Source organism: Cimex lectularius, unplaced genomic scaffold, assembly GCF_000648675.2.
Source record: "Cimex lectularius strain Harlan isolate CLEC.00 unplaced genomic scaffold, Clec_2.1 scaffold105, whole genome shotgun sequence".
Classification (NCBI taxonomy): Eukaryota; Metazoa; Arthropoda; class Insecta; order Hemiptera; family Cimicidae; genus Cimex; species Cimex lectularius.
The window spans coordinates 636,834-781,012 of NW_019394178.1; the positions used below are offsets into that span (position 1 = coordinate 636,834).

Sequence of the window (144,179 nt, forward strand, 5' to 3'; positions counted from 1 at the left end):
TCTCTCTCTCTCTCTCTCTCTCTCTCTCTCTCTCTCCCTTCCCCCCTCTCGGTTCCTATCATCCTGTCTAAAATCTGTTGGGCTTTTCCTTCTTTCCTTTTCTCTCTCTCTCTCTCTCTCTCTCTCTCTCTCTCACTCTCGAATTCGGCACAATTTATTGTGAAGCTCTATTAATTCGGCTTGGAGGGAATAACAAAAGTATAAATCCTTGGTCAAAAGGCTGCCAAAAAGCACGAAAATCGAGCACCAAAACCAAGAGGATGTTGGAGAAGAGAATAATTCAAATAGAAAAACATTTGATTTTTTTAAATATCTCTACGAAATTCAAAAATCCTCAGAGAAAAAATATTTCGTAGACAAAAAAAGTAAAAAAGAATATTGCAACGACCAAACCCACTATACTCTATTCTTCCCATGTTATGAAGGCTAATTTCAACAATTTTTAAAGTGATAGGGCTCTGAATTCTAAAAAACCATTAGATGCGGAAAAGCATTTTCTATCGTCTCAATCTGCTCTTAACATCTTTGTCTGTTTAAATTGAGAAGTGTACTACTTATGATTAAGACATTGTTTTCACCCAATTATATCGAAATTTGTAAGATTCACCAATAAACAGTCGATTTAATAAAATCTTACCCCATAGCGTTTGTTGCGGACGTTTTTCAAACATTTCACCACATTTATTCTTAGTAGATCTAACTATTTCCATATCAAAACACCAGGAATATAAAGGAAGTGGTTCCGGTTAGTCATAGAAATCATCTCTTTCTGACCTCTCAATATAAAGAAAGCCGTATAAATTAACACTAACATTTAAAATTTAAAAAAAGAAATAACATTCTACTCATTCGATCTCAATCATCAATTTCAGAAAAAAGGCTACTTTTGTGGCATGTAGAGAAAGGTTGCTCGAGACGTATTACTTAAATGAAGGAAGTCATTCCTTGGCTCCTCAGAGTAGTATTGCAACCCCGTTATGATAACTGCTTGAGCACGGCGAGCCTTTGGGTTTGGGGTTTTGTTGTTTATAGTACTTGACACATATCTCGTTTTGAGTTTCTTTTTCTTTTATTATTGAAAGTGAATGTATTTATTAGTGTAAATGCGTAGTGTGAGAAGGGGAACATGAGTCCCCATCGATGCTCAATTACGTTAGTTATATACTATAGTGTATGTAAATGGTTATCAAAGATTACCGAGTATTCCAAACTGCTTGAGTGAGTGCTATATAAGTAGGGAATGTATTTAATAATGAGTGAGACTGTGAAAGTTCCTAGTCTTAATAACTTGAAAAGCATAACTTGAAGCATGGGGGCTGAAATGGCCTAATTGTTGACAGTCCCTGGAGCCTAACTTCGGTTACGGAACAGATAACCTAGGTCGTAAGCCAAGGACAATGTTTTATTGTAAGATAAGACTATTGATTATTAAATATAGGAATTTTACATGAAAGTATTAAGAAAAATACATTTAACAGCAAATGAAACAACTGATTTTTGAAAATAAGTCCATTTCTGGAGTTTCCGGCCAGGCCAATAAAATAAACAGTTTTAACTTTAAGAAATGTAGATTAGAAGGTGCAACGAATGAAATAAAATAATGGCCTTAAAAAACGGATAATACGATAGTGTTTGTTTACTTTTTGTTGTATTTTATATGGAAGTACAACACTATATCTTCCTGGAATGGGCTTTATATTAAATATAACATTATTGTAAAGGAAAGTTTTTATTTAAAATGTAAAGGTTTAGAATTGTTGGGAATTTTTTTATATACATCAAATTATTTCAATAAACTGCTTTTATTCAAACTTAATGCCCTGGGCAAGAGTGAGAACACTGCTGTGATTTATTGTGATGGTGGATCTTCTCATGTACTGTTTCCAAGAGTCCGAACCACTTTCTCTTCCACCCCCGGTGTGTTTTTCGCCTCCGAAAGCACCTCCGATCTCGGCGCCGGAAGTCGGGATGTTGACGTTGACTATTCCACAGTCTGAACCTTTCGGCCCAATCCACTAGAAAAATAAGAGACAAATTGAAACCGAGATGTCAACAACGGATGCGAAACGTGTGTACGTACTTTAAACAATGTCGTCACGTCCTTTGTGAAAATACTTGATGACAGGCCTTGTTTCACTTCGTTGTTCCATTTAATCGCTTCGTCGACACTTTGGGCCTTCAGTACGTAGACGATTGGTGCGAAAGTCTCTTTGTGGACTACTGCACTATCGTGAGGAAGACCGGATATAATTGTTGGTTTTACAAAATATCCATCGCCTGGGCACCTCTACAAAAATATAAACGCATTTATATTTGTAAATAAACCAAAAAAATAAATTGACCAGGTATATTATCGATTTAAAAAAAAGTATAAAAAAAATGGAGGTCAGCATCATAGACTATAGCTCTAGACCCCGCGGTCATGGGTTCGATTCCCACCGTCACCCCTGGCTCTGTTTTTCACGCTACCCAACAACAATATACTAATATACTACGTACTTATGCGAGGTCGTAAAGCCATTAAAATAATAAATAAATAAAATATAAAAGACGTCGCTTTGTCTCTCTCTCTCTCTCTCTCTCTCTCTCTCTCTCTCTCTCTCTCTCTCTCTCTCTCTCTCTCTCTATCTATCTATCTCTCTCTCTCCCGCCCTCTCTCTCTCTCCCTTTCTCTCTCTTTCTCTCTCTCTATCTCTATCTCTCTCCCTTTCTCTCTCTCTCTCTCTCCCTCCCTCTCTCTCTTTCTCTCCCTTTCTCTCTCTCTTTCTCTCTCTCACTCTCTCTCTCTCACTCACTCACTCACTCACTCACTCACTCTCTCACTCACTCACTCTCTCTCTCTCTCTCTCTCTCTCACTTTCTTTCTTCGTTAAGTGGCAGAAAGGTCCACGAGACCTAACTTTGTTTGATTAAATAAAACGTTTAATCAATAAATCAGTCAATCTCTCTTACCTTATCTTTACTTTTCAATTTCAGATTTTTTTTCATATTCTCCTCTCTCTCTCTCTCACTCTCTCTCTCTCTCTCTTTGCCTCTCTTACTCTCTCCTTCTTTATCCATCTCTCTCGCTAACCGAATCTCATTTTTTAACATCTCTATATATATATTTTATCATTTTATCAAGAAGATTATCTTTAATCAATCGATTTGAATATTTTTACTCAAATTTCTTTGATAGTTCTTGAAGGTTTATAACGAAACAGTTTTATACGAAATTTATGGTAAAAATAGGCTTTTGTTGTCTTTTTGAAAATATACATTTACTAGGTCATTAACAAATTTGTTTTAATCAATAACAAGGAACAATTTTCTTTCGTGGGTTTATTCTGGAGAGCATTAAAACATCGTTAGCATTAAAATACAGAATGTTCCGATCGATCAAAAAAAAATTTATCCCATGATTAAAGGGTCGATCGATTCCTAAAGACATTTAAAAATATTTAATATGGAAGTTGGATTGCGCAAATAAATAAATCGATAATCATTTTGCTTATTATGCTGAAAAGTTCCAAGGCTAAAGTTAGTCGATATACTATCGTAATTAAGAAAAGGAAATTATGTTCTGATTTGTTGTCTAGTAACGACTTTAAAAATGTGCTAATCTCAAAATTCTCTTTTTTGGGGGAAATCGTCAATTAAAAAACCAATGGGTTCACCGACGGAAACAAATCCGAGGGAACATATGGACAAAACCGTCGACCGTGTTCGGTTCACGGTCGCGAGGATAATAACGAAAGGGGGCTCGATTTGCAAGTAGCATTCCAAAGGTAAAAAAAAGATACGTCAGCGAGAAATATACCGCTATTTATAAGTGGTCAAACCAAGGGGGGAGAGCAAAAAGAAGATGGGTGGACAAAACGACGGGTGAAAACTGGTTTAATATCCGATCAAGGCAATCTACACCACGCGATTCGCCGATGGCCTTCTGGGCTGTTTATACGTTCTCTATTTGCCTTTTTGAGACTAATAATAAATCAATGGGAGATCAACTTTCCGGCCGTTTTGATACGCCTACACCGTAATTCTGACGCCTGACGGGCCGACGTCGTCAACGTGTAAATAAAGATTCAATTCTGTTACAAGGGGAAGGCTAAGGACGTGAAATCACAGATTGTAATGAAAATTTTTCGGTGAAACTTGATCGAAAAATATTATACCGGTATCCAAGCGTTCTTTTTATTGTGGGAACCTGTACGATTAAAAAAAGAAGTAATTTATATGATTTTGACAAAATTTGTTTTTCTGCATTTGTTGTGCATATATTTCAAGGAAATTATATATCAGTCCATTTCTTATTTCACCTAGGTTAAGACAATTATATGCAGGGTCGTATTAAATGAGATTAGATATATAAAAATTTACAAAAACCAACAGAAGCTTTTAATAAAATAGATTAATTTTTTTTTGTAAAAAATCAAATTCGTTTTAACTACCCTTTAAAACTTTTAAATACGAATTTTTACAGGAATAAAAAAATATACATTTTTGGACAAGATTCACCGGGAGCCAGATTTTTAGTTCTTGCCCAGTGTACCACGTACGAATTTATAACTAATTCAACACTATTACAACGAGTGCAAAGCTGAATTTTTTTTAACCGATGTTAACAACTTTTAGATTTTATATCATTATGAATAATTCCAATTTTATCTAAGGTTTTTGGTTGGGATGAAAAATTAATGTAACGAACCAATCTCAAATGCTTACTAATTTTTCATCTCAACCAAAAACCTTAGATTAAAATAATAATTATTGGAATATTTAATAGGGTCAATTATGACCACTAAACAAATATGGATTAATTATGAATAATGAATAAAGATTTTTGGGGTAAACATTTTTTTTCTCTCTCTCAAATATTTTGCCTTCCTTTTTGCTCACATTTAAAAAAAATCGGAAATCACTAAAATGCTCGCCTTTGAAATGTCTGAACTAAACTAGGTGAAACTTTACAATGGTTTAGAATCTTATAAATTACATGTAATAACCGAAATCTAGTCTTCGTAAATAATAATGAATAATATAAGGAAATCAACAAACATTTTATTTTGTTTCGTCGGTTCAGATTTAATTACAGAAGTTAAGCTTATGCTAGTAAGTGAAGTCAATACGATTGTAAACCATTATAAATCTTCACTTAAATAAGTAGAGTCGTTTCAAAGGCATCACTATTTTCGTTTTTTATTTAAAAAAAATTGGCGAAACAGAGAATTTTTTTTAAATTTTACCAAACATGTATAGACAGGCGGTCTTGGGGATGCAGAAAGCAGATAAAAACTTTGTTTCTTGCTTAAAAAAAATAAATCAATAAAATTAAATTAAGAAAAAAAAAATTCAAACCACTTTACTTAAACACGAAAAGAACCATTCCCGGGCGAGTAATTTTGTATTTATTGAAATGTAATGCACAATTACTTTGTGACCAAGCAACATAGCAAAGTAGTCGAAATAATTTTTATCACCCGGAAAACCCGCTGTATAAAAATTTTTGGGGGAAAACTTTTTTCTCTCTCAATTTTTTAGTATCCTTTTCGCGTGAATTTTTTAAAAATCGAAAATCGCAAAAATATCTTTGAAATATCCGAAACTTTATAATGGTTTAGAATCTTACAAATTACACGCAATGACAAATCCAGCCTTCGTAAATAAACCGGAACCGGAGATATAAAATAAAAGTTTGAGAGAAGTTTGTTGATGTTTTTCTTATTTTTCTTATTTATAATGATAAAAAAACCAAAGGTTGTTAAAACTGGCTGAAACATGAAATACTCATCTGTCCTACGGTTGTAATAACGTTGAATTTGGATAACATCCAGAGGGGTTATGAAGTTTTAAGTGGATTACCGGATATCAACTAGAAAAAAGTTCCTGGTAAGCTCAAAAATATATGTTTTTTATTTCCCATAATAACTCGTATTCAAGGGACTTGTTTTGATTTTTCTAACTTTTTATTAAAAAAATTATGAAAAATTATTCTAAAAAATATTCTCAGCTCCAAGAGCTCATTGGCAATGGAAATTGGTGATCCTACATTCGTAGCCTTCCGTTATCAATGTAGAACTCAATTTATTTAATTACAATGAATTTAGTAAGTTAATAGCAAAAGAATTCGCCCTAGTTTGAAAATAATGAACTAGGAAATAAGCGAAACTGCATTGACCCAATTATATCCCACCCATCGGCTGGAATGCTATAGGGTATGAAATATTGTCAAAAAAAATTGCTCAAATATTAAAACAAAACATGACAGGCGATAAAACTATGTTTTGAAACAGAAGAAAATTCAAAACATTTCCCAAGGACGTTCGTTATATAATTCCTAGATGATTAGGCGAGACATGCAGGAAATAAATCCTTCAAGCTTAAACGAATATGAATTTGACGATTTAAAAGACATGTCTAACGAGGTGTTGTGAGTTGTTTAAATGTGCTAACTTTTGATCACTTTTAACTGAAACCAAATAAATATACTTTAAATATGTCGACACGGCATACATTCGGTAATAAAATTTCTACAAATGTTTTCCCCTCCATTTTGAATAAACGTTTAGTTAAATTTAATAATAATTGACAATCTTTTATTTTAAAAAATCCATCAAAAAAATATTTAATCAGTATAGAATATACTAAAAAGTGTTGATTTGTAATATTTGTTGTTATTCATAATCGCAACTCAATTAAATTTCCATGAAGTTTCTTTGATTTAACAGGAACGAATAGGTAGGTGGCCGCAATGGTGGCATTGACGCAGCGCATCACAGTAAAGGTCCAGGGTTCGAATCCAGCGGCCCTGCATTCGAACCCGACATACTTACAAATGGGCTTTTTTTCAAAAACACCGGCACCCCGAGGGTGAATATAATTTCGTTGCAAACGAATGCAAATTACACTGACGCTTCAATATTCTCGGCTTTGATCGGTAATGTTTAGGAAAATGATGACACATACAGGAAACAAAATCACAAACAAGGGGTGGCTACGGTCGTGGGATCACTTTTTAATGAAATTTTGAGGATGCTAGGTCGAAAAATGTTAGACACGCATCCGAGCGTTCGTACCAATGGGCCCGAGAAAAAATTCTAAGTACACAATTATAAACTTTTTAAATACGATTTTTAGTCTTTGTTGTATGTTCTTTAAGATTTGTATATCAGTCAATTTGGTCATAAAATATTTATTTCAGTATTTACGTACCTAGCCGTACTACGGCTAACTGCCCAATACTAAGTGTTCAATTTTTTCCGAAAATTACAAAAATAATCATAGCTTTGAAATGATACAAAACTTACTGAAGGTTTGACACTATAAAATATACGTCGTCACGAATTTTATTTCATAAAAAATTTAGAGCCGGATATGTAAAATAAAACGTTTGAGGAGTTATTGTTGATTTCGTCCTTATTTTTCTCACCTATAATGACTTACTACTCACTAAATGATTAGCCTAATTAACATAGACTGAAATATTCAGCTTTCCACCGTTTTGATAACGTTGAATTTAGATAAAATTCAGAGGAGTTATAAATTTTATGTGAAATACCGGACACGAGTAAAAACAAATAGCGAATATGGTCCGAAAATGTATTTTTTTATTCCTTTGAAAATTCGTATTTAAAGATTTTAAAGGTTGTTAAAACGAATTCTAATTGATTTTTTTTCTCCCCCCCCCCAAAAAAAAAATGGTTTTTGGCCTGCATCACAGGAAGCACGTTTTCGCTTTTGTAACTGTTTACATATCTAATCACAGTTAATACGCCCCTGAATATTAGTTTATTAGTATTGGTAAATTAACAAACGACTGATATAATGTACAAATTAATGAACACCCTGAAATAAATGCACAACAAATACAAACACCAATATTGGAAAACAAGTTTAAATTACATAGAATAATTTTTTTTAGCTTCTAGAATTTGCAAGAAGGCTTTGACATCAGCCTAATATTTTTGGACCCAGTATCAACAAAGAAATTTAAAATAAAAAATTAAATTAAATTCGACGTCTTTAGTCTCTCCTTTTGAGAAAGACTAAACTGTACCAAACACTAATTAATTAGAAGAATAAGTTGGCTCAAATAATATTTAAGATGATGATTGCTGGACTTGGAATGGTCCTTTACATCCTCTACACCACAAATATCCCAACTTCACCCTCCATTATCCTTGCCTCCTTTTCTGATGACACATCTGTGCTATTCACTCATCCCAATCCAACAATTACTTTGGAGCAGCTCCACGCACATGTCCTGAAAATAGCCAAATGGAGCAAACCTGATGTAAAATGCTCAGTGAAAGCAAAGCACCGATATATCATTCACTCTTCAAAGCAAAACTCCTCATACAAAATTCCTCAATAATACTCCTATCCCAAAAGCAGACTGCATCTGCTAACTTAGGTTCCTTCTAGACTCAAGACTAACCTGGAACCAACTGACACGACTAATACGACAGGCATAAAACTACCGTTTCAGACTACTCTACAGACTACTGTCACACAAATGTAATGTTTCAACAAAAAACAAACTCACAATATTCAAGATAATACTAAAACCAATCAGGATGTATGACTAGAACTGTGGAGTACTGCCAAATCTTCCAACATCCAAAGAATACAGACAATCCAAAGTCCTCAGAATCAGAGTCTATGCTCTGGTAAGTCTTCAACAACACTTTTCACAATGATTTTAAAATCCCTTTTGTGGAAAGAAAAAGTTCTCAAAACATTTTCCACTTTTCCAGTCGAGTTGCCAACCCTTATCCAATAGAAACCACTCTATGAATCCACCCATGCAAATGACAACTGTAGACAGCCCATGGAATCTAATTCCTCAGTCTGGCAAAACAGGCAGTATGTCATAAATTCGTTTCTCTATTTATGTGTACATACATGTATGTGCAGAATTGAGCTTCCATTCTATCAATAAATCAATCATTGAAATATATGAAGCTGGAAAATCCGCAAGAAAGGAAAACTACCTAGGCTATAAATATGTATTTTTCGTGGGTCTTTAGATTTTGTGCTATGTGAATAATACAATAATCGTCTTCACATCGGTTGTTTTACACAGATCAATTCTTTTTCATAGAAGGGAAAAAGGTAGGTTCTGTAAAAAAAAGGACAATATGGAGATGGAGTATGTTAGTTTCCTGACTTGTGAGGGCATTTCAAATTGCAATTTCCATGATTTTCAGGTTTTGAACAGGTTTCTCTCCAACTCAATCCTGCTGTTAAGTGCAGTGAATGTTTTGCTGTTTTTTACACTACTAGATCATAAAAGTCAATGATAAGAAATAAAAAAACCACCTTTAAATTTGTGAAAGTCCAAGCCCACAAACTTCTTTAGATTAAATAAATTTGACGTGAAATGTGCTTTTTTGTAAGCAACCCTACCTCTCCGCCAAATTCTATCTTGCCACCTAATTTTTTGGCTTCTTCAACTGTCTCGAGGTATTCATTGACAGATCCTTCTGTATGGAGTGGTCCGTAAAGGGTATTTTCGTCAAGAGGGTCACCCATTCTGGTCATCACTTGCTCGAAAGATTTCTTCATCCTTGTAAGCACCTTATCGTAGACCTGTAAAATACATTATGATAGATTATGTGTTACATTATTTTAAAATAATTAACAATTAATTTGAGGAATAGATCTGTCAAAAGACCTAAGAACAAACTCAGCTTTTGACAGCTTGGCAAATCAATTTTTGAATAAACAGATATTCTCCCTATTTTTTAAACATGTAAGTAAAGGATTCCTTTAAAACAGGTTCTTGTCATTATTTTCTATGTAGTAATAATGAAATGGATACATATTTGAATTATTATGGAAAATTTCTTAGTTTTTCAATAGGCCCAATGCACTCAATTGTAACGATGTTATGATTTACGATTTGGCAAATTTCCCAACTGTTTTATTTCCGTTTCTTTCTTTCTTTTTTTTTTTTTTTTTTTTTTTGCTGTCGGTATAAAATTTGAATGCATGTTAAACCAGCATGGTAGGTTCCCCTTCCATCTTTCTGCGAGTTTCTCCAAGTTGTTCTTTTTTCTACTCGTGGCCTGACAGGGCAAATTAAAAGAAAAAAAAAATTATCGTCAAATTTTCCAAATTACTTATTAGTCTACATTATTTGTTAATATAAACCTTTGGCTGAAGTTTAATTTTGAACGTTATAAATTTTCTACGTACTATATTAAATAATCTTAATAACAAAATCAATAAAAATTATCCAATGGAAAAAGGCTTGTAACATATAATGGTTTGTAACAACTTGCAACAAGATATTAAATCTTATTACTGTAATTAGCCTTAGACAATTTCTATCTGCTTTGACTAATCAATAACATGTACAATTAGACAACATTAATTAAAAAATATCTTTCTTACAATATTCTTTATCAGCCAAATTTGTTCTGGCATTTTTAAACATACTGCAAACAATAAAGTTGATAGTGTAGAGTGCGAGAGTTGATAATAATGTAAAAAATATGGGTTTTGCTATTACATAATATGATCATTGACATAATAAATAAATATTGTCTATCTGTCTCTTTCTCTCCCTCTTCCCTCTCTCATTCTCTCTCACTCTCTATCTCCCCTCTCTCCCTCTTCCCTCTCTCATTCTCTCTCTCTCTCTCTCTCTCTCTCTCTTTCTCTCTCTCTCTATCACAATATTTAGCTTTCTTCCTATCTTTCACTCTCTCTCTTCTATCTCACCCCATCACATTTTCTCTTTGTCTCAGTTTATTATTCGTATTCTCTNTCTCTCTCTCTCTCTCTCTCTCTCTCTCTCTCTCTCCCGTCTCCATCTCTCTCTGTACAGACTTAAACTTTATTTATAAACGGTTTATACTCTCATCTAAAGGAATTTCTACTATTTGCTAATCTGACATCTTTTTTCTCCCTGAAAACAAATTCCTTGCTTTATCATCGTTGTGCAACATCTATTGTCATCACATTTTTTTTTGTTTTATTTATATAAAATGACAATCAATTTTCAAGCAGAAAATATGTATGTATTGTGTATTAATATTGTTTGCGTTTTATTTTGACAAGCACACAAAAGACCAAAATTTGTCTGTCTGTAGTAAATCTCTTCTCAAGCATTTTATTTTTTTAAATTGTGTTCAATATCTTTACCTTCCAATTGCAGAACAGTCACAAAAAAGAGATAAGTTAACTAACTGCCAAGAGTTTATCAATAAAAGGATAACATTTCGCAGACATTATCTTTTGCCATTTAAGATCATGGCATGTAGTGCTACTTGAATTTATGATTATGATATGACAGAAATCAATTTTACAAATTAACTCTACTAAATATAAATTGACATAATATTTAGTTAATTTTTATTATAGTTTATCAACATGCTTCTTGATAGAAAATAAAAATAAAACAAACAAATGCAAATCAAAGTTTATTGCTCAAATTCCAGATCATTGTAAACAATAAATCTGTGAGTAGAACCATCATTTACAAAAAGTGAATACTCACCCCATCTTTATTATTTCTATTATTTCCATTCATAGTTTTTGTTATGGAAATATACTTGTCAATTTTCTGTTTAAAATTTTGGCAGGCCAATTGTCAATCAAATTATAATAGATGATGGAAAGAGATAAAAACACAGAAACTAATGGGAAACATTGCTGGACCCTGGATATTTCTTGTACAAAAATAAGCATTTTAAAGCATTAAATTTAAATTTATGTTAGCATAGATGTTTTTATTTCCTAATATTTTTGAGAAGGAAACCCATTAGGCTTTGAAAATTAATTAAATTGTAATTTAGGAAAACAACCAAGATAAATGTAGAAGGAAAGGATATGGATTTTACTATGGTACAGAAGGATGGTTCAAAATGAAATAGATTGTGGTGGCTGGAGTTAACGGGCCAAATTTTCACCTAGCAAAATCTCTATAACCAGTTATCAATTTTCTAAGATGAGATCAAACAATAGAACTCTATTTTCTGTGCACAATAAATACTCTAAAAGGTGCACAAATTCTCAGATATTTTCAGACAGCTAAACAGAACTGAAGGCCTGAATGTCACTTTAAGCTCAGCTGGTCTGGTCATGTCTAACATATCTCTAACTTCTGGGAAAAAGAAATTGGTTAACTCTGATGTGGGTATTAGTTCATGAATAATCTGACAACCTAGCAAAAGCAGGAGAAGTCCTCCCCAAAATGCCAAGACCACAGGGAGAAATAGCAGATATTTTACACCAGGTGCAAAACGATAAAAGAAATGTCTCTTTGTCTCTTCGTTTCTTTCCCAGGAGGTAGGAATTAAGGAAAATAATGGAGTGTTATACTGGTCATTACACATTTAATTGCCAACATAAAATTGAAAAAACTAAGAGAGAAACTTGCTGATTCTGCCATGAAAAATGAGAAACATCAGAACAAATCTTGGGTGACTGAAAGTTGTAGCTCAAGCATGGTACAGCCACTTCAGAACAGTGACACTACAATCTTAAATGTAGTGAGCTTTCTATGATATGGGAATAAAAAAGAGTCAATTTCACAATAGACCTTTGGGTCATGGTGGAAGAAAGGAGGCTGGTCGTCAGTAACCAGAGAAATTTTTTTCTTTTGAATAAGAAATTTAATCAAAGTTTGTCCGGGCATGATACTGTTGATATTATTGATACACTGTACATAATGTAGAACTACAATTAATTAAGGTTTTTAGTTGAGATAAAGAAGTCAATGGCACGAGTGGGATTCGAACCCACGATCTTCATCTTGATATGCCGCTGCTCTACCACTTGAGCTATCATGACTTCGATCCACTTGGACACCAACTTCCCGAGGTCACGATAGCTCAAGTGGTAGAGCAGCGGCGTATCAAGCCGAAGATCGTGGGTTCGAATCCCACTCGTGCCACTGACTTTTTTATCTCAACTAAAAACCTTAATTAATTGTATTAATTGGTCAAGTGGACCACGAAATTAGTGAAAATAGTGTAGAACTTTTATTCATATTTTTATATTAGTAGTATTTATTGATTTTATGTACTACACTCAATATCTTGTTTATTGAATAATTAACAGTCCTTCTCAAATGTGCCATAGTGCTTTTGTGCCACATAAAAAATATATTTTTAAAGTAAATAAAAGTTATAAAGAATTATGGAAAATGTCAAATTTTAATAATTGTGTATGGTGTTTATTAACAAACATACTTCTACATGCAGTGCGTCATGTATTTCACAAAATTTTTAAAATATGGATTTTCATAGTTAGTTTTGAGAGGTTTTATTACATAAAAAAAGCTATTGTATAATTCATATCAGCTGTGCTAATATTACTTGAATAAATAACAAAAAATCTGTTATCAGTTTGGTACCACACTTGAACCAAGAGGATGATTTAATATAATACATTGGATATTATAAAAATCAGCTTTAAAATGATGGATTTTCTTCTATAAAGAATGTAAGAAAATTTAATCTTAATAAATTAGTTCAATGAATAATTAATAAGTTATGATGGAGACTACATCTAAGCATTTGTCCCCCCCTTTAAATTTCTATTAGCAAGAATTAATTGATATGCTGTTTTATTTATACAATATCATTTTTATGGTGCTGATGATACATTGAATACACAAATTTGCTAAATTGTCCAATTGTCCCTTCTGCATAAAATAATTTCATTGATTTAGCAATACACAAATTTTATGTGTCAAATGCTTGGTCAGTTTATTATCTATTTCCTTAAAACGTATTATTTAACAAGTATAATACTTAAATGTTTTATACCTCGTGATGTAGAATCAGTCTTCTTGTTGTTGTACATCTTTGCCCAGCAGTTCCAACACATGCAAAGACAACTGACTGTGCCACCATTTCAAGATCAGCGTCATGGCTTACTACGATGGCATTGTTACCTCCTAGTTCGAGAATTGTCTTTCCGAAACGTTCTTGGACAAGCAGTCCTACCTGAAGTGACAGAATTAATAATGTGCTTAAAAATTAATTTAGAAAAATTGAATCACCTTTTGGCCAACTTCAGTACTCCCAGTGAAAGAGAGGAGTGGCAATCTTTCATCTTTAGCCATCAGGTTACCAACATGACCGCCGGCACAGACCAAAGAGCATATTGCACCAGGGAGTTTGTTCTTTTCAAGAACAGAAGCCACCACCTTGGTAGTAGCTACCGATACTAAGGGTGTTGTCGATGAACCCTTCCAGATAACAGCATCACCACAAACCTGCCAACAATTATTGCACTTGAACATTGGGCTAGACATTAGTAAAAAAAATTATGGATGAAAAATTTGCCAAAATGTCAGGTTTTTGATTAATCGTTAATATCAAAATACAAAAGATTCTATTTTTGTTCTTCTTGGATTGGCAAGTTGGTCTTGTCAAAAATAATTCCTTTCAAAATGAACTTAAGAGCCAACATCTATTTTTGCTCTTCACACCACAATTAATCTATTATTTTTAAAAAATAACAGCATTTTTTTAGTTAAAAAAAAAATTCAATTTCATGATGAAAAGCTACAATTTAAATACAATTGATCGTAATAAAGAATAAGTTATTTGTATCACAGTATTTTTAAAATTTTTGTATATTTGTATAACAGTACTGTTGTCTTTTTAATTTTTTTATTATGATCATGCATTGATTATAATAATTGATAACTATCATTTATTACTTATCATTAATAAGACAATTATTACAAGTTAAAATTTCAATAGTTTAATGGAAATTAGTTATTATGGGAGTTCTCCATGTTGTCTGCTTGGAGATGAATATGTAATTTGGTCGTTACCGATCATTTAGGTCTGCCTAATCTTATCCACAATAAAATATTGAAGGATCTACAAGCATTTGATATTACATATTGTTTTCAAAATGATGACTGCAATGTCATACACACAACTTTGTGGGTTTTTTTAAATTTGAGCATTTATTAAGGTTCTTAATTGATGAAAATAGTATAAAGGAAATTTAATGTTGAATCCAAAACTGTGGTAGCCCTGATGATAGATATTTGTTTTTCTCAAGTAAGGAACGTTTTCATGGAAAAACTAACAACAAATCATAGCTCATCAGGGACTGAAGATAGGGGTAGGGACTGTACATTGCAAGTTGTTGGAAATAGGGTGTGCTATCACCCAAAAATTTGTTTCGCACTACCTCTAGGATTCCCTGTATATTATAAACAGCTAGAGTTAACATGTTTTTCTTTATTATTCTTCTTAATAATTATGGTTACAGATGGTTAGGTGATTAAAACCCCATTAATAAATTATAAATTTAATACAATATAAGATTAATGGGTGTAGACTCCCGAAATGTTCAAATAAATTTGTACTGAATGTATTTACTTTTTTATTTAAAAAAAGGAAATGTTTTCTAATATAAATAAATAGATAATAAAATAAATAATTAAAAATAATATNTCTTTTTTTTTTCTTATGAGGATATATGAATCCTTGGGGTGATGGTGTTACAGTCACCAACGCCCTATTTTGGTGGTTGGATTGTACATTTTTATTGTCAATTGCAGTGGGTTTTCTGTATATTTGTAAGTTTATTTTATTATTGACATTATTATTATTATTCTGATGAGTGTCAAGTCCGAGAAGTTGATGTTGTTGTTTTCAGTTTCTATGGTGAATGTAATGTTTTTGTGTATTGTGCAAGGGCCCTAAGTTCATTTTCTGAGGAGGAATTGTCTGTTATGGCAAATATGTCATTGACTTTGTCATATGTCCCTAAATAGATGGAGACATGGAGTATTTTATTCTCAGCTATATTTAGGAATAGTTGTCTTTAAGATTTTGGAGATTAGATTATTTTTAATAGAAAAATTATTTTTAATTCTAAAAAATAAGCAAAGAGGAACCTTGGAAAGTGATAAACTACTTTAAGAATAGTGCTTCAAACTTTTTGAAGTTTGAAAATAAAAAAAAGGTTAATTCCATAATACATAGATCTTTTAGGTTATAATAGAACAAATGGGAGAATTTGGTCATCAGTAACCCTAAAGAAGGAAAAGTCATTATTTTTGGTAGCATCTATCTTTCTGCGAAATTGAAAAGAAATATTAGAATATCTCAAGTGTAATGAAGGGTTCGACATGGTCGCTTGCTTAACCTAACACTATTTGCTTTATTATTAGATTATGAGTGTGGAGGAATCCACTATAATTAAAATATTGGTGCATGCTGATATCTTTATCTTAAGTCAGACAAGTCTTAAAAGAAGTGTAAAATTCTTCAGACTTTGGAATAGGCCTTATGTGACTGAAAGCGTTAGTCAGCAAATGATACAGCCACTTCCAAAAGGCAACAGAAATGCTAAGAAAACAAGCAAAGAAGATCCCTAGAAACTTAAAAGTAGTGCACTTTCTGGGATATGGGTTAATTCCACAATAGACTTTTAGATCGCAGTAGAAGGAAAGGAGACTCACCAGTGACCACCTGGAAAATTTTCAATAATAATTCTAGTTATTTTACAAATTAAAATACCATAGCAAGCGCGCTATTCCATCCATAAACCGCAACAGGAAAATTGAAAGCTGAAATAACTCCGATCAGACCCAACGGATTCCATTGTTCCAATAATACATGTCCTGGTCTCTCAGATGGTAAAATTGAGCCATTAAACATCCTTGAAAGTCCGACAGCATAGTCACAAATATCGACATACTCCTGCACCTCACCAACTCCTTCAGCTTGAATTTTACCTAAACAAAAAGACAAACAAATTAAAAAATAAATAAATAAAAATAATTTTTGTGTTTATTAAAGAATCATTGAAATCCTACCCATTTCAAGGGCGACAAGTTTTCCGAGTGGGACCAACTTTTGCCTGAGAGCGTCACCAATCTGTCTGACAATTTCTCCCCTCTTGGGTGCCGGGAGCTCAACCCAAGTCTCCCATGCATCCTGCATCTTTTCCATTGTCTTCTCATAGTCGTTGACATTGCCTTGCTGTACCTGAGCTATTGGTTTTCCATTGGCAGGGCAATATGAAGTCAACAACTGTTAACATGATTTAAATTTACTCTAGTAGTTTATCATACATATTTTTAATAAAGCAATCAAGATCAACTTTCAAAGAAATGTATTTTGTATACATTATATGATTGAAAGTTCTATGTATAAACATTTTAATAACCCTCCAAAAATTTTGATGTTCAACTTTTTTATTTATTCCATTAATTAAGGTTTTTAGTTGAGATAAAAAAGTCTGTGTCACGAGTGGGATTCAAACCCACGACCTTTGGCTTGATACGCCACTACTCTACCACTTGAGCTATCAAGCGACCACGAAAACTAGTGAATTTTTTATTTATATTTTTAATTTTTATAGTGATTAATTAGGAAAGTTGGTAATTGCTTAAATTTATAAACACTGGAATCTTTAATATAATATAATTTATAATTGTCTTTCAACTTAATTTTGAAGAAAACACCAGTATAATTGTTGACTATCAACAAATAGTCGACATTGTATAATGAAACTGTTCTGTTTCAGTTCATTTGAAAATAATAATTTTTGATCAGTGTTGTTATAAAAGAATTTTAAATAAGAAGCAATTGGTAATTTATTATTTGTGTACTTATATTGTTATTGTATCCAGGTGTGTTAGTTTTTACTACCAACTTAGCCAAAACAGTCGAACAGAATTTTTTGGGGAGGGGAGTGGTCAGAAATTCCAGAGATCCAATGGGAATTGAACCGTGGGGCCTACTTGCCAAGAGGCTGTCGCCCTAATTACTTGGCAACTGCAGTTTTGGTCTTTTTATTTGTTGATGTCTACTATGGTGAGCAGGTCATCAAATGATCTGCATGTGTGTTAGAAAAGTTTTCTTTCAAAGTAAAAACATTTCTGTGAGTATGGCTGAACTAGAATTGGCCAATCATTGTCGCGGTTTTTGTATAAAACATCTTCTTTGGTGATTGATCAGACTTCTCAGTTTAAATATATTTTTTTCTTTCCAAAAGGTAGATTGGGGATGAGTCCAATCTACCTTTTGGAAAGAAAAAAATATATAAAATATCCTTAAGTGAAACAGAAGGGTATAGGTTTTTTTATGTGCACATGCAGTAGTATCACGTTTTTCCCCGGTTGTCTCTTAAATGCGACAAACATATTGGTTCAATACCATCACAATTTACTATTTTTAATTGAGTATTTATCAAAATTGTAACTACTCTCAAACTTCTAAACATTTTATTTTAATTTTTTTAAATAGTTGCGATAGTATTTTTTTTTTTTTTTCAGTGTAAGTTTATAATTATTGAGTACGTATGACATGTACATTTATTTTTATTGTAGCACTTTTGAAGCTAAGGCCCACTTCCTTCCTCTTCATCATCATGTGGGAAATTGGTTAAAAACTGAGTCCGTTTGATCCCTCACATTATGCACAACTATGAGAGAGATTGAATACACTTAAATTAAAATAAATTCGCATGTCATATGCGTTCAATAATTAAACCACTATACTGAACAAATAACCAATGATAACAGTAGATAAATTTCTATTATTATTTTTATTTAAATTAAATATTCTTCCTATCTAAAGTCTTGCTTGAGAGGAAAAGTTAATGTGACATGCGGGATTCAAACCCACAACCTTCGGTCTTGGTTGAGATAAAAGCCAAAGCCGAAGTCTGTGGGTTTGAATCCCGCTCATGACTCTAACTTTTTCATCTCAACCAAGACCTTCGATAAAAAGAATAAATAATTGAAATAATTAATGTGGTCAATAAAACATATGAATTATTTTTATCATTGGATTGTCACTGATCGTCATATTCTTCCAATTCTTGCTGCTAATTGTCAGCCAATTGCATACTTTCAGTGGCTGTTTCTTTTCACAAAATCATACAAGAAAAATGACTAACCCACAATGACCATTTGGAAAATGGTAACCGAAATGTTTCAGACAGACAAAGTACAGTTTCTCATTGAATTTGGCATGAAGCTAAAATGAATGAGTTAAATATATCCCATGAGAGTGTGATAGACCCAGTAGTGGCCAAGTGTCAATCGGTTTGACGTGTGTTCACCGACTCGAGACCAACAACCTGCATCTATTCAAAGGTTGATGGCCTCACAGAATGCAAAACATCACAAAATTAATTATTATTAGACTACACAACTTTTTAAATTTTAAAAACATAAAAAAATACAATACTTAATTGTCCAACACAAACAGAATTCTTTAGAAACCAAACTATTTTTATGTTATATATTTTATCTATTGATACCAGTCCATGTAATAAAACAATTTCTACTTTTTTATTTATCAAATATTTAAAACTTTGAGGAAATAATTTTATAACTATTAACAACCAATTTTTCTGACGTCAAACCTGGCTTTTTCGGCTAAAGGCAAAAACCCTCAGATCACAACTGCCTCAAGTCAACTCTTTGAACTGCAATGTTTACTGCAATATAAAAATTATTAATATTTAAAAGGACTACATCTATAAGTGCTTTGAAGGCGTCAGGAAAATCCTTGGTCAATACTGATTATAAAACTGTGGTCAGTTATGATAAACTGCCTAATTAAACCACTACCCCAGACACTATTTTTGTACTCTTTTGTGAAGTTCAAAAACTGAAATTTAAGAATTAGAAACAATTTTCAATTTTTTTAAATGTGCAGCCGATGTTTTTGAAAAATGCCCATTTTAAGTATGTCGGGTATAAATGCAGGGCTGCAGGATTCGAACCCAGGAACCTTTACCCTACAGTGATTAACGCCATGTCAACGTATAAACCGTTGCAGCCACCAATGCCTTATAATCTTTAATTTATGCCATTATTAGTTTTGCAAACTATAAACATATGTTTGTAGCTAAATCACGCACACTTATACTTTCTTCAGATTAGTCATTAAAAAGATTTACAGCCCTGGGTATTTTTTATCTTTAAATAATATTTTACACACATTTTGACAATTAATTTAGACCGCATCTCACGATTTCTAAATAATAATTAATTTAGCATGATTTGTTTTTTCTTTTATAAAACCAGAAACTAACTTAGTGTCTACATCTTTGTTAAATGAAGCCATTACAAAATAAATTTTCTCACCATTCGCACAGCTAATTTCACTTATATTTTTCTTTGAGTAAAATGCATAATCATTGTTAATATTCAGAAATTATTTTCAGTGGTGCAACATTAAAATAATGTTGACGGATCGGTTTGCACCATGCCTGTTTTAATTTTATTTACACTCCCAACGCAGTTTATCAAGTTACATAATTTTACTTATTACTATTGATCATTTTTCCTTCAGAATTTGACTTCTTATTTTGTATTGGTGTTTAATGGAGACTAACATAAATTTTTAGATATTGGAAGTAAGTCACTTCTAAAATTCAAGCAATAGAAAAAATATATATATTTCAAAAATTTCATAAGGTATTTTTACCTCTCCGCTTCCCGACCAAGAGCCATTATAAACGCCAAGATTTGTCTTTGTGAGGCCCAACTCTTCTAAAAACTTGTACTTAGGGTCTTCTACGAGGAATTTTCCACTGGTGTAGCTCCTCACCCTCAGAACTGAGGACGTGGAAGAGGTGAGGTATTTTTGGAGGATTCCAATCGAACGGGACATGTTGAAGCACTAATCTTTTAATGTTTATCTGGCCGTTTTAGTTCCAACTCTTGAAAAGGGTTATCAGTCGATATTATCAATTCTTCTTTACACAAACTCTTATTTAATCATTTTTTGTTAAATTTCTACTGATAGGCATAATTGAGTTATAAATATAAAATTCATGGGGGGCCTATTTATCCAAAAATTTATCACTCGCAATATAATTCCGCTAATTCAATGTCAATTTATGGAAAATAGAGTTTATACTGTTGTATAAACACAGAGAGAGAGGAATATGTAAAAACTACTGCCCAGAATCTATTTTATCTAACATTCTTAAAATATTTAAATTAAAAATTTGAATAAATTATAATGCAAAATATATCCCCTATTATACACCCATCTCAGCATGGATTTATTGGAGTTCATTCCAGCCTAACTAATCTCCTAATAATGTCCGAAATAACATCCAAGGAAATTGAAAAAGGGAAACAAGTTGATATCATATACACAGATTTTTCACAGGCATTCAACCAGAGTTGACCATAAAATATCAATTTAAAACTTATAGGTATCCACAGTCTCCTCTTAATTTGGTTTTCAACCTATTTGCCACATCGTCTACAAGTAGTAAAAATAGGAATAGAAAAAAAATATCAATCATCAATAATATATTAAAGTATCTTCTGGTGTTCCACAAGGTGCTCATATCTTCCCCACTATTGGTTCAATATTTGTATTAACGATCTTCCTTCTGTTATGACATTCCATTTCTCACCTTTTTGCTGACGACCTAAAAATAATAATAACAATTAAATCCAATGAGGATTGTCGAATGGTTCAATCTGACTTAAATTCACTTAATTTATGATCCACTGAAAACAATTTAATTAAACTTAAATTGTTGAATGTTGAAAAATGCTACAAAATGAGTTTCTTCACCGATTGTTCTCACAGGATTGGAGGAAAAAATTCCTTACAAACCACGGTGCATCAAAAGTGATTTTTAGAATTTTGTTTTGGAGAACTTGTATTTTATTGATAGTAGATGTGGCTTCCCATGCTGTGCTCCAATAGAGAACTAAATTGCATATTATAGAAGTGTATATTAGAATGCCAAATTTTCTATTCTATTCAGTGAACAGTTGAGCCAATCTACCAAATCCTTCACCAATTTTTTTTCTAATGTGTTTTTCCGAAAGTTTGTGGTCTGTATGGACTCCCAGGTACTCAACTGTTGGCTCTTGCTGTTCCAGGGTATCCGGCGTTTATCCAGATCTAATTCCATGGTTTCCTTTGAAATTGTAGTCAAGTGTCACCCTCCAGATTAATATTTGTACAGCTTGCCTACATAGTCATGTAGTCAGCATATTTTACCATTGGAATGTCACTTAAAGATTGAACAAAAGTAGAGGAAGTACTGATTCCTGTAGGATCCCCGCAGATTTTGTCTTGTTAGTTGAATTTTTCATTTATTTTGATCTGGAAATTGCTATAATATATTGCTATATTATCATCTAGGAAATTGCTGAGAATTTTTAGTTTTTAGAACATTGTTTTTTATTTTTTTTATTTTAGAATATCGTTTTTGAGTTTTTATCTTGATCCCCTATGCTAGATCTTGTCAAGGCTTCTCCATTAACAGTGTTTGGTAATTTGTAAACATAATTTTTCATACCTTTTAATATTGATTATATTGTTTTTTTTTTCTTACAAAACCAGCTTAGTTCACTTAACCTTCCACCTGTATTTATTTCCTTAAAGTTAAAAATTAAATTTCTGTAAAATTATCAACATCTTATTAATTAGCTTGCTGTTAGGTCATTTAATTGTGAAAGGTGTGTAAATTAATCAAATATATTTATTTGTCCTGCAACATTTCCTGCCAATAAACACTCCTGAGGAACACATGTTGAATTTGTCCTGGGCCAGTCTACACTCATGAGTTATTTTTATATTTGCTAATCACATAAATTATTAATAAAAGTTTCAAAGTCCTGATGAAGAGGAAAGGCAGTTAACAAAATCACATCATTGCAGATATTTATGCCAGCAAAGTTTCGTTCTTAACTACTTAACGCTGATTTCATATTACACTGAGAAATTTACTACCACCTGCACAACTGTTTAAAAAAATTATATTATTTTTTTCAATTTATGATTTCTTGAATGTGTCATTGACTAAAACACAAATAAAGCTTGTTAAGATATATTTGATGTTAAGTTTTTTAACAAAACATGATTTGTTGATGATCATTGATAAAAATAATTAATAAACAAGCAATAAGTAAAAGAGTTAAATGATTATCTATGAAATGAACACAGAACAAGAGAAATTTTACAATTTGGTTGAGCTATTCTCTTTAAAAACAATAAAATAAAAAAATAACAGCTATTGGTACAATAATGTATTACACTACATTTTGCGGATCAGTGCAATTATCTGAGAATTCTACGGAAACGCTTACAAGAGCCAAACCGTCTAAATGGAATATAAATATTTATTTGGATTTAAATATAATACAATTCATACCTAAAAAAAAATGTTAAAAAGGAAAACAATTTACAAAGAAGATAAAGCTATTTTTGTTTTTTTACATGATATAAAAAAGGAGGAAGTATGGGAGAAATACTGAAGGTTCGACATTGTTAAAATAGTCAATTATCTAGTATTTTATGGTGTTTTCTTCGTCTGAACTGTCTTCTTAGATGTAATTGCTCATCCGAACAACTTATCGAAACAGGCGTGACAGTACGGCCTGTCGTTCTGCTCTTTGAAAGTGCCCTTGTTCAGCTGTTTGAGGCAGAAAGCGCAGACGAAGTGTTCCGGGTGGAACTTTTTGAACATTGCTGTTATACATCTTCCTGAAATTTGCCATAAATGAATTTTTTTTAGCAGCAGAAAAAATAAATAAAATAAGATACCAGTGATAGGTTTATGACATCCGGCACATAGCGATCCTCTCTTAGAGTGATAATGTGTTTCACAGTATGGCAAACCTTCATGATCAAAGAATGATCCACCTTGAAACGGTTGTCTACAGTCCTATATATAGAAACAAATTATATTAAAAGTTCAACTGTACATTAAAAAAAAAACTTTTTAAAGATAAAATTGATTAAAAACAATAATTAAATCAATCAGGATTAAACTATTTATTCAAAAGAGATGAACATTTCACACTTAATTATGATTTACACACTGAAAAATATAGTCATAAGTTCATAACCAATTTGAAGAAATGGTCAATATAATTTCCATTAGGAAAAGAAACCCAGAAATAGAAAATCCTGATGCACATTAACTAAAATTGGTGAAACCAAGTTTATAAATATACTTTAAGGATTACAAAAATCAACTACTTGAATATTATTATATTTTCATGTCAATGGTTGGTTTTTGATTAAGATGAGGAAGACTTGAACATCACCGACTTATACAGAATGTAGGAAAGGATTATAAGGATAAGAAAATAATTGATTTATGCTGTTTATTCTATATATAATAGAATTAGTATTAAACACCACACGTTATTATTACATACATATTGATGTACATATTTTTCATAATGGTGAAAAAAATGCTTGGGGTCATGACCGAAGCTGTTTAGTTGAATTCACTAGTTTAACGTACTTATTACAAGACATTTCAATAGGTAATCAGAAGGTAAATAAATAAAGATATGTATACAGTTCTATAGGCATTCTGGTTGGGGTGGGTGTAATGTTCAAAGATTTTATATCTATTTTTTAAGGTTTTAAATTTAGAGGGTGTTTCAACTGTCAGGTTACATGAACCCTAGGGGTGCCGGCGGTTTGAGAAAAAATAAACATTTGTAAATATGTCCAGTGGCCCTTTATTTGAACCCGGACCTTTGCCTTACAGCGACGAGCATCTTATCAAATCCTTAACTGTTGTGGTCACTGAAGCCACTACCGTTCAAGGATTATATTTGTAAATTGTTAAGTCAACAATTAGGATAATAGACAAGTCGATGTAATTAAAGAACAATAGGATATAAATTGTATGGTAATTTTAGTTATGATTGTTGTATTTATTTTTAAATAATTCACATTTTTAAACGAATGACCTAAGTAATATTTATAACAATCCTGTTTTAAAAAGCAAGTTTTGACAAATGAAAGTCTAAGTTATTAATAAAACAGAATCATGAAAATATTTCACTTTAATTTATTTGTACCTTTGAAGAAACAAAGATAGAATAATTACTCTTTTTTTTATAAATAACATTTAAAGATTAATTGTGATAAATAAAAAGTAACTTTTTTCTGAAAATACTTGGACCAAAAAGGTACAATTTTTAATTATGAAAAACAAGTAAAAGTAGAAACATAATTTATCAATAATAAGTATTGTGTTGTTTCATAACAGATCAATTACAATCATGGTAGAAAGTCACCAGGGACCCCTATCAATTTAAAAAAAAAAATTAAATCATGCTATACCATGACATAATTTTTTCTAAATGCCTACAAATGTCTTTCACATTAAAAGTGCAGAGTTCATTCTTGTTTTCTTTTGTTTTATGATAATAGTTTTCAAATTCTTTTATTATTATTATTTTATTCCCCAAAGTGTGACAATAAATAACAAAATTATTTTCATTTGACCCGAACCCTTATTCAATGCCAGGTAATCAGCTCAATGTCAAAGTGGCGTTTTACATCGTCGGCCCTGTATGACATGAGTTGATAAAATTTATAAAAATTCTTCAAACTGGGGCACCATGTTCTATTTTTCCTATATGGAAGTTTTCCAAAAATTGAAACTGATTATATAACAGACTTTCAAGCGATTTAGGCTCTTTTCACTGGCAAACATATTCGGTGCCAATTTTCATTAACCAAATCGTTGAAAGTTGTTTATTCAGCTTTCTTTTTCATTTTTTTATGTAACTCCCGTCACTCAGAATTGTTGGGAAAAGCAATATCATAATATTATGAATAAAAAAATACTGTTTTATTTCTATACAAGTGTATGAATACAAATACAATAATAATATCAAGGGGAGAGGACGGGGAAAAAGGATAAAATGAAAAATTAGGAAAGGAAATAAATAATATTAAAAAACAAGATTTGTTGTTAATAAACAACAATAGGTTTTTTGTCGATGTTCAGTCTTCCTCTTCTTCTTCTGCACCGACACATTTTGGGCATACCGGTTTTCCTTCCATTGCATAGAATGTCTTTCCAGTAACTGGTTTCTTGCAATCCTTTTTTGTTTTTTAAAATAATAATTGTACAAATAAATAAAGCGAATAGTGCATATTACTTTAGAATTGTATATAAAAATTAAATTAATAAAACTTACCCTACACACAAAACAATCGGCATGCCATTGCATACTCAACGCTGATACATAATTTTCCATAATTGGCCTGCTACAGCCTCCACATTTAGGAGCAAACATGTCGAAATAGTCATCCCTACAATACGGCCGACCGTCCTTTTCGTGGAAGCCTTCCTCTCCAAATTGCTTTCCGCATTGTGCACAGAAGAAATGTTCTGTGTGCCAAGTTTTTTCAAGCGCTGTCACACATTTCTAAATAAAAGTGTTATTTTAGAGAGAAAAAATCAGAATCCTAGTGAGTTGTGATAAAGATAAAGTAATATTTACATCGAGAATTGGCCCGTTGCAATAAGCGCATCTTGGTGAGAAGAGATTGTGGTAATCTGGCTCGCAGTATGGGCGGCCATCCCTTTCAAAAAAATTCCTAGTGCCCAATTCTTGGTTGCAATGGCTACAAACAAAGTGTTCCGGATGCCATGTTTTGCCCAAAGCAGTGATGACTTGACCGACAATCGGTTTGTCGCAAGCTGAACAACAGCCTTTCTGGGTCGTGTTAACTCCCTGTTTGCTCATGTCTGCTTGAAGACTATCTAGCATGCAATCCAAATGTGCCGCGCCCTCTTTTTTGGTCCTGGGCTTGGCGTATGTAGACTCTGGAGGATGAGCGACCTAAAGAAGATGACACTGTTGAAATATTTTATTTTCCCGAAGAGAGAATCTTCAAAGCGGTTTGAATTAATGTAAAACACAAAATGTCTAGGTTTACCAACGATTCTAAGAAGCGCTGAAGGAGGAGGAACAAGTTCTGAGTCTAAAGGAGGCTGCTTTGGGATGAAGTATTGAATCTCCCACCAGCAGTTATCCCCTCTTTTAAACTCTATTTCCGTTAGATCCAAGAAAGGATCTCTATCTCCCGCCCTCTACTGTTCGGGTAAATATTATATTTGGCTTTCTCCAGTTTATCATATGGAAATTGCAATAAAATTATTTTCACCTAGTCACAAGACTTTTCCACTTTGTGAGCATACATGATAGAAAAGTGCGCATACATGTCTGTCAGGCCCAAACAAAATTTGTGACATAACATATTTTGTCAATTTGCAAAGAATTTCTTTCTGAATGTCAATTTACACTCTCCAAATAAAATTATTGGGTGACAAAAGTTTTACTCAAAAACTACATAAACTACTGAATGAGAAGAGTGGGAAGTACTATTTTTAGACTCAGGAGGCTTAAAATACAATTTCGTTATTTTTTCCAGTCAAGTAAAAACAAATATTTCTAATTTTTTGTTATTTTAATCAATGAAATATGAGTTTTTTAAATTAAAGTATAATCATGATCTTTAAGTTGGATAGTTGTAATAATATAAATATGTATATAATTTGAAATTTATTAATTTATCAGAAAAGTAGGTGGATATGCACATTTCCAAACTTTTTAGAAAGAACAGAAACGATCTGTTAACAACAATAACATCAAATTAATGTTAAGTAAAGGGTTAGAAAATTAAGTATGTTTATTTTATAAATTCACGGTGTGACACGAGTGGGTTCAGTATTGAATCTTGGGAGTGAAAATTTTAATACACCTCATAATTGCCAATCAGTTGAAATTTAATAGGGTCAAAAAAATTAACTGAACATTTACTCCGGACTCACTTGAAATTTGATATCTTGAAAAGGTATTTTTAGACCTTAAGCAAGATCTATAAAAAGGGTTTTTGTGAATGTGAAATCTTGTAGTTGAACGCTTTCAAAAAATTCATTAAATCAATATTCGCTTACAAATTTGTAACTCATATACGCTGAAAAACATTATGACCTATGTTAAAATTGTAAAGAAAAGACTAATAAACTGAAAAAAGTTGTGCAGATATGCAACATCAGACAACAAACATTTGTTGATTTTTCTATCTGAAAACAACCTGCAAACAATAGAGCTTGTCTAATACATTTGAGTTGAATTATATTTTATGTAAATATGAAAATATGAATACTCTTTCAGACAAAGATTTTGTTTAAAAAACAAACCAGGAATGTTGAATATAAAAAACAAAAGAGGAAACATTTTTTTTTCTTCAAATAGCGTGCATTCATTTTAACATGAACTGTTAGAACTAAAGATTAGAACTTTATTATGATCAATTTATAAATATTTTATGAATTGGTCATACTTTTAATCACTTTAAACTTGTGTAGCATTAATTCAACAATTTATTCCAAACATTTTCACGGTGAAATTTTATTGTTGTATTGTTTTGGTAGATAATACTTAAAAATAAACTAAAAAAAAAAATATGTATATAATCCAAGAATAGCAAATCAAATCAGGTCAGGTTTTAACAGTTCATTGTTCTGAGTTAAAAACATACTGGTCATCTATGATACAACATAAACATTAATAATATGAGTTAATAATTATTAATTAACACATTTTTAATAGACTCAAGAGTATTATTTATAATAGTCTTTAAATATAAAAATGTTATAATATTATTGTTTTATTGAATGGGTTCACTGTTTAGTTGTATTTCAGATCATTTTTTAAAGATATTTGTTGTTCTATAAAAATATACAAATATGTAAACATGTTATATTTTAATTTTTGAAGGGATATATCTAACTTATCTATTATTTATTTATGTTTAAGATTTAAAAAAATAGTGAAACAAAATATCATCAAGGGATTTTGTCTAACCTTTACATTGGGCTATTAAGAAGTGTGATGTAAAATATAGTGACAGATGTTTCCCTCCCTTCAAAACGGTCGACCCTCTGTATAGAAAACATGACGTCAAAAAAAGGTTGGAAATATCCCAATTTTCGTACTAAAAGATCGTTTTCAAAGAAGTGCCCAATTGTTATCACTTTCCAATTATAACTTTCTGATTTTAGACATTCAATCTTTGAGTCGATATATTTAAGAACACTTACCTTGAATTCGGACAGCGATGCCATCAAGTCATCGAGTTCCCTTGTTGCAGAAGACGCAGTAGGCCTTGTTGTTTTTGTAGTGGTTGTCGTTGTTTCTTCGATCATGACTTTCTTCAAAAGGTGGCTGTCCTGGCCAGGGGCAGCTCTAAAACAGTAAATGAATAAAAAAACATGAGCAACAATAAATATATGCAAAAGATGCAGAAACATTTGTTATTAAGCTTAAACAATGCCTTTTTTAAAATATAAATGCAAACATTGCATGTCATGATTTCAATTTATTTTTAATCACAAATTCCAAGTTTCTGATTTAACATACTGACAGGTCAACTTATACCTGGCAGAATCTTAAAACAATTTTAGAAGGTCATGAAGGGTGAAGACTAAGAGGAGTCAATTTCTGGAAAATTAGGCTAATTTTTATCAGTAGGGCTTATTGCTAAATTATCAAAAATAATTTCATAAGATCGATGTGATTTCTGCACTGTTCAGTTCCACATATGCAAAATTTATGTGCCATTGTAATATTTTTTAACCTTTAAGAACTAAAATGCTATTTTTAATAGAGGTGGAAAACAAAAAAATAATAATCCACAAATTTATGCCTTACAATATTTGCAAGAATAGTTTCTGTAGTCATACAATTTGACCAGGATGAATTAACCTCAACTGCAGAACCATTTTGCAAAGTGTGATGCAGTTGTTTGTTTTACCAATTTATATCTTTTGTATTTTCGGTGGTTCTTACAAAGAAAATTAAAAAAATATCTATAAGAAGAAAATACTAAAAACAAAACCAAATAATGCTAATTTTGCTTGGTAGTATCCTCTACCAATACAACCGCAAAAGAACAAATAGAATGGGATCAGTTCATCACAAATTAATCCCCAATTATCCAGGATTCGGAGGATTTTTCCCATTAGAAACAGAATGATTTCTGTTTTGCTATTTGAACTTTCATAAAAAGATTACTGTACAAATTATATATTATATATCAATCAACCAATATATCAATTTTTCTTTGCTTGCTAGAAAAAACAGACATGAATTGTTAAAAGATTGATTATCAAACCCATGATTAGAATCACCCTCTCTGGTGTTTTGGTCATCTAGGGTCACACCATCACCGAAGTTAGGCTCCAGGGGCTATCAACAACAAGGTCATTTCAGCTTCAAACACATGCATTTTTATCCTAAACGCACTCATTCTTTCTAATTTACTCAAATTCACTCTTGTACTGCACACACATTCATGCTTATAATTATATTAATTATTATTAATTAATTTATAAGGACTTTGTTGAGATGAAAAAATTAGCCCACGAGAGGGATTTGAACGTGGGTTCATGAGACCTTCAGCTCAATACACCGCTGCTCTAACCACTTGAGCTATCGTGACTTTGACTCCCCAACGCAACCTACAACCTGTTGAATTTTCCCTATTTTTGCCATATTTTCATTCCACTCATGATAAGAAAAGCATAATTAATTTAAAAAATTAATATGGTCAATTATAACTACTAAACATATGTGGATTCTTATAAATACATTTTCAAGAAGTGGTTAACACAAAATCTGTCAACAAACTTTTTACTTATACATTAATAAGATTAACTGTAATGAAAAATCTATATATTTAAAAATACCCGTTTCCTCAAAAATCATAACAGGGGAGTGAAAGATTCACAGCTGTATCCAAGCATAATTTTTATATTGGGTGACATTTCTACACGTTCTCTATGTGGAGTCAAAGACGCCCTTAATGAAGTAAGAGATACATTGAGCAACTTTTCTCTACATGTCAGAGTTTTGGCCCAAAAATAAGGGACCATGTATGTCTGATTTTGAGTCGGGTTGGTATAATCCTTCTTCTGCGATTTAGACTCTGGTGACCATCTAACAACTGTGCTCTTGATGTTCTTTTTCTTTACCAAATTCATTATTACTTGGTTAGTGTCAGTGGGTCGGATTTTGACAGTAAGGTCTGGAGGGTGGCTTTCGCCGTCTCGACCAGCATTTGTTGCCCTCCATCCCTAGGTGTCCGGGTATCCAGGTTATTACTTTTGTTCGAGATATTCCTGCTCATATTATAGTAACTTTCAAACAAACAGGATGAGAAAGAGAATCATTTTTTGAGAGCACAAAGCACACAGGCAAAGGCATGAATCTTCCCTTGATTGCATACAGGTTGGTCATGTACATACTACAATGTGGAAGTAGGGTCCATGAAGCGGATACTCCTTTACTGTACCTGGTGCAGTTTGTGCTATTTTATAAATTACTGTTATAATGTGTCATAGAAGTTATGATTTTATTTATATGAGATTTTGAAATATTTGAACTCCATTTAAAAATATTTTATTAGCCTGTTAAGAGAAATATAGTATTTTTTATATTAACTATGGACTTTTCTGTTTCAAACTCTGCTTGTTATCTCTTGGTAAAAATATTTTTCGATCAGTTTTGAAAAATTAATCAAAATTGTGCAATTTTGTCAGGCTTCTGTGCATAATTTGGATTAGAAATAGTTTGAAATATTATTATATTTCAGATTTTGCTTTATGTTATGTATTTTTTTAAGGGTAGTAAACCAGGAGCTGGCAGATCAGTTAAGCATAATTATTTAAGACTTGTATATTTCTTATATCCTTGAATTGTCCGTTTTAAAGCGTTGAAGTTTACCTCTTAAAATACAGAATATCTAGGCTAAGTAAACTACATGGTGGCAAAAAATAGCACCTTTTCAAATTTCACCTGAACGACGCAGGGTAAGTCTTTAAAATATGTGTCCTACTCTACATTTTGACGAGAATTAGGGTTCGGCGGCGGGGGTGAGTGTGTCAACGATTAAACTTGAATAAAAACATTATTAGAAAAAGGGCGGTTCTTGGCATTCTTCCCTCTGCAGTCGCGGCCTGCTCATCTCAAACTTGAACTGCGATCTCAAAAGGAAACGAGGTTGCCCTTGTTTCATTAATAATCTGAAATTCAAACACAAGCTTGGAATATTGATTCGTCGTTTTTTAACTTTTATTTTCTACACGACGTGTTACATCTCACCCTAAAGATAAAGCATTGTTTCATGCTGAATGATTTACTGGTTCGCCTTCGGCCAACAGAATGTGTTCTTGTTTGCCTTTAATCTATCCGAGCCGCGTGAAAAGCACACAAACATGCCAGAAAGATAAATACAACCAGCGAGAGTTGGCGGACCCATAGAGTTCATTCATTCAACTTCAGTTCATTCGCTCCTAGGCCAATTATCATTCTAACCGTCCAACCATATGTTACTATATTTTCTATATACCATGTATTAATTCTAAATAGCTGGATGCTATCATGTTCCTTTTTGGTGGTTTTCCAAATTAGATTTTACTCAAAGGCAACGAATCTTTTTTCTGGAATATGAAAGGCGCTAGGGATAATATTTCAAAGAATGTACTAAAATGGTTAAACCTTACAGTAGTCACAACTGCGAACCAAAGATTTTATATTTTAGTTGGATTAACTGGAGATTTGGTTTAATTTCACATTCAGTAGGCTAATATCTAGCACAACAGATTTTTAAAAATAGTTCTGCCTGCGATTTAATTTAAAGACGTTGACATCGTTTGTTTAACGAAACAATTTTAATCACCAACATTTGGTAATTAAATCAAAAGCGAGAACGGGCGGACCAGGGTTATCGGGAAGAACAACTAATAGAAAAAACCTCTGTTGTTTTATATAAAAAGGCTTGACGACCAGCCTTGGGTGTCGAGGGTCAAACCACTGTACAATACTTTTTTTAATAAATAAGCCATGGGTCGGGACCGCTACCGTGTCAAAGACGAGACAGACGCTAACCTTTTGTTTATTAAACAACAAATATAAATAATATGTTTGATCTGAACTCCGGAATTAATTATAAACAGGAGAAATTTACGCAAAAAGAGTCGCCTTCTTGCCTCTCCCTGCTTATAACCCTGACGTCCGCCAACTGACTTTCCGGCCGGGGGCACTTTTTTTCGGAAGAAATCACTTCAAAAACATTAGGGATTCATAAGCCTTCTGAAAGAAGTGCAAATAAAGTGAAGAATGTTAGATTTTAATTTTAGTATAATTTTGCAATTATTTTATAATCGTGAAGGTTTCTTGTTTAGTACTCTACTATTTCAGATTTTTTTCAAAAAGCAAAGTATCCTAGTAAGTCTAAAAATTAAGTTTCTAAGTGTGCCATGTGACCGACAAAAAGTCGTTATGTAGGCCATGCCTGTGTCGTAGCAAGAATGTTCGGAACCGAGTGTACCCAAACATTGGCATAACTCGCCATAACACTTGGAAACGGACCAAAATCACCTCGGGTTTGTTTTTTTCCCTTTTCATACCGTCTCAAATGTCAAATACTTCGTATACCAGACATAATCCACGTTCAGGACGGTTAATTTTAATTTTTTTATTTTTTTAAGCTGGCTAATTGACTGCTAACGCAGATGATGAGATGCCGACATTGAAGTTATTTATAGCGTAGTGCCTTATGCATACAGGATTCACTCTATACACCTGTCTGTACTAATGTATCTATAAAAAAAAAGAAAAAGAAAAAAAAAGTATTTTGGACCAAAAAACAGGCAATGAATTAAGTTAAAAACAAATTTGAATTATTATTGGAAAGTAGATTTTTTAAATAACATCAACTGAAAAGACTACTCTTAATTCCGCTTTGATACTCACTCAAAAATTTGTAAATTTATATCTTAAAATAGGCCTAATATTTTAGTTACACTAACTGTAAAAACTCAAAAGATAATTTAATAACATATCTACAACAATTTGGTGTACCGGTGACGGAAGTGTATGCATTTCCTGTCTTCATCTAAAGCGACAATACCTTCACACTTCCACAATAGTTGTAATAAAATATTGCAAAATCCCAGGAATATAATTTTATAGACGTAATATTGTTTATTGATGAGATTATAATTTGTTACCGGTCATTTTGGTCTGTCTACCTGGGTTGGGTTGGTCTGACAGATCCATCGAGGAAGGCAGGCCAAAATGAACGATATCGGCCAAATTATAGGTTTACCCGCTGACCACAGAGAAATATTACAATTTGAATTAGTTTTTATTTTAACAAGAGTTGTATAACCATTTGTAAAAGGCTTCTGCTTAAAGTTTAGCCTGTTTCATATACTTTTTTAATGTGTGGTGATTAGTGACCGTTAATCGATATTTATTTAGAAATCGTGAGATGCGGTCTGGTACTTGGTAATACTGGCAAGTTGAACCTAGAAAAAAATGAGATAAAAGTCTAGGTTTCAGATCTTCTGAGACGACAGGTTGAAATCTCCTTTTTTTCTGTTGAGAAGCCCCACAGAAAAATATCGATTAGTGTCAAGTCCGGAGAACGAGTTTGTCCATTGGATCGCACCGCGTGTTCCAATCCATCTTTCATTGAATACGTTACCTGACTTTGCAGTGGAACATTTTCAAGGAGGCCCGGCATTATGTAGTAAAGTCCAGAGCAGTTTGGGATTGCATCAGGGCCCCGGTCACATTGGGGAAAACAACAAAATTATCCTTGTATCAGAGCACACAGAGAAGAGAGGCAACGAAGAAGTCGATAAATGAGCCAAAGCAAGTTCAACGAGGATCCCATTGGTCCTGAGCCTTTTTGCGGAATACCAAACTGCCAAAAACTTAGATATATCAGACAATGGGTTAAGAATAAGTTCTCGCATCAATGGGATTGTAGTGAGAGGTGCGACAAAGGACCTTAGCGAAAAACAAAACAGCAGAACGACTAATGTGTTAGAACTGTAATGATAATGGGACTGTTGACTGCCATTGCCGATTCTGGAGGCGTATAGACTCGGAGCAGCAGAAACAAATCTGAATAGATATTGCCAGTAAGAAGAAAAGCCCAGGCCTGAAAGATACACACGGGAGTCCAAAGCTTTGGGATCTAGTAAAAAGCCAGCTTAATGAGTAGTACTAGATAATAATGGAGATGCAAAATATTACAATACTGGTCGCGGTTCATAGGTCGTAGGTTAAAGAAGAAGACTCCTTTTAACTTTTTATAATGTCAGTTAAAAATTTAAGTATTCTTCTTCGGCTGCTTCTTTATAAAAGCATGGCCTTATAAGGTTTGTCTTTTGAAAGTCCACACCAGACGTGTAGGTTTTCTTCAGTCTCTCACGTTTCACATATTAAAAATCCCACCGGTAAATTTGAATTCGTCAATCCATAAAATATTTAAAAATTCCGGGTGGTCATGTATCAACTGAGCCATTTCGGCGGGAAAATTAAATCGAAGATCTGAATCCCCTAACGTAAACCCTGCACCTAAGCTTTCTCTAAAATTTCAAAATCAGTGAGTTTTAAAAATCAACCTTACTGATTCTTTCCCGACACCGAACAGCCTACTAATTTGTCTAATTCCCTTCTAGTGTCCTGGCTCAGGCCGTATGGATGTGGTTCGGTGAACCTGATTTACCATCCTCACAATGGTAAAACGACTGGGATGCTGTGAGGTAGTACATTGCTGAGCACAATGTTCTTCTTCACGATCTCTTGTACACACAATAGAAAAAAAGTTGTAAATATTGGTTTTTGCTACGTCAGAGTAAATAGTTCTCGGCATGTTTAATATTTTTCCCAATTTTATTTTCACCGTTAAAGACAATTGGCTTGTCTACTAATTTTCTATTTGAAAAGTTAACTCATGCGATTTTCTGGTCGTTTATTTTGATCTTCCAAATATTTGTTCAGTTGTGGATGCTTGACCATCCATTTGTAATCGTTGTGGATGTATCGATACCTTTTTTACTGAGAGGGCAGTTGTGTAAAAATTACGTTATGTAAAACATTATTCTATCCAGTACGAAAGAGAAATAGTTTATGTTAATAAATGACTTATAAAATATGACAAGATAAAAAATAATCCAAAGTGGTTGGTACATGAATCAATATCAAGCCTCTGAAAGTTACAAATACATAAAAAAAATTTCCCTCATTAAAATTTGTTGTAAAAACATGGATTTTCTTAGGAAAAATATTAAAGATCGATATTCCAACCCTAAAACTAAATCAATCATGTTAACCAATCGAGCATGAATATATACAATACATTAATTAATTAATATATTTGAAAGCAGAAAGACGACTGATTGCGCCACATGAAAATTTCAGTGGATCAACATCAAGCTCAAAAATAGAATAATTTTTCCGGCCAATTAAGCGTGGAGCGAAAATAAAATGTTTTAATAGGACGAAACCGGTAAACGGGAGAATAAAACTATTTCAATTTCTCTACAGGCCGAGTAACATGAAATTTGCGTTTAAAAAAGCGTGGAAAAAGATTTTCCATTTTTAGAGCTTAATATCATCCCGAAAATAGTAACATGTTTGTATTTGGGCAGCGTCTTATTTATTTATTCTCTTCAAGCTGCCCAGTTCTCATGTAACAGTAATAAAGTCACACCTTTTAGAAAAAAATAGTTAGGGAAAGTTCCTAGGGATCCATTTTGTTAGGGAAGAATTAAGATATATGGTTTTCTAATTAAAACGATAGATCTTTAACCGTCTGGCAGCGTCGGAACAAAATCGGTCATCTATAGTACGTCTTCATTTCTTTGCCAATAATTGGCTAATTCAATGAAACCACCTGGATAAGAAGATACATGCATACAAGACTAATTGTACCAACTAACCAACATTTTTCATAGTTGTCACCTTTTAGTAATTTTTAGTAAGAAATTAGGGGTATTCACGATGTTTGTAAGATGTTAACTCGAATAGAGAAATGTCCAGTAAGATCGTGAATGCCCCCGAAGGGCATTTTTATAGTTGATGCTGGGTGTTGGTCTGTTGAACCGGCATTGGGTCCGTTGAGTTCCTCACTGAAGATGTCGCAATGGCGAAACGCGTTTGACTAGTTCAACAAACCCGTGAGTGAAGACACCCCAAAAAAACTTTTAGGTTTTCGCATGTGTTTCATGTTTTAACTCTTGAACTTCAAGCTCGTGATAAGCGAACGACACTAGTATTCAATCATAAGTTATTTTCGTAAAGGTGAAGGAGATGCAATTGTTTTACAAGGTCTTCGGATTATATTCCTGTCTCCTTATATCAATAATTTTGTTTTTCTAATTATATTATTTGTTCTTACTTCACCAAATATTTCATACATTTAGGCGGATTTGAGCCTCAATCTTTAACTGTTTTGAAAATACATTTTTTAAAATCTTTCTGTAAAAACCTACAGACTCGTCTCGTTGTAAAAGGCAAAAAGAAATGAAAAGGAACCGGCGGTTAAAGAGAACAAACAAGCACCGCTCACCCCCCGCCTAAATAGGGCTGAACCTGGTCTAAAAATACAACTCCTAAAACTATTTTTCCCACTATACACATATACATCATATACTCTTGACGCGATCCGCATTTAGCGAAATTTTACGAGGTTTATCTGCTTTTTTTCCCCCAAACTTTTCTCTCTCTTTTTTTATGAATTATTTATCGACGTTACTATTTTCAAATCGAAAGGGAATTAAAACTGCTTTGTTATTTTACTGGACTTATCATTTTGTTATTATCGAAGTGAGAATTTTTTTTTTTAGATTTACGTGTTTATTTTGGCTTTGGCTTTTCTCTGGGATTTCACACTTGGACTGGATTTAGAATTACGAAATACACAGCCCTGGGGTCTTTTTTACAGACAGTTTATAACACATTGGCACATCCGAACAAAATAAAATTAACCAACTCATTAATTTAACAGACCATTACAACTTTACTGTTAAAATAAAACTTTACACTTTTTCTCAAAAAATCACAATTGTACATTAGAACTTGTTCAAAGACATGAAGAAATAATCATAGATACTAAAGGATACTACTGTACAAACTCAATAAAAATATAAATAAACTAGCGAGTAATTTGTACGTAATTATTTTTGTTTTCTTTTTAAAATAGGATAACTAGAAACTTATCAAATAGTATATTGAACGAAAATACGAATCAAGAAAGCTTTATTTATGTGAAGTGAATATAACGTGTAGTATGTAACTTTTATATTCACTTACATTCTTTTTCACATATCATTTCTCACCAATAAATTTTTCTATGGTCAACATGGATTTTTTCCTGGGTTTTTACCATAAAAATATAACCATTTCAGTAGCACTGAAAGTCTAATACAGTAATCAATTATGAGTTAGAATTAACCAAAAATACAGCGAAGTTGTACTTATATTAAATGAATTTTGAAATGAGACTACCCCTCCTTCCTTAAATTGCACTAATTTTGAGAAAATTGCAATTTTCAGATTTTTATCTTTTTACAATATATAACCTAACTTTGTACCAAATCTTTCAATTAATTAAGGTTTTTAGTTGAGATGAAAAAGTCAGCGTCACGAGCGTTATCTCAACTAAAACCCTTAATTAATTGAAAGATATTAATTGGTCAAGTGGACCACGAAAACTAGTGAATTTGTACCAAATTTCATATTTCTAATGTCTACAAAACAAAGTAAATTAACATTATACACCATGGTAAATACTATCTGTTTCTGCCTATATGGGAAGTGCCTTATAATTTTGATGGCGAGACTCCACTCTTCCCCCTAAAGCAGCACTAATTTTGAGAAAATTAACATTTTCAGGTCTTTTTCTTTACTTGCCATATAAATCCTACCTTTTTACCAAATTTCATGTTTCTAGCTATTCAGAAAGTACCAAAGCATTTTGATGATTAGTCAGTAAGTCAGTAACAAAAATGCAAATTTTAGAATTCTCCCCTTTTGAAAAGGCTTAATATCAAGTGATCAAATTTTTATAATGTCCTAAATGATGTAAGCTTAATTTATGTTTCAAATTTCAAAAGTCCATCTTAAGAGGAAGCAGAGATATGAAGGTGAGAAAAATAGGGCGCATTGGTTCCAGTAACGCAGCTTGCAGGAACTTAGCCAGTACACTACCGTGCGATTTTACTAACTTTCTTTTCTTTTATTTATTATTATTATTTTTTTTAAAAGTTTTTTTATATGTTTTATTTTATTTTTTATTTTTTTTTTGGGAGGGGGCAATTTTTACATTTTTATAATATTTGAATCCTTTTTCTTCAACTTCACTTAGTTCATTAGCTCAGTCCTGTATGAATGCTATGTCGCTGGCAAAGAGAGTCAATTTCAACTTTATCTGCTTATTATATCTACTATGATCAATTTAAAAATAGTAGGTATGAGAACTGAGCCTTGCAAAACACCAGCTGGGAGTAACCAACTCATTAATGCTAAAATCGGCTTTTATATTTTTACGGTTAAAATAAATCTTTACAATATTTTTCTAAAAAAAATCACATTTTATATGTATTTATGTGTGTATAAACTTGCATTTTACTCATTTCTCACCTATAAATTTGTCTATGGACAACATAAACTTTTGCCTGGGTTTATACACTAAACATATAACATTTGACTAACAATTAAGTAATTAATGAAAGTCTAATACAGTAATCAATTATGAGTTAGAAATAATTAAAAAGACAGCGAGGTTGGACTTTTTCTTTGTCCTATGTTTAATGAGATAATAACCTTTTTACACCATGTTTGTTTACATGCCACTCGTTCTCTTGAAATTACCATAATTATGTTTATTAGATGTAACTATCGCCAAAATGCGAGTATGAAGTATGTGACTTGTGTTTGTGACAAAATTCCTGCCGGTTGGTTCGAAGAAAAATTAAATTTCAAAATTTATGCAACTAAGATAATCAAATAAATAATAGTTTAAAAGGATTTATGTTTAACAATTCAGAATGCCATGCTAATTGGTTAAATAGAGCTCTCTGATGACTACAGACATTGTTCAAAGTATGCTTATTTGTTTAACAGTTTTCTTAAAAGGACATGTCAAAAATATTGTTTTTATCTGCTTTATAGAAACAGAAAGATCTTTTTGTAATGTACTTCTAAAATTTTATAAATCACTGACAATTGATACGGCACAGGTGATAAAAAAAATTCTCTTTCAATGTGTACTTGATGTAGGAAGAAGTAGAGGAAATAGTAAGTTATGATTATTAGCTACAACTAATAATCATAATTATGGTGATTTCAAGAGAACCAGTGGCATGTAAACAAACATGGTATAAAAAGGTTATTAACTCATTAAACATAGGTCAAAGAAAAAGTCTAACCTCACTGACTTTTTTTTCTAACTCATAATTGATTATTGTATCAGAATTTCATTAATTAATTGCTTGTCAAATGGTTATATTTTTACTGTGTAAACACAGGCAAAAGTTTATGTTGTCCATAGACAAATTTATAGGTGAAAAATGAGTAAAATGCAAGTTTATATAAACATAAATACAATATATACTTCCATGAATAAAGTTTTCTTGATTCTTGGTATTTTCTTGGAATATGCTATTAACTGATAAAGTTTCTAGTTATCTTAACATAATCCTAAATTAAAAATAATTGAGTAGATATTAGTTGTTAGTTTATTTATATTTTTGTTGGATTTATTATTAATGTCCTTTAGTATCTGTGATTATTTCTTCATGGACTCTCACAAGTTCTAATGTAACGATGTGATTTTTGAGAAAAAAAATTGTAAATGTTTATTTTAACAGTAAAAATAAAAATGCCAATTTTAGCATAGTTATGAATGTTTTAGCATAGAGTTGGTTACTCCCAGCTGGTGTTTGCAAGGCTCGGTTCTCATACCTACTATTTTTAAATTGATTATAGTAGAATAATAAGCAGGCAAAGTTGAAATTGACTCTCTTTGCCGATGACATAGTATTCATACAGGGCTGATACCATAGCTAATGAACTAAGTTGAAGCTGTAGGAAAATGATTCAATACTACAAAAAAGGTAAAAGTAAGTAAGTAAAAGTGCCCAATAGTGAACTGGCCCAGTTCCAGCAAGCTGCCACGTATCTCGTTACTGGAACCAATGCGCCCTATTTTTCTCACCTTCATATCTCGGCTTCCTCTTAAGATGGACTTTTGAAATTTGAAACATAAATTAAACTTAGATCGTTTAGGACATGGTAAAAATTTGATCACTTGATATTAAGTCTTTTCAAAAGGGGAGAATTCTAAAATTTGCATTTTTGTTACTGACTTACTAACTAATCATCAAAATGATACGGTACTTTCTGAATAGCTAGAAACATGAAATTTGGTAAAAAGGTAGAATTTATATGGCAAGTAAAGAAAAAGACCTGAAAATGTTAATTTTCTCAAAATTAGTGCTGCTTTAGGGGGAAGAGTGTAGTCTCACCATCAAAATTATAAGGCATTAACCATATAGGCAGAAACAGATAGTATTACCATGGTGTATAATGTTAATTTACTTTGTTTTGTATACATTTTTTTTGTTGATAAATAAACATCATTATAGGTAGAAACATGAACTTTGGTACAAAGTTAGGTCTTATATTGTAAAAAGGTAAACATCTGAAAATTCCAATTTCCTCACAATTAGTGGTTTTAGGGAAGGAGGGGTAGTCTCATTTCAAAATTCTTCAGAAGCCTTCAAGCTTGGGCCTCATCAACGAATCCATTGGCACTATTGAGGAAGTCATATGGGACATTGATGACCGGACATTTTATTCAGAAAATGGCCAAATATTAAGCAATAGAAATAAAAGAACGGTGATGTTCATAAAAGTAGGAGTGAAGTAAGGTAGGCCACAATGTAGGTACCACTACTTTAATAGAGTAACTTTTTTTGGGAGGGAGTCTAGAACTCTTAACGTTTCTTTTGAGTTCTCTCAGTTTCTGGACTAAAAAAAAAAAACAACTGACTTGACCACGATGTAGATATCATTACATAATAGGCTAATTGGGGTATGCTATTACTTCACTAATAAAAGCGATTTTATACTATGTGAGTTTCAAGACATGGCCTTTTATTTTTAAGCTACCTATTTTATTGTAAAACTAAAAATCTGCTAGTCCTATTAGAATTTGAACAAGTTGACGCATTAAACTGACCTGATGGTCAACTTTAAAAAAAATGTAATGCCCTATTTTTTCACGCAGTTTGAAAGTCATTTCCTTTCTAAAGAACCAATCCTGGAAAACAAATGTTCATCGATTTGCTCTGGATATTGAAGTTTTTCTTCAGAACTCAATAATTTAAATTAATCATTTATCATTAAATATACATAACTGATTAAAAAAAAGGAGAAAATCAAAACTTTAATTGGATAAAAAATAAAAGTTTAATTTGTGTTAGTTTAGTAAGTAGCTTAGCTTCCAATAAAATAGGCAGGGTAAAAATAATAAGCTATGTCTTCAATAAAATTCACACGGTATAATCTGCTAAAAAATGCCTGTACATTTTCTTCTTGGTTGAGCAATTCTTAAGAAACCAAGGAACATGTCATACGTCATCACAGTCAACATGACATAAGTTGATACCCTATATATAAGATAAAGAATAATAGTTATTATTGTATATTCTTTGAGAAAATTGAAAATGTCAAAGAATATTTAAAAGTGTCCATATTCATTTCATATTGAATCTCTTTGGGAAATGCAAAATACCTTTTTTGTAAATAGGGCCCAATCAGTATTCACAAATTCCTAATGGCTCCTTTGCATATTTTATGCTAAATGCTACTTAGTATTTTCAGGATGTGTAGTATGAAACTAAAGTTTTATTCAGTACCAAGTTCAAAAGAAATTACACATTGGAAACAGCGTTGTGCCGTTGCCAGACAAATTGCTAGTTTTCTTAAACGGAAATTTGAAGATATAATAAAATTATATAAATATAATAGGAGTGAATGAGTAGATCATTGAAAAGCCAACACTAATTTTCTTGAAAATATGAATTTAATTCAAATTATTAATATATAGTATTTAAAGTTTTTCCAAAACAGTTTGTTAGTTGTGATAGATGTGTTTCTTGCAAAATCTATCGATAGAAAAAAAAATTTAGAAGAATTGCAACTAAGAAAATAGTTATTACGATTTTGTCGGACAACATGTGGTTGGTATGTGCAATTACTGGACAGATCCACCCATAAAGAAATTTGCCAATCCAATAGGGCATTTATCGAAGAATGGGTGGGCCAATTTTCACATCCGGGCTAAGACTGATATTCATCTACTTCCCAACAACAGAACAAAAGAATTGCTTAAGCCCAATTAGCCAAAAGGTGTATGAAGATGATGACATCAATAAATTTTTACCCTGCGAAACTGGTCTATTATATCATAGTAGCAAGTAATAAAACTTTTTGTCATTCAGTGTGTGAGTGAATGTTTTTAATTTTTTTAATTTTTATTTTTTTTTAAACAAGAAACTTACCCATTTAGAGCTCTATATTCTTCTATTAGATGGCTTGAGTTTTGCCTTGGCGGGGTGGCATGAACAAGAGTTCCATTCATCTGAACAGGGCCTAAAAATAAAGAAAATGAATTGTAAAAAATAAATAAATAAATATACAGTATAAAAAAAATAATAAAAGAATTAGAACTTCCAGATTCCCATCATAAATTATAACATTTAACTTATGATTTTTCCTTCTCGGAGGTGGGATAATTTTTCTTTCAATCCACAACGTTTCAGATTTATTTTAATCCTTCCTCAGGTGAGTTAACGCAGTGGTTGTCAGTCATTAATATTTTGTAACAGTTTATTTTAAAAAAGAGCATATTTAATTCAAAACTGGTTGTTGTTTTTTTGAGATGACCTATTATCCCACCTTTGAGAAGGAAAAATCGTAAGTTAAACTGTTGAGGTCGAAATATAAGATAACATCATTATAATATTTAATGTAATAACGTATAAATAATTTTTATTTACAAATGGGTTACATAACATTTCTTAAGAAATTTTAACGCTGACAATGTTTATAAGCAGTAATGACGCAATACCAATAAATTAACGACTAGTAAAATTAGTACATTGATCAATTTAAAATATTTCATTTCAAAACCAACTTTGTGAAGCTGCTGTATAAAAGGATGGGCATGATTTGCTAATAAGATTAAGAGATTTTTAATTATTAGTGTAGTAGTAGTGTAGTTTTTTAAAATTAGTGTACAAAAGAAAGTTCCATGGAAGCCATTTCCTATCAAACGATAAATTATTTTTAGACTACATTAAAGTGTAGTGTTTGATATTAAATAGACAAGGTTCACAGTTAAAATAACGCGCAGAATATATTTTATCTATTTTAGTTGCTATTTTCCTGGAGGTTAATAACAAAATTCACTAATTTCGTGGTCCGCTTGACCAATTAATATATTACAGTTAATTAAGGGTTTTATAATGTGAATAGTGGGAAAATGGCAAAAAGAAGGGAAAATTCAAAAGGTGCAGTTGAGATGGGAAGTTGGTGTCCGAGTGGATCGATGTCACGATAGCTCAAGTGGTAGAGCAGCGGCGTATCAAGCCGAAGGTCATGGGTTCGAATCCCGCTCGTGCCATTGACTTTTTATCTCAACTAAAAACCTTAATTAATTGTTAATAACAAAGTCGAGAATTTGAAGCTTTCTAATGACTAGGCAAATTTTTATGCATGTTGTCTGTAAGTCATGATAAAAATTGTAATAAACTAATTCAAATTGCCCTGAAATAATAATTTAGAAAAATTAAGAATAAATTGTTAGTTGAAGTTATTCTATTCCTAAATGATTTTCTGGCATTTTGGTGAATTTTCTTTCAATCCATCATAATTAAATAATTTTTATTAAAAGTCTCATCTAATTCGGATTTTGCACTCTGACGCCTAAACAAAATAAAAAATGCTCATAGTTTTTAATTGTGTTGTACTAGTTTGAAAAATAATAGACGTTCATAATTTTGAAGAAAAAAAATGCAAACCTGGAAGATAATACTACAAATAAAAAACATTTATTTGTGATTTTCGAATTATAATATTTATATACATTCAATTTCTATCATGCTATTTCCTGTGGTAAAATGACTGAATCAGAATCCTTAACAATTTTCAAAAGATTGCTCTATTGTCACGAAATGGTTGTTATGTTAAATATATAATTTAAAAATTTGTGAAGTAAACACAATGTACATTAAAATGACAGGAGTTGCAAATAAGGATGTTTCCTCACTCATGAACATCACGTAATATTAGTTATATTCGCACAGAATCAATTAAAAACTTTTCTTTTTGAAAGATTTTGTAGAATATAACTTGTGCTTCATTCATAATTCCACTAAGTACAATTAAACATTATATTAAAAACAACAGATCTGCTGGAAATCGCACAATGCTGGTATTTTTGTACCTTCCCAAATCTCCCCCTTTTCAAAACCTTATTCTCCAAATAATGGGAACTATACATTAGTTCGATTTAAACAATTTAATTTATATCCTTGGGAATTTTCTGAAATTCAAGTTATAATTGACATTATTAAAAAAACCCAAATAGATAAAACACATCTGAATATGCCAGCAGCATTTTTCCATCAATATGCAAGATTATTGTATTTTGAAATATAAATAATTTATAAAGTACTATTTTCTTTATAACAATTTCAATTATTGCATTTCAGTATTGAGATAACTTTGAAAAATGGATTGAAAAAAACATGTAAAAAAGATATGAAGTGGACATGAGAAAAATAATAAATAAAATCCATTTATGTTTTAGTGGTCAATTGAACAAGTTACTTCTTTCAATTAATTATTCTTTTTATGTAAGGTCTTGGTTGAGATAAATAAATAAAATGGCAGATAAATCAACAAAGGGTACAAGAAAAAGAAAGAAAACTGTTTTAATTGGTTTCATGTCTGGCATTACTGTTGGAACAGTTAAACAGTTGTTTAAGATAATAAGGAGGACAAATATTAATTTTTGTTGTCTTAAAAATCTCTGCCAAAACCAAAAATTGATATTAAATCAATTGACAATTATTAAAGTGAACTATCAAAATATTCTCTGTGGAGAACTAATATAGAATGATATACCAAAATATGTAGGGAGATAAAAATATTTATTTTAAAATGTTTCTAACCTATACCTTCAATGAAATGGAAAAAAATATTAACACTTACAATGAACTTATTTGCTCTAATTTTTTATAATTTCCTTCATCCAATGACAAATTAAGAGCCTCACAATTTACAGTACCTGATTTATATCAGTCCATAACAATGCAATATAAACTAATAATAATAATAAAATTTGTTAATTCAACAACTTTTGTGCTGATATAACAAAATAATACAACTCACCTCGTTTTTCAGAAGAGTATCTCGAACTGCTCAGATCTTCCAGAAGGGTGTCAAGCTCAGACAGGTTGTTGTTGAGAGATGTTGCCATTTTACCACCTCCGGTCGATTCAACATGGTACGATGATGGCTGGAAAAATAATTTCAAAATAAATTAGCACGGATAATTTTATCATTAAATTTATTACAAGGTATTTAAAAGCTGAAATGTTTTAAATTTAAAAAAAAGAAGCAGAATTGTGCTGTTTCAAGTAGGAAATAAATTAGAATAAATAGGGCAATCTCTCACTACATCAAATTCATTTTTACTTTTTATCTTAATATTATTTATTTATTGTCAATGTTGTTCATTTGTCAAACAGAAAATAATTAGAGATATTTCGTACTGAGGTCGGTGTGTTTCGTAAAGAAGTGGATTTGACCGGATTGACTGTTGCGTAGTCTTGCTGGCCACTGCCTCCCCTCGACCTGAGCGAGCCATATCCAGCACTCCTACTCCCTGGTGAAATTGAGTTTTGTAAATCCGCAAGCAGGGCATCTAAAACAAAAAAGAAAAAAACAACCATGAAATAGGTCAGTAATTTTGTAAAAATGATGTAGATAGTGAGAAATAAAGGAAATAGGCGTATATTCGACCGACTTCCTTGTGACATACAACAGAATTTAAGATAAAAATACAGAGCATCTTTACATGCATTTTTGATGATCTTTTTTAATAATTGAATTAATCACAATGATATGTACAATATAAATAAAATTCTTTCAAATAGTTTTAATATAGTAATGAACATACAAGAGGAGAGAGGGTGGGAGAGAGAGAGAGAGAGAGAGAGAGAGAGAGAGAGAGAGAGAGAGAGAGAGAGAGAGAGAGAGAGAGAGAGAGAGAGAGAGAGAGAGAGCGCGATTAGCCGTTTCTATTTCATTCTGGACTTAAAGAGAGATTAAAAGAAAATAGGAGAGGAAATGTGACATTTTCAAAATCGTTCTCACGCAAATCGTCTAAAATCCAGCAAGTTATTTTGGTTCGTCCAATTTTCTCCCATGGCTCATAGTCTTGGATCTGAGCGCAGGCCGTGCGCTGGCCAAGTTCCAGCATGTTGCCATGTGTATCTTTACTCGAACCGATTCACCCGGCTTTTCTTAAATAAATCAAGCTTATGTCGCTTAGGACATCGTAAAAATTTGAACACATAGACTCTTCATCTAAATTCTTAAGAAGCCTTCAGTTTAGGCCTGATCAACGGATCCATTGGCACTATTGAGCAGGTCATTGACGACCGCTCCGTTATACAAGATAAAATTCTCGCTTGGTGGCTTAGCGTATAACTTCCGCTTAACGGATTCCGACCAAGTTTGAAGTCATCAATCGATCTTACGTTCACCGGCATCAATTTCCCATTTGCTTGGCTTACGCCATTACCATTCATAGAAGTCAATCATTAAGTTTGTCAAATGCTTTATTAGCTGCTTTACGTTGGCTATTCAATATTTTCGCGTGGCCAAGTGTACGTGCTCTGTCCAAGATGACAAGTCCCCAGGAAGTTGATCTGATTAACTTTGATCCCTCTCAGGTGAAGGCCAAGAATAGTGCGAATGCTGAATACAACCGTCTACGATCATTTATAGGCCAAACTTGCGTCCGTTATAACTACAAAATCTCGAAGCCGGAAAATGAAATATCGTATTTAGGTATCTGTGCATGGTGTTGACAACCTCTCAACTCCTCAACAGAGGCCCAAATGATCCCCCCAACAAGGGAAAATCTATGATATACATAATCACTCCTGAGCCTCGGGGGGAAAAAACAAACAAAAAACTTTACGAGTTTACGATGCTGAAGCGAACAAAAAGTATGATATCCCAAAACAAAACTTAAACGTGAAAAAAGAGTCAAGTCCAGAACCCTAAAACATTATCCTATCAATGATTATTGGGATATCGTAAGATGCGGTCTGTTGTGCCACAGGTTTAGAAAAACATTTTCTTTGTCGTGCCAACGTTCGATCTTTATTGAGATCATCTTCAGGGCATGTGATTTATAAACATTGTTTAAATTATACAATACTTATAAATCCCAGGCCCTCAAGATGATCTCAATAAAGATCGAAACGTAGAACGATAAAGAAAATGTTTTTCAAAACATACGTCACACCAGACCGCATCTCCCGATCTCCAAATAATCATTAACTAAAGGACACTAAACCCCACACATATCCTATCAGTGTAATGATATCTATACTTGGCCAAGTCCGTTTTTTTAAAGAGAAACCATAAAAAAATATAAAAGTTCCAGACTCCCTTCTAAAAAAGTCAGCCGATAAACGTAGTGATACGTACACAGGTACACTGTGGCCTGCCTCACTTCACTCCTACTTTTAGGAACATCACCGTTCTTTTTGGCTTAAAATTTGGCCAGTTTCTGAATTATCGTATTTGGGATAAAGCAAGGAGCTGAAAGTAGAGTGAAACTTTTTTCCTTTTCTTCCGAGTTCTCTACCTTCTCCTCACCCACCTCTCCTACGTGAGCACACACGATCCTGATGTTTTAATCCTCAGTCTAATATTTTTGGAGGAGTTCTGGAACTAGGCCCTTTTTTACGGTTAGATTTTGTTGGGGGTTCGTTTACAGCACGCTTAATCTTTTACAGAGATTACTTTAAAATTAGAGAAAATACCGAAAAGGACTAGTCTGGGCCGTTTTTCAAATGAAACATAGTTGTGGGATCGTCCTTAAACTAAAGATTTGGTATAATCCTCGCCAACAAAGTTACATTTCCAAAAAAAAAAAAAAAAATTAAATTTTTAATAAGCTGCAATGTCTAAGTTGAATGAAACTTGCAATTATCAACGCTTTTTATGTTTACTTCGATATGTTTTCGGTTTATGTTGTATTGCTCATGCTCATTTATTTACTTTTATTAAGTCTTCTTTCCTGATTTCTCCATTTTATATCTCTCTTCCTTCTTTATAACTCACTCTCTCACACTCACTAGCTTATTATCTCATATGCTCACTTTCACTTTCTTCCTCTTTCTCGAATGATTTAGCCTTAATTTCACAATTTAATCGGTAAAAATGTTCAAAAGTTTCTATTTTTTTACTATTTTGTAATTCTCAAATTTTACTTTAATAGCCGACGATTGGTTCCTTCAATGCAAAACTACTCATTTCTTACACTAAAATTGGTAAAACGATCATTCTGTGCCCCCCTAATTTTCTGAGATGTTTATCATATCAACAGGAAACCGGATTTTAACGAACTGAGAAAATTGTAGTTAAACAAAACTAAAAAACGAAGTGAATGTTTTTTTTATTGTACTAACAATAAAATAAAAATAAAAATAACAATTGTCGAACAAAAAGAAAACCCGTCTTAGCACCATGAAAAAGAAATTTCCTAAAATGAAAATTATGACGCGACCGTTTCATCTTTTTGGCTCGTTCCTCGTTGGCAGTAGGCAGTTAGTGTTATTTCAGATACTTGACTCACCAGAAAGTTCCGTTGTGCCAAATAGGTAAACACAACAGCCACCAACGAACAAATTTTGTTTACACTCGATAAAGCTATATAAAGACAAAGAGATATGAGTAATAAAACAAAATATTTTAACTTCCAAAAAGGGAAATCGCTTCCAAATAAGCCATGATTGACAAAAGCACACTGACCTATTAAAAATAATTTATTTATAATTCTCCGTTTAATTAATCAGAAAGACAAAAAACAATTTTTTTACAATCATTAAGGTGAAATGATTGATTACCAACGTTCATCTTAAAGAACGGGGAAATAAAAATAGCTGGCCAAATAGTGAACAGAAAAAAATAAATTTTTATGATAGAAAAAACCCATTGGTTGTGGGTATTCCTAATTATATATTATTTACTTTCCACTAATAGCAACCTAATTTTCTGTATGCTCGATTGCACATAAATTACATCACACATGACATTTGTAATCCTATCTGCATACACTTGCAAAATTCAGATGTACATTAAGAATTGTAAGCACGTACATTTATTCGTGAATTTTCAAGCCTTGATAAAACTATGATTACTTTGTGGACAATTCAATCATATACCAAATTTCCTGGATTTAAACAAAACTTTAATTAGACAACTAGATTTTCATTACATAAAGTAATCTTAACAACACAAAATCCAAAGAATTAACGTGGATTTTGATAAACGTAACTGTTAACATCGTGCTAATCTGTGTAGATAAAAAGAAAGAGATTAGAGGTAATTTCATTATAAACTCTATAAAGATTTATTATAACAGGACTACAATAATGATTAAGTGGAACTTAGTTATAAAACTATCCATGTGGATTTTGCCAAGTTGTGGATATGTAACATTAAATTCAACCTCATGGATTCTAAAACAATTTTCATCTAACTTTGATTCATTGAGAACATTCATGCTTTAAATTTTACTGCAATATAATCCATGTGAGGCTAGGTCTATTACAATAAACTAATTTTTCTAAACTTAATTCGTAAAACCTGACAAAATTGGCCAACTTTATTTTCAGGTCGTTTCAACAATAAATTACATAGATTCCAACAAACTTTATTCATTGAGATTTCAACTTTAATCTAATCCTTATGAATTACAATATATCAATTCAGATGGATTGTTAAGTTTTTGAAGGAGACTAACAGCTAACTAATCTATATGCGATTATTAAATCGTCAATATTCTAGAAAACCTTTTTCATGGTTTTTAAATACATCAACAAGGTGTTGATGTTGAGTATTGGTCCGCGACTCGTCGAACCGGCATTGGGTCACACACTGGATCCGTCTAAACTCGTGGGTTTTTGATTTTAGTCACGTTTCGGCTTTATACCATCTTCAGTGAGGATCTGGCGCAAAGCCGAAACGCGATTGGGCACAATAAATAACACGCAAACTGGATTAAACTGATCTAACTGAACGTTCATACAAAACACATCCATGTTTAAAAAAAATTCTCATGTTTTCTAACACAAATTCTATCATAATAATTTCTTCTACTGATTCTCAAACGCCATTTCCACCATCATCAAGTTGAATAATTATAATTATTATAACCCTAAAACCATTCCTACCATACCTTGTACCACAACAAATTTTCCGAGCATTTCAATTATGAATTAATCTACTTTTACTATTTCGATTCGATTCAACCTCTTTTACAAAATTTACATGAATTTTCCGAGTTTCCAAGACACCCAAGAGGAAACATTACAATTTAACTTACATTAAGGGCTACTTTAAAACGTCATTATAGTAGCGTTTACATTAAATTTATCTACATTATTAATTACTTTTATTATTTGATTATTTAATCTACACCATACATTATTAATTTATGCTCACCTAAAACATTTTGGACCTATATTTATTTATGTATTCTTTCCATTTTCTTTTGTCTCACATCAAACTCATTGGTTCCTTATTAATTTATGTTTATCTAACTGCTTTCTGTGTATCTATTCGCCCATTTCTAGACCTTTTATTCACCTAAATATTTTTATTCTTCAAGCTATCTTCTTATTTCTATCTATCGATCACTCTATTTATTCCTTTCTTAACTCTTTACCTCGCTCTCTCTTTCTTTTTTACTTATTTTTCGCTCTCCTGTGTTTTCTCACTCGCTCTCCGAATTTTACTTCTATAAATTTATCTATACTCTCTACCACCGTTTATTTTCTTTCTGTCTACTACCTCTTCATACATCTTTCGACAGTTTTACTAGTATTTACTCGTCTTTCTATTGATCCACTTTCTTCACGTTTCCTACTCACACATTTCTGTTGTACATCCTTACTTGCTCTTCTCTTTTGTTCCTTATCCTCTATTATTTATCTACCACTTTATGACATGGATGATTTTTTTTCTGACGGTTCTACATCTTTCCCTCATCTAAGTCTAAAATCTTTCATTTTTATCTTTTTCACTCACTTACTCGTTCCATTTATCTCGCTATCTATGTCTGTATGTCTGTCCCTCTCTTTCTACCTCTAACCACCTCCTACCTTCAAGTTTTCTTTTGTAACATTTTCAATTTTTTTGTTTTTCATTCGGAGTCTTGGGGATTTTTCCTCTTAGGACTTGAACTTTCATCTATTGTGTTATTATAAAGTTATCTACATTCTTCATTTGTAAGATTTTCGATCTCACTGTGTTATAATAAATTGATTCTATGGAAATTAACCTTAATAACTAATATGCATGGATCATTCCTTCACATTTCCGTGGATTTTAATAAATGTCTATTCCTGAGCACGTCAAATTGGTTTGAATCTTCATTCTTTGTCTAGACAGCCACAAACTAATACATGAACTATTTTAAAACTTGATTTTCAAGCAATTATATTAAACATCTATCCAAATGGTTTCATGTGTACTTATACATACGACGATTCAAATCAACTTACATGGAATTTAACCTTATGACTCATTGACAACTTTCATGGTTTAAAATTTACTGCAATATAATCCATGTGACGTTAGGTCTATTACAATAAACTAATTCTTATGGGCCATAACCGAAATTCATTATTGGATATTTCTAAACTTAATTCGTAAAAACCGACAAAAATTGGCCAACTTCATTTTCAGGTCGTTTCAACAATAAACTAATTTACATGGTAACTACCACAGCTTTCCCAGCAATTTCCACTAGAAATTATTTTAAGAATACTAATGAAACTGGACATTTCCACCATGAATAATTCCACTTGGTCTTAGGTAATCTCCATGTCTGTTATTTCCACAGTAAAGCAATACACATTTGCTATTAAAAAATTAAATTTCCCGACATTTTCACAATAAATATATCCCTCATATTTTTATTTAATTATGGCTGCATGTCAGATTCGAATCAACATGTTTTATAGAAAATATTTAGCTTAATACCATTAATATAAATTATTCGACGTGGATTCTAATAAAATTTCTTTAATTTAATATAAATTATTCCATATGGTTTGAAATAATTTTTATTCCTGGTTATTTTAGCCACAAAGCAGATACATATTTACTAAGGTTCAATTTATTCCAGATTTGCATAAAAATATTTTACTACTTGAATATTTGATAACTTCATTTATAATCATGTTATTCAAATACACCTAAATTTTATCAACCATTTTAATAGAAATTGACATTGGAATCTAATTTAAATTGATGGAAAGAAACACGACATTTGTCAACATTTTTACCTTAAAATTTATGATTATTTGGAGAACGTGAGATGAGGTCTGGGGGTGACGTAGGTTTAGAAAAACATTTTCTTTATCGTGCGAACGTTTCGATCTTTATTGAGCCCTGAAGATGATTTCAATAAAGATCGAAACGTTGGCACGATAAAGAAAATGTTTTTCTAAACCTACGTCACACCAGACCGCATATCACGATCTCGAAATAATCATCAACTAACGATCACTAAACACCACACTTAAAATTTATAGTTATTAGTATAGTGGGTACAAAAATTTAGAAAATTGACTCAAGTGCATGAAAAATAACACAACCGCTTCAGGAAGTTATGCTAATTTTGGGAGAATCGGAAAACCATATTCGTAGGAAATTTAAACCGCCATTCGATTTTAGGGAAATTATGTTTCAACGAGCTTTTCTCAAAAGTTGCGAATTTGGACTTAACCCACTTTTCACTACAAACTATTTAAAATGGGCCTGAAATTTATGTTCATTACTAGGCTTTTACTTCACCATAAACTAAACTTGAAATCGTACTATAAACTAAACTTCAAGCCTTCTAGTTTTTCCACTGACCAAGAGTATAACAAATTTCATTCCTGGACATTTGCAATATACTTTATCCTCACATTTTTTCCGATTTATGATGATGCGGTGCCGAGGTATAAATAATTCTTTGTTTTTTGTTTGTGTGTGTAAGACCAACACACAAACAAAAGACAAAGAATTATTCTTACACTTCAAAATATAAAAAAAAAAATCTTTGGAAAATATTTTCACTGTCATTTCCCACGAATAGGATTTAAAAATGTGAAACTCGAGTTAGAGTGAAAGAGAAATCTATTGACTTTCACATAGCTATGTTCTGTATTCTATCCACGTTTGGCATATTTTCTAGGGGTTCAATGCGAGAGGTTTTAAACTGTCAAAGGGTTGAATACGTCAGTATGATCAACGGTCATCAACGTCATAATTGCAATGATTCCTCCCCCCTGCGACTTACTCAGCTGGTGTTCCCAAGTGGTTGAAAAGATCCTGTTTTTCGATTGGCACCCCCGCGGCGGCGGAATCGGGGATTTCGAAACCATTTTTTCACCTTCTCCCAACAGCGCGAACTTGTTTTATTAATACTGCCGTGCGTGGACGGCTCCCACTTCTTTTTCGGCTGTCCCCCCTTGAGCCACGGTCACCCTCCCTTCCACTTCTTAATCACTGTTCCATTGGCAGATTTATTATATATGGAATTAACTATAATAAACAACCTAGTGTAAATATCGTTGGAAGCATTGGAAATGGTTTATAACTTCCGGTCCTATTTTTGGAATCGATGGAATCGGTTTGATCGGCTTGGTTATTCTCACCGTACGCTTTTCACTTTCCGGACAGACTCAAGAAAAGTCCGATTAATAATTAATATAATTTCAACCTGTCAAACTGGTAGATTTCCTTTTCTAAATATGTATGTTGCAAAGGTTTAAAAAAAGTATGATTACAATCGCAGCATAAAATCTGGCCTGATTTGCATTCCCAATGAATATTAAAATCCAAGGACAGACGCTCATGGGCATGGGCCTCATGATAATTATATGCTGAATGATGTAGGTGGGATAGAGTAAAATATACACGCTTTTTAAATGGCGAGTGTGTAACATTATCAATTAAGAAAAGCCCGGTATTTAAGTATTAAAGAGGCGTGCTTCATCAAATTTTCTAAGCGCTTTAAAAAAATATCAATTGGAGTCCATTGATTTCCCAATCAAGTACTCGATAAGATTAAAATGCACATGATCCTTTAGAATTAGCTTTCACTTAGCCTCACTGGGGACACCTAGGCAATTCCAAATGACTGTCCCTTTAAATTTCAATTCTCAAAAAAAAAAAAAAAAAAAAAAAAAAAAAAAAAAAAAAAAAAAAAAAAAAAAAAAAAAAAAAAAAAAAAAAAAAAAAAAAACGAAAGCGCTCGCGGGGTCTTTGTCTTCCTAAATCAACCTAAATCTAATCCGATGTATTTTAAATCAAATGATCGCTCAAAGTTTTACGAATAAGCCAGCCTGGTTTAATAAATATTTGCCGGCTTATCAGAATAAGCTATGATTTTAAAGTTTTTTAAGAATAATATTTGAGGCTCAAGTTATTTCTAATCTTAGTCTATAGAAACTGAACACTAAAAGTACTAAACATACCACCCAGTGTTTGTAATGATTCATCTATAAGGGTTATTTATTTAATTACTTACAATCTTATTAAGTGTCATCTTATTGTCAATTCGTCATTCTCTCTGACTAACACTTTTCCCCCTCTCTTTTACACTCTCTTATTACAGATCTCTCTCACTCTCTCTCTCTCTATCTATCTATCTCCCATTATATTTCTCACTCACTTTCTCATTTGCACCTTTTTCTTCCCTCTTTACATCTAACTTTCTAGGGTTTCTCCGTCAAGGTACATCTTGCAATCTAGCCTCACTTTGCTTCTTTCTACAATGCTACATATGTCGATTTCTATTGTTAAACCGCTCCATATTATTGCTTATCTATTAATGTATGTGACTGGTTTCTGTCATTTCTTTTCTACGTACTTGCCCATTCGTACATCTTTTATTCACCTAACTATTTTTATCCTTCAATCTATCGCTTTTTCTAACCATCCATCACTCTTTTTTATCACTTTTTATCTTTTTACCTCGTCTACTTCCGGCTATTTTTCGCTCTCACGTTTATTCTCTTTCTTTCTTTCCATTTTGTCACTCTCCCCTCTCATCTCATTTCTCTTTCTCCTCTCCTCTCATCTCATCTCATCTCATTTCTCTCTCTCTCTCTCTCTCTCTCTCTCTCTCTCTCTCTCTCTCTCTCTCTCTTACTCTCTCTACAAAGAGTAAAAACATCAAACGTCAATATTCTGATTGGAAATCCATCAACAGAGGCATATCACAAGGATCAACACTATCAGCATTACTCTTTGAACTATACATTAATCAAATATCTAATACACTAAAATACTACAAATATGTCTCTCTGCTGATGATATGAATTTATATAGATTCACATGTAACCAATAATAATGCACAAATAGATAAATTAAACTTAGATCTGAATGCAAATGCCTAATTTTAGGACACAAACAGCTACTAAATTCTTTCAAACTAGATTTTTAAAAAATCCGGTTAAAATAGGAAATGATACTCTGCCTTATGGGACAAGTGCTGTTTGTCTAGGAGTAAGAGTGGATTCTAATTTGCCATGGAATACGCGAATAAATTACATATTTAATAAAAAAACACTAGTATACAGATGCAACAAGTTGCTGTATTATAAATCTGTTCAAATAAAAGAAAAGATATATCTTTTATTAATTATGCCTCATATACTTTACAGCATTGTAATTATGAGTGACTTGAATTATAAATTAACAAAAAACTTGAAAGGTGTATTAATATATGTATTCATACTAAATTTAAAATATGATGATAACATTTATGACAAATACAAACCATTAGGCTTCCTTAAATTGAAAGATGTACAAACTTTAGGAATTGATACTTAATTTATACATTTAAATATAAAACTCCGCAATATTTATATGAAAATTATAAACATTTTAAAATGTAAGTAATGTTAATATTCGATACGCAAATCAGTTGTTAATTCCAAAACACAAAACAAAACTCTTAGCAAACTTTTTTTTGTACTAATTTTCTAAATTCTTACAAAATATTTGTATCATGGACAATATATCATCAGAAATTTAAAAAAAAATGTAGAAAACGAAAAATTATTCACAAGTAAATTAAAAGAAATTCTAATTTTTAAAATATGTATATTTCATCTCTTTTTCCTATCAATCTATGTACATATAGTGTTATATTATGTCCACATATAGATTTTACATTGTACAGAATCTCCCCATTCGCGGATGTTTCACGACGCCAAAAATTTAGGTACAATTCAGAACTTAAAAAAAAAAAAAAATAATTAAAAAAAAAATTTAAAAAAAGTAATAGAAGACCTAGCGTTTGATCAAGTTTTTTCACTGTTTGTATTTTTTGATTTGCAAAGAAATAAACTATTAAATGTTCGGTGTTTCACCGAATAATTAATTTCTTTAAGAATTTCCATATAAGGATTTGAAGCGGCCTCGACATCCCTTTTAAACGTAAAACTTCGATTTGAAGATGGGTCGAAATCCATTGCTTTTTTAATAAGTTGATCCCTCAAGGTTAACATTTCCCTGAGATATTTTGAAGAAAAGTTTTGACCTTCATAAAAATGTAAAAATGTAACATGCCCAAAATTTTTATTCTTTCCCCAAGGGTCGGGACGGTTTTATCAGTTTTGGAAGAGGAGGCATTTTGCGACATACACGAGAGAATAAAACAAACTGAGAAGAAAGAAGGAACAGTTTATTGAAAACGGGCGAAAGCCTTCAATCTATTTTTTAAAGAATTATTTTCGATACGAAAATAAAATTGTTTACGCAAATGTTTTTTCCGTGAATAAAGAAATCGGACTTCCGCAAATATCAAAACCGCGAGTGTTAAGGGATTAATCTATTTACAAAAAACTTGGTTTATTATGTTTTATTTTGTTTTTGTTTTTAACTTAAATTTAATCATTTTTTTCTCTCTACCAAAAACTCCTTGATATATATACGTTCACTAATTCACTTGTTAAATTGTTATTGTATAACTATATTTATATTTTGGTATATATAATTATATTTATATTATATTTTTCACTTAAAAAAATTCTTTTATGTATCTACGTCGAGATTTTATGTTTATTCTCAATTTTGTTTTTGCTTGTTTTAATTGTCGTTATTGTAAGTTGAAATTATAATTAATTAAGGTTTTTAGTTGAGAGAAAAAAGTCAATGGCACGAGCGGGATTCGAACCCACGATCTTCGGCTTGATACGCCGCTGCTCTACCACTTGAGCTATCGTGACCTCGATCCACTCGGACACCAACTTCCCATCTCAACCCCACCTTTTGAATTTTTTTGAACGAATCCCGCTCGTGCCATTGACTTTTTTTATCTCAACTAAAAACCTTAATTAATTATAATATATTAATTGGTCAAGCGGACCACGAAATTAGTGAATGTAAGTTGAAATGTTGCATTGTTTATAACACCATTAAGTTTTAGTAAAACTGATCAAACTTACAAACATCTATGTTCCATAATCGTTTTGTTTGTTTATTGTATATTTATTTATTTTTGTAAAACCGAACACGTTGATTGCAAGAAAGGTCAATATGACCTAAATCTGCGAGTATTTAATTTTCAATTCAATTCAATTCTGTTTTGCACTCTATAATCTATATTCCCTATCTAGCACTCTCTGTCATCGCTGGTTTTCTTTCTGTCTGCGTATTTCTTACATCTTTACGCGTATAAGTTCTTCTTATATTCTTATCTTTCTCATATACCTCATACCCTTGCGCATATATTTCTTCCATCCCCTCATTCCCATTCGCTCTGTTAGGTCTCTCACTTTGTCTATACTCCCTGACATCGTTTATTTTCTTTCTGCCTGCCTATTTATTCATTTTTCACTCGTCTTCAAAGTATTTACTCAACCATCCACTTTCTTACCGCTTTCCCTTTTTTATATTTTTCTGCTCTCCTTGCCTTCCTCCTCCTCCTCTCTCTCTCTCTCTCTCTCTCTCTCTCTCTCTCTCTCTCTCTAACTCTCTCTCTGTTTTAGATTGTTACATTTATTGTTTATCTCCCACTCTCGTCTATTTTCTTACAGTACAACTTCTACAACACAACTCTCAGGTGTCGTCAAAGTATCTGTTTTTCCCTATTCATTCTATTTTTTGTTTTTAGATAAATTTATCCTTCTATTTCCACGTAGTTGTACAATTCTCCTATCATTCCTCATTCCTGTCTTGCTTTATCATTCCTTTTCACAAGTGTCTTTGCTCTCCAGCCCTGCTCTACCCTAATTCTCTCGCTCTCTCTCTTTATGTAATCTTTCTATCTCTACCTACATGTAACTAATTGTACCTCAATCTATCTACCCATATCTCATTTATATTTATTGATATGACACTATTCCTTGCATTTTTAATTTTTTTTTATACATTACTATTATTTATCAATCATTTAATTATGTTTCTTTTATTTTATTTTTGTCTCTATGCTTGCCTGCCTGACTTTCACATCTTAGTTCATTCCTGTCTCGCTTTATCATTCCTTTTCACAAGTGTCTTTGCTTTCCAGCCCTGCTCCACCCTATTTCTCTCTCTCTCTCTCTCTCTCTCTCTCTCTCTCTCTCTCTCTCTCTCTTTCTCTCTCTATGTTTATGTAATCGTTCTATCTCTACCTACATGTAAACATGTAAGTAATTGTACCTCAATCTATCTACCCATATCTCATTTATATTTATTGATATGACACTAGCTATTCCTTGCATTTTTAATTTTTTTTATACATTACTATTATATATCAATCATTTAATTCTGTTTCTTCTATTTTATTTCTGTCTCTCTGCTTGCCTGTCTGACTTTCACATCTTAGTTCATTCCCCATTATTTCTTTGTTTTTATTAAATAAGCATCGGTTGTTTGATTGCAATTGATCATTTTCTTTCCCCCGCACTAGGATAAATTGAAAATTTTCATCCAATATGTGAAACAAAAGCCTTTAAGGGATAGATTCCAAACAATGGGAGCGGAGGGAATTTGTTTACGATTTAGGCCGAGCAGGTTGAACCTCGTGGGTGTAGTGTGAATGGAACCGTGTAGGAGAGGGCGAGTGGGCAAGGTTGCACGATTTTATCGAATGTGTCCTACGCCTCGTCGCAAGGCATCAACCGCGATCCGTGTCCCTTTTCCCATTTTTAGGTTTCCGCCGATTCGAAATCCAACGGGACAGTTCGGACCCGGCGTCCACGTGCCGAGAACACCTGGTATTTTTAGTCAAGTCGAGCGGCCAGGAAATAAGAAACGGAGCCGGGGGGATTCCACCGGTGAAGGACTTGAAGGATGTGTCAAAAATGTGGCGAAACTCAATAAACCCAAGGGGAAGCCATACAAAAAATCCCACATATTATAAATTCGTAAAGTAATATATTAAATAAACAGTCCATATGAACAATGACTAAAACATATGCTAGGTATATCCTCTGTCCATGGCATATAAATAATTGAAGATACAATCTTGAATTGATATCTGAATGTGAGAGATCTGGACAAATAATTTTTGAGCCTATCAAGTGATTTAAAATCGCCAGTGGTTTATACGGGTCAAGATCGTTCCTGAATTGATCGCCAGCTCGAATAAAAACAAAGGAATTAAACCGCCATGACTATAAATAGCATTCTAAGCTGAAAGAAAATTTCTAAGAATCGTAACACTTAAATGTAATTTTTGTCAAATAAAATATTTATTACGATCTGTATAATACATATTGTAATTTTTTTGAAATATACATATTTACACTAGTCATGTAATTGGGAAATGTAATTAGTAATAAACAATGTTTTGAATCCTTTTGCAGTAAAAAATATTGTAAAAGCCAATAAATATTGGCCATATCCAATACAAAATTGGACAACTCTTGCAAATTTACAAATGAACATCTTAGAAATCCTACTGAGTTTTAAAATAATAACAACAAAACAATTGAACGGAGAATTATCAGCTTTTCAGGTGCAAATGGATTAGTGCCAAACTTTATTTCTGGCATATTTTCAAACACGAATCCAGACAAATTTCTTTCTATTTGTCAACTCTAGATAAATATTTTTATTGCTTGTGTAAATTTAACAGTTGAAATATCTCGCGTAAAATTGATTCATTTAATGGAACTATTCTCTTAAATAACGCAAATTTCAAGTTCAAACAACGTACGAGATAAGAATATATGAGTCTACAGCACGAGGTCCAAGGAAATTGTGTAGTAATGAAATTGAAATGATGACCTGAGCAATAGATGCTTAATTTGCTTGCTTAAAAATATTTTGCCTTCAGTGAAGAAAAAATAAGCCAACATAAATGGAACAAGATGAAAATAAGCTTAAACAGTAGAGAAAGAAAAATGTTTATTGGTAGTAATTACCTAGGACTGAGGAATAACAAAAATAACAAACTAAAACTTCATAAATCAATGCACTTAGGAAACATTTTCACAAGAAAGATGTTCATTTTACAAATAGCCAGACATAGATGTGCAGATACGCAGAAAACAGTGGCTAACCTGAATAAGTGTGGTCATGAGTTTAATAATAAATCATAAAAAAACAATGAATCAAAACTATGGTCGATGCTATTCATAACAGTTTGAGCAGGAAAAACACGTTATGAACATTAACACGCGATCCGGCCTTCTGATGATAAAAATGCAATAAAAACCATGATTAAAAGAAAGTGATAGCGTCGGCAGAAGTCTCACTTAAGAGCACTTTCGATAGGTGGTCCTCGGGGATTCTGAGTCGTAGATGAGGGACATCCTCACCCCATTAACCAACAGGTCATGTGAGGTTGACCTACTTTGGGGAAAAGCTCGAGTATTTGTCCGGCATGTAGAGAAAGGTTGCTCGATGTGTCCCACCTACTTGAAGGGTGTAATTCCTTGGTTCCATATAGGGAACGTGTAGGAATGCGCTTGGGCAGTAAGCGAGTATCTAGATCACCTGTTCGGATTTTTGGAGGAAACATTGTTGTATATAATACTGATAGTTTTGTGACCCTAACGGGGGTTGAGAATGTATTTATTGGCGTGAATGTGTTGTGTGAGAGGGCCGATAACAGAATATTGAATACCCTATCGACCTTCAATTAGGTAAGTTCGTATAATAAGGTAAAGGTCCCGGGTTCGAATCTAGCGGCCCTTCATTAGAACCCGACGTACTTACAACGTTTTTCAAAACCACCCCGAGGTTTGATACGCCCTCTGCTGTTGCGAACCCAAAGGTGTAATGGGTGATGGAGGAATATCAAGTGCTCCACCACACTAGCTGAGTGAAGAAAGAATGTATTTAAGAGCGAGTGAGAGAGTAAATGGATTTTAGTAGTTTAGCTTATGGATATGGCATTATTATTTTGTTGTTATTTCATTAAAGCAACGGATTTAGTACATTTTTTTATACTTTCGATTGTCTCAAATGAGAGGCACTTTCTAAAATTGTTTCAATTGAATACCTCTTGTAAATACTAACAGTTTAATGATATTATGTGACTGTATCTAAACTTTGTATGTGATTGGCAACTGACTCTCTCTCTCTCTCTATCTATATATTTATGAATCTATCTATCTTGTCTATCTCCCTCTATTGGCTGTCTTTCTCTTTCTCTCTCTTTCTTTCCTCAACTTTTTTCTATCACTTGCTCTTAATGTCATTATTTTTTTCTTCCCCTCACTTTCTATATTTTACTGTCTTTTTAGCAATCTTCCACTCTGTCTTACTCATTCACTCATTCACTCATTCTCTCTCTCTCTCTCTCTCTCTCTCTCTCTCTCTCTCTCTCTCTCTCCCTCTCTTTCGTTTGTTTGTGCTGACTTGTGGATTGCAAGAAAGGTCAAAAAAGCTGTATTTTTAGATCTAGATATAATCATGAGAATTCTATAAATGAAGCGTTTCAAATCGTCTATCTTTCTATGTGTGAGAATGTGTATTTGTTTGTTTGCGTAGACGCTAACGTAACACTAAAACGACATACTTCATAACATCTGTAAAGGACTTAGAGCCAAAGTAGCAACACACCACCAGCTGTTTTCCACGTTAAAATTACCCTATTCGTTCGTTCCAAAAAAGTAGCAAACGCCTCAAGACAATTCTTTACAACCACTGTAGATTAGAATTTGCCAAAACTCTGATTATCTCTCACCATGTTCTCCCCCCACGCTCTTTAGTCCACAGCCTTATCGAGGAACACGTGGGATAACGTGGAAAGAAAGAGAGCACCTTCAGCATACTTTTGATTGCGACTGGGGAATCGTCATTAAACAATGACACAGAAGTTTCTGAATCTTCAATCAAATCAATCAAAATCATCAGAAATCACAATGTACAATAAGAAAAAAAAATCAGTATAGGAAATTAGCTTAGATCTTTTAGAAATTTCTTTACTATTTATCAATTTTTTTTTTAAACATGCACTATCACAGCATTGAAATAATCTTTAAATTAGAACATTTGAGAGTTTTTTATTTTAAATAAATTATGACGAATTTTTTAAAGATGTAATCAAAGAATGACAAATGTCACTGAATTTGGCTTGTATGATAATCCCATGACTATTACAAACTAACATGAATAAAAATAAAAGTTTACTATCATAGGATATCATCCTCCGCTCCAATAAAGATTTATATGGGCATAGAAGACAAAAATGGTGTCCAATTTATATCAAAGCTGATAAAATTCTGAATCACGGTTCACATACTCTCACGGATTTACGATAAGGAAAATTTTGAACAATAAGGAAATATACTGGCTATTCCGATGCGACCACCTGTCGACTTTAACGCCAGACAAGACAGACGTAGCAAAATAAATACCGTTTATTGTTATTTCTTTAAATGTTGGGTTCTTTTATGATTTTCTCGGCACGGTAGCACGCCAATGGAAAAGGAATGCCGATATTTCGCCGTAGGCGGCGTTAGCCTTTGGGCCCATCTCGAGGACTACCAGGTCTCAGACCATGAAAACTATTAAAGCCGTGCTATCCATACTTTCATGGAAATCAGTTTTTTAAAAATTTAAAACCAATTTATTTTTTGCGTTTGAGTAAGCGCAAATATAATTATATGTTATTACAGTGATATTTTTTTGGTAAGCTTAAATGAACGTTGGACAAGCAAATATTTCAGAATTATTTTAATAGTTTTTGATTTTTATCAATGTAATTTGGAGATTCTTTCTTTAAATTATTTTTTTAAATAATCTCTCTCACATTACACAAACAAAAACACAGACACATGTAAATTGTAATCTAACACTTTCTGTTACAATTAATAAAACACTGAAGAATATATGGGAATATTTCTGCATTGTTTTTCTACACTTGGTCTCTATCAATTAAGAAATAATCAATGTGCAAACTTGCTGATGACTAATCAACCTTTTTGTCATTTCCTTTGCCTCCTAATCTGAATGTAGTAAGAAAGAAAAAAAAAATCGAAATAAGTTTTTAAGAATGTCGGTTCTACGCCCACATAACACACATGTTACAAAAATCCGAGGAAAAAAGCACATTAACACGTGACAGCAGGACTTGGAAGGACCGAAAAACCTCACTGATTATGAACTTAATCGACCTTACCGTTCATTGTGTTTGTGTCTTGAGACGTACAAGTACTTCCAGCCGGAGTTGCACTGGAGTCGAGAGCATAACTGAAGCCGAGCCCAAATAGCAGCTTCCATGGTGGGGAGGATTCGATATTAGGATCGATCTTCCGGCAGACCAGATATGGCCAAGGACATGGCTTTCCGCAACTATTGAAGAAACCAGTTCCTCGTTTCCGGCCAGTGTACGCCAATTGGAAATGTCTTTTCCACGGCAGAAGATCCCGTAGGTTTTAATTTGAATGGCGAGGTCGAGAGAAGTTTCGAAAAGTAACGTCAGATCGCATTCGCTTGCAAAATCCTTGTATATATTATTTATCTTCTTACTATCTTATAAAAATCTTCTAATTTTTTATGAATAATATACTCCAACGATCATAACCCTCTAAAAATTTAATTTCTCATAATTTTGCAAATAGACTAAACAAATCTCAACAATTCAACCAAGTTCTGATTTTGTAAAGTAAATGAACAATCTTCTGAGTGAACAAACATACTGCATTTGTAAGAAAATAACCTTAATATTAACAAAAAACTAAAAGAATAAATGACATTAACAACAATTGCTTAGTAAAAAAAAAAATTAACTTTATGTACCACCTAAGAATAATTCCAATCCAGCATGGGGATCCTCAATATTATACAGGGTGCTCGGCTACTCTTGTTACAAACTTTACTAGTATATTCAAAATGGTATCAAAAAGTCCTGATTAACCATGGTCCGAATCACAACAGTTTCGCAGTTAGTCCCCTTTTTCTGATTTTTTAAGATTTCACGGCCTTGCTTCAAATAAACAATGATGACTCCAAAATTAAAAGGTTTTGGTCAAATCCGTGGATACCATTGAAGACAACATTAAATTTCGAATAAGGTGTGATCAATACTAAACTTGTAAACATTGGTGAAATAAGGGTTTTAGTAACGAGAACTATGAAATTTTTTTTGAAATTGAAAATACACTATGGTGATTCTAAACTACTATTTTCAAACATAGAGACCAGAAAATTTTAAAAAACGTACTTCATTTAATATCCTTTTTACTGGTGCAATTGCTTTCTTAATTATTTTTTTCGAGATGCAGAAATTGATAAAGGAAAGGAAAAACCGAGGTTGAAGGATTTGTAAGGTGGAAAGATAAATAATAATAAAAAATTTAAGGAAATTTTGAATGAATTTATTAAACGTTTTTTAATTTTGATTCGAAAGGCTCTCCACCCTCCGCAATGTATTTTCGACGCGCTGCCGTCGCATTAAACCCGCAAAAGCCGTACATAAGATGTATATCATCATATTCTTCATTAGAAAAAGTAGCCATAATGTTAGCAAGATAGATGCTAGGTAGTTAGATAATCCTTTAATCAAAGTTGCAGTCATGTAGGTAAATAAGTAAACACTTTCACTATTTCGGTTTCGAACCCAAATTTAAAAAAAAGTTAATCAATTCATTCAAAATTTCCTTAAGTTTTTTTTTAATTTTCCACCTTACCAATCTATCAGCCACGGTTTTTTCCTTTCCTCCATCAATTTCTTCACCTTTGAATAAAATAATTAAAAAAGAAATTACACCTTACACCACTAAAAAGGATATTAAATATTGTACGTTTTCTGAAATTTGCTTGTCTCTAGGTTAGGAAATAGTAATTTAGAATCACCATAGTAAGTTTTTCAATTTTGAAATTTTTTTTCCTAAGTTCTCGCTACTAAAACGCTTATTTCCCGAACGTTTACTTGTTTAATATTGATCACACCTTATTGCAAATTTAACGTACTTTTCAATGGTATCAACGGATTTGTCCAAAACCTTTTACTTTTGGAGTTATCATTGTTTATTTGAAGGAAGGTTAAATCTTAAAAATCAGAAAAAGGCGACTAACTGCGAAACTGCTGAGATTCAGACCATAGTTAATTAGGACTTTTTGGTTCCAGTTTCAATGTAGGACCCTACTGGCAAATGTAACACGAGTAGCCGAACACCCTGTATATTCACTTATAATAGTTACATTTAAATGTAATGTGTAGAGATTAGTGACCGTTAATCGATAGTTATTCAGATATCGTGAGATGCGGTCGGGTGTGATGTAGGTTTCAGAAAAACATTTTCTTTATCGTGCCAACGTTTCGATCTTTTATTGAGATCATCTTCAGAGCCCAAAGTGTTTTTCTTCTGTGTAATTGTGCCATCCTTGCGTGTCGGGCACTCTCAACACGACACGCAAGGATGGCACAATTACACAGAAGACAAACACTTTAAGCCCTGAAGATGATCTCAAAAAAAGATCGAAACGTTGGCACGATAAAGAAAATTTTTTTCTGAAACCTATATCACACCCGACCGCATCTCACGATATCTGAATAACTTTAAATGTAATATATTAATTGGTCAAGCGGACCACGAAATTAGTGAAGTTACATTTAAGTTCATTCCGACTTAACAATAAAAATTTACATTAAAAATAAAGGTTGCTTTTAAACAAATAAAAATGTTTTATTTTATCAAAAACAAATAAAAGATAAAATAAATCTATTCTAATCAGCCGTATCGATTGAAATGTATGAATTAAATATTTCAAAACGAGAACAAACCTGAATTGTTTCAAAATAAACACTCAAAGAAAAAAAAACACTCGTATTTTTTTGTTTATTTCAAACTATATGTAGTTTTATTGTTATATTAATTACTTATTTTAATGTAAACCAAATGAAGCAAGATCAGAAATTCGCAAGTTTGAATTAAAAAAATTAATCACGATGATTTGGAATAAAATTCAGGATAACACCGGAAAATCATTTAATGACAGATTAAAATTAAACTAACAATTTATTAGCTACATGAAGTCGAGCGTTTCATGCATCAAAACAGGAATTTAGCTCCCAATAAACGGAGAAAATTGTACCACAGCTTCCACAGGAATGTAACTTAGTGCAGTGGAAGATCCATTATGTATTATAATAAGTTCGGTTCGGGCATAAACCACAATGATTCCACCCCATACCATAACTGAATGTCTTCGAAAAGGCTGTGACTCAAGCACGTCACACGAAACAAACCGGCACTCTACTGAGAAGAGATTATCCCTTCACTGTTCAAACGTCCAAGAGATGATGAATTGCGAATAGTAGTTAGTCGCCTTTCTACTCGATACCCCTCCAGTAGTAGAGAGCATGATGCGGGACATCTAGATACTAACGTATTCTCATCTTTCTGATGACTGTTTTAGAGTTCACCCTTAGATTACGGTTCGTTTGGAGTTGAGTACCTATCAAGGCTACCGTAGTGCCGTAATAGCAATAAAACGATCGTCTCTAGCCGTCGTACATCGCGGTCGACAACAACCTACTTTTCTATCTGGACGGCAGTCTTTTTATCGTGGATTGTTAAGTGTAACGGGCATGTGTAACGTACGTCGTTGTTCAAAGCATCTGCCCAGGCGATATCTTGTCGAAATAAAACCATGCTTTTTAGAAAAAAAACTCAAATTTGTTGTTTCATCAAGGAAAACAATTTGGCTCTGGAAACAAGAAAATATACTGATTTTATTTTATTGATTTATTTTTAATATAAAGAGCGTAAAAGGATTAGTAATACTATATTAAGGTAAATAATTTATTAACGTTGGATTTAAGTTTTAAGTCAACGATAATCTTTATACCCAGTTATTATGGAAAATAACCAAATAAACAACAAGTGTCAGATTTTCGTCTTTAAGTATATCTTTCTGATTTCCTTTTATCATCTACTTCATTCATACGGCATAGTTCTAAAATTTATTATCAAACTTGGGCTATTTTTATTTAATAATTTAACACAATTTATGTAATTTAAAAAAATGTGATTAGGCTTTTATTCGATCAAGCAATTTCTGTACTTGTAAGAAGCGCTAATTATTTGCTGACAAGTTTCTTTCATAGTTTACAGATAATTTCTATATATGAGCTTTACAGACTCTCATAGTAAAGACATGTCATTGCAACAGACAATTAATAAACAAAAAAAAAGTAATATCCAAATTTTTATAATGAGTTGCTACAACGACAAAATCAGTTTATTAAAAAAATATATATTTTTGGTTCTTTTTTTCCGTTTCCGTTGGTTGTCCAGACGTAAAAAATAAACACGAAGAAACTGTATGAGAACGTTGACTGAGGGAGTAGAAGCAAGTAGAGTGACATCTGCCCCAATTGAATTAATAAATCACAAAAACAAAACATCTGTTGATCAACAGTGAACTTCTCTAGGATATTCTGACATTATAACTAGTTTGTTTTGTAACATTTTCAAATGTTAGTTTTACATTTTATTCTGGACTTAAAGTCCCCTTGAATAATTAATTATGAATACAACATGTTTTCAAGGATTCAGGATTCAGGCTTGATAAGGTTATTCAAAAATCTATATTGACAAAAATAGTAACGTAGAAAAGAAAAAAATCTACAATGGAAAAAAAAATTCGGTGCCTAGTTGTAAGGTAATCAAGGAGATGAAACTTTAAGAAGAAAAAGGATAAGGCTCGGCAGATAGTATGAACGCAGTAGTTCTATGTTTAGGGGGATTGAGGTCAGAAGGGCAGGATCAAATTTGACAGGAGTGTATAGAGGTACTGAAAGTAAGGACATCATAGGGATGGTGTTTCCCCATCTCGGACATCAACTCCCCATCTCAACCCCACCTTATGAGTTTTCCCTCCTTTTTGCCATTTTTCCTTTTTTTCATCTCAACTAAAAACCTTAATTAATTGTAATGTATTAATTGGTCAAGCGGACCACGAAATTAGTGAATTTAATATTTTATAAGGTTTGACACCCGAGCTCAGTCAGCTAGACGACCCGCAACACCTACTACCTAATGTTAAAATCGTATCATCGGACCGTTACGAACACTCCCGATCAAGATATGAGAAAGAAGAAAGCAAATTTAGTTGTTAGTGCCAAGTTTTCGACCTATTTTAAGGTCATCATCAGGGCAAAACAGCCTTAAATATTTCTACAGATTGACATATTTAGGATTTTTACAGGTGATCTCAAATGTCCTTGAAGAAAGACCGATTCAGTCTTAACATTGCCAATGACTGTAAACAGTGAAGCTAAACTCAACATATTTAATGCTGTCTCTAGGTCTGTGCTGTTCCGGGTTATCAGCAGTGTGACGTCGCTGAGAAATTTCTGAAGCTCTTTATCAAAAAGCTTTTTGGCTCTCCTCCTCAACCCCTAGTTATATGTTGTTTTTAGATACATCGGGCCTATTGATGGTGTTTACACTGACGCTTCACTTTAAGTATGTCCTAAAAATTCTTAATTTCCCTAATTCCCGTCTTCCATAAAATACTGCTCTTGATTTGATAAAACAACACATTTTGGTTCTCTCACTGGCATACTCTAATTTCTAAACATTCTTCCCTGCATAACTTAAATATTAATAATATCTCTGAATGAAAATCTAATCTTGATTCTGTTCTTTCGAATATTAGTGTACTTCTTCAGGAGTAGACTGTGAGGTTTGATATGACATAAACTCGTTTTTGCTTTATAGAGCTCTCGATCATGGTTTCCCACTGCAATTTATTGTCTGACTTCAGCATCTGAATCTGGGTGATTTGTTGTGGGTTTTCAAAATGAGGTGTGACTTTAGTTAAATGACACCCCTTGGACACCCCTTAATATTTAGTGTACATATGTACAATAAATAATAAAAAAATAATTAAAAATTAAAACATAAAAATAAAAAAAAAATAAAATAATAATAATAATAATAATTAAAAAGGAAATAAAAAAACAATTAAATAATAGAAGAAATCCAACGAACGATAATAATATAAAAATATTTTTTTTACTTTTGACTCAACACAACACCCAAGAATGATACAATTACGCAAGAAACAAACACTTTGAGCCCTGAAGATGATCTCAATAAAGATCGAAACGTTGGCACGATAAAGAAAATGTTTTTTTAAAACCTACGTCACACCGGACCGCATCTCACGATCTCCGAATAATTATAAAAATATTGTTCTAAAAAAAAAAATTGTGTCTACACCAATCGTCAAATGAGCTGAACCGCGAGACTTCTTACAATAGCAGATAAAAACGATTTTTAAAAATTATTATCGAATTATCGCAAGTAGAAATTTGGTTAATTATTAAACAATTTATTGTATTTGTCCAAACAGTTACATTAAGACTTTAAACTCAAGGCATTTCAAAGCATTATTAGTTTTAGCATTTGCAAAGGAAATCGTAATTGTATTCAAAAATTGTTTGAAAAGATGTTTTGTTAAATCTTTATAAATATACATATTCAGAATTATAATTAACATATTCGTAGGCATCTTACTTAGATAACAACTACTTATTGTGAGTCCAACCAGGAAGGAAAACTTTGTAAGCTTTCAAGAGCTTGGGTTAACGTAACACAATTTTGAAAATGCATGAGCGGAGATGCTAGATTAGTGACAATTCACAATTGCCTTGGGCCACAAAGCGCTTTCTTCCTTGAATTCCGCAATAGCTTCGATTCTTTCGGGCAGCTTTCTATTTTTGTGCCAGGAAAAGAATCGAACGATCGAACACGAACTTTGTAAACGAAGACAAATGAACCGTTAATTAAGCGGCAAATGGAGATTAAAAGGGTGTAATGGAAAGATAAATTTCAAAGAAATAAGAGAAAACTGTTCGCCCTTTCATGATTTCAAAATCTTTTTTTAGATCTTGAGTTTGAAATCAATGGTCTACACTGTGCGGGATATGATAGATAAAAACAGCTAGTCGGAGACAGTTGTGCAATGGTGATTTGATATGAGGAATCTGGGCTAAACGAGAAAATCATTTTGTGTAGGATAGAAAAAATAAAATTATTATATTGTAGTTGAAAACCTTGTATTTCGTATTCATTTTAATTATTCATGCTCAATTTTTTTATGGCAATTGACAACTCGAGTAAAAAACGATAGCAATGACTTGTGAAAATTCCAATTTTCAAACAACCAACTGCTTCATATCATAATCGATTTGTCTAGCCTACATAAACGACTATGAAGTAGACAGAAACGACCCTCATTATAATACAAAACAATATAAAACCGTACAGGCCAGCGGGGGTGGGAGAACATGAAGGTTTGCACTTCCATTTATGGAGGTAGATTCCGGCTGTCCTAGATGACCGTCCTTGGCCTCGTACCCGTATTCCAGGAGTCAAGCAGGATATCTAGCAAAGGTTTCGATTTTAGACGATTTCGTAAGATAATCCAAAAATTGTTAGCCAGTAAGCCGTTTTGAGCCCTCAAGTTCACCATCCTTGATTATTAGATTAATGAAATGTGTTTGATTAGTAGTTGATCCCAGCCAGATGGTCTGACCATTAATGGTGTCATTAGTTTTTCTGATTTCCACGCTCAACGGATACATGAAAGATGGTCATTTTAGCAAGGTGCCGGGATGCTGGTTGATTAATGAGTCATGAATTAAGAAAAATGCAAGATAACAAAAACTGAATACATCAAACAAATCGTACAATTATTATACTCATAACAATCCATTAAAGAGTTAAAAAAGAAGTGACATATCTCAAGTACTATGGACTAGAAAGCAAAATAAAATTATAATATTCCTAGTCGTTACAAAGGAAACTGAAGTAAGGATGAATAAAATGAGAGATAATGGGTATAAATCAACTGATAAATGCAATTGTGGCTTTATAGCTTCTGAGGATTGTTAATAATCGACCCAAGGATGTTTTTTTCTCATTAAAAAGAAATTGAAATGATAACACAAGCAATAACGTCATACATAGTGCACATCAGTGAGGAATAATGTCATTATAAAACTTCTAGGAGTGATTATGACTCATTCTGGGTTTTTGATCACACCTAAATGCGTTGATTCTCCGTGGGGGTAGAGAGACGGACCCCATAAAGAACTCAATTGAGTTCAGAATAATTCAGATGGAGAAAATTAAAAGATAGAAAGACCATCCTACGTGAAAAAGCGATTCCATGAATAATTAGGCTCGCCTGTCTTAGACATATGAATTTTTAAAAGTAGAAATGTGTGGTGATTAGTGACCGTTAATCGATATTTATTTAGAAATCGTGATTCTTTATCGTGCCAACGTTTCGATCTTTATTGAGATCATCTTCAGGGCCTGGGATTTACAAACATTGTTTACATATAAAAATTACATTTTGGATGTGGAAAAGTGAATTTATACAATGCAAAATATTTTTTTTTTAATATTCAATCAAAGTATTTCTACTCACTCAAAGTGTTTGTCTTTTGTGTAATTGTGCCATTCTTGCGTGTCGTGTCGAGAGTGTCAGTGAGATTTTGCTATTTTGTGTTTTATACGTTGGATTTTGAAGGGGGGAAGGAAGTCGGTATAGAAAGACATTTTTGTATAAGGCGTCGGCTTCTTGGAGGTGAAAAGAGCCGACGAAGGGAAAAAATGTGTTGGTAATGGTTCGGCCAGATTAACCTTTCAGGATTATATAGAATGGGATAAATAGGAAATGGAAAGCTAAATTGTTGGGAAATTAGACTATGTGAAAAATATTTGATGTGTGGAATGTAATGTGATGATATAGATATGTTATCTGTATTGAATTTGATTAATGATATTGGCGTAGCTGCAACTGCGTTTACATGTATCTGTTCTATAATTGATGCTGTGTTTATCTCTGTTGATATAAACCATTGCTAAGAAATTACGTTTATGTTTGTTTCGTTCTGTGTGTAATACGTTTGGATTTTTGAAGTCGAAATTGGTGTTCAAGATGGTGGGTAGCGAGTGCTGTAGGATTTTGCTTCGGTTTTTTGGAATCGTAGATATGTTGCTTTACCCTCTTGTCCAGATATTGGGATGTAAGACCGATGTAAGTTGCCGGACAGTTTAAACAGTTGATCTTGTGGATTACGTCAGATTTATTTGTCATTGGTGTGGGATATTTAATTTTGGAAAAAAGTGTTTGAATTGTTTTATAATTTTTGAAAGCTATTTTGAAGTTATCGGACAAGAGAAATGAGTTTAATTTATGTGATATGCCTTGGATAAATGGTATAGAAATGTATGCTGGTTTGTTTGTCTTCGATAGACTTAATGTAGTATTATTAGTAATAGTGGATGGTGTTAGTGTTGAGTTGTAATTGTTGACTATTCTGTTAATTATGTGTTTAGGGTAGAGATTGTTATGGAGTCACTTTTCCACATCCAAAATGTAATTGTTATATGTAAACAATGTTTGTAAATCCCAGGCCCTGAAGATGATCTCAATAAAGATCGAAACGTTGGCACGACAAAGAAAATGTTTTTCTGAAACCTACATCACACCAGACCGCATCTCACGATTTCTAAATAAAAATTTGATAAGTAGTGTGAAAGAATAGTTCAAGGCAAACATACAAAGATAGATAGGTAGGAAGATATATAGATAGAGAGATAGATAGATAGATAGAAAGAGAAAGAGAGAGAGAGTGAGAGTGAGAGAGAGAGAGAGAGAGAGAGAGAGAGGAGAGAATTTTGTAGAAAATAAAAAGGTAAAATAATAAGAGGAAAGCCTAGAAAAAATGTTACTTTTCATTCTTCGTCTAATTTCGAAAATTTAGCAGAAATNTGGGATAAATAGGAAATGGAAAGCTAAATTGTTGGGAAATTAGACTATGTGAAAAATATTTGATGTGTGGAATGTAATGTGATGATATAGATATGTTATCTGTATTGAATTTGATTAATGATATTGGCGTAGCTGCAACTGCGTTTACATGTATCTGTTCTATAATTGATGCTGTGTTTATCTCTGTTGATATAAACCATTGCTAAGAAATTACGTTTATGTTTGTTTCGTTCTGTGTGTAATACGTTTGGATTTTTGAAGTCGAAATTGGTGTTCAAGATGGTGGGTAGCGAGTGCTGTAGGATTTTGCTTCGGTTTTTTGGAATCGTAGATATGTTGCTTTACCCTCTTGTCCAGATATTGGGATGTAAGACCGATGTAAGTTGCCGGACAGTTTAAACAGTTGATCTTGTGGATTACGTCAGATTTATTTGTCATTGGTGTGGGATATTTAATTTTGGAAAAAAGTGTTTGAATTGTTTTATAATTTTTGAAAGCTATTTTGAAGTTATCGGACAAGAGAAATGAGTTTAATTTATGTGATATGCCTTGGATAAATGGTATAGAAATGTATGCTGGTTTGTTTGTCTTCGATAGACTTAATGTAGTATTATTAGTAATAGTGGATGGTGTTAGTGTTGAGTTGTAATTGTTGACTATTCTGTTAATTATGTGTTTAGGGTAGAGATTGTTATGGAGTCACTTTTCCACATCCAAAATGTAATTGTTATATGTAAACAATGTTTGTAAATCCCAGGCCCTGAAGATGATCTCAATAAAGATCGAAACGTTGGCACGACAAAGAAAATGTTTTTCTGAAACCTACATCACACCAGACCGCATCTCACGATTTCTAAATAAAAATTTGATAAGTAGTGTGAAAGAATAGTTCAAGGCAAACATACAAAGATAGATAGGTAGGAAGATATATAGATAGAGAGATAGATAGATAGATAGAAAGAGAAAGAGAGAGAGAGAGAGAGAGAGAGAGAGAGAGAGAGAGAGAGAGAGAGGAGAGAATTTTGTAGAAAATAAAAAGGTAAAATAATAAGAGGAAAGCCTAGAAAAAATGTTACTTTTCATTCTTCGTCTAATTTCGAAAATTTAGCAGAAATAAAACCTTATTAAACTGTAAGAATCCTTTTATAAAATGTCAAAATTCGATGACAATAGAAACATCATAAAGAAATTCATTACAAGGGACACACGATTTAACAAAAATAAATAAATAAAAATATATTAAAAGATTTTTACGAGACAACAGTTATAGTGACATACAGATAATATTTTATTAGTAGCAAAATAGGGGGAAAAATATAACATATAGCCTTTACCACATATGAAAAAGAGTTGTTTTCAAAATTTTGTTTACAAAGGAACTAAAAATAAAAATCTTAATTCAATTTTTCATATACTACTGTTAATTTCGGAATAAAAACAAATTTATATGTCATAAAATGCAGAAAATGACATTTTTTCTTTAAAGTAAACTAGACCTAGGTGTGGAATATCATTGTATACTTGTATGTATGTAAACGTTCACGTGAGATGATATAATAAAACTAAAATAATAATCAGATGCGAGGTCTTATGCCACTTGTGAATCCTAACTAAATGTACGTCTATAAGCAAACTAGTTGCATATAGAATTAATTAAATTAACAAATTAATACTTCTCAACATACTTTATACATACCATCCCTAACCATACTTTATATAGGTTTCTCCGTCAAATTAACCCTTTTCCCGTTAAATTAAGTATTTTTCGCGTCAATGTAACCCTTTTTAATTTCAAATTAATATTTTTTAACCTTCAAAATAACTCTTTTTAACTTCAAATTAACCGTTTTTACATTTCAATTAACCATTTTTTTTTTACTTTGAAACGTCAAAAAACTCATGAAATTTAAGCATCTAAAGCAAAATGCCTACATTACAAAAAAAAGAGAATAAAATAAATAAATAAATGAAATAATTAGCTCACAGATCATACAAAAATTAATTCAAATTAAAAATGATATAAAATAAAATATAAAAACAAATGGTTTTCTTTTAATTTGAGATTTTTTAAAAATATAAAATAATTGAACACGTAAAAACCTCAATTTTGGTCTTCTAAGAGTCCAATTATTTTTATTAATACTAAAAAAATTAAATATATAGGAATTTTACTTTATGTTTATATTTCATGCATTCTCTTCTAATGCTTTAAAGAAAAGGTTAACTGAAATTAAAAAGGTTTAAATTGAAGTTAAAAAGAGGTAATATGAAATTAAAAACAGGAAAAAACTATATATTGCAAAAGAGCAACACTTTGTTACTCCCAAAGTTCTGACATGCTCAGAAATATTCAGTTGGGAAATAGACAACATTGAATATGTACTAATCACTGGATAGGATTTAACCTATTAAAAAAACGAATTAAAGATGTACTTGTAGATTTACAAACAGTGTATAGTCGAGCAAAGCCTATTCTGCAATCGGCTCCTTTAATGCTTCAGGTCAACTAGTTAATTAATTAGTCAATTATTTCCTCAGCCATACAGGCACTTCGTAACGTTCTTTATTAAAAAAAATTAAGTAAGGAGATTATTCATTGTAATCATTAAAAAATTGATCTACATCATGAATATAGATCATCCATCAATTATATCATCTATAATTATGGTAATAAGCTTTCATTGGGGAAGTAAGAGGGAACGTTTAGAGCCTGAAAGGAGATTAAAAAACAAGTTATCGGCTTCACTCTATTTTACGAGGAGAAAACTCGAGAAAAAGTGCACTCTTACTGGTCCGCCTGTCATCGATTTCGGGTTGTAAATACAGCCAATCTTTTCACATTATACATAAATAGACAATCACGTAAATTCTATTAACCAGAATTGACATTGGTAAAGAATTTTTTTTTGTTTGCAACCGGTTAACATGTAGCAGTCGTTAATCACGCTCGCTGTCAGTTAAGAGGTCGTGAGGCCGATGACGCTTCATTCGCTGGGTTGGATTATTTGGAAGGGTGCGGGTTTGCTCGACACGATAATTGTTGGTAAAACCTCTTGTAGCTGTTAGTGGTTACTTAAGAGCATACTAGATAATAAGGTCATTGTCAATGGATGCATAAAAAGGAAGATTTGAGCACTAAAAGGATACGTTGGAGGTTTGGTCGAACCCCAAAAATTCGATGCTGTCAGATTGGTGATATTTACGAGACGTTTGTTTTGTAGAGGTTTGATCGTTTCTCTACCAGTTTTTTAACAAGTCTGAAGGGTATGTTGAATTGTCTATGTATAACCCAAGATACATACAAGGTACAATAGGTGGTGAGAGGGGATACTATTGTAGTAGATGGGAGTAGCGGTTATACGTTGAGGGTGATTGGCGTTCACATTTTAAACGTTTATTGTTATTTTCCACCGATTGAACAACTGCTCAAGGGATGTGAATTGGTTTGCTGGTTTTTGGTTGAGATGACAAATCAAGATGGTGTTAAGATAGTTTCAGGAAGAGTAGGAATGTCTGAGGTGTATACGGTGTTGTATATTGGGTCCTAAGATACTTCTTGGGGTACCTCTGCACCTATGCGATAGCCTGACTTGAAAGAATCTGTCCGTCAAGTAGTTGTTGAGAATCAGGTAGGTGTTAAAAAGGAGGCTGCTTCCAGAACAGTCCCGAGGGCTATATACGATCTTCACATCTAAGAATACACCGAAGAATTCTGCTTTCGCTAAAGAAAGAGATAATGCCTACAACACGGTGGCAATGGTAACATACAAAAACGAACACTCTGGATCAAGGTATGGTCTTGAAGAAAAAAGTCCTTGGCAATGTTGGAACTGAGTCGGTCTTCAAGGAAATTTATGATCGCCTGTAAATACTTCAATATGTCATCTGTAGACATATTTACGGTTATTTTGCCCTGATGAAGACCTTAAAATAGGTCGCAAAATTGGTAGTAGCAACTAAATTTGCTTTCTTCTTCAAGATCACACCTTGATCCAGAGTGTTCGTAAGTGAAAAAACAAGATTTTGGACACCTGAAAATTTCCAGATCAGTCCCTTAGCACATCTCATTTTTTATCTGTTTCGTAAATATTGAACATTTTTAATATTTTGAAAATAAGTGCTCTAATGCAAATAATCAAAATTTATGATTACGTGCGTTTAGGCACAATAAAAAATAACCTAAATTTGACCTACAGAGAACGACTGCTCCTTGCTGTTTTTGCGTAGAAAATATCGACCTTTATTTATGAACACATCAGTGCAAAACGGATGGATCCATTACTCACGTTTAGACGTAGTGAAAATGACATGATCTAGCCCTACACAAATCGTTGGTCCGCTAATTTTCGCTCTTGTTCTGTCATAAATTTCGGCAATAATTTAAAATTTCCACTACATGCACTACATAATTAAATAATTATCAATAGCCTGAAACCAGCCGTTAATTGGCAGAGAATAATCGGATTTTGGCCTGTGAAAAACCACCGGTCCGCATCCTCCCAGTTATTGTGATGTAAATAAAGCCATTTATTTAAACTTTTCAGTTCATAGTGGATGAATGTAATTCAATAGCTTCAATTCAACTAATCAAACTTGACATTGAGGCTCACAGAGTAAAAATATCCGGATTTTCCACAACTGAAAACTCTTGGTACGCTTCCATAATAGTGTAATAATGATAATCACAATAAACCTGATATATTGGTGATGAAATAAGAAAGCAAGAACGTTATATATCATACATTGCGATACCTAATGATAAAACAAGCAAAAAAGCCGGGCTGACAAACTTCGGAAGTATAGAAAAAATTCGGAAGTAATAATAAATAAGTATAAAGGCCATGGGTTTGAACTGAATGAAAGGCTAGATAGTGGTGATTGTACCAATAATAATATCTACAGGTGGTTTGGTATCTAAAGCAACAATGACAAGCATTAGTGATATAAACCTCCCGAGCAAATTTGTCATGGAGGCGCAGGAGTCCTGCTGGATAAGGCTCTCATGATAATAACGTTATTTAAATAATTAAGCAATTAAATTTAAAATATACAAAGTAATATAATCTGAAAACAGGGGTCCTGACAATTCACAAAAAATTTCTAAACAGACGAATATGTTGATAATAATAACAATTATTATAGAGGTTATTGATTAGAAAATATTACATTGTTATACAGAGATAAAAAATATTTAATTAGAAAAAACATTAATTTCGAGCTAAATATTAATGTAAAGTAAAGAAATTATTTTTTCATATATAATAAAAAACATGACTCTAAAAATAAACTCTTATGAGATTGAATTTATTCATATGCCAAGATACAATATTGCATATATAAAAAGTGATATTAATTTATGGTATAATAATAGGAAAGGTAAAAAACAATACAGATAACAGAAGGTAAAAGGTATACAATACCATTAATTAAGCTGATTATTTTTTTCTATATTGAAAATCTATTGTAGTTTTAGGTAGTTACCCAATTTTTCCCAATACTCTTTATTTAACAAATTACAAATTTCGTCCATTGGAGAAAAGTTTTCAAATAGTGAGACCTGACCCAAAATTCATAAAATGTACATTATTTTCTACTTCTTTCAGATTGCGTAAAGAGCTGATTTGCTTCCTGATCAAATGGTTTGAAGTTTAAATCAATTGATTCCGATCTAGTTTTTATAACCAGTTTTTCACTATTAAATTTTTTTAAATAGATATAATCGCATTTCATAAAAGTAAGCTGCAGGTTAGCAATCCTGTCTTTGCTTCGATTTGGATATCGCACTCATTCTCTCCTCTGAATTTAAATTTTGCGAAAGTGGGATTAAATTATTTTATGTTAATGAGCTATCTACATGAAAGGATAGTAGTCCTAACCGTGAGCATTAGTTTTTTTTTCCATTCTTTATACCATAATTTTTTCTTCGATATAACTTTCTGGGATATTATTTTAGGCGGTCTGGTGTCAAGTACATTTAAACCTGCCTCTAGTTTAATTATACAATTAAAAAAGCAAAAATTAATTATAATAATTATTAAGTTGACTATTTCGATATTTTTACCTAGTTCTACTTTTTATCTCTAGCCAACATTCCTCCTTTTTTCTTAGCCATCATTATTTTAGATTGTTTAATAATTACTCTCAGACCCCAGAAACTTAACGGCTCAATGTATCTCTAATATTTTGCAATACGTCAGGTCGACTGAATATAGTAGTAAACGAATATTTAAATTTTCAAGATATAAACGGTCAGCTATTTCTTCACAAAAATCATTGCAAAAGCAAAGGTGATAGGAGAGTAGTAGATGATAGCATTTCCTTTGACAACATTGGACAGTGCATGAATAACTGTCCATGTCTCATGATGACAAAAGTTTGGCATTCATGCACTCAAAGAAAGAGAAAAAACAAAATTAATTTTGATCTATAGAAAAATACGGTTCTCGAAATGTAGCTTTTATGTAAATTCACTAATTTCGTGGTCCGCTTGACCAATTAATATATTACTATTAATTAAGGTTTTTTAGTTGAGATAAAAAGTCAATGGCACGAGCGGGATTCGAACCCACGATCTTCGGCTAAATACGCCGCTGCTGTACCACTTGTGCTATCGTGACCTCCATTCACTCCCTCCTTTTTGCCATTTTTAAAATTTCGTGTAATCGGATTGGATTCTCGACGACAAATGAAATGGCCACGGAGAGCTTTAGTGAAGTATAAATCATTAAATTCACTAATTTCGTGGTCCGCTTGACTAATTAATATTTTACAATTAATTAAGGTTTTTTAAGGAGGGAAAATTCAAAAGGTGGGGTTGAGATGAGAAGTTAGTGTCCGAGTGGATCGAGGTCACGATAGCTCAAGTGGTAGAGCAGCGGCGTATCTAGCCGAAGATCGTGGGTTCGAATCCCGCTCGTGCCATTGACTTTTTTATCTCAACTAAAAACCTTAATTAATTGTAATATATTAATTGGTCAAGCGGACCACGAAATTAGTGAATTTAATGAATTAAAATGAAGTACACTTCACTAAAGCTCTCCGTGGCCGTTTCATTTGTCGTCGAGAATCCAATCCAATTACACGACATTTGAAAAATGGCAAAAGGAGGGAAAACTCAAAAGGTGGGGTTGAGATGAGAAGTTAGTGTCCGAGTGGATCGAGGTCACGATAGCTCAAGTGGTAGAGCAGCGGCGTATCTAGCCGAAGATCGTGGGTTCGAATCCCGCTCGTGCCATTGACTTTTTTATCTCAACTAAAAAACTTTAATTAATTGTTTTATGTAAACGTTGATAGTGATTTTAACTTTCTATTGGTAGAAGATAAATTATAAATTACTTAGATTAACTTAATAAAATGAAGCATTGACAATGTATTACAAAATAACTACAGGCTGATGAAAACCTCTTGCCAGTCTATTCTTGCATTTTTTTCTGTAGAAGGTATGAAAAAAATTATGACGTTTATAATTCATACTGTATCTTACTGATAACTTAAATTAAAATTAACGAATAATTAACTAACTACTGTGACTTGGTTAAAAAATTGACTTGTTAGTTCTTAAATTACTGATCATTTTGTTGAACAGTTAGTCAAACAATAATAAAAAAAAAAGTTCGCAGCTCTTTTACATTCAGACGCAATAAAAGTTGGAGCGCCACTCCTTGCTATTTCTGTCTTTGGAAAAAAAAATATCTTCATGAATTTTTTATGATTTATGAATCGCGAAATAAACTAAAATCGACGTTCAAGGAAAGAAACAAAAATGGACAAAACAAAATCTAAATAAAAATCTCAGTTTTTCTTTTGTAAATATAACTGTCTGCGTTTTCGCTTGATAATAAAACATATACAATTTGTAGCTCGAATGCAAATACTTAAAAAAAAAAAAAAATCATTGGACAAGTAACAAAATTACAACAGCAGTTTACATCCTACTGGCCCGTCAAGTACGTTATTTTTCTTTCATATAAGTTACATTTTCTAAAAAATCTAATGGTACAAGATACACAATCGTTCATGCCAAATAAACTGATTGTTAAGAAAAAATATTAAACTACTGTAAATTTATTTCTATTTCCAAATAGTTTGTTGTTTTGTATTTATAACTATAAAACTTTTTTTTTAAGACTGACTGTTCAACATAGACAGTTCTTTTAGCCTTTCGTCTTCTCTCGTCATTCTCAAGATATAAAAATATTTCCTACAGCCCGGAGATCAAGGGGGTACCGACCTGGTGGATTTTAACAGCCTTTGATCTACCATCCAGACGCCTTTGTCCCGACAAAAAGATGGAAAGCGATATTATTAGATGTGGATCTAAATAAAAACTAACACTGTTAGGAGGGATAAGAACGTCCAGGAAGTGAAATGCCATTGGTTAACATACTATGAAAATAAATGTCTTCCGAGAAAACTCGGATAAATAAAGTGAATGGGCACGGGATAAAACTGAAGTGTTTATGAGATTTTAGCGATAGATTAATGTCAGACTATGTCCTATTTTTTAAGCCGTGAATCTCAAGCTGAAAACCAAGAAAATTCATGGAGCAGACATAAAATAAATATTGTCATAAAAAACCAAAAACAAACTGCTTAAGTTAAAAATTGCATTTATCCTTTTTCCTTTCCAAAAGGCTATCGTAAATTAATTTCAATGTCATCTCCATGATTACACAGCTGATCATCGTATGATGAAAGCACCATAATTAAACTCTGTAAAAAAGTTGATTCTGAAATTTCCTTTAACCAATTTTTAAAATAATTAACACATAGATCTCAATTCAAGTGACAATTGACCTTCCAGTGTAATTTCACAATTATGCAATAACTCGACTAACTGGCCAGGACGAATAAAAACCAAATTAGTTCTTCTGCTTATAATGTAATGTTTTAAAAAAGAAATCACTAAACTAATTTGTCCATATCGAAAACATATAACCGGAAAGAAAAGAGAAAAGAAAGCTCAATGCACTAGGAGTAAATTACGTTACTTTTCCTTACCAGATGTTTCAACTTTGTCTTCATGGGACTTTCGACTTATTTTATCCCAAGAAGTCAGTAAAATAAACCTGAAGGTTTTGGTTCTAGAGCTGCTGAAATGGATTCATCCGCAGACGGAGGTTGATCAATTTAACTTTGCCATAAAGGGATTTAAATTTAAAAAATTTTTTTGAATAGCAGTTGATGTAAATTAGGCCGATTGACGGCCAAGGTTGAACCAATGAGACACGGGGAAGCAAAATTGGGCCGATTACGAGGAAATGTGAATTCGAGGTAAATTTTTAACAAACGAGCTGCACGAGACCTATTTTTCCTGAACTATATCCATTGGAATAAGAAAACTCCTTCGAATATAAATTAAGGAAAAACAGTTAGGAAAACTATCCCGCACAAGTACATGTCTTGAAATCTAAACAGCTACAATAAAAGAAAACTAATATTGACAATCCCTGACCGATTCCACGAAGTTTCGCCTGTTTGCTGATCCGAACGATCGAAAGCTTAGAAACAAAACACTTTTTGATCGGTCATTGATCAGAGTAAGCGTTTCTGAAGGAGTCGCTCTCTCTCCCTGTGATAGATTTTATCAACGTGTTTCCAAAAAGTTAAGCGCAATTGGGTTTTTCAACATTAAATAATATATTAAATTAGCAGTAAATATAAATCTTTGAACCCTTGCAACTTGGGAATGTGAGAGACAGAAAACATTAAAGCACTTCATCCGTTTGTAATTTGTTTTCAAAAGGCCGAAATTATAGATCCATGGAACTAACAAGCCATTATTAGAGAAAGTTTAAAGGAGGCATAATAAACCAATATATGTACGCTAGCCAACATCGGCAGTATATACTTTTTCTTCATATTTTACGTTACCTACAGACGATTGACATACTATTTCAAATATCATCTAGTAGCTCTAGAATAAGTAATTTCCATCGCTGAAAATATTTGGAGAGCCAAATAGAGCAAAACAAAATTAAATGTCTTTACATCTTAGCCTATTCACGGATCATAACTTCAGGCACTGAAAGGTTTGCCATTTATTTGGCAGAAGAAAAACAAACATATTTAGAATTGTGAATGACGATAAACCAACAAACATTAGGAGAAAATATTTAGAAAATGCAGTTAGACAGTCAATATAGACACTAGTGAAGTTCCGTATTGTAACAGTTTTGGTATATTCAAAAAATTTAACATTCTCATAAAAACACATGTAATTACAAATACTATGTATAAATAATAAATGAAATTCTATGAATGTTTAAACAAATAAACAATAAATCAAAATTTAACTATATAAACTCTCTTTCTCTCGTTATTGTAAGAGAGGTGACCTAAATTTGCGAGAATTTTTAAATGAAACGATATTCATTCATTCTCTCCCTCTCATCTATTTCACTCGCTCCATCCCTCCCTTACTATCACGCTTTCCCTCTCTCTCTCTTTCTCTCTCTCTCTCTCTCTTTTCTCGCTAATTGTAAGAGAGGACGTTCGCGACCTAAATTTGCGAGATTTTTTGAATAAAACTATATTGATTCATTTTCCCTCTTTCTAATACTATTTGCCTGCCTCTTCGCCTGTCTCTCTTTCTCTCTGTTTTTCTCTCTTATTCTCCATTTCCTTCACTGACTCTTCGCCTATCTCTCTGTTCTTACGTCTTTTTTATCGCTTTCTCTTTCTGTTTCTTCTTAGGTCTGTCTCATTGTTTCTTTCTCTCTCTCTTTCTACTTTTCTCTATCGCTCTATCTCTATCCCATCCCTCTAACCATCTCTCTTACCCCCTATTTCCTTGACTCTTCCTTTGTTTGTCTGCCCGTTTGTCTAAAACGATATTCGTTCAATCATTCATTAATTTCTCTCTCTTTTACTATCTATCATAAATAGTTGCAATGACTAAATAAATATTAATGAAACTTAGACGTAGAATTTTATTGTTACATTTCTGCTAGTTCTTCTCTGAAAGAAAAATTTCAAACTATAAACAACAAAAAACTAGATGAGGCGAGAACCCAATGCACATTTAGAAAGTATATATAGCTAGAAGCTAGGCTGTTATTATCAATTGCGACGCTATTTTTGAAAGAGTTCTCGTCAAAATAGAAAATGCCGGACTTTAAAATAAAATATACCTCAAATGATGAACGTTTTAAACCGTAGAACAAACCCATTTTTTACGTCAATACTAACAGGTCGCACCTGTAATAGTTTCGCTGCTGTTGCATTGTGTTACTTTTTAAAATTTTTGTCATATTCAAATATATTTTATATTATATTTTTTAGACTTGACACAGAATTTTGTAAGATGAAGATTGCAGCTAAAGTGTAAAACTGATGCATATCGGTTTAAGTGTCAGTCCAAGGACCGGCCAAGGTAATCGTTGATTTTGCAGTATATCATTTTGTGTTTTAATACTGGCTTGTAAACAATATTGGACGTAGAGCCCGGTACAAGCTCTTTAACTAGAGGTTGTTTTGGCCCTGTCATAAAGATAGAAGGATGAGCTATTAAAAGACGAGTCGGCGATACCGGGACGCCGCAAAAAAAAGAGGAAATTCTGTAAACACAACATGACTCGATGAAAAGAACAACTCACATGCAGGGGATGATCCGTTTTTCAAAGCGCACCTATAGGGCTGGTAAGTGCCCGGCGTCACCTTGCCGTACATAGTCCTGTCCATTTTTTGTATAAGGGTAAATATACAGAATCCAGCGCGATGCGTCTCCTTGATTCTCGACTAAACAGAAACAGGGACGGGACTAGCCGCGTCCACCTCCCACCTCAGTCAAGGATACCCGGAGAAGTTGAGTGGGGGCGGTGTATTCTGTAATACAACTCATTGAAACGAAGCATGTTACCTATGATGACCATTGAGCCTGAGCGTAATGAAAGCATAACTTAGTATAGACAATTCACGCCGAACGACCAAAAAAACCGCTAAAGGGAAGATCAGAAAACAACTGCGCTATGTAGAATTCAGTACATGAAGAAAATTGAATTCTTTCTAGGTAATGTGATGAATTACAATGAACATGTTTAGTTTTATTAAAAATTGCTTCACATAAAGAAATATAAATTAAAAAATAACTCTTACTTCTACTTGCCATTTTTACTACAACAAACATTGAGAAATTTACAAACATCGCAATACAGTTTATTTTCCGTCACATTAACCCTTTATCACATCAAATTAATACTTTCAACTTTCAAATTAAACTTTTTAAATTGCAAATTAACTACTTTTCATTTCAAGTTATCTCTTTTTTAATTTCAAATTAGCCCTTTTTAATTTTATATTAAAACGTTAAAAAAAAAAATAAAATAAAATAATCGGACTCTTAGACTATATGAAAATTAATTACAATTAAATATAACAACATGTGATCATTCTATTATTTTCAGTTTTTTAAATACATAATAATCGGGCTAAATTAGATCATTACTTTATATAGGTGTCGAATTATTTTATATAAAAAAATCTCAAACTAAAAAATAATCACTTATTTTTATATTAATTTTATATAATTTTCATTTTAATTGTAATTAATTTTCATACAGTCTTTTAAGAGCCCAATTATTTATTTCATATTAAATGAAAAGATCGAAGAAGTTTTGCTAAATAGACTGAAACTCTTCATTTCAATATACCAAGCCACCAGTTTGGATTCAGAGCCAAGCACTCGACCATTAATCAGACACATAAAATCGGTAATGTAGAAAAAGGTTTAACATAAGCTAAAAAATATTCCCTAAACAATATGTTTTCCTGCCTTTCAGAAAGACTGTTCCTATTTAAACAAAACGAATACTCTGATTTGTTTTAAATCAAGGATGGCGTAAAGGTAGAATCCTAGGCCTCATGCTGTACTTGCAGTATACAAATGACCTACCCTACTGATGACAAAAATAACCGTCGCAAATGGCAGTCAACAGCATCCATGACTGCACATACTTACTTGGAAGGTCAAAAAAACCACCAGAAAACCATACATGTAAATTTCACAAATAGAAAATTAGAAGACAAACGTCTTCAACAGTACATACGGTCTTTAAGTAATTCCATCCCGGAATTTAGTTAAATATTTAGGCATGACAATAGATAAAACCAATAAAAATGGAAAGAACGTTTCAAAAAGAAACGGAAAGAACTTGATTTCAAATACAGACAACTTTATCAGATGCGGGGACGGAATTCCCGATTAAATACAAAATAAAATCATGATTTGTATTCACATATTAAAACCTAGATGTATGGTATATAACTTTGGTAGTCTACCAATAGAAGCAATACAATACAGATATACCAATACAGAAGCTAGTTCCAAAATAAATTTCTTCAAAATATGCTAGATGCTTCTTGGTATTCGCACACTGAGATCACAAAGTATGTGAAATACTATGTACTTCTCCAATGACACTCGAATACAGAAGCCAGCCGCCTCCTAGGTAGTCAGCACATCGTAAGACGACTGAAGAGGACAAAGCCATTTGAGTTCTATAAAATGTTACGAAGATAACTCAACTAGACTTACTATGACACTAATGATTGGGTTAAAGTGGTTTTATAACTAAATTAGCCGTTGTAAAATTAAAAGGTGGTCTCATTTGACTAGTTTAAAAAAATAAAATAAAATATTAAGAAAATAATTCACAAATATACAGGGATTTTATTTTACATGCTTACATTTAGAAATAGACATAGCACAGGCTTTCGACAGGGTCTGGCATCCAGGTATACTTTTTAAACTTAAGCGCCTCCCATTATTACCTTTTAATGAAATCCTACCTAACTGATAGCTGTTTCAGAGTGAGGTGCTGCAATGAATTCTCGGAAGTCAAACAGACACAGGTCGGTATACCGCAAGGTAGTATCCTTGGTCCTGTCCTATATATCATTTATACAGCTGACCTACCAACACATCCTGACACTATTATCACCACCTACGCGGACGACACCGCAATCCTATCCTGTAACTCGAATCCTGTCCAAGCTACCTCCAACATCCAAGAACACCTTGAGCTTATCGAAGACTGGTGTAAAAATGGAGGACAAGACTGAACGAAGAAAAGTGCACTCAGTGTACTTTTACGCTGAAAAAGCAGTCTTGCCCTCCATTGTAATCAACAACAAAGAGATACCAGTTTCTACTCAAGTCAAATACCTGGGACTATATCTCGACAGCAGACTGACGTGGAATCCCCACACAAGGCTTAAAAAACAGCAACTTAATATAAGACTTGGACTACTACGAAGACATTTAAGACCGAAATCGACTTTGACAATTAAGACATAACGAACACTATACAAGACTTTACTAAGACCGATATGGACATACGGAGTAAAACTGTGGGGCACTGCCAAGCCTTCCAATATCCAGCGCATCCAGTCCTTCCAATCGAAAGTCTTTAGACAAATTGTCAAAGCATCTTATTATTGTCACTAACCTCACTATCCACAAAGACCTCAACATTCCTTTTGCCAACGAACTAATCCAGTCCAGATTCCAAACCTTCCATACCAACCTTTAAAACCATCCTAACCATACGGCTCGAGCCCTATCCACTCATTCCCATCCTGACAACCTACCACGTCGCCTCAACCGACGATGGCCTTGGGACCTCCTTGATACCTAGTCATACACAATGAGTGCATGCGTACATATTTGTATAGTATACAATTCTGTATAGGTAACAAATAAATTGAAAAAAAATATTAAGAAATAAATAAGTTTTTAAAAAAATTCTTTAAAGAAAGGGTTAATTTGAAAATAAAAAGGGGTAATTTGAAGTTAAAAAGTGTCAATTTAAAGTTAAAAAGGTTAATCTGAAATGAAAAATAATTAATTAGCGAAAAATATTAATTTAAAATTAAAAAGGGTTAATATGACAAAAAAAAACTTTATGAATGAAAAGTTAATTTAAAAGAAACGATCGTTGAATTGAACTAGAAATTTCCGACAATTTACATGCAGGCATTAATTAAATAATAATTCATAAATTTCATAGATACTGATAACAGCATAATCGTACTTGATACAACCTATTATACACGAGGAAGCACAGCAATTCAACTTTTGGACATTTAAGCACTAAAGAACGCAATGGCAAAGGACCAGAACCACAGATGAAAACATAAAATGGAAATATCTACACATTGGAAAACACAAAAAAAATGTTGGAATGTATATATCACTATTTTATTAATTTTATTGTTATTGGGTTTTTCTTTTGGAAAGTACACATACATACATCACTTTTTAAGGCTGAATTGCGTTATTTTCGCCTTAACCATTGCCATCTTTATTTATAACATTATACCATAACCACTCTCTTGGTCATTATATAATTTAAATTGCTACCTAAGCAAACATCGTACATTTTTCACGTTTTTTGTTGGAACAATCGTAAGTTTTTCAAATGATTTTATCACTATGAAAAATTGCTCAAATCCGGACGTTTTTCTATAACTGTAATTATTGTCAATTATTCTCTTGGTTTTATGTTTGCACCTAATTAATCAAAATTTCGAATGTTCTAAAATAATCCGATGCTTTCTCGATTCAAAATTCGAACATTACTTAATCTAAACAAAATTACTTGCTTCTTTTATTTTTACGAGGCTACTAGTACGACGTTTCACATCCTATCCCATAAGCATATACCTTTGTTTCTAAAATGCATATTAGAAATAAATAAATTTTAAAAAAACGTAAAATTACCAACGTGTGACACGCCATAATACAAATTTTCCTCCTTTACAACCTTATACGACTTTCATAGCAATAAAAATATACGCATGTTTGTACTGGATTCGCCGAAGGCAATTTATTTTTCCACGGAGTTCTACTTAAAAATTCATAAAACCACTGGGTTTTATCCAAAATTTTTTGGATAAACCTTTTTACAACCGTTCTACTTTAAATAAATAAGTAGGTTAAAAATATATATACTTTTTTTTAAGCAAATAACAATCTGTTGAATTTGCTCACCGAAAATCCAAGACTATTAATCTTTGAAAAATTATTTTTTTCACAAAATTTTCGCCTTCCGATTTTTTCGGAGATGACAAAAATCGTTGTACGTTTGAAACTACACAACCGACCTTCAGGAATCTTGACAGGGGTTTGGGACCCTATAAAATACACCCAATTGTACAAATCTAGCCTCCGCAAACAAATCAGAAACAGAGATATAAAATAAAACATTTCGGGTGTTTTTGAGTTGATTTCATTTATCGAAAAACCAATGATTTTTAATATAAAATCGAAAACGAGAAATGCAGCTTTCTAACGGTTGTAATACCACGGAAATTGGATATGTATACAGATTTAAGACCACACATAGGCTTTGTGGCATAAACTATAGCCACATTAAAAAACAACTGCAATATTGTGTAATTAAAGAATACAAACAATTTCTAAGAACGTATGTCAGTTATGAGGCAACCAAAAAATAGATAAATAAAAAAATAAATACATAAATTTAAAAAATAACAATAGAACATACCCTATGCAACTGCCCTGCAACAGCAAGGAAACATTTATGGTACGTTGGAAAGGCATTCCTGTGCAATGCAGACTTAAATACCACACCCCTGAGAAGAATTTTTTACTTCATTAAAGAAAGAAAAATGTTTTAGAAAATTTATTAGCTTAGGAGCAACACAATGACAAATTTAAGGGAGAAATCCCTACACTCCAAATAGGAAAATATTAGGTCTATCAATAAAAGCTTCAGATAGGAATTCAAATAGATTTTTATCTCAAAATATAATTTAAAAAATTACAAGTAAAAATACATTAGAATACAATGCTAAAGTTGACGATTGCTTGTATTAAATCTGCTGTTGTTGCTGACGGAAGGGCAGATGGATATTCAACTTCAACCATTTTTAGCCCTTCCGCAGTACATGAAACTCGTACGCATTATTTTAAAGCATCCTAAAAATCAATAACATTGCTGTTATTAATAAAAATGTTATTTCTTCATAATTTTCTACCTCCAAAATGTGCGCTAAAATAAACTTTTGGTTGAAATTAAAATTTAAGTTTTCATATAAACTTAAATTTTCTTGTTTTATAATAGTGAATATACTAATTGTAAAACTAAAAGAAAAAGGTCTACCGAAATTTTTACTTAAAAACATGAATGGTCTTTTCTTATTTTTCCTCGGATAATTTTGAGCTGTGTGAGAGAGCAGCCTCAGTGAGTTCAAAAGTAAAATTCTCATTTCCACTATTTCAGACGATTTAATTCTATAAATGTCAAGAAGAAATAGCTAATTATCGTAAGCCGGATTTAATGTGTATAAACGAAGTCTAATGAGTCTTGCGTATTAAAAAAAGTTAAATAACTAGCAATAGCGTGCATAAAGAGAATTAAAAAAGGAATAGTCTTTATTGCTATCAAAAATGTTGGTTCATTAAATATTTTCCTGCGGCTTGCAAGGGATCATCTTATAATTTCTTTTCCAACTTAAATAAATGGTTAGGTTTAATTATGAACTGCCCATAAACATTTTTATCGTTCGTGCTTCAAGTTGTCCATATCATGCTCAAAAAAATAGTCAATTGGATTACATGCTTTTTATCAACCCTAACCAGGAAAACAAACTTATACAGCTTATATTGTTATAATGTATTGCATACATATTTCTACGTTGCAGTATGACTGGGACAACAATGAATTTTGCGTCAAGTATTATACATTTGTCATTTTGTACCTCAAGGGAATGTTTTAAATAACTTCTGATTCTAAGGAATTAATGCTGTACGATTAATACAATTCTCGACAATTAACAAATATAATTCGGTCAGATCGTCACGGGTTAATTGGAATAATATACAGTAATACATCGACTTATCACAGTTTTTTCTTTTCAGAAAGGGGATTAAAAGAAACCCGGTTATTAAGCGCTAATCAAGTCGTAACTCTGAATCGGGATCAAGACTTAAAAATGTTTAAAAATAATCCAAGCCACTTTTAAAAAAGACCTATTTCCATCTGTTTCATCATCACTGATAATCTCTGGGTTTTCGCCTGTTTTCGTTGTCTGTTCTTAACATTCACGTAATCTGTGAACTTCGCTCGTTATATTATATTTATATCTTTAATATGTTCAATAATCTATCTATTATGCAATTTACTAGTGGGTCAAATAATGAAACTAGTCAGAATTTTTAATTATCGGCTTTCACTAAAAGCCCACGTTGCTTCCAACACTAAACGTGTACTTTACCGCTTTTCGAAACTTCTTTTAGTTCCGCTTGACGGAAATGTAAAATAGATAAGGCAAAGAACTCCAATTTGAGAACGCAATAAAAACGAACTTAAAGTGAAAGTGAGGTGATCCAACTTGGAACGGTTCAGGAGAGAGAAGCGATAAAGTGATGGAGATAAACAAAATTTTCAGCACATCCTTATCGACTGCTCACTCTAGAGAAAAATATGGTCCAATGAGTAAAACATGCATAAAATCATTTACACCCATTCACTTACTTGCATTCAACCACTTCAATTTATTCTTTTACAATCTCTGTACTCAATTTTTTCAAATTCTTAAAACTTGTAGTAGACTTCAATTACTCATATACGTACTACTAACACATTAAATAATCAATTTATCAGTAGTTCATTCAACACATTTATTGACACAACTTCTATGATACTACCCACATTCTCTCTCTAGTTGTCATTCACTTGTTCCCCTCTCACACGCTATTCATTTGCATTTCTAATCGCTCACAATCTCATTTAATAGCTAACTCGTCCATCACTCACCCACTTGCTAACCGCTCACACTCGTTTCTTTACTTGAATCCTCTCCGATTAATTCGTCATTCAATTACTTGATCAGTCTCTTATTATCTTACTAATTAAAATGTAATAACACAAATGATTCAATTACGCATCTACTCATTTATTATATGATAAGACATTACTTAGCTTCATTTCTAGGGCACTTACCCAGCTCCCAAACTCATTCATTAACTCACTTGTCCATCATTCACCCTCATTGCTTTCCTTAAACAATCATCGATTCATTTATCATTCAATTACTCGATCAGTCTCTTATTATCTTACTAATTAAAATGTAATAACAAAAAAAGATTCAATTACGCATCTACTCATTCATTATAATTTATAAGTCATTACTTAGCTTCATTTTCTAGGCCACTTACCCAATCGCTTCCAAACTCATTCATTAACTTACTTACTGGCTCATTGACAAGTATTAATTCAAATTGGTTAATAAACACTGAAAGACAAAAACCGGACAATTATATTTATTTGTTTATTTTCCATAAAGACTAGGTGTAAAGATTAATAGTTGACCTAAACCTAAAGTCAATATTACTGACGCGTTTACCTTTAGACAGTGTTACTAATCCTATTAGTCTTTAGATTAAAAATAAAGGAAAACAGTTCAATTTCATCCTTTTGTCGAGTGAGTTAATTGGTTTAGTTAAATTGTTTTCTTTGATGAAACAACAAATTTGAGTCTTTTTTTCTTAAAAGCATGATTTTAGCCTCGCGAACATCTTTTCGGGCAAGTGCTTTGGCAAATGATGGATATAGCGTCAGTTTTACAGCCCAAGTCCCTGGGTTCTCCCATCCACAATGGTCTACACCAATTTAAGACAACCAGAAGGCTCGATCGAAGAGAAGGTAGTGATCGTCAGCGATATAATACGGCTAAAGACGATCGTTGTATTGTTCGTACCGCACGACAGGTTAATGGCTTCCTTGATCGTAGTCAACTCCAAACGATCCGTATTGTAAGGGTGATCTCACAGTCATCAGTAATCTCTAGACGTCCCGCATCCTACGCAGACGTCCTTTACTACTGGAGAGGCTTCGTGCAGAAAGGGGACTCGCAAATCTCGCTTGCACCCTTGAAGAATTGGGGCTGCTTTCTTCACAGACGAGCTCAAGTTTGGTTTGTGGCAATCAGACGACCAATACAAGCGTGTTTTCTTCAATCAAAGCGTGAAGAACGCTTTTATTCATGAATCAACGTTTTGGGCAGGTTAGGGATGGCTATTTCACCTTCTCTGGTTCATTCATACTTTAACATATGTATGACTGTTGTGACATATTTAACCTTATTTTCTTGGTCACCCATTCACTAGTTCTCAACTCATTCCATCAACCCTCCTGTTCACCATACACACAATCACTCATTCTCTCCTATTGCTTACCCCTTCTCCCCTCGTTCACTCGCTCATTCGCCGATAATTACTCGAATATTCTATTAACTTTCGCTGGTTCATTCACGCGTTCTCACATCAACGAATTTTCTATATGACTCACAATTTTATCACTATTACTAACTCGTTCATCATCCATATGTTCATTAGTTTTTAATTTTTCTCTTACAATACGGAAAATGTTTTTAGCTAAAAAACATTAAGAAAAAAATTTCCGAGCCAATAGCACAGAACTATTTATATACTACTTGTTCATTAAACGAGAACATGGTAGTAAAATAAAAGTGTAATATAAAAATAAATAAAAAGTAGTAATAATGAATTGATTTATAACAGATCTTTATTCAAATAATACGTAAATGAAGAGTAAAAAAATTCTTTTGGAATGTGTTTCGCAAGGCCATAAGATACTCCCCACTACTGTTTAAATAACAATAAACAAAAGTCAATATTCTTGTTGATTGACCTGTACTGCAAAACAACACGTTTGTGAAACGTAAATAGCAAAACCTTTAATAATTGTGCTCTGATATAAATTAAAATTTAAAATAAGTACGCAAATACCATGATTTTTGTTAGGGAGGAGGGCTAAATTTTTTCCACAAATTTGAATCCAAAATAATATTAATAATTATAAGGAAGGGTGTATTTAGTTGTACTTAAATCGTTAAAATAACGGTTTTCATGGATATAGAATGAATAATGTAATTCATATAATTTAAGTTTAATGAATAATCACAGAATATATCAGGTATAAAGTACAATCATGCAACCAAAAGAGTAACATATCTTTCAGTTTTCTTATAGCACAATTTCCTTTTAAATTTTATCTGAATTTTGAGATAATACTTTTATTATAATAATTCCTCGTCATAGAACCTAGATTAAATAGTATAATTCACACACATACTAGTGTGCACCAACCCAATCCTCAGATGCCGTACAATCTTTTCAATTTATAATTTAAAAAACAAAAACACCCCCAAAAATATGTTAATTTAATATTAGAAGGTAATTTCTTTCAGAATGGTGCCTTTAATATGAAAGTATAGAAATGTGCACTATATTATCAATCGTTTAACAACTTTTTTCTCCCCCCCCCCAGAAAATTAAAATTTCATGTAATAAACACCATACAAACCTTATATAACTATCTTACAATTAATTAATTAATTATACTGGGCTCAGAAAACATTCTTATAGTATAACACCAACTGACTCTAAACTTGCATTATTTTACATTAAATTATGTCAGTTTGTATTAAACTTTTTTTTTCAAAATAGTCAATAAGAAAAAGCCAGTGTCCACCTTTGATTTATTGGCTAACCACCAACAGTTATTGTGTTAATGTATAAATACTGAATAATTTGTTCTAAGAATTTGAATGGTGGGAAAAAATTTTAAATTTGAATTAGACAATTTCATTGATATAATGAGCCAAATAGTCATTTATATTGTTTTTGAAAAAAATTTAGTTTATTCCTAAGTCCTTGGTCTATAATATCTAAAAATATTTCAGAAGAATATGACAGGACCGAGGATTACAGTTCTTTGGAGTAAAAAAAATGCAAATACTTCCAAATGGAGTAAATGTTAAGGGGCTATGCTGAACAAATCAACTATTTTTTTTCTTATAGTAGGATGAGCATTTGCATTGCTGAAAGAACCAAAAGCTGAATAAAACAGAACTAATAATCAAAATTTCACCATATTATAAAAGAACAGATGATTTTAAAACGGTGAATATGAGAAACCGTAGAATATATATGACATATGGTTTATGCTGTAAGATTTCCTCCTGTGGTCTACAGGGTGAAGATTGTTTTGGTCCTTACCTACATATTATCATGTGAGCAGTAGGGTGTGTCTTTATCCCCTTACTGATCATCATGGTCTGCCTATCCTCACTGGGTTGGTTTCTCTTTTGGCAATTGTCCAATCTTCTTGGATCGGACACATGCCAAAAACCATCTGAGCGACCAACCCGGTCAGTAATGCCATTTACAGGTTTATCACCTCACAGACCACACAGTTATGTTATGATATAATTAGTTTATTTGCAATACAAACATGACAACATGGTAAATTCCCATCTACCGAAGGTTGGTCAGACAAATTAATTGGCTAAATATACATTGAAAGCTGAGAAACAAATTACTGAACAATACATGATAATACAGAGCGGAACGACAGCACCCTTCCTGTTCAGATGACCTCTGACAACTCCTTTTAAAGACAGTCTTATTTTATCCCTGTCATTGCTGATGTACCAAAATATCCAGGAGGTATATATAACAACACTCATGATAACTATGCATGAATAGGCCAACCATCATAAAAATTTTGTTTTGAACCATATGGATTAGTGTTCAACTGCCAATGATAATTATGTAAAGAAATAGAACTGCATTAGACATTTCTTACAAATTAAGAACTTGAAGTGTTTTTCTTGAAGATATGACAAGTTTTATAGATACTACCATTGCTAATTAAAAAGAAATAAATAAATAAAAGGACCTTATTACAACCAAGTCCTTCTAAGATTATGTAGGTCCTAATCAAGTTGCTCAGGCCAACTATTCCTGAAGAATAATAGCATTATTTGCTGATAATACCAAAATATCCAGGAGACGGATTTAGCAACACTCTATGCAATGAATAGGCCGCCACAATAAAAAATTACTTTGTTAGATCCGCACATATGATTCCGAAATGGTGAACTTAAGGTCACGTAGAATATCTGTGCCATATAGATTATTGTTCAACTGCCAATGGTAATTATGTAAAGGAATAGAACTGCAATGAACATTTCTTACAAATTAATTTTAACCACAGGAGCTTATTACGACCAAGTTCTCAAAGATTGTCGTTCCTGATCGGCTTGCTCACACCAACTATTCCTGAAGAATAATAGCGTTATTTGCTGATAATACCAAAATATCCAGAAGATGGATTTAACAACACTCATGACCACTGAATAGGATTGCAATAAAAATTCTGTTTTACACCGTGTTAGATCTGCACATATGGTTCCAAAATGGTGAACTTAAGATCACGTAGTATATCTGCGCCATATGGATTATCGTTCAACTGACAATGGTAATTATATAAAGGAATAGAACTGTAATGAACATTTCTTACAAATTAATACTTTAACATGTTTTTCTTGAAAATATAATGATGTTTTATACATCGTATGAATCCCAAAGCAAAATAACCAACTTAGTATAATCCAAGTCCCATTTGTGTACATCACTAGCTAGACTAAATTGAAACGTGCTCGTTCAAAATCGATAAAAATATGATACTTTGGATGAAAAGCAGTTTTATTTCATATAGTAGATGCTTGTACAATCCGGCAATTTTCAGACGGGTGCTCATTTAACTGTCAATAAATACATAATGTTTTCATGCTTCAAATATTATTTTTCTTTATTTTCCTAGTTAAAAATTGAAGAGATGTCGGAGAAAAAGAATTTTATTTGCTTACCTAGATCGTCCATGACTTTATTCACGGAAACATCACACAGAGATAACGCAATACTCGACAGCAAACATTAAAGTGACAAGGTTAAGGCAGGTAACCAATTGAGAAGGTTATAAACAGTGATAAAAATTAATACATGTTTAATAAATTTTTATTGTTAATGAGTTGTTTTTTGTTTAAATGGTTGTTAATTTTTAAATTTTCTTTTAATTTCTGTAATGGTTTGTTTAAATTATAATGTTTGGTTTGATGTTAATGTTTTGTTATAAAAAACAGTGTTTAGTTTATTTTGATATATTTTATTAAGATTTTATTTTATTTAGAGATAGAAAAATGTATTCGATGATATTTAATTAGTTTGGAGGCTGGAAATTGCTGGATTTTTTTTGAAAAGGAGTAGATTTTTTAAAAATCAGCAATACGCCCCCCCTGCGTGCTAGAATCCGATAATCCCCCCTACGAGCGATTGGCTGTGGTGGTGGAAGTCGGAGAATTTTTCAGCTGGTTTCCCGTAAAGTGTAAACAACAGGAGACGGCAATGGTTTCGACTTTGGTGATAGCACCAACGGATAAAGTCCTGTGAGGTGGCATGGGGCAGTTTTAGCCTACGAGGCCGAAAATCGAACGCTCCACCATCACAGAATCGCCCTTGCCCTTGGCCGTACGCTGCGAGGACTGGACGAAATCAGACGAAATGGTAAGAGACGCGGATATACTCGGAGACGCGTCTTGTTGGTTTTTTCCTTTAACCAACCCGACCGTCGCAGATTCTACGGTTGGATGAAGGTTTTTGGTCGTTTTACAGGACAGCGGTACCGAGTCACTCGCCATTTTGGATACCCTGCTCAAAGAGTTCTTCGACTACAAGACCACCAACGAAAGGAAACAGGAAATTGAAACTGTTCTGGGCGAATTCGGCAACCAGAGGGACGCCTGGAAGCATTGCATATACTACTTGAACCACACGGCGAATCACTATGTCTGCATGTTCTGCCTGGCGACCCTAGAGGTACAAAAAACTAGAAAAAAATCAGTGAACATTCATCAATCTTTCAACAACCACTAACTAAGATCTTACTTATTATGTCACCTTATCATCAAAATTAACTATCAGGTGATGTGTCAACATGATAAATCAATTCAGGCAAAACAATCCACTACATGGTCTGTAAAAAAAAAAATACAGAGGCCTGTTTTATCTATTAAATTTTAAATCTTTGTTTATAATATTTTTATGCTTATCACATTTTTTCTGTAAATTTCAAAATTTTTAGCTGTTAAATCGTATTGCACTTAATTTAGGATTATGCCAATTTAGATTATTAATCAGATTTTTAATTATCACTGCAGCATCGTCATACACCCTTTCTCACAATGGGATGATGAGCCATCATCCAGTAAATGCCTCTGGACTGAGCAGAATTAAAGTGTGGTGCTATTCTTGTGGTGTCATATTGGTTTTGTGTGAAAGTGTTGTCAGAACACTTATGTCCTTGCTTTGATTTTTTTTTTTTTTAATACAAAATTTTCTTATTAACACAACAACATCATCATCATGTGTTTACACCATAATTTCTAGTAAGCGCCTAAATAATATAGGATTTAATACCTAATTAGATGATTAATCACATTTTTAATTAACACTGCAGCATCAGCATAGCTATATCTCACTTTTGGATGATGAGTCATTATCCATTAAATGGCTAATTCTGGACTGAGCAGAATTGTTTATATGTGCATTGTGTATTTCATATCTAGTCAACTTTAGTTCAAATACCCAAACATAAATATGATAAATAACAATGAGCGCACATTTTCCATGAAAATTATATTATTCTGAACGCAAAACGAGTTTCCCATTTAAAATTCAATTTGAATGCAACATTATGACCTAGATTATTTGTTGATCATGAGATGCAGTCTGGTGTGACGTAGGTTTTAGAAAAAACATTTTCTTTATTGTGTCAATGTTTCGATCATTATTGAGATCATCTTCAGGGCTCAAAGTGTTTGTTTTCTGTACAGATGTATCATTCTTGTGTGTCGTTCTTGAGAGTACAAGAAACAAGAATGACACATCTACACAGAAAACAAACACTTTGAGCCCTGAAGATGATCTCAATAATGATCAAAACGTTGGCACGATAAAGAAAATGTTTTTCTAAAACCTACGTCACACCAGACCACATCTCACAATCTCCAAATAATCATTAACTAATGGTCACTAAACACCACACATTATCTTTTTTTTTAATACAAAATTTTTTTATTAGTACTGTGGCTTCATCATAATAATTTGGTATACCATAATATGTTGTAGGTGCCTAAATAATATTGGATTTAATACCTGATTAGATTATTAATCACATTTTTAATTAACACTGCAGCATCATCATACGCTATATCTCACTTTTGGATGATGAGCCATCATCCATTAAATAAATGGCTTATTCTGGAATCGTTTAAACATGTAGTTTGCACTTTATATTTAGTCACCTTTAGTACAAATACTATGCAAACATAAATTTGCTAAATAACAATAATATGCCCATTTTTCATGAAAATTGTATTATTCCAATGTTGCCCATTTGTCTGAGGATTATTATTTATATGTGTACTAAGCACTTTATATCTAGTAGACTTTGCATACTTAATATGATAAATAACCATAGGTACACACATCTTTTGCCAGGCAAATTTTGTTATTCTAACCTTCAAAAACATCCCCCACTTAATACTTTTATATATATANTATATATATATATATACAACTAGAGCCAGGATGTACAGGGTGTTACTAGGTTAAATGTCATTACTTCCATAGTGGATTCACTAAATAAAATTTAGACTCGTCATTTAGACCCTCTCATAGTGTTTTTGTTGGAGAGATACCATAAACAAAATGGTGGTTGCTGTCTGGGTACCTGGACATATAGGTCTGGAGGATAACGAAATGGCAGACAAGGTGACTTAGGTCGGGACATCCCACCCTCCATACTTAACCACCACAAGCCAGCACTCTTATGCTTCTGGAAAGCCATTGACAGTATTTTTCCGCAGTGCAGACAGAAGTTTCAGCTATGCATGGTTCATCAAATTCACAATAGCCTGCGTTATATTGCTATGTAAAGACCAAAAGCCTTTTTGGCTGATTTAAGACTGTTCATCTTGCAGATACAGATCTTGCTAATTGATAGTTGACAAACGGACACTTACTTATGAGACAAAGCTTGTGTATGTGCCTGTAGAGAAAGATTGCTTGATATGCCCCATTGAATGGTGCAATTCCTTGCCTCCATAAAGAGAGAGTGCTGGAATGCCACCTGATTTGAAAATTGTGCATGAGCACGACAGCAAGTATTTGGATCCCCTGTTTTGATTCTTGGAGGAAACGGGTTTATTCTAGTATATATAGTAATAATAGTTGTGTACCCCTAGCTTGTGTTGAGAATGAATGTATTTATTAGCTTGTATTTACTAATTAGCATGAATGTGTGATATGAGAGGATTGTTGGCAAAATATCGAACACCCCATCAACCCTCAATTAAGTGTAGTTGTAAAGTATGTATAAAGGGCAAGGGAGGAATATCGAGTACTCCACTACATTAATTGAGTGAATGGCATGTATATATATATATATATATATATGTATATATTGTGCAGGGTGGGTGACCAAGACCTGAGGGGTTAAACGCCTGGGTAGACTCGTACCCCATCCCTAAAAGGTCCGGGACTTGGTCGGCTCACGTGTCCTGCATAAACCTCTTGAGTTGTTCACAAACCCCAAGATTTGGACCATTTTATCTCGGGGAGTGATTTAATGATGTCCTCTCCTTCAAAGATTTTGAATCTAGACCTAGCATACTTATCACACTCTGCGAGGTAGTGCCTTGCTGTTTCTTCTTTTATTTCGCAGAAGCGGCAAAAGGGATCTGGTTGGATACCCATTACGAAGCGGTGTCTTCTCAGTGGGCAGAGGCCCGTCAGAATACCTATCAGCCTCCTAATTCCCTTCCTTGAGATAGAGAATAGCCATTTCGATTCTGCTGGTTTGATCGCCTTAACAAACTCTTTCGATTGCCTGTGTCCGGGGGATAAATTCCACTCCCTAAGGAATTGTTTCATGCCCCAGTTATTGATACTCTCTTTCGCTGTGCTCATAGAGTGAGGTAATACCGGTTGTGACCCGACAAACGCAGTATTCGAACCTTCTTTGGCTAGGCCATCCGCCTATTCATTGCCATGGTGTCCTTTATGTGCTGGTATCCAAATAAGGGTCACTTTATTCTCAAACCTGAAAGAGATCCTATTGATAAGATCTATAGTTTCCTCCACCAGGCGTGAGGTTGACAAATCTTTTTGTAATGCCCTAAGACTAGCCTGACTGTCAGAAAAGATTTTAATATCTTTTCCCTTAATTTTATTTTCCATAAGTGTTCTACAACACACACTGATGGCCCAGATTTCCGCCTGAAAAACGGAGGTGTTATTGCCAAGAGGGGAGGAGATGCTGATTCCTAATTTTGGTATGTAGATTCCTGCACCACTCCCTCTTCCATCTGTGTAGCAGTCTATGTTGCGATGGTCATCATCCAGACTATAATTATAATCACAAGAGGTGACTACCTGAATGTGCTTTTTCCCCGAAGGGGTTTTAATCTTTTTATCACTAACGCTTAATAATTGACCGTTAACCTTACTCAATAGTTGTGAGATTTTCGAGTGAACGGCATGTAAAAAGGAATGAATGTATTTTAAAATGAGTACAAATGGGTTTAGAACTGCCTGCATTTGGTATTGACAGCAACCCCCCAGTGCACAATCTCGGTGGTTGGATAAGACTGAGGTCTGCGTATGGGCTGCCAATACCCGGGGTGGGTAATTCTCTAGTCTGCCAGCAGTTTACTGTAAATAGCTAAAGCTGTTGGACTTGGTGGGGGACTACTAGAAGCGAGTAGGCTAAGCTCGGCGCATGTTTGTACGTACATTTGCAGATTTGAGCCTATATAAATCCACATAAATATGTAAATAATTTTATATATGTATATAATGTAATAATGAAATTACATAATTAAAGTGTACTTTGCTCTTAAACCACCTTCAATTTAATAATACATCTCGTTGCTCGGATTTTTTATATAAGAAGTTTCTCATTAGCACCACTACAGCGCCATCATAATACATTACACTGTTTGATCTATCACATTTTTAACAATCTCTGAAACAGCCCTTATTATCAGATCATGAGTCTATATGGCAGGATATCTTCTACTTAAGTAGTAGTTTAGTTTTTTTTAATTCATATCAACCCTCGGGGTACCAGTGTTTTTGAAAAAAAAAATTGCTGAATTTAAACCTGGGAGCTTTACCTTTACCGTACAGTGCTGAGCACTGTGTCAACGCCTGAACCGTTGCGGCCACTGACGGGGCGTAGAGGCTACTGTAAGGTGTTGAACTTATAATTTGGTTGATACCAATCATCCTGGTCTGTCGATCTTCAGTGTTGAGTTCAACAACAGAAGATACCCAACTGCTGAAACACATCTTACAGACCAACACAGCAAGTATAGGCAGATGAATTTGGACTTAATTCCATTGTGTTGCCTTGATTTTTTTTAACGCATTCAATGTGGCTGACCTTCAGGGGAACCAAAGAATTCCTATCAGCAGAACGGCTGACCTCACAATGCATTACAAAAATAATTTAAAAAACGATTTGCCTCCATTGAACATGCTAAAAAATATTGTATTATCACTTTCGTACCATCCTGATCATCTTCCATTCTTACACATCCAACTTTAAACTCCATTATTTGCTTTAAAGAAAATCATCACCAAACAATGGCTTCAACTCATGTGGGAAGAACGATCTCAGTTGCGGACACTTCTGTATCAATACACTCTTCAGCGGCATGCTCTTGTTCCTGTCTTCATCAGGAACAAACTTTTAAAGCTGGTTGTTGACATTGCACGACTTGACTGGCCACACTTTTACCCGGATTTCTTCACGAGCATTCTTACTGTGAGTGTTTCTTTTGTGTCCTTGCAAAAATTAATTATAAATAAAAGAGTTGTATAATAATTTGTAAAACTTTTAGCTTATGGATGGAGCTGACAGTAAAATCTTAGGGTTGGCCTTTCTCCAGACTGCTTCTGAAGAGTTGATTTGCCCAAGAGAAGATCTAAGTGCATCTCGCAAAGAAGAACTAAAACGTTTGTTTCTTGCACACATTCCCCAAGTATTTAATACTATTACAGGTAATTATAGGCTTTTGTGTCGAGTTATGTTTTTCACATTATTAATTTTTTGTTTTTAGGTGTTTTGGATGAAGCTAAGAATAAAGGTGATGGAGAAAACCCAGTTGTATTGGCTGCACTTCAAGCTCTTTCTCATCTTTTCTCCTGGATCCCATTGGCGGATGTTAATTCACTTCCTTTACTTTCACTGATAACCCATTTTGCTTCACAGCAGGTAAAAGTTTATAATATACTCGAAAAGCACACTTGACAATTTGAAATGTATTCCTTTTTGTTCCCTTTAAAAGGATGCTAGTGGACTTCATGGTTTATCAGCTTTGAACGAATTGCTATATAACAATTGTGTACCAGGGACATTCCAAAATTCGCTCCTTTCCCTCTGTGTTCACAACAATTCTCTTTTGAGGGCAGCTTTGACTACGTTGACCACTAACATGGGTACCATCGACCCAGAGTGAGTAATTTGTTCATTATATATTTTTAAAAAAAATAATGGGGAAAAATTTATTTTTTGTAGGTACATGAGTAAGTTGACTGAAATGACAAGACTTTGTGTTTCTGTGCATTGGCACAGAGTGGAATCAAGCCCAGGGTTTCCTGTTCTTGAATTCCTTTCATCGTTATTCCAGTTTACATTCCAACAGCCTTCTCTCGAAGGATTTTATATGACACTAGATATTTGGAATTCTCTTCTAGACTATCTTCAGCTTAAAGACACATCCCATATCGCTAAGTATGTACTCAATGCAAAGTACAAGAGAATATTTATTAACTATCTTGCTCTTTTTAGGTATGAAGAGGTTTTAGTAACATTGGTTCATGCTTTGCTTAAAAAACTCCAAGGACATAGAGATCTCGATAATGAAATGCTAGACAACAATGTAATTAAATATTAAAAAAAAAATTCCTTTAAAAAAAATTTGCGAGTAAATATGTAATTTCGAAATTTCAGGAAGAGTCTGAAAGACAAAAATTTTTAAGACAGTGCATTGAAGTTATTGCTAAAGTAGCAGAACTTGCTCCGACTCAGACCTGCACATTAGTTGTAAGTATGCCTTCTTACTGCTTTCTTTTCACTAAAATTCTAACAACTTTTACTTATATTTTTAATGATATTTTCCACACACAAAAATAAAATAAGATAAATAAATGAGAGTTGTTAAAGAAGAAGTGACCATTAGTCGATGACTATTCAGAAATCGTGAGATGTGGTCTGGTGTGATGTAGGTTTCAGAAAAACATTTTCTTTATCGTTCCAATGTTTCGATCTTTATTGAGATCATCTTCAGGACCTGGGATTTACAAACATTGTTTACATTTAACAAATACATGTCGGATGTGAAAAAAAGTGAATTTATACAATGCAAAATATATTTTTTTATATTCAATCAAAGTATTTCTACTCACTCAAAGTGTTTGTTTTCTGTGTAATTGTGCCATTCTTGCATGTCGTGTTGAGAGTGCCAGTGAGATATTGCTGTTTTATGTTTATATATGTTAAACCCCCCATTTTGAAGGGGTGGAGAAGGATGTCGATATAGAAAAGACATTTTTGTATAAGGCATAGGCTTCTTTGAGGTGAAAAGAGCTGACGAAGGGAAAAACATTCAATCAAAATAAAGATCGAAACATTGGCACCATAAAGAAAATGTTTTCTGAAACCTACATCACACCAGACCGCATCTCACGTCATTTCTGCATAATTAAAGAAGAAGGTTCTTTGTAGAAATATATGGGAGATGGGATGAGATATTCAAAGAAGAAAATTTATGCAAACTATCAATAAAATAAAAAAAATAATAATTTGAACAATTAAAAAAAAACATATTTCTACCTTTCTGCGTCTTTCAAGATTATTTCTATATCAATCAATTTATTATCAAGATTTCTTATCAAGTAGGATAAGAAAATAATAGATCGTATTAAATGAGATTAGGTATACAAAAAGTTTCACAAACCAAAAATGCTTGTAGTAAAGTATGAATAAAAAAGTTTTCTAAAAAACAAAATAAATTGGATTTGTGATGTAAAGGTGGTCGACCAGCTGTTATTCAACAGTATATTTGGTAGGATCATGGACCACACCCCGATCCTACCAAATATATTGTTGAAATTGGATTTGTTTTAAACTTTCTTTAAAGCCCTTAAATATGTATAGCAAACAAAAAATAGACATTTTTGGACTGGATCAATCAGGGGCAATTTTTTTTTGATGTATGGAGTTCATCTTAAAAATTCATAATTCTTCTGGATGATAACTAATTTTCACAGTTTAACAATAATTGAAAAGCTGTATTTCTCTTCTTTGAACTAATATCAACGTTTGGCTTGTGTGCCATTGTATGTGCCAAAAAATAGGGATGAAATCAACAAAAAATTTCCCAAACATTTTATATCTACAGTTTTGATGGAATTACAGAGGCCAGGTTTGAGCCATTATATGTAGGCTGTAGGGTTCCAAACCTCTGTAAAAATTCCTATGGATTGGTGGAGTAATTTCAAAGTTATCATTTTTACAATTAATTAAGGTTTTTAGTTGGCAAAATGGTAAAAAGGAGGGAAAATTCAAAAGGTCGGGTTGAGATGGGAGGTTAGTGTCCGAGTGGATCAAGGTCACGATAGCTCAAGTGGTGCAGTGGCATATCTAGCCGAAGATCGTGGGTTCAAATCCCACTCGTGCCATTGACTTTTTTATCTCAACTAAAAACCTTAATTAATTGTGGTATATTAATTGGTCAAGCGGACCACGAAATTAATGAAGTTATCATTTTTTTTTTCCTGAAAAAATTGGAGGCGTTTGGCAAGGATAATTACATTGGTGGGTTTTTGGCAAAAGAGAAGGGATGAGATAGTTGGGAAAGAAAAGAAAGTGTATTGAATTTGGTGGTAAGGTAAAAATAACTAGATGGTTGAAGAGAACAGCAAATGTCAGTTTTTAAATTATTTAATTAATTAAAAAAAAGTATAATGTAGAATGAAGTGGTATTATAAATATCTTCAATATGTCGCATATTGTGGTTTAGCATTGCTACCCAACCAGATATCTCTATATATTGCATCTTGTAAATGAGTGCAACTAATTTTCACAATATCGCTAACAGCTTGAGATTTCTGCTTTAAAGTCATTTGCAATTCCTTTAATTGTGTTAATAGCTGTTATTGCTTTGCACCATTGCTATGCAGCCAAATGCATCGCCGCTGTAAATACATGATTAGAACTCATGACTTTGATTTACATCATCATTAGGATAAATTAAGAACTCTTCCCCTCTTTTTCCACCTAAAATTTCTTTTCACCAATACTTCATTCATATTCATATTGGTTTGCATACCACAGCCTGTTTGCCAAATGGCTAATGGAAATTCAGCCAAATGTTTATCTGCTAGCACTTCATCTACTGCTGAATAATTGCCTTAGCGTTATCCCCAATTATCAAACCTGACATTTTTTTTCTCAATTTTAGCTTGAATGCTGGCAGCCTTTGATGTCACAATACTCTTCACTACTTTGTGGAGGAACAGCCAACGAAAACCTCGGTGATAACGGCGAGTGGATTGACGACTGCTCTGCACTGACGCAATGTGTCGCTCGTTTATATTCTCAGATGCTCGCAGCAGCCGTTCCGCACAACTTGGCATCCTTATTTGCCAACCTTGCAGCCCAGGCGACGCAAGCGAGACTCCATGAAAGACAGCTTTACCACACGATTTCTCCTCATCTTATTGAATTGTATGTTGTTTAATAGATTTTTTGTTTTAATAAATAAGCTACATGTTGGTTTGTATCAGGCATAGCCAAATAATTGCTGGTCTGAATGCCTGCATGTGTGAAAGCATAGTTGAGACGAGCCTCTCAGCAGTTCTTCCACTGCTCATCGAACCTACGGCACCTAAACTCCAGCATTCATCTGCACATGTATTGAATACAATATGTTTGCAACGAGCTCCACAACGTTCGTTGGATCAGTTGTATACCCTGTTTACTACAAATATCTCTCATCTTCCCAAAGATGTAAGGGAAAATTTTTTTGAAATATTTTTTCCTTGTTAATAATAATTGTTTTTTAGACGTTGAGCGTTGTTTATTGTGCTCTGGTGCGATGTCTTCTCAGCTGGAAATGGGATTCAGATTCAACAAGGGTACAACTTCTGGCAGGTCTTATTGAGACAATGACACCATCAGGCGGTCCAATGCAGCTCCAAGACCTTTCCCATATCACCGCTGTACTTTTGCATGCCAAACCAGACACGAGTTCTTCTAAGAAACTACTTTTTACTGCAGTTCAGGTATGGACTTTTGTTTTCTTTTACAAAAGAAGAGTTTTGTCATTTAAAAAATTCTTTCAGCCTGTACTTCAACAAGTTCTGAACGACTTCCCGCGAATTCTGAAAACCAAACCAGAACAGTGTAACGCTATGCTAACATTGTTTCTTGAAGCGTTTCGCACACTGCAACATCAAATGGGTGCACAATTTACGCAAAGAGCAGTGCACACATTTATCAGTTCATTTACGCAGTAAGTTCAAATAAAATTCATTTAGTAATTAATTCGTATCACTAACATGATTTTTGTTTAAGGTGTGAAATATCGGAGATCAGTTGTGGTGTGGACAAACTACTTCAACTTTTGACCCTTGTCATTGAACAGCCAGCTGCATCTTTTAAACACTTCGTTCCAAGCTGTATCGCATTGTGTCTTGAAAATATTCTTCCGTCAGTAACTGAAGCGACCAGCGGAACAATAAAACCACCATTGTACCACTTACTGTCAAGGTAAGTTTAAGAAAATTTTTATTATTATTTTGTAAATTATTATGTTACAACAGCGCAGGGATACTACAAGCAACTTCGCTGCTTTTATGACTTTTATTTAAGATTACAAGAATGTGGGACAGAGGGAAAATCATCCTCTATCACAAATCCATCTTGATTATTCTTCCCAGAATGGCCACGGTTGCTCACAAGGAGGAAAATTTTCCCGTCTCACCATTCTTGTAATCTTATAATGTAAAATTCATAAAGAACCCTCTGGAAAAGTAATTCATTAACGTCCATTCCATGCACGATGGCCATTTCCCAAAATGACTCTCCTACCATGAGGAAAAAAATTTGTTTTTGTTTTTTCATGATTTCAATGTTATTTAGCTTTGTGATATTAGGAAAAAATATTTTAATTTTAATTAATATTTCTTAGATTTCTCATCAACTTTGACAATAACACAAATTTTTTATGTATATTGGTATTGTTATTTAAAAAAATTACAAGGACCTAACTATTATAACGGTCAATATAATTACAATTTACATACTAAATTTACTCTACGTTGACAACCTCTGCTTTTTCTTTCTGGGAAAGACCTAGAGGAGGTCGAAGGGATAGTGTAGTCAGCAATAAATATTGTACCTGGAAGAGCCGAGAAAGCAGATTCTCCTTCTCTGCTCGAAAACGTCCAGTTTTACAGATCCCACAGCCTTCCATATCTCTGTCCAGGGGGCATTGCAGTGAGGTATGTAGAGTCAGGGAGGTTTCTCAGCTGGAAAGGTGGGCTGGATCGACTAAGAAGCTCTCGTGTATTAAGAGCACTGTCGATGGGTAGCCCTCGGAGGATCTGATTCATAAAAGAAGTATCATCTCATCTGATTAAGAATACACCATGTGGGGTTGACACACGGACACTTACTTTTGGGCCAAAGCCATGTAAAGAAAAGTTGCCCCATCTAATTAAAGGATGCAATTCCTTGGCTCCATACACAGAGCATGCAGGAATGCCACCTGATTTGAGAATTGTGCTTAGACACGGCAGTGAGTATTTGGGTCCCCTGTTGTATTCTTGGAGGAAATGGTGTTGTTCTATTGTTTAGTGAGAATAGTTGTGTATCTAGCTTGTTTTGAGAGTGAATGTATTTATTAGTGTGAATTTACTTAGTAAAGGGAATGTGTGATGTGTGCGATATGCAATTTGACACCGTATCGCCGTGCATTTCTTTCCTAAGCAATGCCGATAATTATCAGTGGCGTATTGGTTGGGGCAACACAGTTTGTCAATCGCTCAAGGCGTTAGATCGGTGCAACTCATCAGTGAATCATGTTTTGCCAAGATGCTCCAGGTCATGGTATCTCTCCTGTACAAGAAGTATGAGAGCATTGGTAGAAAAACTGTGTCATGGACAGCAGTAACTTATGGAATCGATGCAGACTAGTCAATAGAACCACTATCATCTCAAATCACCCCAAGCAAGTGCCAAATCATTTACAGTTCTGCTGTGTAAATGCTACAGTGCAGCAGGAGCAATTTCATTTTCTCTAAAATAATGCTCGCAGGCCTCCTGCTATCACCAAATTCTCTTACCAAGAATGGTTTTAGTTCGTCCCAACTAAAAAATAGTACATTTCTCATTACTTCATTCGTTTTGTCAATTAATTTGTTTTTTTTTTTATGGATGACCTGGATTTCTGTATACTAAAGACAGGCGTTTGTAATGTGGACATAATAGTTGGTGTTTTCTCTACTTTCAAGACGAACTGAGTCAATGTTTTGGATTTCCATCATAGCTACGTATAGCGTCCAGTATGAATTAAAGTTTAGTAAAAGTGACCATTTAAAAAAATTAAGTTTAAACCCAAAAATGAATACAAAATACAAAAATTAAAATAATAACAAAATTTGATCACTGACAAATAAGTTGTAATATGCTCTTCTGTCCTGTATATTGATCCTCTGCGATGTTCGTTCGCCTTTCCGGTATTCAGCCGAGAAATGATGATCACCATGAAGCTCGTTATTTTCTCATTTGTCCAAACAATTAAGTTTATACACGCTGAACTCCAAAATCAGTACTACTGATCGTGCCAGTTATGGTTTCGATGTGATAAACCGAGTTTTAAAAAAAAGTTTATTTAATACAAAATTTACAACATTCAAGAGTTCTATTAAATGTTCCTAGTTCAGAGTCCTGGAATGGATCAAAATGCAATTTCTCAAGCAGTGTGGTAAAAGCGAACTGGGTGGGGTTTTCTGCCTGCCTGTCTGTCTTTCTCTCTCCCTCTCTTTCTCACTCTCTCACTCACTCTCTCTCTCTCACTCTCTCTCTCTCACTCACTCACTCACTCACTCACTCACTCACTCACTCACTCACTCACTCACTCNATCTCTCTCTCTCTCTCTCTCTCTCTCTCTCTCTCTCTCTCTCTCTCTCTCTCCCCACCTTTCTTGTTTGTGTTTTGCCGTGAAGTCTTCCGCATCATCAACTACTTCAAAGATACAAGGCAGGAACAATTATTAAACTGAACGGTCAAAAAGTTCGGCGCTATAGGTTAAACCATCAAGACTGCACGGTCTTTCCGTCCCACCCCGTGAATTAGAAGGTATATTAATTTATTTTAATAATTAATTTACGATGTTGGGTTTTAACTATGATCTTTGTTATATAAATATAAACAGAAACATTGAAAAAATACGTTCCAGATTAAATACCTTCTGAGCATTTCTAATTATTACATTACTTACTCATGTCCAATAACTTTTTTTCATTTTCTTAATATCTTCTTTTGATTCTTCTTATTATATGTAGTATATAATCTTTATATGTTTAATTGTCTGTTTCCTATTTGTATTTATGTATGTATTTTTATGTATTTCGTCCCCACTCTCTCTCCCTCCCTCATTCTCTCGCATTCTCAAGCGCAATTCTGAAAAGTTGGGTTTTTTCAATAGCCAGCTTTGCCTCGAGCGTGCAGAACTACGTGTAAATAAACATTGAGAGGAACAATTATTAAACTGAACATCCAATAAGTACGGCACTCCTTAATAGGCTAAACCATCAAGACTGCATGGTCTTTCCTGCTCACCCATGAATTAGAAAGTATTACCGAATACAACAAATTACAAAATACCGAAGCATACTTTGGCTCGTTCTGGAAGAAGGGTTCGATTGACCAGGAGAGAGAATCCTTTATTGGTCCTTCCACTTCTTCTGTACCCAAGTGAGACCGGAAAAGGAAGAAAATACGAGTTCCTTACAGGATCAGCTTGTCCATGCTACATTCTCTTACCTACCCCGGGTGGTATAGTAGGATGTACAATGTGGAATAATCTGTAGTCATCAGAGCGTACATTGTCAGACTCATACTCTCACTAGGTGATGGCATCCTACACCCATCAGGTTCTAGGATGTTGAACTGAAGTATTTCTTTGCAGCTATGTTTGTTTGAACCGGTCAGCTCAGTTTTGTACAGATTGGTTGTAATAATGATGTATACATGAAAAGAAACCTTGTTTATATATTTAAAAAAAACTTTCAAAGACCTTACACAAGAAAGTTGCACTCTTAAATCAAGTATTTCAGAGTTAGAAGTTTTTCTTAGCCAAACTGAGTAGGATTCCGAAATCAAACCCTTAGAAATACGAGGCATCCCCCAGCACACTTGTATCTCAAACAGGTTTAAGATTGGGCATGAAACTAAGACCCGAAGATAATGACACAACAATCTATTTATTTATTATAACTCCAACAGAAAGAATCTACAAGAGGAGTAGTCAAAAAAAGGCACATAATAACAAAAAGAACAAATGAACAATTAAGCAATAATAACAAAAACACAAGGCTTAATGATTCAAGGCAAGTAATCATTTTAATTTAACTTTAACTGAATTCAAGGAATCGCGAAATACATCTATTTCATTAGAATATAATTCTATGCTAGATTGCTATCTCATTATCCTCGGTAGGGGTGAATTTAGTCCATATTCTGTTTTGTAGTGTGGAACAAAGAACAAATTATGGTTCCTAAGTGGTCGCTGAGGCACATATAGCGATAAATGTAAGTTCAGGATATCAATGGCCTCATTCCACAATTTCCAACCCCAAATGAGATCGGCAAAAATACGGCGGGAGCTAAGTGACTCAAGACCAAGCCAGTTCAGTCTTTCCATGTAATTCAGGTGTGCAAGACCAAATCTGAAGGCCATTATCCTGGTTGCTTTCTTTTGTACTTTTTCCAAGTCGCTAATCTCACCAACATATTATTAAGAGGTGCCATATTTTGTGACAGTTCAGTTTAATAATTTTTCTTGTCAATGTTCATTTACATGTAGTTCTGAATCCTGGGTGCAAAACTGGATTTTAAAAAACCCCAACTTTTAAGAATTGCCATTTTAAAGTTTGAAGTATTTGATGATATGGAATGTAGTCTTCGCGGAAAGACAAAAAGAAGAAAGAAGGGAGAGAGAGTGAGTGAGAAAGACCGAGAGAGAGTGGGAGGAAGAGAATGGGGTAGAACAGAGATATAAACAAAAACGAGAAGCAGACAATTAAAAATAATAAAAAATATAGATTATACACTATACATAATAAGAAGAATCAAAAGGAGGGGATATTAAGAAAATGAGAAAAAGTTATAGGTATCGTTTGCCAGCAACCAAATACAAAATGGCGCCGACGAACACCGCCAGAGATAGGAGTTTAAATTAATAATAAGATTGTTTCGGCACCAACGGGAATGGAAGATTCCCGATTGATTAGAAGATGTCAGTTTAGTAAGAATTAAATGAAGGAATAAATAATGAACGAAAGGAATAATTGAAGATTCACTGTTTAATGAAATTTCTATGGCTTACAAGATGGCCGATGATCGTATTGGAGACCTGAAGGCGATGAATGCCTGTAGGCGGTGAATGTCTCTGAATGCGATATCGTGCGTTGTTCGGCGATGACTAGGCCAGTGCACCGGCCTGGATCCAGCAGCGTCGAAGATGATGATGATGGATGGTAAAATCCAAGTGGCGATTGGAATGAGATGATGCAATCCAGGCAGCGATGCTAGTGAGAAGATGCAGTCTTCCAGGGATAATGATGGATGATTCGTTTGTGGGATTATGATGATGGTAGATGGATAAAGGGAGATAAGATATTAAGGGAAAATGGCGATGATAGGTTTGCGACTATGCGGTCGGGAGATGGGATGCATGTGGAGTTAAGGATGGGGCGATTCTAATGTCAATACGCGGATGTTCACGTGGCGATAAATGTGCATATCAAAGCAATAGCTGGGCAATCTTACACGGTTAATTACTATTGTACAACACTTAGGGGAGATGACAGGGCAATAGGAGATGTGCTCGCTCTGAGAGCTGGCGGAGAAGAGAGAGCCACAAAAAGGCAGGAAGGGACGGATTTTTGAGGAAAAAGGAGTAAGCGTGTTGTGATTGGTGGATTTTGAGAAGATAGGGGTTGTAGATAGAGGGGTACAGTGTACGACACAAATCGGGCGCTTCGCTGATATCGTAAATTAATTAATAAAATAAATTAACATACCTTCTAATCCACGGGGTGGACCGGAACAGCCGTGCAGTCTTGATGGTTTAGTCTATTAAGGAGCGCCGTACTTTTTGACAGTTCAGTTTAATATTAATTTTTATCAATGTTTACATATAATTCTGCACCATCGGGGAAAAACTCGATATTTTAAAAACCTAACTTCTCAGAATTGCGGTTTTAAAGTTTTTCTTTGAATTATTTGATGATGTCTTCGTGGAAGGACAAAAAGAAGAAAGAAGGTAGAGAGATACAGAGAGACCGTCAGAGAAAGAGAGAGAGAGAGAGAGAGAGAGAGAGAGAGAGAGAGAGAGAGAGAGAGAGNAGATTGTGTGTGGGGGAGGAGAGAGAATGGGACAGGAAACAGTGAAATAGATAAAAAAAGAGAAATAGACAATTGAAAATAAAGTAAAGATATAGATTCTAGTCATTATAAAACGAATCAAAAGGGGATGTTAAGAAAATGTGAAAAAGGATGGACATGAGTAAGTAAGTTATGTAATACTAAGATTTGTGAATAGGTATTTAATATGGAATATGTTTTGTATGTTTCTGTGTATATTTATATAACAAAGTTCGTAGTAATGACCCAACATCATAATTTAAAGCAATGTACCTTCTAATTCATGGGGTGGGCCGGAAAGACCGTGCAGTCTTGACGGTTTAGTCTATTAAGGAGCGCCGTACTTTTTGAAAGTTCAGTTTAGAGCAACCTTAGAGAAAAATTTATATTTAAAAAACCCAACTTTTCGTAATGCGATATTAATGTTTATCTTTGAATTAGTTGATGATGTGGAATGTAATCTTCATGGAAGAAAGAAGGCAAAGAATTAGAGAGGGGGAGTGAGAAAGCAAGTGAGTGAGGAGAGAGAGAGAGAGAGCCCTATCCAGTTTGCTTTTTTTTACACTGCTTGAGAAATTGCATTTTGATCCATTCAGGGCAAAAAATTACCAACATTTAATAGAACTCTTTGTTTGTAGAGATACATAAAATTTAACTAACAATTTATCTCATGGTTTTGCTCATAATAATGCATTAAGAGCAATAGAGACGTTGGGCTTGTGATACTGATTTGTGGTGTCTGACTTTGGCATGTACTTAACGACAAACATATGTGAACAGCCTACCAAAATGAGACAAGGCATCAGGACACATCATGTTGTGTTGCGTAGGGGAAGTGTGTTCCCCGCTTAATTAAAAACCCATTTGAAATAAAAACAGTTCATGGAATTAGTAAAGACTACTGTACACAGAAATTTTTAAAGAAAAATTTTCAATGTTAGAACTATTCTTATTTAACGTCCACAATAAATTCGACATGCTATTCAGATTAAATAGCATGTAAATATTAAACAGTAAATTAGATTGTAATAAAGACAAAATAACAGTTGCAAATAAAAAATATTGTGTACGTACTATGAAATTGATATGGAATGATGAGTGGAGGAAAGATCTGTTGACTCGTCAAAGAAAACTCCCCTGTCTGTCCTTGTTGTAATGAGATTAGTACAACAAAACACATTCTTCTGCACTGTCCAATCTACTCAGCCTACAGACACCTCATCTCTTATCCGCAAAACCTCTATAACATATTAAAAGACGATACCATACATACTTTTCCAATATCTTAAGACTGCTGATTTAATGAACAGGATATAAACTAGTGTGGCCTTTGCCATTTGCGTTGGCGGGGGGGGGGGCTTGTTCCTTGTGGGTGCGGGTCGGGGGTCGAGCGCTTTGCATATGGGTGAAAAAGAATACCCCGGCTCTTGAAGGATGTGGATTGGATGCCCATGCACATCCTTTCAGGAAAGCCGAAACAACATTAGTTCAGCGATAACATCACACTGTTTATATAGTGCTCGACCCTCTGCAATGTGGCTGGCCCTCTGGGCCTATTCCTCTCTGGGGCCGTGGCCCCTCTGGTTCGCGCGATGGGGAGGCTGCATTGTTGGATGCTTTAAGGCAGCTATGACCCTTAGTGGTTTTATGCCTTTTAAAAATTTAAAAAAAAACCTCCAACCCACCTCTTCACATTAGACGTGTGCTTGGAAAGTATTAGTAAAATAAAAGTTTTGGTTTCAAGTAATAAACCTTTTTCCAATATAAAGTTCCTAATAGGGGACGACATTAGTTGATGGGAGAGGAAAATTTGTAGTAGATTGAAGGAGAGGGTAAGCTAAATTTCAAAGTAAAAAACAAAACAAAAACAAAGATTCTTATTTTTATTTATTTTTTATAATAAAAAAAGATTATTATTCTTTTTACTTGTTTATTAGTCTGGTGATGCATAAGTGGCAGTATTTCTACCAAGGAGCTGTTCAGGATTGCCAGCCTGTTTTAGAACATGGTGACCAATTAGCGGCAATTCTGACTGCCTTCGGCCAATCATTGACCCAGCAGGACATTTCCATTTTTTCGCAGAACCTCCAGGCCTTGGAATCAATTAACCACAAGTGGAAATTGTACCACAAAGTATGTTTTTTCTTTTTTAACCTCCCAAGTTCAGTATTCAATGGTTGATTCACCCACAGGAAATGTTCAGGGTGCAGTTTTTGGCCCTGCTCCTTACGGTCCTTCTTACGACACTCATCAACAAAAGCCATGCACTGTTGAGTGACGAAATCGCCACTGCAATTTACAACATGGCCGCCGTCAATTTTGACACTTTCTTCAACAGTTTCCTCCCCACATTTTTATCGCAGACTTCTGGATTGGATGAAAACCAAAGAGACATTCTTAAAAAGAACATCAAGCCAGATACGGTACGTATTCAATTCGTAAAAAACATAATTATAGATAATAATTTTTTTCTCTTTTAGGACCTTCCATCTTTTACCCAAAACATATTTCGTTTGGCTAATGATGTCCGTTGCTATAGGCTTTGTAACACCTGATCTTCAAACAGCAGGTGGACCAATACAAACTAATTATATAGTATGATGCATTAATTCATTCCAATATTATATATATCTATATTAAGTAGTGGTTTTTATTCCATTGTGTTTATTCTGATAAAACATATAGGAGTGAATATGTTCTTCCTCTATATTTAGTTATTTAAAAAAATATACAGTTGACTCTTGTTAATTTGCAACTTGAAAATTCAAATTTCCTGATAATACAAACTCCTCAGCAGGCCATTTTGGTAAAAAAAATGTCTATTTTAATACTCGTTAATACAAAATATTTTTCGTAACAGAGGAAGAGAGAGAGAGTGCAATTTAAAAATCGGAATTGAGTCACTCCCTTTCTATATAATTCTTTTTTTTTTTGTAATCTAAATTTTCACATACTCTTTGCAGCCTAAAGTGTCTTTGAATTTTTTCTAGTTTGTTATATATAGCATTCAATGTTCTGTCAATATGTTCTCAGCACTTGAATTCATTGGACCATTCATCTTGGACTTGAATGGTCTAAGATGTTACTAGACCATGAGATGGATTACCATCTACCCAATTATTTTTAAATTACTGAGGGGGGATTCCAGATCCCATGAATCTCTATGAGACTCAAATTTGTGTAGTCTTAAATTTAGACTGCAGTGACAAACACAGAGATGTAATTTAGAATATTCAGCACATGCATCAGAACCATAAGGTTGATTGTGGCGGTTTTCCCTTTGCACTGATATCATCTTCAATGATAATCTTTCTTATATATTAGCTGTTTCTTTTTATCATAACTGATTAAGGGGTGTCAGTGTGATACAGTCCTTCAGCGCTGTTCAATGCCGCCTGACACCAGGAAAGATTGACAGAGAGTGGGTGCTAATTTATACCATCAGGTTCAGTTGGATACCAAGTGAGTTTCGCTGGTTAGCCACTTTTTCAAACATTGGAGAGTAGAGTTCCAACAGCAGTGGGAAAACTGCTAAGGAACGTCATTCTTTCCTTTGCCTTCCAAATACATATTCCCCCATGCAGCTCACAGCCTGGTATGGCTCAAAATGTGCTTCACACTCCTGAAACAGACCTTTAAATCTATCTGACTGTGCGCTAAGATTTTACCAGTGCGCATATTTCCAAAATCCCAACTTGTGGTCTGCATTATACGTCTTGCTAGAGTCTTACTTGGATATAAAGCCCCATAAGTTCTCCTTGATGGTCTCCTTGCACCTTTGTGATGCAGTGAACGACGGACAATGCTCTTGCTAGTTTGAGTCATGATTATTTATGATTTAAGAAATTAAAACATTTCTGTAATGATTTAACACAACATAAAGGTAAGTTTACAAAGTGACATTTCCTTTTGTTGTATTGGCTGTAACTAACATGCTTCCTAATTTTCATTATTTTACGATATTTTATATATGTATAATTTAATTTGTAACCTTTGAAATGCAAAGCAACTATTAATCTTTTTTTTTCTTTTCTCTTGATAATTTGAATTATTTTATTAGCTTGGGTTTTGAATTATCAAGAGTCAACTGTATATCAAAAGGTATCATTGTATAATCAAGAGATTTAAAAAAAATATATATATACAAAGAAGCATAAAAATATATTTCCTCATTAGATGTTTGTGTATGTTTGTCATACACATACATCGAGACTCCTATTCTTGTTTTATTTCCTTTTAAGAGTGTGCTCGTTAGTGGTTTGTTCGTACGCACTGCAATTTTATACTCTGCTCCCAGCAACTGCTTCAAGTTGGACGTTTTCAATCCCTCCCAGTCTTAAATGGTTTTTCTCATTTATCATCGTTGTTCTCCACATTATTTTTTTTAAAAGTTACTTAGAACTCTTGATGAAAAACTTAATTATTAATTAATTTGCAATAAAATACGAAAAAAGTTGCTTGGTGCACAGTTATAAAATGAAGTAGAATTTATCTAATAAACCCTATGGCTCAATGGATCTTATTTTGTATTTTGTTTTTATATTGTGCCATTTTAATTTACATTTACATTTTTTCTTGTCTGGTTCATTCTTTTGATAAAAATCATGAAATGACTAGTCATTCTATTTTTTTTTTTTAATCCTATTGTTGTTTTATGTAAACTTGATGTATTTGTGATAAAAGAAATTATATATGTATATTCTTTATGCATTAAACAAATCCAACCTTTGAAAAGAACTTTATTGTAAAATTGTTGCCATTTTTTAGTGTTGTTTCGTTTATCTATAAATTTGTACTTAAGTTTTTTTTCTACCCTTGAATAAATATTGATGAGTATTTATTTCCTAAATTGTGTTTATATCATCCATTTCATTATCAGTTGTAAGAAGACATAACTTTTATTATTTATGACCACACCTCGAATAGTACAATTTGCTGGATGGAAAACAGCACCTTATTAAACAGCAAGTCAAATTACGAAATAATACCTTTTGAAATTATTTTTATTTGGAAGAGATCAAAACTGTCTTAAAAATTTCATTTGATCAGACATTTTGTAGTTTCATTTTTATATTTTTTTAGTATTTTATTGTGGCTTACTCTTAAGTTCAGGTTTGAGAGAGAGTCTACACTTTGTTTTGTCAACTGGAAATTCGTGTGCCATCTTCCTTGTATGCAATGAAGGCTGTCCCAGTGCCACTTCCATTGCTGTAATAGTACTATGAAATAATTAAAATTAATTAAGGTTTATAGTTGAGATAAAAAAGTCAATGGCACGAGCGGGATTCGAACACACGATCTTCGGCTAGATAAGCCACTGCTCTACCACTTGAGCTATTACTAAAAACCTTAATTAATTGTAATATATTAATTGGTCAAGAGGACCACAAAATTAGTGAATTTAATAAGTTTAAAATGAAGTATACCAATATTGCTCATATAGGATATTCTGTTGATTTTACAATCTTCAGACTACATCTAGCAGGTATAAGTTCTATTCTAGGAGCAATCAATTTTATCTCTACTATTCTAAATATACGTCCTGCGGGGATAACCTTAGAAAGAACACCTTTATTCGTGTGATCTGTAGGAATCAGCATTATTATTACTATTGTCACTACCTGTACTCGCAGGTGCAATCACTATATTATTAACTGATCATAACTTTGATACTTCATTCTTTGATCCAGTAGGAGGGGGAGACCCTGTACTTTACCAACACTTATTCTGATTTTTTGGTCATCCCGAAGTATATATTCTAATTTTACCAGGATTTGGCCTAATTTCTCATATTATTAGAAAGGAAAGAGGAAAAAATGAAACCTTTGGCCCTTTAGGTATAATTTATGCTATATTAGCAATTGGAATTTTAGGATTTATCGTATGAGCACATCATATATTTACAGTAGGAATAGATGTAGATACACGAGCATATTTCACTTCTGCAACTATAATCATTGCTGTACCTACAGGTATTAAAATCTTCAGTTGACTCGCCACTTTACATGGACGCCACTTGAGCTATTACTAAAAACCTTAATTAATTGTAATATATTAATTGGTCAAGCGGACCACGAAATTAGTGAATTTAATGATTTAAAATGAAGTATACTTCACTAAAGCTCTCCGTGGCCATTTCATTTGTCGTCGAGAATCAATCCGATTACACGACATTTGAAAAATGGCAAAACGGAGGGAAAATTTGAAAGGTGGGGTTGAGATGAGAAGTTGTTGTCCGAGTGGATCAAGGTCACGATAGCTCAAGTAATAGAGCGTATCTAGCTAAAAACCTTAATTAATTGTAATATTGGTCAAGCGGACCACAAAATTAGGAATTTACTGTGTATAATGTCCTCTGTTAGCTAAAACCTCTGTGCATCTGTTAGGTATACTGTTAATAATGTTGTCACTAGAATTTAACTCCGTAGATGTTGTAACGCTGCACTCAGTTGTTACAGGTCAACTGGCTGCGGATGGTGATCTAAAAGCCTTCTCCTCAACTCATCCCACATGTGCTCAAAGGGATTGAGGTCTGGAGACAATGGGGAAAGCGGCAGATGGGAAATTCCAAGGTTTTCTAAACATAGACAACTCTGTCTCTAGGAGGTCTGGCATTGTCGTCCAGAAATTGAAGATACCTGCCATAGAGATCCCTGATAATTTCTTGGACATAACAGACTGCGGTGAGGTTGCCCTGAACAATTTGGAGTCCAGTTCATCCTCCAGTGTAAATCCCAGCCCAGACCATTAAACTGCATCCTCCAAACTGAAGGGAGCATGAACTGGGGTATTATAGGCATCTTCTGTTCTCAGTAGCCTCTTCGTTGCATGCTATCACAAACAGACAGAAACATAACTCATCAAAAAGCATGACAACTTTCCAATTGGTGTTCTCTTCTAGGCACTTGCTGCCCCATATTCTCCTGAGTTGCTGGTAGAGGGCTGTTGCTGCAGGTTGTTTCAAAGGGGCATAAATGGGAGACCAACTTCCCACAAACGTTTCCTAATCATTTATGTCGATAAAGGCCTCTCCAAAACATCTTGTACTTAATTTAGGATCTGGCAGGCACTATGGAAAGGGTTCTGTCTTGCAAGCAATGAGAATACTTCTGTCCTCCCTTAGCGTTGTAATGCGCTGAGATCCACTACCTAGGCCAACTATTGGCACTTCCAATCTCTCAGAATCGGGCTAAAGCCCAGGTGACCACGCTCTGAGACACGGCAACTGCCTCTGCACTATCCATGGTATTATTGTCCTCGATGACTCATTCTCACAATGAAAAATTATTCAGCAAACTTCTGGTATAAGATGATGTTTTTCCATGGTTAAAGAGAATACAACTGGATTAAAATGGGCAAAAGATGAGAAATCTACAAAATGAGTAATTAAACTCACTAATTTCGTGGTCCGCTTGACCAATTAATATCTTTCAATTAATTAAGATTTTTAGTCGAGATAAAAAAGTCAGTGTCACGAGCTGGATTCGAACCTACGACCTCCGGCTAGATACGCCACTGCTCTACCACTTGAGCTATCGTTACCTCGATCCACTCGGACACTAACTTCCCATCTCAACCCCACCTTTTGAATTTTCCCTCCTTTTGGCCATTTTTCAAAAAAATGAGTAATCTTCATGTTTAATATTCTTAAAAAAATCTGTTATTAAAATGAGGATTAACCTTTGTTTTTTGTTTGTATTTTCTATTTTGTTTTATCCAACTAACAAGAACATATCGGTTAAAAAAATTAATTAAAACTAATATAATAAGAGCAAATTAGGAATATCCCTATTCATTTTTGAGCAGTTTATTTAAAATCTAGGTGGTTGATTATTTCTTGAACTAAAAACAGCAATTACACTTTGCACCATATATTTCAATTTCATTGCTTGAAATTAATCATTGATTTCACAAATCAAGGAAACATAGAGTTAATAAGAAAACTCAATCATTATTTTCTTTAACTATTAAAAGGCAACTGGTAATTTTAATTCAGGCTACACAATAATTTTTCAAAATCAAATATACAATGAAAAACAATTCTTTCTCTCACACTGCTTTTAAATTGGATGTATAAAAAGACACATGGCACTGAAAAAATATGAAAATGACGGCAGTGCAACTGATGAAGGGGTTTTGGAGGTAATGAGAGACAAGTGAATTCTATTGTTGGCACCTGCAGCAGTTCAGTCCCACGCCTCGTCAACGCTTAAAAGGACTTTTACTGCAGTAATCACCCTCGATAGCTGCTAGATCGTACTGGATTAGAGGAAAAGCTACCAATTAACAACCCCCTTCTTCATGTCATTACGTCGAATTATAATGTTCCTTCACATCCAAACTTTTTCAATTTATTTTTGTTGATAATGCTATTTTTCATTCTTGAAAGATTAAGATCAAAAACAAGATTTTATTACCTTGCTCTGACAATTCTCACTCTCCCATTCACACCAGCAGTCACCTATTATCAATGAAAATTAATTTATATTTTTATTAGTGAAAGTAGTTTTTATACAATCAGATATTTTTCATTATCATAATACAAAAATGGCATCAAGGTTTAAAGGGTAAAAGGAAACTTTAACTTAACAAACCGCTTATATAGCTAAAGAGGAAGAAAAACAAAACATATGTTCACTAATTAATTCAATATTTTAGATGTAGAAAATATAAATTTAACTGAAATATCTATATGGAATAGTTTAGTTTGATTAAAATACTATCATTAATATCAACAAGCGAATAAAGCCACATGTTGCATACTGGCAACTTGTTGCTTTTTCAGTGCTAATGATCTATAATTTTTAATGCAATTCATTTTACCATACCAAAATATTTTCTAATAAAGTTGTGTCAACTTTTATTAAATTGCTTTATTAAAGCAAGTTGAGAATTGTATATTCGATAAAATAAATTAAATTTGATGTGGTATTTTAATTTTTAGTATTTTTGGTGTTGAAAAACAGTAGTTATTAATTAAAATAAATCGAGGGTATAATTTTACTTTAAAAAAAAGCTTCCTTTGGTTCTCTCACTCACTCCCTCTCATTCCTGCCCTATCTATCTCTTTTTCACATTATTTCTTTCTACATCCCTAATAAGTGAATTGTTCCAATTTAATACAGAACGTATATTTTGTATGTTTCTGTTTACATGTATTTAACAAAGTTCGTAGTTAAACGCCAACATCGTAAATTAATTATTTAAAAAAATTAATAGAACTTTTGAATCAAGACCGGAAAGACCGTGCAGTCTTGATGGTTTAGCCTATTAAGGAGCGCCGTAAATGTTCAGTTTAATAATTGTTACTGACAATATTTATTTACACGTAGTTTTCACCCCCGAGGCAAAACGCCGTACTATTTGACAGAACTATTTGATGATGTGGAATGAAGTCTTCGCGGAAAAACAAAAAGAAGAAAAAAGGGAGAGTGAGAGAGAGAACGAGAATGATAGAGTGATTGTATATACAAAAGAGTGGATATAAGGAAAATATTATAGACAGAAAGAGAAAGAGAGTGAGGAATATAAGAAATATTGAGTAAATGAAACATTTAAAAAAATTATTTAAACTAATTGTTAAATTACAAACTTATACTTTATACATAGGCTGTATACAATCTATAACAACAAATTATGTCCATGCTCTCCCCTCCATGCTAGAGGCAGGAAAGCGAGAACGGATAGTTCAGTCTAGCCTAGGCATTGGAAGAAAAACAATAAGAAAAAATCCAGCTGAAAGCCAGTCAAATCAGATTTATATCCACTTTGATTTTTATTAATATCAATTATTTCTGTTGTGTGGCCCATTTTCATTTATGGTTTTTGTTTGGTATTTTCCATTTTGGTTATCAAGGTTGATTATTTTAATTTTGCCCCTCAGGCCCATATTATTCCCATAGTACCTAATTATTCTTATATTGTTAGTTTGCAAGCAAAGGTTCATGTTTTGGTGTTTTATATTTTTTATATAACGTATCTTGGTTCATAAGGAAATACATTTTTGTTTTAAAAGAAACAAAATAGAGGTGTCCCTCTGCAATTGTGTTCATATTTTATTTCAAATCAAAATTCCTTTGATTTTGAGGCAGATCAATGGCCTCAAGGGGGTTAATCAAACCTTAAAAGACGGAATATACTCATTCCTTAAAGGACCCACAATAAATTATAATATTATTGTATATTTAATATGTAAAATTAGCAGATTGCAATGCTGGGACGCAGGTGTTGCTGTAAGTATTGTAGTCAGCACTCTCTCCCACCTGAGCAAAATTCCTTGTTGTGTTGAAGAAAAATTGTCTTTATTTTAAAAACATATTATTCATAGTCTAGATTCCACTGAATGAACATCAGTACAGGCTAAGTCCCAGTGTAACTCTTAAAATAAAGTTTTTAAAAACTTAATAATAACAAGAAGTTATATACAGGGTATGTCATTTTTTAACGCACCATTGGAAAATCAACGCGGGTGCATTTAAATCTGACTCGAGGCTTATTTCCTTTGATTAATACGTTAATAAAAGAAAGTGAGTCAATTTTCGGTGCACCATAGGAAAATCAACGTTAGTGAGTCTAATTATGACTCGGCACATTTTATTTTGTTAGTCTCGTACCAAAAAAAATAGGAGAGTCACTTTTCGACGCATCATTCGTTAAAATTAGTTTTAGTAGGTTGGAAGGAAAATAAACAAAACCAGTATTATTAAAACATTATTCAAACACCATGTAAAAATTTAAAAAACAATTCTTCACAAATTAAACTGATGAAGGTTTAAGAGTATTTTTTTCGTCCGATCATCGTTTTACGATAGACTAGGCTACTGTGTTGCAGCAAATGGAGGTCTGTTCGAACAATTATTATAATGATTTTGAACATTTTTGATTTGCTAACAAAGGAGATAGTTACATTTATTGAATTTTTTTACTTTACCAAAAAAAAAGGAGATTGTTATATTTATGTAATTTTTTTACTTTACCAGAAAAAAATACTCTTAAACCTTAATCAAATTAATTTGTGAAGAATTTTTTAAAAAATTTTTACATTGAATAATGTTTTAATAATATTGGTTTTGTTTATTTTCCTTCCAACCTAATAAAATTAGTTTATAACGAATTGTGCGTCGAAAAGTGACGCCTATTTTTTGGTACGAGACTAACAAAATAAAATGTGCCGAGTCATAATTAGCCGCACCAACCTTGATTTTCCTATGGTGCACCGAAAATTGACTCACTTACTTTTTTTAATGTTAAAATCAAAAGAAATTGGCCTTGAGTCAGATTTAAACGCACCCACGTTGATTTTCCAATGGTGCACCGAAAACTGACTCACTTTCTTTTATTCACGTATTAATCAAAGGAAATAAGCCGCACCCACGTTGATTTTCCAATGGTGCACCGAAAACTGACTCACTTTCCTTTATTCACGTATTAATCAAAGGAAATAAGCCTCGAGTCAGATTTAAACGCACTCGCGTTGATTTTCCAATGGTGCGTCAAAAAATGACTCACCCTGAATAAGTATATATGTTGTAAGAGTGGATTTTCCGTTGAATTCCAGTATCAACTTCGAAATTCACCACAACATACGTTTTTAAAAAGACCATATTTGTTAATGTTTGGGAATTATAATTTTGGGAGTAATAGTACCAAATCTTGATTATGGAGATATGTTACTAGAAAGCTTGACGAAGGGAATGAGTTTTTTTTATATAGTTATATTATATATTATAGTTTTATATATTATATATTATATTATATTTTCTATATTATTATATTTTATATATTATAGTTTTTTGCCACATTATAACATTAAAGCCTGATATGAATTATATCGAGCTAATTACACGTTTAATGTGCACTCTTTTAAATGAAACTGTACTTTGGTTGTTTTTAGTTGGCAGCACTGGAATAAGCAGTAGAAAACAATCGGAAACGACGAAATTGCATTGCACCGCTACTGCTTTTGTCTAAGATATCATTATAGAAGCTGTTAGAGTTACCAAAAAACTTTCGCTATGCACGTTTATTAAAGAAATTAATTTTATGGTTAACTAATCTGGAATTAGTATTGTAATTTACGGAAAAATAGTAAAAATATGCATGATTATTTATCAATGAAACACATTCGTCATTTATTTCATTCCACGTTCTTCCTCGACGGTGATTTGTCAAGTGAATCCGTTTGGAACAGGGATATCCACATCGTTCATCAATTATTTTTAGTTCCCCCCTCGATAAAAAGCCCATTGTCAAAAAATAATAACGGAAAGGTGCTACGGAGGCAATTGGACAGAACGGCTCCCTAATAGTTTTAAAATTGCGTTTCCCCAGGTGTACACCATGTCGAAGCGATGTACGTTTATCATGCGAAGGATGGAAAGTTTATTTCTTAACTTTTTTTTCGGTGAAAGGAGGCACGCGTCTCAGGGCAAGAACAAACAATTTCAGTAGTGAGTGGAAAAAGCTTTTAGTGGTAAAAAACTGTTAACGGCCGTAGAGCAGGTGGCGATATAAAATATTCAAAATGGTACTTTTCTTTCTGTTGTACTTAAAACTACTAATATTTCTAAGCGCTTAGAAGAACACACTTCTTATTTCATAAAAGATACCTCAAAAGTGCTTTTTCATAATTTCACAATACTAAACTTTCTACAAATCTGGCAAACAAACCTAGCGAGGATAACCAGACCAAAAAATGTAGGTAACGACCAAGATTAATCACACAACAAAGAACCCGGAAAAATGTAACCATTTAATATATAATAATTCCTAAGCTGATGATGAGAGATACTATTTTGTGCAAAGTTCAAAAACAACAATTATTACACATTGTACTTTTCGAAAGACAGCTGAGATACATGCAGGAAATTAACGTAGGTTTTTGCTCCTAGATAGTCTTGAGTTGAGTAAAAATTATTTATTCAGATATTTTCGATTTTTTATATATTCAATCGACCAAACAAATCAAAAAGACAGAATTATCTTATTTCGACTAAAGACTGAAATGAAGAACAATGATTTGCACAATCCTTTTTAAAAAGATAGTTCCTACTCACAGTAAGGTGTTTTGCAACGATCAGGATTTCGAGCCCTTTAGCTCATCATCAGTTGAAGGACTTCCACGACCACGTCTCTCGACATAAATTGCAAACGTGAACCGGCTGATACCCCCGCCAACGCGACGTTCCAATTAACAACTGGATTTTTAATGGCGCTCAATTTGAACGTGCGAAAAGCGGAAATTATAAAAATTATTTGTGTTATAATTTCCGCTTTTCGCACGTTCAAATTCAGCGCCATTAAAAAACCAGCTTCTCATTGGAACGTCGCGTTGGTGGGGGTATCACCGGTTCACGTTTGCAATTCATGTCGAGAGACGTGGTTGTAGAAGTCCTTCAACTGATGATGAGCTAAAGGGCTCGAAATCCGGATCATTGCAAAACAACTTACTGTGAGTAGGAACTATCTATTTAAAAAGGATGAAAACCACACTCACTCCATCATTTATCATTTCTATGATTTGCACATTTTAAACTGTCAAGAAGTTCTCTTACGAGCCATTTATTTATCACTTTAGTCATCTCAGACCTATACAAATCCCGTGGGACCGATTAAAGAATAAGAGAAATTCATTGTTTCCTACAACACCCTGTCCTGAAAATGAAAGAAGTCTGCAAGTCTGACCGCGACGTCATCTTAAACTGCTATTTAAAACTGTCATCTTTTCATTACCCTTTAAATCTGAAACTTCCTTAAAATACGGCAAGTATAATAGTGTAATTTTATTTTATAGGCTGTTAACTATGATTTAAAATGCAATTTTTTTTCACCGGGAAATTCAGAAGGCTCTTAGCAAACTAAGCTTTTTACGGTTTTAAGCCAAAACGTCTTATTCTATATAAAAATAAACGAGAACGTCATGAACTACGAAGAATCGGGCAAACGGTAAATGATCAAAATTGAAAATAAACATCAACGGAATTAATATAATTTTCTTACTTGGCAAACATTGCTCGAACATGGCTGGAGCCGGCCCGGTAAATGAACTATTGTACAAATGTTATCTTTCAATCAACATTTTCCGTCAATCGACATGGCCCTGAGTCTTGAAAACTTTCCTCAATATCCCAGCGATATAGTTTGATGAAATTTTTTTTAATACAGGCAAGCAAATATGTAATTTACTCCTTATTTGATCCTTTTTCTTATATTCTTTTTATATTTGTCTCTTTCTAAGACTTACAAATCTGGGATGGACTTGGGATGGAAATCACGTCCATTCTTCAAACGCCGTTAATTTTATAATCCACTTTATCCTTCAGTTTTAATAATTTGATTTGTTTTCAACTCCTTGATAGAAAATAATTACATTATTGTTAATCACATAACTTTCAGAATTGCCTCAAATCAAACTTCTTTTAGCAACGGTTGCATATTTTACAATAAGCATACAATATATATAAGAGAGAGAGAGAGAGAGAAGGATAAAGAGTGAGGAACAAAAAGATGGATTGACAAAGAAATAAAGACAGACAGAAAAGGAGAGAGAGAGAGAGAGAGAGAGAGAGAGAGAGAGAGAGAGAGAGAGAGAGAGAGAGAGAGAGAGAGAGACAAAAAAAGACCCAAATAAGAGAAATAGATAAAAATATACATTACATACTATACATAATAAGAGGAGTCAAAAGGTGAAATTAAGAAAAAGGGAAAAGTGAGAGTGAAAGTAGGAAATAATTCGTGAGTAAGTAAGTTGTGCAATAATTAGACTTGTCCATTAGGTATTTAATACGAAAAATATATGTTGTATGTTTATGTTAATATTTCTATCATAAAATTCGTAGTTAAAAACCCAAATCGTAAATAAACTATCAAAATAAATTAATATAGCTTCTATTTCACGGGGTGGACCAGAACGACCGAGCAGTCTTGACGGTTTAGTCTATTAAGGAGCGCCGTACTTTGTGACAGTTTAGTTCAACAATTGTTCCTGTCAATGTTTATTTACACGAAATTCAGCAACCTCGAGGAAAAGCTGGATATTTAAAAACACCCAACTTTTCAGAATTGCGAATTTAAAATTTATCGTTCAAGTAATTGATGGTGTGTAATCTTGTCTTCGCGGAAAGACAAAAAAAATTGTGGTAAAGGTTTGTCATTGTATTTGCAGTTCAAAATTAAAATTTAATATAGTAAATAAGTTTTTAAAAATTTTCCATCATATAAGGAAGTAGGTAATTTATATGTATATATTTATTATTATTGAATTAGTTTCAATAAAATATCAGTAATTCTTTGAAGTGTTATATGCTGTATAAATATAACATTTATAACTAATGGAATATTTTATAAGTGGTTTACATTTAATAATGCAATACTATGTAAAATGATTATTTGGAAATCATGAGATGCTGTCTGGTGTGATGTATGTTTCAGAAAAACATTTTCTTTATCGTGCCAACGTTCGATCTTTATTGAGATCATCTTCAGGGCCTGGGATTTACAAACATTGTTTAAATTTAACAAATACATGTAGGATGTGGAAAAGTGAATTTATACATTGTAAAAAATATTTTTTGTATTCAATTTTCGTATTTCTACTCACTCAAAGTGTTTGTTTTCTGCGTAATTGTGACATTCTAGCGTGTCGTGTTGAGAGTGCCAGTGATATATTGCTGTTTTATGTTTATATTCCTTGGATTTTGAAGGGGGGAAGGAAGTCGGTATAGAAAGACATTTTTGTATAAGGAGTCGGCTTCTTTGAGGTGAAAAGAGCCGACGATGGGAAAAAACGTTGGTAATGGCTCGGCCAGATTATCCTTTCAGGATTATATAGACGGGGATAATTAGGAAAAGTAAAGCTATATATGTTGAAAAATTAGACTATGTAAAAATGTTTTATGTGTGGAATGTGATGAATGTTTTATATGTTATATTATATGTTTTGTGTGAAATGTGATGATATATGTATGTTATCGATATTGAATTTGATTAATGATATTGGCGTAGCTGCGACTGAGTTTACATGTGTATGTTCTGTAATTGTTGTTGTGTTTATCTCTGTTGATGTAAACCATTTCTACAAAGTTACGTTTATACGTTTATAAGTTATGTTTCTTTTGTTCTAAGCACCACCCAATTATGTAAAATATTTTATTCATTTAACAACATAATTTAGCATTGCTTTTATGCTTAATTTGTTCACGTTAAATATTTGCTTTTAATTTTCAATAAAGTACAATTTTGGTTAGTTAAAATAAATATCTATAAAGATTTTTTTTCGGTTCACTGCTAGGTTGAGAAATAGCGTTTGAGAGTAAATTGTGAAGAAGACGAGGGTTGAATATAATAAATACAGAGAGGTATGAATATTTTTATATTCAGTCACGGTTTTTAAGGCTTCCATATTATGGTGGGAATAATTTTTGTTTAGAGAGAGAGAGAGAGAGAGAGAGAGAGAGAGAGAGAGAGAGAGAGAGAGAGAAAAAATAATGGAAAAGATAGAGATAGGAGAAAGGCTGGGACAAGAAGAGAGAAATTTCGCTCTCTCTTTAATTTTGTAAATTAAATTAAAATAAGATATTAATTTTTTTAACAACCTTTATCACTTGTTTATGAAAATTTATATCATCTGATCTTGTGTTTTGTTGCTTTGTGAGCATTTTCATAAAATGTACTTTTACGAAATGCCAACAGCTGTGTTTTTCATGCAATTAATATATATAAGTTTATATGGCAAATGTAAAATATTCTCAACTGGGGCCAAACTTGATGATGTGCCTTACTCTTCAAACTTTCTAGTCGTTATTTTCAATCAGAAAGCGATTCCTGAGTGCACTGGTACACTTATAACTACTAGAGATGTTATGACTTTGTGCAAGTACTCAAGAGATGTTTTCTCGTGGACTGTCGAGTCGGCTTTGGAGAGATTTCCATTCAGACAAAAGCGAAATGTGGTAAAGTACACGCTGGAGACTGATCTGCACGTGACTACTGGAATTAGGATTGACAGCCATTTCGAAGTTGGCCCTCGGCGTTTGTCGAGGCCGGTGATCCTCGATAAAACTCTTTTTAAAATATCCTGGAATTTCTTTGCCAGATCTATACAACAATGCGGCCTCTTGGTGTACAATATAAACGACGGAGATTCCTACGCGAGTAACAGGTTCAAAGCGGACCACTATTTTGGCCAATGTTTGGCGCACAGACTGCTTGATCGAGACACATACTGTATACTGTTCAAAAATATCAGCGTCCCGCATTGGTCCTCCGGGTCCCCTTTTTTCTGCAAAGAGTACTTTTTTGGCATGTTTTGGAAGTCGAACGCAACCAGCGATGGTTATGCCGGATTGTGGCTTATTGATGAGGAACTAGACTTTTTTCTCCCCGACGATGACGAACTAGTCGATAAGTCGATATTGAAACATGACGGGGCCAATCAATTTTCAGTATGCCTAGCACTTTTACTGGCAGTTCTAATTCTCTGATACCGCAAATACTGCAACGAAGAAATCGATAATTTAACTTATGAAGACGGTTATAAAAAAATCTAGATATTTCGATTAGAAAAACGTCATCATTCTATTCTTTAATAACAAACTTCGTATTTGGATTAGGTTTAAATATATTTGTAAAAGGTTGACATAACAGTAACAAAGCTATTTGTCACCAAAAGTCCTTACCAAAAGTACCACATGGAAACACTTTCAGGTCCGATATAATTAATTATTATTAAAAATTATTTTTAATATACAGTGTCTATTATTTAAATTATTTAAACATTTGGTTGTGACAATGTTGTTATTACTGGAGTATTTTTATGCAAAACATGGTCGATTTTATTTTCTTCGGAGGGACTTGAGTCAAACTTCGAAACTTAATTGTTTGTGTTATCAATAATTAAATACTTACTGTATTTAATAGGCCGCCCTTTGTCAACTTTAATATCACGGAGGTGAACTTGAAGCGATTTTTTTTTCAATAAGCAGTAATATTGTCAAATTTTCGTCTGGTAACATATTTCAACACGAGAAATAAATTCACACCAAAACATATATTTATTTATGATTTAAATTTAAGTAATTTTAGAATCATAATGTTTAAACAATATGTCAAATAGCTTTTAAGCGAGTAATGAACGATGATTAAATATTAAAGATTTCTTGGAATTTAGGAACGTATATTTGACTTTGTATTTCTAATTATGTACATACAATATATGTTGAAAATGATGTAAATAATACCACTGCATTAAGTAAATAGAGTCCATTAAATTCACATCAATATGCATATAGATTACTTTTAAATCTGTTATTTGTCACTTGATATGCTAAATTAACTTAACATCAGTTTTTCTTTTACGTTAAAATATATAATAATAATACAAACAAATTGAAAGTAATATTAAACTCTCTATACTCACATTTTGTCTAATTAAAGTGGTGTTGCTCACAGTTTAATTAATTAAACTGTGGGGAGCGTTAATTTTACTAAATTACACTGTTTGAACGTCTGGTTGGAAATAGTCTGTTTTGTTATACATTGTTCACTGTTAATAATTAAAATTATTTTGAATTAATCTTTATAAAATCTTAACAATGCTGAATAAGCTTTTCTAAGCTCAACGTATTCAAGCTGTTTTAATAGTAAATTTGGTTGAATTATGTTCTGAGTCAACTTTTCGCTAAGTGAAAGCTCCTTTCATTCTAAAGTTTATTCAAATAAACTATTCTGAAAACAAATTTTACTAAATTCAACTTTTTTCAACGTATACTTTTCTAAAGTTATGCTGTTTTACGACAAATGTGATTGATTGATTTTGTCTCAATTAATCTGCTTTAAAGCAAACCATATGAATAAAATTGATTTCTTATATTTAAAGTCTTAAAATTGTTTATTCATTTCTTGCTTTCTGTACAGATATCTACTCAATTAAGTCAATTAAGCTTAGAGTAGGTTACCCAAAAGGGCATTGTAGGAGAAAAAGATAATTTTAGGCCGTAATTTAAAAACAGGTGTTTTAGAGTGTATCAAGTTGGAGGTTGAGAAAAAAGAGATTTTCACAAAAGCTTTTCTATTGCTCCTTCGGGGAAAATAACTTTACTCCCAAAATGCTCTGTAACCAGGCTGTTCTCGCCATCCAACTACAATCTCAAAATTGAGAATAATTTGAAAAGAAAAATGAGCTTTTCGTACTTCTTGTGAGGACTTCTCCATGTATGGAGTGTGTTTTTTAATTTATTTATTCTTATTCTCATCCTAACTCCAACAGACTAAGGGTGTATATTTTCGAATTGGACCAACATTAGTGTTTTGTTTTGTTTTGTTGCAATGGAGAAATGTGAAATTTAAAATTGGAAATGTTTTCTTTTTGTAATATAATATAAGAACCAAATTTTTCCACAAGTTCGGAGACTTTATAAAATTAAAACAACACAGCCAATAAATAAGTCTGTACGCTTCTATGTGGGATTAAATACTAAGATTTAAGGTATGAGTTAATTACCAAAATTAATTGTAATTAATTATTGGATTATAATTACAAGTTTTTCAAATTATGATCAATATTAGCAAGTCTGTAAATCATATGACTGATCATTAAATCTATTACGTGAAACCATTATGAAAAGCAATCAATTATAATTAATAGCAAAGCTCTCCCGCTTTTACCAGATTCAAACGGATTTTACGTACAGATAATGCTTCCTTTTTTATTGATTTTTATATTAACGATATGAGTTTTTTATTAATAAACTTTCAACTTTGTCCTTACTTATATTTTGCAAAATTAAATGTATGTCTTTGTTGTTCTTTGAATAAGTTTTAACTTCGTCTGAAGTCAATATTGATCAAGATTAATTATTCAGAAATCGTGAGATGCGGTCTGGTGTGATGTAGGTTTCAGAAAAACATTTTCTTTATCGTGCCAACGTTTCGATCTTTATTGAGATCATCTTCAGGGCTCAAAGTGTTTGTCTTCTGTGTAATTGTGCGTGTCGTGTTGAGAGGGCCCACGACACGCAAGAATGGCATAATTACACAGAAGACAAACACTTTGAGCCCTGAAGATGATCTCAATAAAGATCGAAACGTTGGCACGATAAAGAAAATGTTTTTCTGAAACCTACATCACACCAGACTGCATCTCACGATTTCTGAATTATTATCGATTAACGGTCACTAACCACCACAAATTGATCAAGATCATTTGAAGGATAAGTAAATCTAATTCTAATCTAATTAATCTAATTAATTAATTAATTAATTAGTAGTAGTTGCAGTAATACTGCCGAGATGCTGCTACTTCTCCATTATAAATGTATTTATTAGCGTGAATGTTTTGTGTAAATGGACGTGGACGTCGAAGAATATCGAGTACTCCACAAGCCCGTCAAAAGGAAATCAGTCTGACGGATGAATAAAATTCTGTACATAGTGTATGAATGTATTTATTAGCACGAATGGAAGGAAGTCGGTAGGATTATGACCTTTTTATTTAGTTGTAGGGGCAGGACATCAGCCGTGCACCTGTACTCTGAGCTCTGCCAACTGTAGATTAGGTAATCATTTTCTTAGCGTGAGTGGGTATTGTTAGTGAGTCTGTAAATATTGAAGCATTTTTAACAAACCACGTGTGGGATGATAGGAACGAGCAACAAAACACTCTTTTGTTTAGGTAGGAAACAAAATGAAAAGAAGAGTTATAGTGAATGAGATAGAGATAAAGTTGACATGAAACAAAGAAAAATGCGGGAAGCTTATATACGTGAGGTGCCGGCAATGTCCCTAGTAGTTAGCCGGCCGGGGAAAAAAATCAAATACAATGATCCAGTCGTTTAACAATTAATAAGCGTTACTCAATCCATATCAATTCGAACTACCTACCTTCGTAATAACATTTTTAAACTTTGTTATCTAAAACAATACTACATATAGGTCCATAAATATCGGGTATTTTTAGCGTCATAAAACAGTTGGTAGTTTTAGTTGACATCGTCATTGACATTTAAGGTCAGACAAGACCTACCTTCTCCTAGGAGGAAAAACCCGCCCATTTTGAGAACTTTTCTCAAAAACCCTTTAATCGATTTGAATTAAATGTTGTATGTATGTTTGTGAAATGTCAACAAAAGTTATGCTTTACAAAATTTTCATAAAATCAGTAAGAATAATTTTGTCTAGAGTTTGAAGTTTGAAAAAAAAAATGTGATTTTTCCTAAGTTTAAACTTTTTTCTCATAAAGTACACATTAATTTTATAGTTCTTAAACTATAACTATCTTCAATCATTTATGAATTCAGAAAATTCACTATACAATCAGTTAATAAAAGTCATAGAAATGTGTGCTTTTATGCACGAAAAAGTTATTTTTCGGGAGAGGCAAAACAATGAAAATCTCTTAATTCGCGCCGTAAAAATTTTCAGTGTACAATGAATCACGGGCACCCTACGATAGATATTAGTTAAGGTTTTTAGTTGAGATAAAAAAAGTCAGTTTCACGAGTGGGATTCGAATTCACGATCATCGGCTAGATACGCCGCTTCTCTACCACTTGAGCTATCGTGACCTAGATCCACTCGGACACTAACTTTCCATCTCCCGCTCGTGACACTGATTTTTTTATCTCAACTAAAAACCTTAATTAATTGAAAGATATTAGTTGGTCAAACGGACCATTAAAATTAGTGCATTTAATAAATTAAAATGAAGTACACTTCACTAAAGCTCTCCGTGGCCATTTCATTTGTCGTCGAGAATCCAATCCGATTACACGACATTTGAAAAATGGCAAAAAGGAGGGAAAACTCATAAGGTGGGGTTGAGATAGGAAGTTGATGTCCGAGTGGATCGAGGTCACGATAGCTCAAGTGGTAGAGCAGCGGCGTATCTAGCAGAAGATCGTGGGTTCGAATCCCGCTCGTGTCACTGACTTTTTTATCTGAACTAAAAACCTTAATTAATTGAAAGATATTAATTGGTGAAACGGACCACGAAAACTAAAGTAAATACTGATTATTGTACAGTAGACTATCACTGACAGCTTCTAGAGTTTTGTCTTTGTCGCGTTTGCTCGTAATAATTTCCATTGTCGGGTCCTTTTGTAACTGAACCGGTTAAATTCTGTTCTGAAACACTAAACAATTGAATTAACACATTAAAGCATGCAGCAATTTTTAGTTAAAAAACCGCTAAAATAGCCTGAAAATAGAGCACCAAAACTAAAAGTAGTTGGAGGATTCAAGTATATCTTACACTTCTTACATAAGCATTAATTAACTTAATTTCAATAATTTTAAAAAAATACTTTCACCACTCGGAAGGTTTATTTGCATATTAGATTAATTAAATGAAATTAGATGAAGAAAAGCAATTGAATAAATTCTTAAAGCAAAATACAATTTATTTAATTGTGTAACTAATTTGATTAAACTTGAAATTGATGATGGAGATTGTTTCAAATTTACAAGAGAACATGAGTCATTAATGGTAGCTATATGATATAATTATATAAAATAAAATGATGATGAATGAAAAATGTTGATTATTACAATTTATCATAATTAAAAGCTTTTAAAGCTCATTTTTGTCAAGTTTGTAATCATTTCCTTGAATCCTTGATTTTTATCGCAATCAAATCGTGAAAAATACGTTCTAAAGCACTAAAAAATTGATCTTTAATCGCGATAGGTATGTAGAGACCTTTTTTAGCCAAGGAACCGCCAAAAATCAAGAAAATCGAGCTTCAAAGCTTAAAGAATGTAAGAGGATTTGTACGGGAAAGCTGATAAGCTTGTACAGCGCTGGAGGGTTCTCAAAAGTATTCGAATAAATGATAAGTAAAACAAATTGGTGGTAACTTAAGACTTTCAAAAAGTGTTCATCGAAAAATAATTATTAGAAGAAAAGAAGTAAAACGAACATAAAAATGACCAAACTATTGATAATCATTAAATTTATTACTTCAGAAGCTATAAAAGGATAATTTTATTAACTGTTATAACATAATTCTAGCCTTCGAATGATTATTTGAAAATACCATTAGATGCAAAATTGCGAATAATGTTTTAAACGAATAAAACATTTTTTTAAAAATTATTTTATCTTCTCTGCCCTGAAGAAAACAAAATCATCCCATCGAGGTATTGAACATTTTTAGTCGACTATCATATGTTTTTATAACAATAACACTGGATAGTAACCTTCGAAATATATTTGTTTCAAGTTAACCGGCAGGTTATTTTCTTTTTGTCTTAGTTTTACAGTTTTATTAGTCTTTCATGGATTATGTGGCGGAAAAACTTTTCGGCGCGGACATTGTTGAGATGGCGACAGCCGTCCTCCCCCCAGGGGAATGCTGTGTCAATTTTATTGCTGTAAGTGGACAATATTAGATTTAAACCAAGTTTCAAGTTCCACCGACGGAATAAGGTAGCAAAAAGAAGTACAAAATAATGCGATAAATGAACACGTACATAACAAAATACAATAAGATGTTTATTCAATAAGTAATACAAATAGTAGGATGCTTTATAGTCAAAACATTTACATACAAATGCATTCTTTTGATCTTTTATAAAAAAAAAAGGCCAATAAAAATGTTAGAAGCGAAATCGGAACTTATAGGCTTTTATTTAGGTGTACAGTCTGGTTTGTCGATTTTCCTGAAATGACATCAAAAATACCTTAATTTATTAATTAGATTGTTTTATGTGAAAAAATGTGTTTTGTCATTTTTTCATAATCATCATAATGGGTTCGTTCCTTACCGATTTTATTTTGAATTTCAGGTAGATATTGCTGGTTTAAGAATTTAACAGTTTCTCTCGTTGCCCCAATTCATAAAGATCAACAAAATAAATTTTCAAAGCTTTTAAACACGGCATAATATTTTACAACAATTTTTCTAGAATATTTATTTTGTAATAGAAAAAATTATATTTTGATTTGATATACAAGGGTGCCCGCGGTAGCCGAAATTTATCGCAACTGACTCTCGATCGTGGGTTCAATTTCCACCGTCCCTCCTTGAATTTCTGATACAAAATCTATAATAGAAGATAAAAAATTGCTATGGGCGGCCGCTATGAGACCCAATCTTAATTATATATATNTATATATCCCATTTTGCGTGGCCGGTGAGTCAATTGACCACAGACTTTACTCCACAAGACATCTTACTCACAATTTATTGACAAAAATTTAATGCCACCCCATTTCCTTCCCTCCTAATGCTGTTTTTCTTTCTGACGGTCATTATGGCATATAATTTCCCAAATGACCTTATTACTTACAAAACCCTCTAACACCTCCCAAAAAAGAAGAAATTGCATATCTATACAATACTGTTTTTGAGATATTCTTTTCTTCTTTTAGCATGGAAGGATTAGAATATCCAATGTTATCTACAACAAAATAACCAACACATTCTACTTCCTCGGGTAAGCCAAAGGATTCGCTCAACTGTCCAACTGTGTCATCATGTCCTAGACATTATCTCTTTACTCCGGTTCCTGACATTCCATTTCGTTCACAAACGACCTTTGTAGAGTATACGATAAATAAAATAGGAAGACAATACGGCAATTCAGTCGAGCAACATTCATCCTGTTATTTCGTCCCTAAACATGCATCATCATTGCACACTGTTGGATTCTTGGTGCAAAAAAGGAACTCGGAGTAAAATTAGTCTTTAATTTTATTTCAATAACGTTTCCGTTGGAACGGAGACAAAATAGGAAACTTTATGGTGTCTATGCATGTAGATAAATAACTGACCTGAAATCAACCTACAAGATTTAAACTTTAAACGTCATGAAACGATGTGATAAAATTTTCCCACGTCCTCTTGGACAAGCGATCTAACAACTTGTCACTATCACACGAAAGACTCCTTATAACTCCATACTAAAACCAATATCGCCATTTGGACTAGTGGTCGGGATTCATTCAAACGCTCGAAACATCCTTCATATTCAAACTGCTCAAGAATTCTTCGAAAAAATTGTTGACACTAATTGTTAAAATGAAACCACACTTAAATAATTAAGTATTATTTTTGTCAACGAAGTGATATAAATACTTTTTATTATTAAAAAATACATAAAAAATCCTCATGAATTGGAAGGAACAAAACTTTAAAAGCAACAAAAATTGTTAAGCTATAAAACAATACCCGTTTGTTTCTTTCATTACATTATAAAATATCAACCTTTTTATGTAAGGTTTTGGTTGAAATGAAAAAACTAGTGTCAGGAGCGGTATTCAAACCCACGACCTTCGGCTCGATACGCCGCTCCTCTAACCACTTGAGCTATCGTGACTTCGGACATTGCTTTCCCGTAACTCGGTCGTCCTTAAAACGACAATGAGGATCTTTAGCGTCCGCATCTAGCCTATTCCGCTTTATCGGACGATTTGTTTCTCAAGATGAGAGCTGACGCACCTCCACATACGACAGAATGGTGATTCTGCCGCAGCGTTGGTGTAGAGGCAGCTCAGCCCCGAGGGGCACAGACAACCTCGCTTCCCGCTTGTCCATTCCGAGTGGTTGGGTCCGCATTAAGCATCGAAACGTATGCCGCCAGCAAAGGGCTACGTAAGCCGAAATATATCAGCCTGGTCGCCCGCGCGCTCCCTAGATAGAAGGTTACTCTATCTCCCAGAGTACTGGGGCTTCTCCAGCGTATAAACTACCGGATCCACTCCGGCCGCGGTTTTGTTTAAAGTGCCGCCAATCGAGCTCATTACCTACATCTGCGTGCAAAGCATACTCGAGTAGTAGCAACCGATTCACTACCCATTCCTATCCGCCACTACTCACGCATTCGAGGGACTTTTCGGCATAATCATAGCGTCCTCAACGCTTATACGCTGCCGTCCGATCCGGCGTATCCCGTGAGGCCGGGTATATAACGATGGTCATACTCAAGTTTCGTGCGAAGGTCACAGATAGAAGACAGCCTCTTCTCGAAGTTCCCGCCAGGGGCGTCACCACGAACCACTACGAGTCCATCCCCAGAGTAACAGGAGCCGAACCTTGAAAATATTTCTGTTAACCCGTAGTACAGATGGTTATGCACCCTCCCCCGTCTATGCAGACAGAATCTGCTACCCTAACCCTCTGATAGGGAAACCGCCGCCACATGCCGACCTGAGTACAGCTTGTGCTTTAGAGAGGTTGCCACGCCCTCAGGGCTACACCATTATTTTGTAGCCAAGGTTTGGGAGGGGTCACAGGGAAGAATGAAGGAACCGGGATTGAGAGAGGGACGAGGATGTGGACACGAAGTACACCTTTCTTGGGCCCCGAGTCTTAACCACATTGTACCACCCGTCGTCGTTGAAGTTCCACATTAAGTGGGCTACAATTCCCTGGGTGGTCGTGACTTCGGACACCAACTCCCATCTCCACCTACAACCTTTCGAATTTTCCCTACTTTTGCCATTTTTCAAATGTCCTGTAGTCAGGAATCGATTCTCGCCGACATATGAAGTAGCCACGGGGAGCTGTCAGTAAATTTATACTTCGTTTTACTTATTAAATCTATTATATTAGTGGTCTGATTGTTCAAGTTACTTCTTTCAATTAATCAACCTTTTTATGTAAGGTTTTGGTTGAAATAAAAAAACTAGCGTCATGAGCGGGATTTGGGAGTTGGTGGGTGGTGGTGGAGATGGGGAGTTGGTGTCCGAGCGGATCAAAGTCACGATAACTCTGGTGGTTAGGGCAGCGGTGTATTGAGCCGAAGGTCGTGAGTTCGAATCCCGCTCGTGACACTAGCTTTTGAATTTCAACCAAAACTTTATATAAAAAGGTTGATTAATTGAAAGAAGTAATTTGGTCAATCAGACCACTAAATGTAATTGATTATAAAATAATTTAATTAAAATCCGTTCTTAGATAAAAATCCTCACCAGCTTATCCATCCAAACCTGCTCCCTGACTAAAAATACATTGGCCGAGATTCTCCTAATCAATGATAATAATAGCAAAAGTATAAAAAACTCGAAAAGGAATTATGAAAGAAACTTTAGTGTCTATTTATGGAGCGCGACCAGTGGGTTGTTTCTAATCTCTATGTAACTATTGCTTTATTTAAAATCAATTTGCTGTAGCATTGTTTTAACCCCATAAGGAATATACTTTGTTTTAAAAATAATTGTTATATATGAAAAAGATTGTTATATATATGACTTATTTGATAAAAACGAAGAATTTGATGGAATACGAGAAGAAGAAGTGGGTTAGTTAGCAATAGTGTTTTTTTGAAGGTGGGTAGTTGTCATGGTGGCTTCAGTTAACATCAGCTGTAAGTGAATTTATGTAGGTTTAAAATTAATTGCAGAGTGGCTACTGCAATCAAGACTTTTTTATGATTACATAAGATTGAACAGTAGATCCAAAGTTAATTATATTTGTTTTGTTTTTCTTTTTTTAGATGACTACTTTTAACTATGCGTTATATTACACGTCGGTGCTTGTCTTTGCCTTCAGCTTATGGAACCTCCTCAACTACATACTGTACAACACATTAGGAAAATACTGTAAAGTGTTTTTAGACGGACTACACGGTCTGGAAATGTCCATAGCCGTGAACTGTCTCGTCGCCGGTTACGACATCGCCCGGATAAACTCAAAGGTCGAAGAACTCTTGCTACTTTTGTCCGCCGGTTTCTACGTCTACAGGTCGCGGAGGGTAGGTGGGTTCCTCAGAGAAAAATTCCTCGTGTGGACGTCCTTCTGCTGCCTGATGTACACTGTTTTCCGAGGAAGGGGGGCAAGCGTCGCTCTCACTCTTCTCTACGCACACGAGTCCTGCACGCCGTTATTGGTGATCTCTTCGGTCGTGAACGAAGCGAAGAAAGACGCATATATCTTCTGGGTGACTAGGTGGTCCGCAAGACTTTTTCTCGTCTACCAGAGAATACTGATCGCCGGTTTTGTCCTCCACACCATATCACACGAGGCAGAGCTTTTATTCCTTCTTGGCGAGGCTTTTCTAACTTTTCAATTCATTTTCGATACATCTTATCATGAATTGGAAGGAACAAAACTTTAAAACAACAAAAATTATTAAGCTATAAAACAATGAACGTTTGTTTCTTTCATTACATTATAAAATATATTTAATTAAAATCCTATCGTATATAAAAATTTTGCTTTTAAGTATCAAGTATCTATATTCCATCTCTGACTAGACCTTCTAATAAACAGATACTACATCGAAATAATAAAAACTCCGAATACAACACATGACAAACCGTAATTGAAATTGAAAAAACAAGTGGGTTAAATGATAATTTTCAACTTAAAAAAAGTTGACCCCGAAAGCGTAATTAAAACCAACCCGGAACATAACAATTTTCCGGAGAAGAAAGTCACGGCATGAAGGTTAATTTTCATAAACGGGGTGAACGCGAGTCCGCGGCTGTCGTGCACGCGCGGCGAGAAATTTGTCAGAAAATTAGTGAAAATACTTGTTCAAGAAGCGGTTATAAAATATAAAATAAAAATTGACCTAGTACAATTAGAAAAACAAAAATGACAGAAAAATCCTTGAATATTTTGACATTTCCCGTTTTTACCATAGCTTGAAAAACTTAATTTTCGACTTAGAAAATCCAATAATTTATTTAACTTCACTAGTTTTCGTGGTCCACTTGACCAATTAATATTGTTCAATTAATTAAGGTTTATTAGTTGAGATAAAGAAGTCAGTGTCACGAGCGGGATTCGAACCCACGACCTTCGGCTAAATATGCTGCTGCTCTACCACTAGAGCTATCGTGACCTCGCTCCCACTCGGGCACTATCTTCCATCTCAACCCCACCTTTTTGCCATTTTTCAAATGACGTGTAATCTATTTGATTCTCGGCGACTAATGAAATGGCCACGGAAAGATTTAGTGAAGGTATACTTCATTTTAATTTATTAAATTCACTAGTTTTAATGGTCCGCTTGACCAATTAACATCTTTCAATTAATTAAGGTTTTTAGTTGAGATACAAAAGTCAGTGTCACGTGCGGGATTCAAAAGGTGGGGGTTCAGATGGGAAGTTAGTGTCCGAGTGGATCTAGGACTCGATAGGTCAAGTGGTAGAGCAGCAGCGTATTTAGCCGAAGGTCGTGGGTTCGAATCCCCCTCGTGACAATGACTGTTTTATCTAAACTAAAAACCTTAACTAATGAAAGGCAACAAATGAAATGGTCACGGAGAGTTTTAGTGAAGATATACTTCATTTTATCTTATTAAATTCACTAATTTTCGTGGTCCGCTTGACCAATTAATATCTTTCAATTAATTAAGGTTTTTAGTAGAGATAAAAAAGTCAGTGTCACGTGCGGGATTCAAAAGGTGGGGGTTCAGATGGGAAGTTAGTGTCCGAGTGGATCGAAGTCACGATAGCTCAAGTGG

At 33.3% G+C, this 144,179-nt stretch overlaps 4 protein-coding genes across 8 annotated transcripts; 2 read left to right on the forward strand and 2 right to left on the reverse strand.

Moving 5' to 3' along the window:
- Positions 1-1,754: 1,754 nt before the first annotated feature.
- LOC106664902 (alpha-aminoadipic semialdehyde dehydrogenase) lies at positions 1,755-20,663 on the reverse strand. The gene is made up of 8 exons (XM_014390973.2): positions 20,418-20,663; positions 16,787-17,003; positions 16,488-16,705; positions 14,000-14,215; positions 13,764-13,943; positions 9,391-9,573; positions 2,081-2,287; positions 1,755-2,015 (listed from the first exon to the last, which is right to left on the reverse strand). The coding sequence occupies exons 1-8, from the start codon at positions 20,601-20,603 to the stop codon at positions 1,803-1,805; spliced, it is 1,620 nt and encodes a 539-aa protein (XP_014246459.1). The 5' UTR covers positions 20,604-20,663; the 3' UTR covers positions 1,755-1,802.
- Positions 20,664-22,873: 2,210 nt separating this feature from the next.
- Positions 22,874-97,948, reverse strand: LOC106664845 (paxillin-like). Of its 5 annotated transcripts, none has more exons than XM_014390868.2 (9): positions 97,856-97,948; positions 46,438-46,589; positions 46,055-46,181; positions 43,159-43,249; positions 28,834-28,978; positions 26,225-26,566; positions 25,919-26,149; positions 23,511-23,631; positions 22,874-23,450 (listed from the first exon to the last, which is right to left on the reverse strand). In XM_014390868.2, exons 1-9 carry the CDS (start codon positions 97,866-97,868, stop codon positions 23,305-23,307), a joined length of 1,368 nt encoding a protein of 455 aa, XP_014246354.1. In that variant the 5' UTR covers positions 97,869-97,948; the 3' UTR covers positions 22,874-23,304. The 5 variants fall into 5 exon arrangements, with proteins under 5 accessions (XP_014246354.1, XP_014246352.1, XP_014246356.1 ...); XM_014390866.2 differs by lacking the exon at positions 97,856-97,948 and adding an exon at positions 85,750-85,882; XM_014390870.2 differs by lacking the exon at positions 97,856-97,948 and adding an exon at positions 64,530-64,633.
- Positions 97,949-98,013: 65 nt separating this feature from the next.
- LOC106664844 (exportin-6) lies at positions 98,014-117,517 on the forward strand. The gene is made up of 17 exons (XM_014390865.2): positions 98,014-98,549; positions 98,658-98,861; positions 103,678-103,875; positions 103,952-104,111; positions 104,171-104,325; positions 104,399-104,565; positions 104,629-104,844; positions 104,902-104,992; positions 105,064-105,156; positions 107,576-107,841; positions 107,901-108,123; positions 108,180-108,398; positions 108,459-108,628; positions 108,691-108,885; positions 116,707-116,902; positions 116,962-117,192; positions 117,250-117,517. The coding sequence occupies exons 1-17, from the start codon at positions 98,547-98,549 to the stop codon at positions 117,322-117,324; spliced, it is 2,862 nt and encodes a 953-aa protein (XP_014246351.1). The 5' UTR covers positions 98,014-98,546; the 3' UTR covers positions 117,325-117,517.
- Positions 117,518-137,968: 20,451 nt separating this feature from the next.
- LOC106664798 lies at positions 137,969-142,856 on the forward strand. The gene is made up of 2 exons (XM_014390791.1): positions 137,969-138,136; positions 142,202-142,856. The coding sequence occupies exons 1-2, from the start codon at positions 138,041-138,043 to the stop codon at positions 142,820-142,822; spliced, it is 717 nt and encodes a 238-aa protein (XP_014246277.1). The 5' UTR covers positions 137,969-138,040; the 3' UTR covers positions 142,823-142,856.
- The last annotated feature ends 1,323 nt before the right edge of the window (positions 142,857-144,179 follow it).

Coding starts and splice junctions, on each gene's coding strand:
- LOC106664902 (XM_014390973.2), bottom strand. CDS start 20,603: ATGTCCCGTTCGATTGGAATCCTCCAAAAATACCTCACCTCTTCCACG. Junction 14,216..16,487: donor GGAATAGCGCGCTTGCTATG/GTATTTTAATTT, acceptor AATTGTTGGCAG/GTTTGTGGTGATGCTGTTAT. Junction 2,288..9,390: donor AGATAGAATTTGGCGGAGAG/GTAGGGTTGCTT, acceptor ATATTTTTGTAG/AGGTGCCCAGGCGATGGATA.
- LOC106664845 (XM_014390866.2), bottom strand. CDS start 85,834: ATGGACAGGACTATGTACGGCAAGGTGACGCCGGGCACTTACCAGCCC. Junction 46,590..85,749: donor AAACGGATCATCCCCTGCAT/GTGAGTTGTTCT, acceptor TTTTTGTTTTAG/ATGCCCTGCTTGCGGATTTA. Junction 23,451..23,510: donor ATGTCATAAACCTATCACTG/GTATCTTATTTT, acceptor GGCAAATTTCAG/GAAGATGTATAACAGCAATG.
- LOC106664844 (XM_014390865.2), top strand. Junction 104,326..104,398: donor CCCATTTTGCTTCACAGCAG/GTAAAAGTTTAT, acceptor TCCCTTTAAAAG/GATGCTAGTGGACTTCATGG. Junction 108,399..108,458: donor TACTTTTTACTGCAGTTCAG/GTATGGACTTTT, acceptor AAATTCTTTCAG/CCTGTACTTCAACAAGTTCT.
- LOC106664798 (XM_014390791.1), top strand. CDS start 138,041: ATGGATTATGTGGCGGAAAAACTTTTCGGCGCGGACATTGTTGAGATG. Junction 138,137..142,201: donor GCTGTGTCAATTTTATTGCT/GTAAGTGGACAA, acceptor TTCTTTTTTTAG/ATGACTACTTTTAACTATGC.